The sequence below is a fragment of the Euwallacea fornicatus genome, chromosome 5 (genome assembly GCF_040115645.1).
Source record: "Euwallacea fornicatus isolate EFF26 chromosome 5, ASM4011564v1, whole genome shotgun sequence".
Classification (NCBI taxonomy): domain Eukaryota; kingdom Metazoa; phylum Arthropoda; class Insecta; order Coleoptera; family Curculionidae; genus Euwallacea; species Euwallacea fornicatus.
In genome coordinates this window covers 2,973,045-3,090,116 of record NC_089545.1, presented here as the reverse complement: position 1 = coordinate 3,090,116, position 117,072 = coordinate 2,973,045, and the positions used below count along the sequence as shown (strand labels likewise).

Genomic DNA, 117,072 nt, shown 5'->3' with positions numbered 1-117,072 from the left:
ACTTGTCATTTTATATTGCTCGAAAAGTACAACGCGCAGGGCGCCTTCATAAAATAAAAGTTTCCTCTGGAAAATTTCAGTTTTAATTTTTAATTTCAAATTTTTAAAACGTAACATGCTCGGAAGTTTTATACTGAAAAGTTGCTAAAAAGATACAATGTGCTAGAGCGCCAATAATTTGTGGAATATTTTCCGTTTTTGTAACGAATTCCAGTTAAGTCGGCGTGCAGCAGAGTTCAATGTTTTGAAGGGTTCACAAAGGAATGCGGCACGCTCCGAGATTTAATGATGCGATTTCTGACCGATCTCCAAATAATTCTGCCGGTTTTCACACACGTAACACTGCACAAACTAAAATCGAATTTGCGAGTGCGGTCCGGACGTTCAGGACGGAAGATTCGTGCGTCCAAAGTACGATACAAAACACGGACACGCAGCAGACGACTCCCGAGGGTGCGAACCTCCGATTCCTCCGACCCTCCCACGACTCCTAACAGATACAAAAATAAACTCAAGCTGACACGCGATGAGATGATGAGAATCTCCAAGGATGGAAAATATTGGGGTCCTACTGACAATGCGTTGTGTGCATACAAGTGCCCCTCCGGATTACTCCGGGATACTGAACTAATGCCAAAAGTCCTGGATTTTTTCCTTTGACTTTAATTTAAAACAACTCTCGGGCGTTTTAGAGGAAATGCGATAGACAGACATATTACGTCATTTCTCTCAATCAGTAGTGACTCTGATACTTGATGAGGTATCTGCAGGCCAACCAAGAGAATACTCACTCTGTGTATCGAGGGAATGGGTAAAAAATATCAAATATCAACATGAACGAGGGCTCCAAATTTTGGAACAGAAACCGCCCTTGGCGCATCATCAAAAAGATTGGGGTAATGAGAGTTAACGTTAACCCTATGGATTTTGGTGTATTTATAGCCGTGTAAATCAAAGTACACAGGTGCCGCAAGTGTTGGCATTAATTGAATCGTAATTTATTGATTAATTGTCCTAATTACTTCACATTACTAAAAATTCGGTGCCTGATAATGTGTAATGGAGCCAGGCTCCATGAAAGATTTGGCAGGAGCCGCACCCGAAATTACACATCGCATTTCATTGGCGGCCCCACAATTAAAATATTTATATTTCGAATTTTTATCGCCACTTCAATTAATTAAAGTCATAATTATTGACTGTATCCAATTAAGCCCAGTGCGATATATCATTGCACAAATTAATGAGTTGTCGGAAAGACATACGCGCGGAATAGGAATGGCGTTGTTGTACAAATGTTCGAATAAACACATAAATTATCATTATTAAGAGGCCGGTTGGTATTATTTATCTACTCGGTTAATTACCTGCTATGTTAACGTTGCCGCTTTCGTTATATTCTAATTAATTAATGCCTTTACACGCTGATGCGGCATCGAAAACCATAATTACTGTTATCGTGTACCTAGAATGAATTTGAGCTAATTTTTTTAATATTCTCAAATTTTTCCAAAATACGATGGTCGGGCTTTATAGAACAGACAACGTCTGTCATACTTGACAACGAAACTATTTGCAACTCAACGTAAAACGCCCGTTGTGCGCCCCACTACGATTGGGTTCCTCGCCAACCTGACCACACTTCTAATTCGGCATCTTACTCGAGTCTCCTGGCCCAATTGCAGCTCCGACCAACACCTTTACCTCTGTGTGGCAATCACTGACAAAGAACCCGCTCCATGTCCTCCTCCACCTCAAGGCACGGCAAGTGTCCCGATTCCTCTAAGATGCCCAATCTGTGCATTTGGCCAAAAACTAGTGGTGCCTTGTGGATACCCCCATGAGAATTCTTTGTCGCCTGCTTAAATATGGGAAGATCTCCTCCCTTCCATGGTCCAACATCTTTGGATAACTGTAGGCACCGTTCCTAATTCTCATTCCTGAAACCAAAGGAAATGCAGACTTGGTCTTCGTTTAATGCCCGAATCATCAAGTCCTCACCTGTATGTCTTGCCCACTTTTAATCCGATCGCTGGTGGCATGCTGAGAGACTAGGATAGAATCGACCATCGGTCCACCCCCTATGCTCCAATATGAAGGGAGCTGGTTCAAGAAAGGCTTTTTCATGGACAGGTTGGCAAGGGGGGGGGGGATATGCAAGGGCGGCAGTCTGTTAAAAGCGGATAGGCAATGGCATGTCTGTTGTCATAAGTATAGGGAATGGAAACCACCCATTAAGTCTGAGTTGACTGCTTTAGCGAGGGATGGAAATCTTTATTGCACGGAAGATTATTACAGATAAGAGGTGATTCCTTACATAGAATGTGCAGGGAAGGGAAAATCTCTTGGAGCTCTTGGAGTGCGCCACACTCAATAGGTCGTTCCGGCTCGCCAGGAATCTCAGCCCTTTTATTGCCTGTTTTTGTATTTATTTAATTGTTGATAATCTACCCATTTATGGAGCCTCGTTCGCTCCAAGCTGTCGGAACCCATATCAAAGTTTATAAAATAAGGGAACATGAAAACCAATAAATGACAATGAAAATGTTATCAATTAGCATGGGATACGTATTAATTTATATATTAAATTTATATTATTATATTATAAGCCTATACCGAATTCAAACATGCTCAACAGGATGTCATGTAAATAATTTACATCTTTTTTAGTCGTGTTACCGTAGATTGCAATTTAAATTGCTAATCGACATGCCAATGCGATACGACTTAGTGCAGTGGCAATGATAACTTCAATTAGGTCGGACTCGAATTTTTTCCATGCTCAAGTTGTAGGAAATAGAAAAAGCCTCACTTCTACAATGCTAATACCGGGCGTACCAAAAAATTCCCGATCATGGGTGCTTTTAACTTACTTTTCTACTGCCTTCACGTCGTAGCTCGAACACCGGGTAACGTTGCGATTGTCCAGGTTGCATTATCAGGGCATGGAAAGTTTCATCTTTTGGGGCTAATTTCCATTATAAATGTGCCACAGTGGAAAATCGCAATGGCTACCATCGCACCACATTATCAAATACTGCACTGAGATATCATAAATGTTGATCTGAACCAGGTCAGAAGAGTACGAAAGAATTAACGTGCCGGGGGCCGGGAGGAAACGGGGGAGAGAATGAAGGAACTGAAACGTATAAATCATATTGTAAAACGTAGATATGAAAATGATTCACTAGCGAAATACTGGGTGTTAAAATTTAAAAATGGTTTCCATATTTTCTCTGCAGGTCCTAAGGTTTAGAAAATATTTCGTTAAAATTTGAAATAAGGATCTACTGGTCTTGAGGGCATACCTACACGCCGTGGGTTGGTACCGAAATTGGCAGGATTGATATCTCCCTTACTGAAACTTTTATTGGACTTGTTCGCGAATTAACAAGTCCCATATATGCAACTAAACAGGTGCAAATAATTAGACATTATTTTATACCAAAATGAAGAAAATTAAATTTTCTTTCGTCATACGTCACATAAAGCACACCATCCTATTTGGAAAAATTTTAAAAAATTAAACAATTTCAAAGTGCTGTTGTGAACACCTTGCAAGTACTTTTGGCCAGCTGAGTATTCGTGTCTGCTTAGGTGATCTTACATGAGACTGCATCCTAAAATCATCAATATCTAGCTTAAACTAACTGTGGTATTAATTTTTGATGAGGCGCTGCATCGTAGGAAAAAATCTAGGAACTAACAGAGCATCAAGAAGGGATTCTATCGCGTGAAAAAAATACAGGTAGCCTCATATGAAAAAATGACACTACATGACGCTCCACTGCTTTGGGACACCCTGTAGTACCCACTAATTTTAATTTTACTTTATTATATAATTGACTTATACATATACAGCCTCATATGCATCACTAAAACTGATTATTTTATGAAATCGCAAATAAGCTCTTACGAGTCCGAGGAGCTATCCACGCGATAGTCTGTCTAGTGTGAACGTCTAAAAATAAACATGTATTAAACATTTTTTTTCATAAAATATTGCACATAGTTGAGCTTTTTTCCTGTAAAAGTTTGGTTCACGGCCGTAGAATTGATTTTTTTATATTTTAAAAACATGTGTTTATTTATTCATAAAACTGCTTTCACATTGATAAAAAAAACAGTTCTGCTTTCCGGTCCTTCTAGTCATCTGAAAGAGAAATTCAAATGATGTCCCTAGTCTGTACCTCTGTCGTCATTAACTGTATTAACATTTGCAATTTCCACTCAAAATTAACAAAAAGGCCCCTTTTTTGCAAAAGTGGAAAAAAAAAGATAGTTTTTTTTTGCGCTATACATGAGGTAACATTATGCTTTAAGATCAAAGTTTCAACATGATTGAGGTACGAGCGATAGCCATAAATATGGTGAATATTGTGGTAAATTTTGAACTGTGTTCAGTCATAATATTCACGTCATAATATGATGAGTCGTTTATGCGCAGTCGCCCACGCCATCTGAAAAAATGTCGTTTTGAGAAAAAACAGTTTCTAAGTTTTTAACAGAAAAACTCATATGAAAACTTATTTTTACGACTAATCAGCAATACATGGACAATACATAACGCCCTCCTGTGTATCATAAAAGTAATCTTCAGTTGCTCTGGTCTCTTTTCTCGCATTGCGAACTTCTTTCGGGGCATCCGAGCTGCGCTGGGCTGCCCGGTGAAGCGGTACCCACGGGCGAAATGTGAGCCTTGTGGACCAAGTACGAATTCCATTGTCTCAAAAATCATCAAAATGAGTTCGCTGCCTTCGTTAAATGTATGTGCAACAGTACAAGAGGCGTTTTCAAGATTTTCTGTTGAGTTTCTTCTTCGAAAGCAGGCGGATGAGTCTACGTAGTTCCGTTGGCTTTAAGCCGCTGCCACTTACACCACGTGTCTTCACCTTCAGGACTAAGGCGATGATGAGGCCTTTCGTCCGTAGAAATTTCGTGATGATGATTACCCCGTATTGCTCTGCGCATGCCCTCGTCTAAATCAGGATCTTGTTCATTCGCCGTAACGCAACGACAAATCTTGCATTTTTTTGTTGGTTAAATTCGCAGTTTTCGGGTCAGATTTTGATTATGCAGCACGGTTTTTTCGAAATTAGTTTGTCTGCGACTTTATTTGTACAAATAGTCAAAAACCACCACGTTCCGTACGATCGTGCTGTAGGAGAATAGTCAAATAGACATGTGCAGGAAAAACCTCAATGTGTACCCTATTTATCTATTCCGAATCCCTAACGCGCGCTCTTAATGCCCCTACTTTGAAGCATTGCTATTGGTCGAAGCGGAAAGAATGGCCCAAACCGACTGCGGAACGTTAATTCTATGACCATAAAATGTCGAAAAATGTAAAAAAAAAAAAATTTTCGTCCCGTGGCACTAGACTGACTTCTTAAATGGACACCCTGTATTGGCTTAAAATCCTTATCAAACGTCTTTGCGAAAGCAACTTTCTTCGTAAATATGCCACTGGCGTCTGAAACCCGCCTACGATCTAAACACATAAATCAATTTACACTGAGCAGTCATAACTGTTGGCCCGGACCAGGTCAGAAAAGTGTAAAAGAATTAATGTGTCGGGGGCCCTCCTCAAACAACTTTGATGTCTCTCAGCGAGTTGTTTAAAGTGTCACCGAGACATGATAAATTGGACATATCGCAGCTGTCAGCCGGGTTATTAGGACCTCGAAATAGCTTAATGCCTCGGCAGCGTCCGGTTGTCGTTAACACGGGGGCCCCACCACACAGCGAGGGAATTAGGAAACGAAGTAATCGTCGTCTTTTTCGAGTGACGTGATGGCTTTTTCGTGTGTCGGTCCTGATCCTCGTTCATCTTCACATAAATTCGACCTGACAGATACAAAATAGATACGCGAAATGGGCGGTTGCCTCTCACCCGGCACAATGCGACATGAAATTCTTCACTACAATTGGGCCTGACGTTGCCCCCGCTTATTAATAGAACGTCACCCCAAATGGAAGTTGCAGGATAAAAATGACGCACATACTCACACAAAATGCGGTTTTATCTGCTGTTGAGTAGCGGAATTCTGCGAGAGTTACGAGCACGTAAGCTGCGTCATTCCAAAGTCATTTGGAAGCCATTTTACTGACACTGAACAGCAATAACACTCGAAATGTTCTTCATAAACGTTTCAATGCCTCGTAAATACCTTAACGCCGCTCTTTGTGCCGGTTTTTGTATCCCCACGGCTTCGCACGAAAATGTCTATATTTCCATCGATTCGCTATAAATAAACCCTAAATCCAATAATTGAAAAAACTCATTACGTAAGTACAAACGATTGGTCTTCCAAAAGAGGCCCTTGGGGCTTATAAACTACAGACAAAGTCGCCTCTGCATTGGACGTTATCGCCCTGTTCCCAGTTATCGCGCTGTGTATAAATCACGTTTAACTAACTTGTGGCAAAAATATGGCGGAGAACCCCTGAAAACGAAAAATAATTGCGGAAGTTGGGAATATGTATGGAGATGGGGGAAATTTGTGGCAGGTGCAGGAAACCGAGGGGTAATTTCCTAATGCCAGATCTTCGTAATCCAAATAGTTCTTTAATGCCCCGTATACTTGACCACGTTGATTCACGGTTATTGTTGGTACTTCATGTTTCATAAACGCAATTTTGACTGCGTACGAAACCTTTACTGTATCCAATTACGGCAAAACTATTTTAGTAAATACTCCTCATTGTTGATGAAAACTTCGTTGGGACAGGTCCAAAAGACAATTGAGAAACCGTCGGAATTATACGCAAATAGTACTGACCAACACGCTGCTTAGATTTCTGACCACTTAGGATCGGTTTTTCTCTTTCTCGAAACAGACCCATAACATTTGGGAAGGATGCCGTCCTAACCAAATCTCGAGGCATTTCGGCCAAGACTGCTTGGATGGCCTGCGGCAACGCCATAGTAAGTTGCAAGCTTACTTCTAAATGGTCAAAAGTACCGTTCAGGGTGCGGCGCGGGAACCAAGCATTTTTAAAACGAGTAGTACTCGACCGTTTACAATGGAAGGGCTGTGCTGCAACAGGCATTTCGTTCTTTTTATCATAGCATTTTATTGTCCTCTTTCAACTGCCACCATGGGGCCGTCGTGGACATTAGAACAGCTAATATTTGTTTATGATTATTTTGTTAGGAGTGGTGAGTCAGTGATTGCAGTTCGGCGTAAGTTTCGTCGCAGATGCCGATATTAATCGAAACGATTGTGTGCCGCCCGCCTTACATGATCTTACGTCGGGTTAACAATCTACGAACAGGAGGCTCAACAATGAAAAAAAAAGCATCCAGGTTTTTATGGCCTCCTCGGTTGCCTGACCAGTCCCTATGTGATTTTTTTTAGGGGGTATCTGAAAACACTTACCTGCAACATTCGTACATTACAAGAATCAAAAGAAGCAATCCGACATCAAATCACTGAAATCAACTGAGACCTGCTGGAAAGGGTGGAAACCAATTTCTTTAAACGCTTTCAACATTGTGTCAACGACAATGTACAACACATTCCAGATGTAATTTTCCGTTCATGATTATAAAATACTATGTTTTCGACCCTGCTGTTATAATAAAAAACAAACTACATATCAAAAATTAACGATTCTAGGCTGTTTCAAAAACACTCTATTCCCATGCCGCACCCTGTATTTGTTATTAGAAATCCGGAAAGTACTATTTTCTCGCGCGCTAATATTTCTCTATTTAAATTTCCATGAGGCGCAGCCGAAGTAAGCGCGAGAAAATAGATTCATTTACGACGATGTGTGCAATAATGTTACTTCATACGTTTTCCTTCCATAACTCCCCTCGACGTTTTCTGGCATTGGTTCGCTTGACACCCTGTTGATCGCGCCATCGCGATGGAGGCCACTTTCAACCTGATTAGACGTCAACTGATACCTGGAAAATGTAAGAAACTCACTTTATTCCTGGGTACCACAAGTCACACAAATTTTCCATTCGGCCAACACTCTCAACAAGCATAGAAAATTAAAATTTCCCAAATACGTGCCATTACCGCCTGGCCAAATCGCTCTCGGAAAATTGTCGTTCAAATCAAAGAAAATGAAAAATCCCCTTCGTTTAAATTACACTATGGCTATATGTTGAGTTAAAAAAGTAAAATTTGAACAGGGCCGATCTTGGCCAGTCCTGCGCGCTGAGCCGACACCTCCGACCTGGCCTCGCGCTTACGCCAGTACTGTATTTAATTATATTTTAAGATAATCTATGCTTAAGTCACAACTGCTTATTGCATTATTTTTTAATTGAGCATTCGTGAACCTGGAGGATATTTGAACTGATGTGAAGGGCCATTAGTAAAGCAATAGGGAGAAATTGCTTGATTCGTTGGACTTTCACTCTAAATGTTAACCTGAAATGGTGATTTATGATTTGAGAGTATAAAGTTAAGAAAATTCAATGACGCGAGTTGGAGACCCATATTATGGTTATATAAAAAATAATGTCAGCAAGGTTAGCAGTTGAACTAATTGACACCTATTAAAATCCTATACCACGTAAAAATCCTTAATACCAACTGTCGCGAAGGCAGTAATAAAACCATTCAGATGCAAATCGACAATTTAAAAGCGGACATAAATAAAGGTTTTACTACCGCTTTAGTGGAGCCCCAGTGTTGTGTCAGCAGAGTTATATTAATTGCAGCAATATGTCTGTCTTTATGTCGAAATCAATAAATAGCCAACATTAGCATTCGAACGGCACATAAAAATGTTATTAATATTTACATTTAACGGGAAACAATTAGTTATACGACCGCCGTAAACAGCCAAATGAATTAACTCTAATTTATCTTTTCAGAAAACCATTATTATTTATGGGTTTCCCCGATTTTATCTCAAGGAATTTCAAATTATTATTCACATTTGCACGTAGAGGTCTACAATGTATAATTAATTTATAAAACGATCAGTGAGAATTATTAATAGCAATAAGCAAGAGCTGCGCCAATGGTTAAGACTCGAACGCCTTAGCAGAGGCGTAGGTATCACAGTTTCAACTGGCTTTATTGTTTCCGGGACAAAAGCAAAATTTCAATTAAAGTCAGTGGCGTGTCAGGAGGCATGATGAATGGATTCGTGACACGATCAGGCGATCAATCATATCCTTGGAGAGATTGGGAATGTCGGCAGAGAAGGTCGCTCTGAGCCATTCATCATTAGCCGGATGACAGTGAATTGCTCCTGTGTCAGTGTCGCTTTCTAGTGGACTTAACAAACATTCCTTAGTCTCGGAAATTATTCACGTAGATATACAATTGCTGACACGCCTAATAGCACGAAAAAAAAAATGGAATAGATGGTAATAATAAGGCAACAAAAAACAAATTTGGTGGGCGATTACTCAAGCCCCGACCATTGACGATGACTAAAAGATCATCATTATCATTATCGTGAAGGAAAAAATTAAGACCTATTAATCAATGTCAGGTTAAATTTATTTTCGTATGAGTTATTGCGCTCCCGATGGTGGAATAAAATTAATGTTCCGACTGTTATTAATTATTATTATTCCCTTTTATTCCGCGGATGAGGTTACAAACAGTCGTTCTAAATGATAATTTTGCTGGAGCATTTATCATCCGCCTATGTGCGCCTACAAATAGGGTTAGATGATGATATTATTGGTTCGGGGAGAGTTTTTGTGTTGTGCCTCATACCTTATAAATAATAAGAAAATTTCGATGGTCCACGTAAGGGCGTTTTCAATACGTTCACTATAGCTCCGAAACGGTGAGGTGTCCCTAATGGGTTAATCGGGAAAAAACAAATATCGAAAGCGTTTTTTATTCCGGGAAGATAAGCATTCGTCGCGAATGTTTTTTTCCCGGTCCTCGGGGTTTCCCGAAATGGCCCCAATGGATTTTTCTCTTTGGGGAATTACTTTAAATACCAGTTATAATATACCAGAAAATATTGATCATTTAAAAAAAAAAAGAAGGAAACTTTTTAATCAGACCGAGTTTTTCAACAACATTTTTAATGAAAATTTTGGACGAATTTCACATTTTTCGCAAAGTTTCTTAAACTAAAACAATTTTTAAATGGCAACTTCGTTCAGATTTAGCCGACCTCATAACCATCGAACGGTTTCGGGGATAAACATATAGCGAGCGCACTTACAAGGGGCAGGCTGCATATTTTGGAAGTGACGTACCTAGATACCCTTATTAAGAAAGTTTATTCAAAAATTTCACGTATTTAACACGTAATTTGTACGTGACACTCTGTCAGAACGTATCTTTTGAAATAAATTAGGTACAAATCTTCGTCTTCACACCGCGTGTGCCACCACCCTTTGCTGGGAAGTAATTAATTGTCCTGTATAATAAGTCATTTTCAGAATGTTCGACACTGAGCGATTCTGCAACATTTCTGCTAACTGAAGAACTAATTAATTTCATTACCGCGATCGTTCAATTGAAAATTAACATTGAAACGAAAACATTGCGGCATGCTGCTAGCGACTCCGTTTTTACGTTCTTAACGAGTTGATCGAAAAAAGATAATTAACCCATTAACACTAGAACACCTTGTATGACAAGCTCTAATGACATTACACTCGCGAGAGTTTTGTTTAGTGGAATTGCACTAATCAGCGTAGGGCGAGCAAGAATGAACATTCTAAAAAATTAAGACTTACAATATTTCAGAACCGGTCTTTAATGGCTTTAAACTCATACCATTCGATCAGGAAATAAAGCTACAAAATGAGTATTTTCCTTTGGCACTTAATCAAGTATCAAAACTAACGGATATAATCACTCATACAATTTGATTTAAAAAAGAAAATTTATTCATGTCTGCGAAGTTGCGAGAGGCGTTTGAACGTAATACCAAAAAGTTTACACAAGAGATCGGCAAAACCATTTCCCGGTCTCTGTTATTCTCTTTTCTGATCTCTCTTTGCAAAATAACACTAATAGCTATATTGCCGAAAATGACTTAGGAAACCATGGCCGTAATGCCGTTAAATTTATGAGACGTGCCAGATGTAGATTGGACGCGTGTTAGGGTTTTTTACACCTAAGCTCGGAATTTTAGTTTTTCCCGATATGCCAGACCAACGATATATCAAAAACCTTATAAAACTCGGACATATATTAAAACGAACAACACTTACGGTTTTTCAAAGAACGTTTTTGTTATCACTAAATTGAACACACGTTTGTGGTTTTTTATAATTGTTATTATGCCTTACCGGTTCATGCTTGTTAATTTGCCGCATCCTTCGTTTACTAACAATGATTTAATGTGTATATTACAAAGGTATATCAATTATAATATTTTCAATCATTATTCATGCCAAATATATTCGAAGTTAAGTAAATATAAAGTAAACAAATATTAACACCATAATAACACACAATTATCAAGAAAAAATACTACGTGCATAGTTTATGACTATTAATTGGCACTTCCAACAGATACCTGGTCGAAAAATTGCACCTCGTGCCTTGAATAGTGGAAAATTTATCATTTACTTGACATGAACTTAATAATAGTCAAACACATAACATTTGAATTTATTTATAGACAATGCAGGTGCAATGTTGTAGATGTAGATGTTTTAATATACAAAATATTATCATCATTTAAAATTATTATGCTAAATGATTCTATGAAATATATCAGGACCTGTGATATGGATAGAGAGAGTGAGAGGGAGGGGGAGGGGACTTGCATAAGGACCAGTTTTACAACCTTTTAGTAAAGTGATTATTAGAAAACTAGGGCATGAGGAATTAGACAGGCAATAAAAAAAACTAATCTTGATCAGATCCTGGAGCGGAGGCCGGACCGGAAATAGGGTGGCCCCCTAGACCACCAGATTTGACGTCCCTAGATTATTTTCTATGTTCATTTAAAAAGTAAGGTATATGAGACGAAACGGGCATATTTTTATGATTTGATGAGGATAATTTTAATTAATAAGAAATTCACCATAGAATCGTAGTTCGATTCAATAAACGAGACGAATTTGTGACGCCTTGAACGGTTCATAATAATTATGGGTGTGCGGGGTGTCCAAAATAAGGATGCTCAGACTCGGTTAAATGCGAGAAAAATTGCGCATTCCCAAGAGTAACTTCGAGGTGGAAAAGGACATACAAACTAAATAAAATCTAATTCACTTTAAAAGCTAAAAATTAAGGATTCGGTGTCACTCAATTGCCTTTTGACTGTTAAAAATCGGGAAGTCCTTGTCTTGTAAAATTAAAATAATATTTTATCATGGATTGATGGATTTTTGGTTCCACTTGGGTGTTTTTCTTTGGTGTTGCGCGCGCGTGCCTGAGTTATACCTTTAAAGATTTAAATAAAAGCTGAGACTCTTGATCCTATAGGAAGTTTACTTTAACGACATTAATGCGTGATAACCGGTCTGCAGGGAAGTCCCCGAAAAAGCCGTAATTGTGCAAACAATTCGATGTTCGGACAGGATAGACGTCCTATTTTGGTTAGCTCTGAGATCTCAAAGTCCGCTCCTGAACTCAACTCTATTGCATTGGAACATGCACAAAACCATTAAATCAAACAATCAATCGCCCGATATATCTCGGTGATCCGTTCAAAACAAACAAAATCAGCAATTTCGGCGAGTAACCTCGGCAATCAATTTCCATCAATCATGGGCCGTTATTCCCTTTTTGCGATCGGTTATTCGTCAACGGTCGGGATCCTGGTCTTGACAAGTATGAGCCAGAAATCTAATAATATTTTAATTCCCTTGATACCCCGATGACATTCTAATCTTTCCGACAAATAACAGAGCAGGTGAACTAAGAACACCTGGGCTTAGACCGTACTTGTTTGCTTTAATTAGATTTTCCCTTGATAATGAGCGATGTGTGCGATATCCCGCTGCTTTGGTGTCATCAATCTTCTTAACATTCGCTCCATCGTATAACGTGAAATTTCAAATATTTCTGGAACTTCGGTGCCTAAGTATGGGTGCCGCAAATTGAGTTTAAATTGTAAATAAGGCTATCAAGTTTTTGGCAGAAGTGCTCGGGGTGCACCGAATACCGAAAATCTGCGCTCTGGCAGATCTTAAATCAAATCCGAATTGAGCTGTTGCAGTAAAGAGGGTTTAATGAAGGTGCATTTATAATTCTGTAAATTCCGGGTGTTATCAAGGCTGATATGGAAAGACCTCATGGGCTCATAAAGAGCGGGAATGTCGACGAGCCCGTTTCGGTGAGAACAAGCTCAATGCTGAGTAATGTTTTATTAAACCTAAAATACGGGTAATTCAGCACTCCAATTTCGAGTTAAAACTGGAAATATGGGTGGAAATGTCCTACGCAAGGAACCACAACAAAGAGAAGTCAAAAGTTAACACACTCGTCTGTTGATTTCGCAACTACTTCTAAACAATGTAACAACTTCGTTTTTTTTTTATTATACATAATTGCGAGAAAAACAGTGTGTATAACGCTTAAAAAAGTTTCTTAACACACTCGCGTGACTGCCGTCTTCGCCTGCGGCTCGTGTCGAACACTTTACTCTCGTGCATTAAGAGTTATTCTCCTCGCTTCTCATGTATGTAACTAACTATTTAACTTGGGTTTTAGTAAATATACTGATATTCACCTCACAAATTATGGACTGTTCCGCGTGTAAACCATGAATTATCTCTACAATAACCATGCCAATTTTTTCCTTTGCCAAGATCATAGTTTCCATTGAACGGAAACCACCCAATGAACGAATGACAAGCTTCGGTTTCGAACCAACAAGAACTCTGTTCCTCTTGTACTTGAAAGAAAAAACATTAATCTTTTCGTTTTCAAGGGAGGAAAACTTAGTGGTCCAGAAAAGGAAACGAGCATTCAAATTAAAACTTAAACGTGATCGGGCAACGTTATCTACCTTGGAAGAAACAAAGAAAGAACCACTTGAAGATATCAGCTCAGCCTTCTGTGAAACTACCGAAAATTTTCGGAATTTTGCAGACTATGGCAGCTTTCATGGGTATCCTGAGCCTGTTTCTACTTCCCATTCAGCCTTTGCAAGCTACACCTGCAAGTTTCTACGTCTTCTGGTATGATGTGTGGGTACTTCCTTCGCAGCCCCACATACCAGACGAAGCCAATAAATAGAAACACATGTCGCTGGGTGAACGAACATCCTCTTTTCTTCCTTTTGCCGACTTGACCGACTAACTTTTTCCCTATTACACGTGGTGTTTATTAAGTGCTTGTAAAACCTTTAAAGAGTGAATCCGACTAATTTTAAGATAAAAAGTTCAAATGAACATAGGTCTGAATTAGTTTGGTTCTAGAGATGCAGAGCTAGAAAAGGCCTCCCAGAGCACCAGATTTAAATCGTTTGGATTATTTTCTGTGCGACCATTTAAAGTCGCTAGTTTACAAAACTCAAGTTCAAAATGGACAAGATCTGTGGAACAAGATATTTGAATTATGTACCATTATTAATCAGACACCAGGTATATACGAAAGAGCCCGTCCATCAAGGTTAAAGAGAATTGATGCATGCGTTGCTGCAGGCGGAAGTCGTTTTCAGCAATTATTGTCGATGTTATTGATTTATTTGCAACAGTAGTTTAATCTTAGTTTCGTAAGTGACCTAAGTTTTTACATCAGAATAAAATTAAAAAAAGGCACATTTTCCTGCTTATTTTCCAAAAACTTTCAGCGATTCAACTTGCAAATTTCCAACGCAGGTTTATGTTTAGGCCCGTTTTTTTTTCAAAATTATTGCTTTCAGCGACAGACACTGAGGGTTATAATTATTTAAATCCAGGAACGCTACTCGGTATGGTGCCCTCTAACAATAAACTAAAAAAACGAAGTAAATATTTCCAGAATTTCGTCAAATTGGCATATAATCGAACAACAATATAATCAAAATGCAAAAGAAATTTTTGTTTTCGAAGCCCTGTATCTCAAGAACCAAGCCAATGTGGACCGATATTCATACGAACTTTCTATTGAAAAATATTGTGTGTATGTGTATGTGTGTACTGATATCGCCTGCTAATTCCAACTCAGTTTATTGACCAAGTTAGTCATGTAAGTTTCATTCAACTTAATGATTACTTAAATGTAAACTTACGGCACATATCGTTCGACGCAACACAAAGTCCGCCTTGGGAAGTCTGGCCCCTGGGCGAAGTTTTTAATCATCGTCCGCCTACCTTCCAGAAAAACCCCCTGCCAGGAAAATCCCCCGTCTTGGACCGTGGTCCAGCCATGTTTTTCGTGTGGAGAAAACTTGATCTGGCCCCTAATCGAGATCATGTCCTCAGTACCGCCCATTGAATATCAACTACAGACCGATATAGAAGTCAGTTGTCAAAAAAATGGTTCGTATATAATTCTTTCATTAATGGGTCCGCTTTTTGAAAGCGTGAGAGACCTCTCTCAATTAAGACGGTCTGCTGAATGGGGTGAACTTTTTTTAATAATAAGCCAGAAGGGCTGAGAGACGTGTCAGTGACAGATGGGCGTCCTCCATTACCCCCGGGGTATCATTTCTCGTTAATATTCAATTTACATGATAATGAGTCTACGAGGATTTGTGTGGAAGGCTCTGAAGTGCCGTCAGGTAACCTTAATTTTCGGAAGGATTTTATTTTGGTTTCAGTGCGATCACTTTGTCCTTGACTGGTGTTAAGTCGTCCCCTAAATAGATTTGCGGTAAATTTCTTCTTGGCGTTGCCTAGGAAACCCGGAACAGTAATAAATAAATTTATTAAAGAACGCAGCGGGCGATCATGCCCACAGAAACCGCTTACAAATGGATAATAAATCCTTGGCTTATACCTACATGAAAAAAATGCAAATTGGTACCCGATCGATCATAGTACCAGTCAGTTTCGCAGTTAATAAGCCTTTTAACTTGTCAGATCTATTAAGATTTATAGTAATTATAAATTATTATTCTGTCACTAATCTGGAGATGCTTAAAATCCTAATGGCTTTCTGAGGTAGACGCTGCAAATCAATTCGAGTGACATCTCCAACATGGGGATAAGTAAATATTAGTCGAAAATGATGAATCGGTTGCTAGATAAATAAACGATCTCCTAATGAAGTCATTCCAAGTGTGGCTTTGGTAATACGCAATGTTATTTTTTAATTTAATCTCCAGTAATACACTACGGAATTTGTATGAAAAACGATATTTTGTTATAACCTTTTCAGCAAATCCGGCAAACATTTACTAGCAAATTTATTCATATATTATTTAAATTTAATTTGCTATAAATTCGAAAATTGCGCCACAAACTCCACCATTAATTCTGTATAATTAAAACAGATAACCCTCCCACCCCCGAAATTATTTATTTTAGTTCGCTTTGTGTTTGAAATGTTGAATATTTGCTTTATTGTTGTTTATTGGCTAGTTATTGGTTTATTGAAATTTTGTTTAATTTGATTTTGGTTTCATTACCGTAGCTGTATTCCAAAATAATAAATGAAGATAACTGAAAAAAACTCAAGTAGACGTTCACGTCAGGGGCATGTCTTCGATAGATTCATCTATTACCTGTTTTGTCAGTTCAAACGTCTGATGTTAAATAGCACATGGCTTAATCACCGTCCTACGCTTACGGTTGACCACCCACTGCGAATGTTTGTAATTATCACTTGTTATCTATCCTCACGGGGCCATTCAAATTCAATCCTCACAATTGGGATTTCGGTATCCATAGAAAATAAGAGGTCAGTCAAATTCGGACATACTATTATGTCCAAGAAACTTGCCTTCAAAATATAAAAAAATCCTACTGGGGTCTGGAAATATCAGAAAAAACCTACTTATCCTACTGACCCTAATTTTTTTTTAAGTTTATTCAAACATATTTTTTAAAATAAACTTCACTCTTCCATACCAGCATATATTCTCTAGAGAACGTCCCAACGGCCCAGTTTTACTAATTACGACCCTGACATTTTAATCATATTTTTAAAATTCCTTGATCTTCCGAATTGAACTGAATGTCGAATATCCAAAACTGAGTGATGGATATGAAATTTATGCGGCCTTTGAGCCACTAACCTGCCAATTTTGAGCGGAGCTCAGTGAACACGACATCCTTGCATCCTTAACTGGTCTCATTTTTCGGGACACCCCATATAAAGGCGTTACATATTCATGCAGCGACTTGCTCTCAATTCCAGTTTGACACCACGTTTTTTTCTCCTACCATCAATTGCTGGTTAAATTATAATAACGATGTCGTGGCCCTTTGCAAAGCCCTGTCAAACTGAGGATGGGAACATAAGGGGCCCGATGTGTGCCTGAATGAAATCGGGATGGCGGGTCACCGCCCTTTGCCTGACAGCCCTTGATTAACCACCAGAATGAAGCTCCCTGGGGCGACTCTCGAGAAATTGACATAAAACACAGAAAAGGGTTCCTTTGAAGATTTCATAACAAGTATTAAGTGCTCAGATTACTCTAATATGTCACTGGGCGCTGGCACTTAAGGAGATCGAATTTCGTTATGCAGTTAATGCGAATATTTATTTAGTAAATATGTTAAGCAACTCATCAATTTCCGTTTAAATTGCCATTGGCCAGAGTCTTCTTTGCTTTATCTTTAAAAATGCTATTTAGGAGCCGACTGTTAACGGGGAAATGCGCTATTTCCACCAGTAATTTCCCAGTGAGAGCAAGAGATGCTTGTGAATTTCCAAGGTGTATTCATTACGTAACAGTGAGAAAAATGGTGATTTTTACATTATGAGGTAATTGCAGAGAGCGCATAAGATTCAATCACGAAACGTTCTTGGCATATTAATAAACTATACCTAGATACGTATACCTGCACATATAGCAAGCAGCATAATAAGGAAAATAATTATAACAATAAATTATTGTCTGTTACGCACACTCGCTCATTATGCCATTTAAATATATGGCATTATAAAATTTATTGTGCAATTGCTTATTTTTCTAGAGCGAAACCTACTGTGGGTTATGGGATGTATTTATGAGTCGTTAAAATATTATTATCTAAGAATAGTAGCCTTCGATTTTGGAAAAATTGGGAGCTTTCAACACGTTTCTGCAAGAATGTGCCGAAACTGAAAAGAGGTAAATAATATGATACTTATGAGAATTATTTACCTCCAACAAATAACAGCAGCAGACTATGCTGTCACACCTGTGTTTTAAAAGTCATTTTCATAACTTTCTTTAAATATTTAGCTTAGTCAAATATAACAATTTCTCCACGTTCAAGTTAATCGTGAATCTGCTCCACGTAATTGTTATATGGCCGCTGATTATTATTTGTCTACACTCCTATTTGCTTTTAACTAGAATGTGGCTGTATTTATTTTCTTAAATTTATTGCAGAACACTCTGTGTGTAATAAAGAGGAATTATTTAACGAAACTCTTCTGCAAATATGCCAGAGATCAGATTTATAGATGAGCAATAAAAGACATTAGAATGAATGATGCAGAGATTAAGGTAAAAGTATGTTAATTGAAATGGAGATTTGAAACAAACTTTCAAGATGATTTGCATTTGATCAAATGTTTTCAAATGGTTACTATGCTCAAACTAGTATAAAAAAAAATAAGTAGAACAGAAATATTACAGTAAGCTGAGGCAACGTTAGTCTTCTAGCATGAATTGCTCGTCACGAGATACAGAACACCAAATTTTATGGGGTTTTTGAACCAGAGGTTCCCAAATGTTGTCCTTCCTTCAGGTGCTAGGTGCTCGAAACTTCACCACTGGTTGGAGCATACGGGGGGTAATGAAGGCCAAACAGAAACCACTCCTCTTTCACTATGTTGCAGGAAAAGCTTTAAACACACCCAAAAACATTTCAATTAGCTCTCATGCTTATTGTTTCTAGCTCATTTTGCTAGTTCTTTTAAGTACATTTTGTTGCAATTTAACAGAAAATCAGCGTTTTTCGCAACATTTTTAGTCGTTCTTAATTAATACATTTTTACATGATGGAGTGTCCATTTCATTTAAAAATGAGCGAAATCGTTGCACAGGTTGATATGGCTGTTTATATCAAATTAAATTATGTTGAAATTCCAATCCAAAATTTCAAATAACTTTTCGGGGGGTACGCCAATGGTATTTTCCAAATAGGATACATTTTTTTAAATAACCGATTCAAAATACATAAAAAATGTTGTGTTTTTTCGATAGGAGAAGTTCATTTTAATAATTTTTTGAGAAAAAATATAAAAGATACCCTGTTGAAAATCTGCGTTGAAAATAATAGCAATCTTTGTTAAAGAGACAATCTTGGCCTATTCGTTGACAAAATTTCTGCCAGAGACTACTTAAAAAAAATGTAAAAATCACACGTTTATTAGTTCATTCAATACTGTGGACTATCTAAGATATCGTATAGTGGTGTCGTGTGATATGTTTGGTGTTTTGGATCGGCTATTTAAAATTTTTTATCCAATTTGGAAAATACCAGTGGCGTACCGACATTCCCCTATAAGATTGAACGTGGTATCCATTATGCACGTTTAGGATCACAGCATTTTTCTATAAACAGAAGGGAAATGTACTATTGGGACTACCGTGTTGGTATACCGAGATTCAATAACATCTCTTGCGTCATTTTAAAAATACGAAATAAAATGTTCTTTAATATTTATCATCCTGTATCTCAAAACCTATTCATTTTAGGACATATGTTTGTGCAATATTTGTATTAGAACAATCCAGAGAATCCGTTTCTTAAATACTGGAACATCCTTAGGAACCGCCCTGTGGAAAATGTAACATATCGCCATGGAGGTAATTCAGAGGGCATTAGCAAGCACTCTCGGAAATAATAAAAAAATGCCAATAGATCCATGGTAAACAACGCACTATTTTCGGTATACAGAGTGACAAAGTTCCACGCTCTTACACATGCATAAACGGAGTTTTAGCTTTTCTGCTTATATTATAAGTGCCCTTACTTGCGACGCAGTCGTAGAGGAAACCAAACTACAAATATAGCAAAAAAGTACTTTGTGGAACCCAGATTAAAGCTCATAAGGAGCTTGTAATATTCAAGTCGTGTACCTGTTTGCAGTTTTAAGCCAATAAATAATTGTGAGATTTTAATCTTTCCATTGAAACATTATCAGTTGTTTCTGGAGACCGTTGAGTTAAATCTAAACAGATGTTGAACGGTCGTAAAGTCATGACATTGGTAAATCAATTTCAGGCATATCTTTTAATCCCACTACTCACATTAAGTTGTAAATTATAGTCACTACTTTCCTGTTTAGGTTTCATCAATATTGATTTTGGTTTTCCGCTTTAAATTATTCTCTGAAAAGCTGCGAGAAATTTGTCGCGAACGAATTTCGGTCATACCTATCAGAGCCGTAATGCGACAAGCTGTTAGGAGGATTTTATTGGGACCCATCTGCTATGACCGCTCCGAACAGGAAAACGCCGGCTATTAAGAGTCGATTATTTCAATACAATATGCCCATTTAATTGTTATGTGGTTACTCGGAAATATATTTAGTACCTTATAGGTTGAAAGGTATTAACTTGATCTTAACGCAATCAATAAATACTATTGCTAATCATGTAAAGGCCGTTTATTGCTACTATAAATTGAGCTTTAGTTTTATGGTTGTAATTAAATGAAAAATGCCTGTCAATATCTATGTAGGCTTGGCAACAATAACCGCAAACAGGCCACGCAGAGCAATAACTTAAACTTAAAAACTCACTGTTTTCTCCCTTTTGGTGTCGTATATTCAATTTTCTTTAAGCCATGTCCAGAATAACGACCCATTCTTTCAAACTACGTAGCAGCGTTTCAATTCGGTCGACGTCGTCGTGACATCACCCGTCAAGTCGGCCCTCAGTGATTTAAGAGGAGTTGTAGAGATGTCACTTATCCGGTCTGGAAGCAACAGCGAAGAAAATCGAATTATTTCTTTTTCCTCGTGCACGACATGGCTGGGACTTTTCGAGAAATAAATACCGTGAAACGCAAGGTGACAGCTGGAAAACGCCTTGTTGCGAAGTACGGATTTTGTCAAAGGCGTTTATGTCAAACACGTTTACTCTCTCATAATGTTGTTTCTCCCATATCCGCAGACGTCTATCCAGGGACGTCTGCACGAAAATCTATTATATCTATGTATATATATATATATATTCGTGGTACAGCACTAAAGGGTAAAAACATAGTGGCACATCGCCCCTCACCGGGCACCTCGACATTCACATCGCCAACCAGCGATGGTAAATCAAGTGAAGTTGTTCACTGAACGTCGCACCTCACCCCTCATCGCGGCGAGATGCTTGTAGTTCACTCTGCGATTGGTTCTCTCAACACTCCAATCCCTCCATACGGCAACAGCGCACATTGCACTTAATCAGCAGTATGTCGTATGTTCCGAACGATCCGGTGTACGTTGAGGGTAGAGGAACGGAATGTGTGGTGTTGCTTGAGAGGCCAGACCAGATTTAACATACATACAGCACAATTAATAGTGGCGGTCCTATAGAGATATTTGAAGGGTTACTAGCCCTATCTGAATAAGACATATCTACCGCCCTGCGTTTAAAAGAAATTCCCGTCAAGTAGGCTTTGGGATTATTTGACAGTGAGCCCGTATGTCTATGATATGTTCTACGTGATCTCGAATATAAACGAATAAACCTAACCTCGGTTAAATACGACTCCGTTTGCCGTTATTATTTGTTGTATTTTATTAAAATTTGTCTTATTCAAGGCTCCACGAACGCGTATGTGGGCTAGTAAAAGTTTTCTAAGTGCTAGAAATGGTGTTTACATCCAGACAAAAGGCCTTTATCGTTGAGTCTTATTTTCGGAATGGGCAGTTCATAAAAGGAGAATGAGCCTTTGAAATTCAACCCTGTCTTCAAGAGTTTCGTGAAAAACTTCCCCATATTGCAGTACGCAAATCACAATATCGCGACGCTTTGCATTATGTCGTGAAATTGCCCCGCGAAACTGACAGTGAGCAAAGGAAATCGGAAAGTGGAAGACCAACTAAACCAACACTAGAAATTGTTGAAAATGTGACGCGAGTAGTAGATGACAATCTCAGCACATCTTTAAGATCAGTTTCTCAACAAATGGGTTGCTCAGCACTTGTCGTTTAATTCTTCAAAAAATCTGGAGTTACATCCATACAAGGTGTAAACGTTTCAAAAATTGTAGCCTCTAGATTATGAAAAGAGACTGAGGTGTTGTCATTAATTTAACCAAACAATCCAAGACGATTTTCTTTTATTTGATGTTTTTTTATTGACGAGGCGCGGTTTTCCTTTTCAGGGTATGTAAATTCACGAAGTATGAGACTACGAAGTGCAGAGAATTCCCATGCTCTCACGGAAACACCTTTACATCGTCAAAAAATTGGAATATCCGTTGCTACCTCGCGAAAATGATTAGTAGAACATATCATTTCGATGACGCCATCACATCTGTCCGATATCGGATTATGTTAAGGGAATTCATCAGCCTGTTTCATTTTGATGAACTGTGGTTCGGATACTTTCAACAGGATTAGGCGACGGCCCATATATCTAGAATAACTTTTAATTATCTTAGAGAATACTAAAATGATAGAGGAGTAAGCTTGCAGACGAACTGCATCTGTCCACCACGATCGTCGGATTTAATCCCACTCGACTCGTTTTTATTCCCGACGCTACAAAAAACAATCTTTAGAACTCCGATAACAACTGAAGGCCTTAAGGACATAATTCGACAAGAATGTGAAAGTTTCTCCACAGACCCTCATTAGAGACTCTGATAATATGAAACCTAGAGTTAATTTGTTGTGCTTGGAAAATAATGAACATTTTCATAATTTGATGTAAATAGGGAAAACAAATAAATATTAATTACATTTATTTATGTTTCATTTTTTCTTGGCTGCTGGTAATAATTAAAATTAGGTTAGGTTCATTTGTTTATGTTCGAGATTACCTAGAACATATCAAAGACATACGGGCTCGTTGCTAAATAATTCTAAAGCCTACTTGAGCAGATTTTTTTTAACATATGATACCTCTTTATTCGTAAAAAACTACACAAACCGACTACGATAAACGCCGATGCGAACTTCTGCACTATGTTAGTCAGCAACGGTGTTCAATTTTTGGCAAGGTAAGATACTTCATTATGTTTTTACCCTAAAATACTACCACCCTCTACCTACCAAAAATCCACCCGAAGAGATTCTTTGTGATATAACCGGGGGGCCTGCGTCGAGCATTGTCGCCAAATTTGTCGCTCCTGGGTTGACCACACTAAAAGGAATAAACACGTTTATGACCTCATTAACTACATTTGTTTATTTACTTTTTTCTTCCAATTCAAAGTTTTTAATATTTTTACTAACACAAACATATTAAAGCAACATTAGATGCTGTGGATTATAAATATTTACCCAGCAGGTGCGAAAAGTCATGTTTTGCCGCACGCTGATTGAAGTTGACCGAACGACGCGCAGCGAGATTGGGGCTTCATTACACACTCGCAAGGAAAACTTTTTGCCGCTGCGTAAGCATAAAAAATCTTCGTGGACAATGTCATTAATGCTCATGAGGTAAAACTTTACTGCGTAAATTTTGACTGAAATCCTAAACATCGCATGTTAAAGGTGTAAATAATGCGTGAGTTTTATATCCGTTTTTATCATATGCTGACAAACTTTCATTTGCTTGCTCGCTTCATAGCTTCATGATATTTCAACGTCGTCTGCTCGTGAAATCCACCGAAAAATCATCCCAATTTTGCAATCTTATTGTATATCAAATATCTTCGATTTCTCTGATATGCACCGACGTCTATCTAAAGGCATCGCGAGTTATATCAAAGAAAGGATTATACTTGTAGACAACTTCCATAAAATATTCATCTTCCAGACTAATCAAAACGAATTGACTTCCATGATGAACATTATTTTGAAATCTGCTATGGTCTTGAATCTAAAACACCCTGTTTTCCAGTGGCGGATCAGCCTGGGTGTAAAGCAAATTAATGTCGGCCTGGACCTGCTACATTGCTTAATATGCAGGACATCATTGGCGTGTTAGAGGCCAGAAGTTTGCGAAAATGTTTCGTCAGGTTTATTCTTCTTTTGGACATGACGGGAATAGTTTAAGATTGCATTCAGTACGCCATTGCTTTTGCCGTAATTACATGCGAAAGCGAAATGACGACATTTTCTCTCTGATCTTGTATAAAATTATGAATGTTCCATTCAGTGTCGTAGGCACTTCGTTCGTCGGAATTTCCATGTTTTTTCTAAATTTCAGAATTTTGAAAGACGAGCCATCATTTTTTCGTCTTAAATGATGCCTTGTGCGGTACGACGGTGGTATTTTGCAAAACTTAAAATTCTGAGTTTTCATTATCTGTGAGGTGATAATTTCATTTGATGCGCTACAGGTAGTGACCTAGTTTTCTTTGCAAGAGTCTAAGGGAGGTACTCGCACTTCTGCCCTTATTTACTTAAAAACGATCTTATGATATCACCCGTAAATTTAGTGCTCCAACATAACAATCGTCATCAAAAAAGAACCCTTAATCAGGGCAAATTTGTCTAATGTCAGTCATTAAGGCGGCTGGTATATTTTAAATTCTAATGTCTCTCTGTGGGGCTCGAACGTTTCAGTAGAAAACAACCGGTAATTTACTACCTTTTTGACCCTCAATATTTATAATAAAAGAGGCACAAAATACAGCCCGACAGCATGAAAATAACAAGGTACGGCCGAGTGTACGTTAACCCGGTAATTTTGCTTTATCCCATAAATTTGCGGTCTACAAAATCATTACATAATCCTCGTGTATGGAAGCGACTAGAAACTTCCTCGCCCACAATTCTTACTGAAAATGTTCATTATATAAGACCGGAATCTAGCGAACTCCATAGTCAAATGATGGACAACTATATCGTGGTTATGACCCATAATTTGCTTATTGCACTTTGTTACTTTGCCGTGAAAACGTAAAAATGCTCCATACAAAACTGATGGTATCGATTATGGTAATGCGGTGTCATTAACATGTCAGTTAACGGTATGGCAAGCACGTCGATCAACTGTTGAGGTGTAGCGATAGTGTGGACGTGCCTTGTCAAGATTTGCATTGTGTAATTACTTATATTATGAAGCTACAAAACCAGAAGTTGATGGGTAAAATTATACCCTATAAGGGACACAGTTTTTGGGCGCTCTATTTGCATATCATTTTCCAGTTTATATACTGGGTGTAAAATATTCCAGTAAACGTTCGGTTTTCGGTGTGGAACACAAATGGAAATCAAAACGCGAGAAGGTTTTTGCGAACAAGATATCACGCAACGTCGCTTTAGTAAAATTTCCCATTTCTCTGAATGCAAAATTTAACACACAGTGCCATTTATATGACAAATTAAGTAATAGTAAAAAATTAATATTAATGATGTCCAATTAACCCAAATGCGCCCTTCGGCAAAAGTCACAGTCTATGGTATTCAGTAATTAAATGCCACTTGGTGATATGGCGTATTGTTATTTCAGAAATGTTTATCATTCTCCATAGGCGTCCAATATAGAAAAAATTCCTCAGAGAAAAAAAAGGAAAATATATTTAAATCTGGTGATCGCGGTGGCTACTGCTCAGGGTGGTTATATCCCATACCAGTTCGGAAACCATCGGCTTAGAAACTTTCGAAGTGAAATGCGGAGGCGCACTATGGTGCATAAATCACGTTTCGCTGCGCAATTGTAAAGAAGACAAACTTTCTAGAAACTCACTAAGAGTTTTTTTGTGAGAAAAACAAATTAGGTGCGCCGTTCAAGCAGGTCGTTAAAATAACTACGGCAACTAAATATCGCCCAGAAATACCCGCCTGTAAATTTATTTTAAACTCTTTGCTAATGATGGGTTAGGTCTGTCGATATTTGTAATTAAAAAAATAAATCGTCCTTGGACTCTAAATTTTGCGGCAACAGCTCCTTAACACGACCAACAAGAAGACATAAAAGTATTTTTGTTAAAAAGTCGTGAAAGGGAAAATCTTAAAAGGAGGGTTGCCAATAAACTTGACACTTCTAAAACACAGGGTTGTCTCGTTGTATTAAAGACGTTGTTTGAGGTCAAAATCTCAACAACCGAAAGCGTCAGAAAACAATACGTTATATAAAAAGTCGATTTTTTAAGGTCCTACACGCGCACGTGTTTTACGTCCATTACGCTATGAATCACCATATAATAGTCATAACATACCGTTTTTGAATATGCCTTTTTAATGTGGGGTCCAAATTGAGATTATCCCCTTAATTGGCTCAGCAGTTTACAATAACGATTTAAAAGCCTGAAACCTGATTATTCAGTATTTTAATTTTTCAATTTATATTTAGCCTTCGCGTTGCTGACTCTTAAAACGATCAAGTAACGCCTTTTCCTCCGCTAGTAGCAAACTTTTTCTTACAAACATAAATGGCTTTACCACATGCATAAAAAAAGCTACGTGTAAAGTTCCACCGCATATATATCAACGTGGGATGTGTCAATGTCAAAATTCTTTGTGGGTATTTAACATTAACGTGCGTGCAGCAAGACTCTTTGTCGCATCTGCGCACGCGAAAATTTCACCTCCCGCTAATATCTAATTGACGTACTGAAGACAACGAAATTAACGCGCATGCGCTCGTAGGTAAAATACTGTACTTCACGCAAGCGAAAGTGTTTATCGCACTAGATTGCTGTGCGAATTGCGCGTCGTTCGATCAACTGCAATCGGCATCGGCAAAAGATCTCTAGTTAGGTAAATAGCTCTAACAGTTTTGCATACATGTTTTCCAAAAATTGAAGAAGACAACGGTTTTAATAGATCTTGATTTAAATTATCCATTGATTTAAACACTGCAGGCACAAAAGTAAAACTCAAAATACTACGAAACAAGTTTATTGGAATTGATAATTGAAATCAACATAATACAACCTTCGAGAGTACCTTTGGATCCTGAATTGCTTACCAAAAACACTTTAAATCTAGAATATAGAGGCAATTTTTTCATTAAAAATACATTTCTTAATACGAATTTTTAACGTTCACGTGCTGTTCAAATCAAGGAAAATATTGCACAAATATCTTTTCTCTCATGGTAAAGAATGTTTAGGAAACACAGCAGTCCACATCCTTTGTTTTTCAAAAATATATACCTACACAGAAACAACTTACTATCTAAAATAAAATAATTATCACAGACAAAAATGAACCACCAGGGCTCAACAACAGAAGTCTAAGGATGAACTGCCGCACTTCCTAATCTTTGACCATACAATGCATATGGGGAATAGTAGGGGCCCAGGGAGGCTGGATTAAAAGCACTATAAGGTGATGCTGCCAGACTAGCAGGCAATCCAGGTTTAGCATAAGGGTGGTATCGGGCGGCACTTAAGGGACTTAGGGGCGCACTAGGATATCCGCTCCTGTGGAGGGCTGCTGAGGACAGCAATGCTGAGTGATTCAATAAACTTGCAGCACTACTTGTAGCTGCGTCTGCTGAGGCACTAGTATGGGTTCTCAGATGTTGCAGAAGTTCTTCTGATGTAACGAACCTTTTGCCGCAATAAGCATCGCCAGCAATCCAATTACAAACGTATGGACGTCCTAATGAGGGATATGCCAGAGAACTGGGAGGTCCCAATGACATCGCCATGGCCAGGTTATATTTCTGGTGGTCGCACTGAGTACATCCTGAAGGACAAGGTCCAGCTGTAGCTCCACTCATCAAAAGTTGCTGATTTTGAAGGCTAAATTGACACCCAGTGCAATAAGGGTCCTTGCAAACTGGGACCAATGCTTCTCCTCCAGAAGGAGTCTTAACTCTGGCGTAACTCAGGTATGGTCCCGGAGAAGCTCCTGGATATCCCATCATACTGTGATGATGCGAGTATGGAGCCCCTGGAAAGGGAGGGCGGAAAGCTGGATTGCTAGCTGCATGTTCCAGACCTGGGGGGCAGCACAATGAGCTGAGATGGCTTCCCAAAGTTCCGGGTAAAGAAGTCGAAAGTGGCTTATAGGCCCCTAGGGGCGAATCTTTGGAATGCCCTTGTAAAATTTCCAATCCTGGGCGAATAATCGGACTGGCTGAAGGGGTGGTCTGTCTGACTTGGCTCTCAGGAGACAACTTTCCTTTGGAATCTGGACCAGGAGTGCCAGACTCACTATTGTTGTTATTGTTAGTACTATCAGTAGGCGACACGGATTTCCGATCAACACCGACGGATGGTGACTTTTTCTCGTTTTCTACACTTTTTTGACTGCTCGGGCGAGACTCGTCCACTTTTCGGCTCACCACTGTTGTTTCGTAAGGTTTGAAAGCCAGTTTGTTATCACTAGGGGTGGAACGCTGCGAAATCTTTTCATTCTTGTCACGAGGGGAAGACCGCGATTCCGCTTTCTTTTTGTCCAGCGAAGACAGTAGCGGCTTGCTGTTGGGGGAATCGGCTCCGATTTGGGAGCAAGTTTGGGCTAATAGAGCAAGGGGGCTCTTCTTGGCATCCAGCTGTAAAACCAAAAAAAATATTGTTGGTGAACTCGGATCTCAATCGAGAGTCGGCAAAATATGATTTGTTAAAAGGAATAATATTTACCGTCGTTGAGAGTGGACTCAAATAATCAGGCTGCAGATATTGGTTGCCAGGGGCAGAAAGTAATCCGGCACCCTCTAGGACAACCATATTCACTAAGCACTATTTTCAGTCAAAATACGAACTAAATTCAACTTGGGATCAAGCAAACTTGTTCCTGAAATAATACTCCTTGTTGCTCCTCTACGGTACAGACTTGGACTCAGTTTTAACTCGACTTTCGAGAACGACAAACGACACGCCTCTCGAAGCGCACTTTCTCAAACTGAACTGAGGCCTGAAACAGGCAACCAAAACGTTGCTGTCGTAAAAGACCCCAACTGGCCGAGTGTGCGCAGTAGGGATCTCCACTTTTAAGAGGTGGCTCGAATGTGTATGTGTGCCGGCCATGGAGTGAGAACATACAGTGTTGACAAACTGACCTCTTTTGATTCCAATTTTGCTTAGCTTCGACTTGGCGATGTAGAGGTGAGAATTTGCAATTTTTGGAAATTACATGATAAAATCACGTAACTAATCGAATCTCGTCGCAAGTGAGAGTGTGGGTCCCAACTGAGTTCAAGTCGATTGAAAAGTGGATCGTACCGAATTGCGATCTCTTTTGTTTATGTCATGAAGATAAAAATGACCTTGAACCTTTATTCCCTTTTTTTCATGTTGGTTTTTGAGCTCGCGTCAGCACTCATAACTATGACTCTGTTGTAGCTAAGCTGATCCGGAACTAGTTCAAAATTGACTAAGAACTTTCAATCCGCTCGAACTCTCCCCGATTGAACTATCAATGTAAAGGGGTGAGTGAAATTGCAATGAGTATGACCACACTCAATTAACTCTTGCCTCCCCACAAAGATAAAGCCACTTGAAAAGGGAAGAAATATTTAGGTATTAACTTTTTCTTTCGGGTCCAGTCTGGCTAGTTTGAAGTCAAATTTCCGACATTCAGTTTTGGAAAACCTCCCTGATTTTTCCAAAATCAGGATAGAAAATTTCGAATAAAATATGGTTTGTTAGAGCAAAGGGTTACGTGGGAAATACCGCAAAAATGTATTAAGAAAAGTTGTTTTAAACTAACATGTACATTAAATTTTAAAGTTCATACAAATAAAAAGTACCTTCAAAACATGAAATAAAAATGCCAGGTCCAGTAAGAGTGCCATCATAACGTAAGTTACAAGCCTAAGCCTCGTCATAAAGAAGCCCTCACATACTAGCCATTAGAGGGGTATTATAGGCGAAGTTATGACAGCTGCTTCAGAGTAAATCCATAAAATAAATAGCATCCGCCGATTCAACGATTTATGACGGCGAAAGTCGGATCCAATAAAACACCCAAAGCCGACAGGAACGACTTTCAGTTCCGCCTGATTCACGACATAACCGAATGTTTTATGGAACCTTCTTTAAAGACTCTGTTTTGTAAGAATTCCAAATCGGGTCTACCTTGTCCCAAATAACATTATTTTCTAATCACTTAAAAGGTTGAAAATTCTTCAGTTCCCTCATTTATGACGGTACCGGAGGAATTGGTACAAATAAATATTGGGTGCGGATAAAAGAATAGAGAGGGCGAATAATCTAAGCATGGCCATTTCATTCTTTATATTTACCGTTTTCGAGATATTCTGAGACATTCCGAAAACTCCTTCGAGAAAAACATGATTGAAAATCTCTGGAAAACGGTTGGAGATGCGAGTTTTTTCGCGGATTGCAGTTTTGACGTGGAAAAGATCAAAGTATCAGAATGCGTAAAAATATCAAAGCTATTGACACTGATAAAATGGTTATGTCGATTTCTTAATATATTTTTTTGCAAGGTACACGCAACGTCACTTACAGCTTGCTTGGAATGGTTATTTTAAATAAATCTATAGTAATCAAGTCCTCCCCGAGCTGCAATTTCAAGTCTATAAATCGAGAACTGCGGGATGTATCCCAATTTACAAAATTAAAGAAACGCCCCGCTACCCTAAATGCAAACAACCAACTTTTCTATAAGGCAAGTTTGGATTGCTCTGGTTTTTTACCCTCCAGCGGCCAATACTCATTTGAACCATTGTTTTCTGGTATGCCCTATATAGCACCCTATAGGAAACTGAATTTTTTTATTTTGGCTCTCACATGCTCCTGTTGAGTCGGGTGTTAGGCTTCAATAATCTCCAAGCGGGAAGGATTACTGATAAGGAGAAATCGATTATCATTAACGAGTAAGAAACTAACAAAAGTCCATTTCAGCAGTAAATTGCATCCCCATCCCTCAGTCAATTTCAGAAAGTTCATTGAAGTAAATCGGATGTCGGCAACTTCAAAGGGTGCGACAAGATGTTAACGCATCGTGGGTGGCAAACCTGACGTTTATTCACGCTTCGTGAAGTATGTCGGCTCGTACTTTATTTGCCTGCGTTGCCGCACGCAGCATAAAGTGTGAGATGTTGTCGCATATACAGAGTGTTTCAAAGATGATGTGACAACAGCTAGAGGAGTTTCAGCAAAATATGGAAAAAAGTTCATGTGAACATAGGTTCGAAAAGGCTTCGTTTTCGAGATGCAGGGTTAAGTTTTTTTTAACAAATTGAGCTTCTCATTAATAGCTTAAAAACGCTTAGCCGATTTTAATGAAATTTTTACGGTTCATCAAAACAATTTTCAGACATCTAACGGACCAATTCGATTTAATCCAGATTTTCTATCTCGAAACGAAGCATTTTCGGATCCATGTTCATATGAAGTTTTTTTACACATTTTGCTGAGCGGAATCTCCCTTGGGCTTTTGTTACTTCAACTCTAAAACACTCTGTATTTGGATATGCATAGGAAGTTAGACTGCTGGACTTTTCCATTCACATTCCAAACGTTACACCAAAAAAATCCACTTTTACTTAATTTTACGTCACTTCTTTTACACTTACTGTATTATCCCGGAGAACTGCCTCAATTCATTCTTATTGTTTATTAGCTAATTGACACAGTGAATGATAAGCGGAGGAAAAAGTATGGCTATTTTCTTAAATAGTGCGGAACGTGGTGTTTTTCCACACGCAATTGTCGGTGCCGGAGTGACGTGACTCGAAAGAAATTTCGAGCATACAGTCGAGTGCGGGAAGGAATTCTTTTTTTCTTCTGCCGCGATTAAACAGAACTACTTTTTTATTCCAACATTTTTTCTAATTAACAATAAAAACTCTAAATGGGGAAAAGCTGCATTTATTTCCATGTTCTTTTCCATGTAAAAATTAAAGCCACGGCGGGTTCTAGATATTTTACCCATCTAGCATCGTATGAGGAAAATAAGAAAAGAAGGCAACATTTATTTCTACAAAAAATAGCGCACCAGTTCCGGAAAAATACTAGTTTCCACATGCAAATGCGTACGGCAATGTGCTAAGCACGGCACGCGAAAAAACAAATGCCAACGCACTGAAGTATGACTGCACCAATTGGGGCGTCGGAGGTCGAATCCCTCCAAAAAAGTATATAATTTAATATAATGGTGAAATAAGAATGATTATTATATATTATATATACACAGTTATAAAGTCAATGATATTGACTTCAAACATTGAAATTACCATCAGTAAACTGCAACCAACTTATTTTCCAACTAGCACCTACTAAAATGTCCATAACAGGTATTAAATGAGAGATAGGAAACCGACAATATCTTATATCAAATAAACTGCCAATAAAAAAATATCGATTTGGGTATCGACATTTTATGATTCCCCAGTACCGGCTTTATGGGGGGCAAGGTTGAGCGACGGCCCAGAGTGGCGAACTTCACTAGATACCTGTATCAAATTTTTTTCGTCATCTGCAAGGTGTTATAACTCACAAACGACTCAGCTTACATGAATAATCCATCAAGGAATTTAAATACCATTTCTGCTAAAGTTAAGTACGCAAGCCGTTCTTCACTTAAACCTATTTTCTTAATGTTACACGGCGCAAAGAAAAACTCATTGCAAAGATGTAAAAATTTCACGGATTGCATTTTATATCTATAGTAAATCTTGAATTCTCATTTTAAGTCATGTAATTGCTTCAGTGGATATCTGGAGACATGTCTAGTGTTTCTTTTTTTTGTAAGTTATTCGATTTTAATGACTTTAAAGTTTGACTCTAAAAGCGCATTCGTTCAATTAAAAATCAGCGACACAGAGTTGCAGTTCATCAAACTTTGATTCGGCATATTTTGCCAAGACCGAAAACGTATTAATAAAAAGTGTGATTAAATTATCTGGTAACTGATTCTCATCTTAATTGCTTTTATTTCAAAATTTTGGTTGAAGTGTCCGTTAACAGATTTGATGAATATCTCGGAAGGGTTTTGTTGAATTATTGTTTTTAAGTCCATAAAACAAAGAATGGCTGATTTTAAAAAAAAATCGCATTTTTTGTTTGTGACCTTAGATATCCTAGCTTGTACCCTAGATGTTCCGCCTCGTATCTGCATAAGACAAATTTTATCCAGACCTGAAGGAGAGCTGAGCCAATAGCATTAAACTAAAATGTTGCTGCGGTTCCCAATCCATTTTTTTTGTGTTCGGGCCAACGACTTTTTCTGGTAACAAAAGAAAAAAACACAAATTCCAGAATTTTAGGAAGAGATATATAAGTATTGTTCGATACAGGGTAAATGCCGACCATCGACTTTTGAAATTTGCCGAAATTCTGGAGTTTACAAGTAGTTTGCCTTTTATTGCGTACTCAAAGAAAAGAAGGAAGGACAGTCTATAAAAGACGTCTGGTCCTTTGTTGGCGTTGAAAGATTACTGGGCAAATTGCGACCTTCAAGGTCCATGCTGCAAAGTTTAATGAGCGTAAAATATTGCCTGCAAATAGTAAAATCCCCTCTTGTACACTAAGATATCCACAATACATGCTAAATAACAGGTAGACAATGAGCAATATTGTGTATCAAGTATCACACGAAAAGGATGAGCGAAATATATTTTGAGCTTTTAAAAATATTACAAGTCCGATATAATTATAAAAAAAACTTCCTGGTAGTACTTGGCGGTTAAAAATTGATTCGTTATAGTCCTAATACAATAAAACAGGTAATATACATACGTACGTGCTTACTATAGGACCGAGAATAATGTATACGATACATTTTGGGACGTTTATTTCGTTTAGATATTCTCTGCCAATGGCACGCACGCATATCAATCGTTACGTTCATCGAAAACATAATGCACAGGTAAGCTTTTGCGTTTACGTCACTTTGGCAGATACGTAAATTTGATAAGTAGCCCGCAGCTGTTTTCGCGTGCAGCCAATCGCATTGCGCCATTTGCTTGCCACGTAAGCGGAAACTGTCATTTCCAGAGAGGGGCTTCCGTTCTCCGGCGGATGCGCTAATAAGTAGAGCGCAGGGTAAACAAAGTAGCTCTTCAATTCCGATAGTTGATGCGTTCGCATATTATCTTTTATTATATATTTTTATTGCTAATAATAGAAAGTTAAAACTTGTTCATTCTCGCTGTTCGATTTTGGAGAAAGTTCCGTAAATATGTCAATTCTGCCGCAATACTGAAAATAAAATCTGAAATAGTGAGTCTTTCATTTTCAGCAGCAGATTACATGCCCATAATTTATTCGCCAACATAATGATACGGCTCCTTGACATGTTTTCTGCCGCCAATCTAATTAATAACGACACTTCCAAAGCTAACCTTCCTTCGAAAGCCAGTTAATTTAAGAGACTTCTTCACGTCCCGGGCAATTTGTAAACGATTCTTTAACATTTCCGAGAATCTGGGTCGACATTATTAAAAAACACTTAATTAAGATTTAAATCGATATTTCGTTAATCGATTTCGACCGCTTGTCCGATGGTATTACGGTCACGATTTTCCTCTCGATTGCCCCTCTTTGTCTTGTATATTGGCGCGGATTAACGATGTAGTGTCACTTACGGCGAAACTACCAAATTATTCAGCATTAATTGGAAGCGAGAATAATAATTTTCATAATTCAACAGCCGGGCATTGATAAATTGTTTACGTTATGTGGTGGCTAAGTAATTTATTCAGTTTTTCGACCTTGTAGACACTGGTTTAACGTTTCGTAGTGTTGTTAACTTGGACAGCATAACGTTTCCATCACAATCTGCCACGAGCATAACAAACATTTGAGCTTCTAATAGACTCATGAAAAAATTGTTGTCTAAAGAGCCATGAAGTAGTTTCTTTAATACTCATTTACTTTGCAAAACCATAAAGTGGGGTTCTACAGGGTGGCCCAAAAAATATTCTGCAAATAGTTAGTTGCCCTGGTTGCGGAGTAACGGATGTTCTCCGTTCGCATGTATGAACATCTGGATCAGCTTGGAGCAAGAATATTGCATTGTCAAGAGACCAAATCTCTCCAGATTATTCTGGATTCTAGCCGCTGGGAATTTTATTTTTCCAAAGTTTCTGGGGAGCTATTCATGAAGCCAATCTCAACGACTAAGAGCGTTAGAGCGCAAACGTGCATGGGCACCTCAGTTTGGCCACCCTGTATAGCTCCACCTGTCGCAAACCATTCAGAACCACGATTTCATGTGTGCAAATTAAACCGGTAGTTTTTTTGTCATTAGAACGCTTGGCGGGTACTAAAAAAATAAGAAAAAACGTGTTATGGTGTTTACACTCGACAAACTAGTCTGTATACGAAACTACCTACAGCATAGAACCTTTTAACAGCCTCATCCTGCGGGAGATTGTAATTTATGACAATCTAGTTGAGATCAATTGCTTTTTAAGTACCTAAGTTATGACTTAAAAATTACGTTGTTTATGCCGTCATTAAGGTCCATTAGCGGCTGAATTACTACTGTGATATATGACGGCTTCATTTGAGTTATTAACTTTAATAAGTGGAATGCACAACTGCCATGTACTATTGAATTAAGTGCTTGTAGGTATCTCTGATATTTGCCGAAGATGGTTGCTCACGGCTCACCAAGATGTTATCTACCGGACGTAACGGAGGGAATAAAATCTTACAAAAGGTTTTTGGGTGTGCGAGTCTCTGAGTTATGCTAATCGGGAATTCCTCGCACGCAGTCAAACTGATGGCAGTAAACCAAAAAGGCTTTAAAGCCAAGAAACAGACGTGTATTGCGCCATTTCGCCATAAAGCATGAGATAAAGACCCGCAGCAACATAAGTCGTGACTTATCAGATGACATAAACATCTCTGACGGTAAAAACTGCCGTAACACGCGTTCGTACATGGCTATCTTTAGTCGCCCTCAACTACTATCAATTAAAGCCGCTTACTCGCGGTGTCTAATCTCATTAACGCCGCTATCGCGCTTTATTTCTCGCTCGCAGCTCTCCACCCGTTTACGGGATAATTAATTAATCCCTAATCTGTACACATATTTCTGTATGCTGCAGCTTCGCGGACTGTTTTCGAGCTACCGAGAGAGAACGTTATTCTGATCGCACTCCGGGGACTGCTCAGCAGTTGCTCTTGCTCTGCTAATTAAAATCAACTGGGATCGATTCGTGGCTTGTTAGTTACTTGTCACGATTCCCCTTTATCTAACGATTCTCAGTACTTATTCGTCCTCTTGGGTCGATTCTTAAATAAATAATGTGGTGCCCATCAAGTCATTTAACGATTGACTCAAGTGACCACGGGATGCGGCTTCCAATGTCGGGAGACTATTTGGTTTAACGGTACAATTGGACATGAGTCTGCACAATGGAGACAGGCAATTTGCAGCGATTGCGCGAAGGTTTTAAGAACAAAATATATTTTTTTGCAGGTCCATAAATAGTTGTTTTCGCAACAAGGGAGAAAAATGCTACTTTTACTCCCGCGCATAGAATGAGCGAGATGGGGGCATCAGCATTCAAGAAAGTATTATAAAAGGCACTTTCCTCTAGAGATGTGCATTCACTTTCGTCTAGGACTTTTGTTCAGTTTTATAAAGAAGCTGTTGTTACGGAGCGAATTGTCCGTTAATATCAAACGTCAGCGGGAGCAAAGGTAGTAATTCCCCTGCTTGCTGTGCAAATATCTATTGTGCATTTATGATGCATTGGGAGAAAAATACTTTCGCTATCTAGAGAGTAAACGAATTTTCCTCCTTAGGGGATAAAAATACTATTTTCTTCCCGCTCATGAGGGACTATTAGTGAAACTGTGTGCCGCTTATACGAACTCTGACAACTGAATCTTTGGACAATATCCCAAATAATAAAAAATATATCCTATCCTAACACCTTACTCCCTTACCCCCTGCATTAGTCCCGCTTATACAACACCTAGTTTAAGAAAAATTGCAAATAGTGAGACCCTAAAGTGAAATGTATACACTCAAGGGCAGAAAGACCAAAAGGTCGATAGCCTATTTCGTGCGAAATAAAGATTTTTTATATATATATAAAAAAAATATATTTTTACTACTATTTGGAATGGATGAAACTAGAAATTTAGGGGCTTTTTACTTATCACAAAGCTTGCTCCTGGCTGCATGTTTTTTTTTTATTTTGCAAAAACTACATAATTTAACTCCAAAAACTGTATCAAATTTATCGACAAATAATTGCTCGGATGCACTTGAGTGTTTAGATTAAAAATAAACATTAATATGATGTAACGTCCCTTTTTGAAGTAAAAACGGCCTGTAATTTTTTTGACACGAAATCCACTAAACTTTTACAAAATTCGGTTGTAAAAGAATTCCATGTCTCGGTTATTTTTCCTTTAAGGTTGGGATTGGGGGCTGAGAATCGTCACATAAATACCGTTTCATCTTATGCCACAAAGTTTCAAAGACATTTAAATGGGGACTACTTGAAGGACATGACAATGCTCTGACATTCTTATCCCCAAACTACTTTTTCGTGGTTTTGGCAGTGCGACACGAGGCACCATCCTTTAGGAATACGTAATTTTGATTTGAGAAAATTTGTTCTGCAGTTGGAATCAGGTTTCTCTATAAAATTAATTGGTATTTTTGGGTCATTTACAGTACCATCAATGAATTCAACTTCCCCCAGACGTCTGCTGCCGATACATTCCCTTATCATATTTTGAATGGTTATTAATAATGGTTTATTTCTTCCCTTGAAAGGGGGTAGAAATGAGAACATTATTTACTTTATAAAAACCGTAACCAGACTTATGCAATCATATCTTACAGCACTTCTTTGATATATTTAAGTTCGTCAAGTGATTACATAGCGTTTAGGTTTTCCCTAAACTACCCCTTCTTCCATTGATTTAGTAAGTTTTCACCAGTACCCAACGCCCTCTTGCGGTGATCCTACGAAGTCAACTTGAATTTTCCCACGAGCTTCAACATTAGCTGCTCCCATACATTTTTTATAATATCTCCGATTGTTGATTAAGCAATATTCAAATCACTTACGATTTTGGCATTCATTTTCCATTGCCGCATTATAAAATAATAATTTGTCGAAGTTTTGCGTTTGTTGCAACACCGCGCGCCATAATGTTATAACTTTATGTCAAAGATATGACAGATTAAGCCTAAACTGACAGTTATCGTCAAAATGCACACTAAGTTTATCAATAATTGTAAACTTAAGACTTGCTCAAGATTGAATAAACATTGTCTGAATATTTGTTTGTCAGCAAATTCGTCCCATTCTTCAAATTTGGTTATTTATTTTTTGTAAAAAAAAATATGTTCTATGGTCACACTATATAATAAGTATATAAATATATAATAAGTAAATAGTTCCTAAATTGACATTTCCATCGGCGAAATAAAAAGAACGTTTAAAGAGTAATAAATATATTTTTCGTAACACTTGTCCGAAAATTTAGTTGTTAGGGTGCGTACTATTTGACTATCAGAGAGATAACCTCAAGATTTGCGAACTTTGGCGGAATTCACTTGTACTCGTCTTGGGTCGGTACAGAGTAATATTGCTCTAACCAGATTTAGAACGTAACCAACGATGTCAGAACCGAGTACTTTATTAAACATCAAATTGATGGTTGAAAGCCGCTTTAATACATGGTTCTTTTAGGACAATGTCATTGCATAAAAGACTTGCAACAAAGTAAAAAGTATCAACTGCCCCTTTCATGAACGTCAATCAGGCATATTTACGACGACAGTAATTGGGTCGATGAAATTAGCAGCGATGAGCTTGTAATACGTCCATATTCGGCGCTCAGCTATCAGCGCTTTAATCAGCAACGCGGCCTGTCACGTCGGGCATTAACGTCAACCCTGATTTGCGCACGGCCCGCACAGTATCAAATTAGGCTGTCATCGCACAGTCTCTTGACAAATAATAATAGTATCAAGCCTGATTAGCATAATGCGGTTATGATAGAAGAGGGGAGATAGAAGAATGAATCTTAACGAGTTCCAACAGTTTTTTTTTATATTGAAGAGGGAGGGGGGGAGTTAGGCCTAGAAAGGCATGTACTTGTTTCAGGTTGATGGAAGATTGGCATGTGCATCTGGTAAAAAGTCAGGCTCATTACGATACAGACCGATGGCGGCGGCGGTCTCCGCACCGCCAAGACTTCGATCAACGTCACTCGGACGTCAATAAATCAAGGCGAGTGGCGCATTTTAGGAATTATTTATGCGGCCCTCTTTTTGCCGCCAATAATTGGCCGAGGCGGCGGCCCTTTTCAATGGAAACAATCTGCCCCGAAGATGCTAATACTATGAAAAACGGCCGCGGAAAAATGTGGACTGCGGGACGGCCCGCGAATAGTAATTCGACAACCGAAAGCACAAGAATGAGGTGCGGCAGCCCCCTTTGTCTGCTCAAACTTCAGCTCAGCGGCCTTTTTTCTTTCGAATTGACCAGTGGCTAATTTCTTTTTCCTATTTTCGGTCTCCTGTCGCGCATTCACATGGAAAGTTCTCCGGATGGTCAGCCCGACGTCGATGATTTATTACACGAAAATACACCACAATTACTATACGTTCCTCAATAATGATCCGCCGCAAAACATCATATTTTATCCCCTATGATTTATAACCTTTGACATGTATCAACGCCGAAAAACGATAAGCAAAACTGCGCATCATTTGTCATCGTCAACGGCGATCGACAGGCGGAGCCACTGTCGCTTGGATATGATTAATGACGTGCGCGTCGCTCTAACAGAAAACTGACAATAAGCTATCGAAGATTATTAATGGACGTCAGGCCCATTGATCGCAATTTTTTTACATAACCCTGGTACTTTATATTCTCTGGTGGAAGCAGCAGACTAAAACACACATTTTGCGGAGTTTTTGGATGCCATACACAATCCAGCTTTGACGTCATTTTTCTATTCAGTTTTTGTGTAATGGATAAACACAAAATACGAGGATCTTCATATTTATTCTTCTTACAATTGATATAAAAAATATTATCAGACATTCAAGCCGGTCGATGTATCGTCTCAAAGACTTTCAAATTAATTATCCAAGGGGATGAAACTAACCGAAGCGATGTACCGCATTTCTCGCCGATGACTGCCACCTAAGTGGATTGTCCGTACTATTTGAACCATGTACATGCGCGCGTTCATGCGTGCGCATCACTGCGCATACGTGAACTCGTTTTTCTGCTTGTTCCAACCGGCAACAGTTTTGATGCTCCATGATTCCTAATATCTACACTCGCTTTTCTATAGTGTCACAAAGTGTGACTGTGTGACTCGGTTTAAAAGCAATTTTTACATTGTTTTTTTTAGATATGCTGCATTCCATCGGTGACCCTGTGTGTGCATGGAAGACCAGTCCAACGTTGATTTTCTTCTTTAGTTGCTTGTTCTATTCCTCAGTGATGACATTCTCTGTTTCTTGAGCAAATTGCTCTATTGAACTCTTACTCATTATATCCGTTTCATCGAAGGGCTCTTTCTAAGTGACAGGCACGTCAAAACCGACTATAGCATTCGCTTTTTTGGAAGAATGAGATAGAAACGAGGACCGTATCGAGGGACATATCTAGATATTTAAAATCGCTATAGCGAAACGCGACGCGCAGCAGAATGTTCTGCACGGTGCAAAGTTTTTAAAAGCTCTTATGCACACCATTACTGAGCGTGTTGAGTGACTGTAAAGTGCGTTTTCTCGCCTGTTTTCGAAAAACCGCTAAATAACAGGACAAATGCGACACGCATAAGGCACATTATTTACCTAGTGAGTTAATTGACCACGGTGACGTCACCACCGACATGTTCTGTTTTTTTTTTGTGTTATCTAGAAATAAATGTCAAAAGAAACGTCACCTTTAATTACATTATTCAAGACGTTTTGCTAGATTTAATTTATGTTTAATTTAAGTACCTTAATTTTAACTTTTAAAAATTAAATAAAATGGTATACGTATGTACACAGCTCGGTTGTGAAATATTCGTGACCTTCATGTCTTAGTTACTTGTTTTGGAGTTCGGGTCCTAGTAAAGCACTTCACGGCATTGGTATATAATATGCTGTTATTGCACGTGAATCAATATTTAAAGAAATGGACCGAAGAGGAAGAACTGTTAGAAATTTATCGATGTGTTGCGGTTCCGGAATTAGAATTTCTAATTTTGTTTCGCTATCAACCACAAGTGCATCATAAAAACGTAAGCACGTTGCAGCGTGCTATGATCCTCGATTATAGCGCATGATCAATAAAAAAACTTAAATCTCGTGAAATCCATTTCCCATGAAATCCATTTTTCTCCGAGACAGGCGAACTAGAAATCGAATAACACTACGTCATCACGCTAGTTCAAAATTCAGAAAATAAAACGATTTTGTAAATTTTCAGGTTTTCCTAGATATTTCTAGAAATACTGGGAATTTTCTCAACCTCCACGCCTGAGTTATGGACCAAACACGTTCCGATCTGACTTACAACACACAACTAAATCGCACATCTTCAAACGACTGAGGACACACTTTGATTTCTGCGGCCTTTCAGCGAGACTTACGATAAAAACCGGCAACTTCCATAAGTTACAGGGAACAGTAATTAATCGTCAAGCTAATTGTTAATTTATTACATGGCCAAGCCATTAAAGAGCTGAGTACAATCAATATAAACTGTCGCAACTCGCCGGGGACCTGTTGATTGATAGTCGTTCAGATCCGGACGTGTCGGGACATCAATTACCGTCCGAATGGTCACTTCTTGCCGCTAATTATCCGGGGGGGTAATCGACGGGGAAACATATTATAGAAGTTAACAGCAGGATCTTTCCTTGCTTCCAAATCTAATTGGTTTTTTCAACTGATCGTTAGAGCTATCCCAAGCGTTCCTGCCGCGTTTAGTGAAGTAGGAAAAAGCTTTGCCTCCCTTCAAATCTGTAAATTGGTAATTTATCTATGGGGCGTACCCACCATGTGTTTATAGTCGCACATAAATCTAACCGAAAGGGGATTTTACCATTTGCATTCCATTATTAAATATTGATGACTTTTGATAAATGTTTTTATGCCGAGGTGCATATTTTAGCTGGGACCCGCAGGGAATACCAAACAACCCCTCATACTTGGCATAAGGCTGAAAATGTGCTGTTAGCATTTTCTATAAGTGAATTTCTTTTATAGGTACAGTTTTTGATAGAAAACTTATGGATAGACCCGCGTAGTTGGTGTAACATCCCACTTGTGACTGGTTATAAACTAGAACAGTCTTTGGGGCCCCGATCGGGCGATAAATCAGGACCGGGCCGGGTGAGTTATGAGACGTGGCCCGGCCCAGGGCCGCAGGGCGACCCCCAAGTGGTTTTTCACGTCGGAAAGAGGTTTGAGTGGTAGTTTTCGCCGCTCCTCTGATTTATGTTTGTTTTATTAAAAAATAAGAAGGAATATTTCCTCGGGCATGGAAATATGCGACAAGCTCTCAGAGGCGAGTCGTGCAAACGGTCGCTGTCTCCATCTCTCTTTCTCGAGATGATTGATGGCCGCGATTCATCATCGTTGCCTCCTCGCTTGACACTCTTTCAACTTTTACTTTGTCCGTAATTACGCCCCCGATGATAAATCTAGCGAAAAGTGACGTGCTCACTTCATCGCTTTATGGATTTGCCTTTTTTGGCTCTTTCTCTTAAGGGCATTCCTCCATTTTCGCTTTCCGGAACGACAATATTAATGACCTGCAGGCAAAAGGGATGTGATAATAGAAGACAAGCTGGACACACTCCGTTAATGAATTATTATTGACCCATTATGCTTAGTGGCGGGATAATCGAGTATTTCCGGAATACAGCCGCCCGCCCGCCCTTCTCATTTCCCCATTCGTATTCCCTGGGCTGCATGAAAATTCTTAAAGCTGCGGTATCCCGCCACTTTCCTCAATCGGCATTCTTCAAATTTCTACTAATGATTGTACATGAATGTGGAGCGGTGTTACGTTGCCTATCTTCCACCATCCTCTCCATGGATACACCTCTGCAACGACTCAAATGTCTTTATTGACCACTACTAAATCGAGATAAAGTGACCCACAACAGCGGGAATTTATATCAATTTCCAGCCAGTATCGACTTGTAATCTGCTAAACCAATCCAATTTAGCCTCGGTTCTTGGCAATTTTCTTTAATTTGTTCGGTAATGCCGTCTATATCGACTGTTGCAATCGTGCAACTGTGCCAACTTAGCCCGGTAGCTTGTCTTCGTATTCCACGGAGGACCCCTATCTGATTGGAAGTAACCCAATGTATTCAAAAATCCTTCATTAGTAGGCTTAAAACGCGAGCCTATTAGCATATGAGCCATTTTAAATGAAAAAGTGAGTCGACTTTATTATTCTAAAACCTTTGAGACATCTCATTAATGAGATCATAAACAACACAGTGTTATCGAGACGAAATCTCCGAAGACATGTTGGGAATGGCCGCGGACAACGTTAGAGAAATCATTTGGTTAAAATTCAGATTAAAGAATTTTGATTAAATTAAGACGTCTTTGATAGCTGAAATGGCGTTAATTCACGCTCGTAAGATATCCGGCACGAAAGTTGAACTGTTTCTCTATATGCTTAGCGGGCACTTGATTTGCCTGCAATAGATCTCTAATCCAGAGCTTGTCGACGAGTTATAAGTCCCCTAACAAAGTTTCAAGCTTACCAAACACCACTAATCAAGTCTAAAAATAATAGAGGTGTGCTCAGTCAAGATAATCCGAAAACATTCTCGAGATAAGAGCGCAACACAAATCAAAATGACAAGTTGAACGGGCGCTATCGCGGCCATTTATCGCTAGCGGCAAGTCATTTCCTTTTTGGACGCTGCTGCTTGCTGCTTGGAAATTAGCAGCTTGGAAATTACACTATACCAGGGACACACCATTAGTTCACCCATTTCAACGTGACCCCGGCCAAACGAACTACCAACGCATGTTAGAGATTTGTCTATGATAACCATCACTGGGCTGTCAGGCGGCACAAAGGAGGCGACAGCGAGTCAATTTGGAAAAAGGAAATCATTATTAAGTGGGTGTGGCAGCGGAGGAATAATGATGATGACGATGATGAGTCGTTTTGTTGTCTTGGCACCCCCGTGAACTGGTCTGAATGGCGAGCCTAATGTCATGAGGGCGAATGGAAATTAGTCCTGAAGGGTGCGTTAATGTTTTTTTGAAGGAAATTAAGGATCGATTTTTTTTAAGAGGTGAATTTATTTATTACGTGTCCGGCGGCACCCCTGAAAGTCAGTTCCATGAACGGTTGTTATTTTCGCGTATTTGTTTTCAGATGCAGGATTTCGTGTGACAATGGTGGGGTTCATGTCTTTCCACCGTGATGCATTTGTATGTCCAAAATAAGTATGTTCAGGGTTTAAATCCTGTAAGCGGTAATAACTACAGCTTTGAGTAAAAATACCGGATTCATGGGCGCAGTTTTATGATGCACACAAATCTGCAAAGTTATTTTTTGGATTTTCAGTTATTTCGAAAAAAAACCAAAATTTTCGTTTTTTTTTTCTTTTCAAGTTATGACAAAAGATAGATGAAAACTAAAACCAGTTTTGTACGAGTTTCAATATGACAGTTTTGGTTTTATTCCATTTTTTCCATTTCATTTACTCAGGAATGATCATCCGTTTTTTTTTTAACACGGCCCTGATAAGATTTTTCTCGATTTTAAGACACCTTCTTTGTAAATTCATTGATTCACTGTCATTGCCCATTATTTACGCAGGAAAAAACTTGTATCTTCTATGGCGCGTGGAGATTTTTAATAAGATAGAACAACATATAACATGAGTACCTGCTGAGAATATTTCGAACGAAGTTCAACACTCACTGAGCTGCAAGAAAATATACGTTTTCTGACATCCGTGTCACTTTTGCTGCTGTCCAGTGGTGCATAAAGGCTTCAATTTAAAGGACGAAGAAACTGGTGTCGAGCCAAATCCTTCATCAGTATCAATTATTTAAATACAAATCAAGACCGATCAATAGAATTTTCTTAATGGCCAGCACAGCGTGTCTAAGATCCTCAGCAATGCTCGGAAACCTCTTTAAAATTTTTCGCCTTTGCTCTTACAAATTTCCGGTGCATCGACATTTAGCTGCCAACCCCGATCCCGGGATGTCGAAGTGAATTGTCTATAGACATGTGGGAGCATAGCCGGATTTTGACGCTTTGAATGTCAACCAAAAGTAGGTAGAAACACAATTTAGCCGTATCAAACTCGTAGGTTAAACGAAGATAACAAAACGATTGGTTGTCATTAGTTAGTGGAAACGTTAAATCCGTTCCTATTTGATTCTCGTAATTCAAAATCACGAAAAAGTCCCATTTCTTCGCATCGGGAGGTTTATTTAAAAAGTGAGTATCCAAAGCGGGCGCGGCAAGTCGGTTATCGAAATTTAAAGAAAATGTGATGGCACCGAAACAATAGTCAATAAATCATGCAAAACGAATTATCAAGCCTTCGCATATGCTGCTGGGCTACAGCAAGAGGGGAAATATATAATAAATAACGACAATAAACATATCGTCCGCAGACAGATTTATCTGTCACCGAGCCGGCGGTTTGTTCAGGTTGGTCGATAAATAAACTGGCCGGCTACCTTTTGACAGGTTGGCGATTCCGCGCCTTGGAACGCGATCGTGTCAATATGTCCCGATTAATTACTGGGTGTATTCGCGAAGGTGTTAGCAGATCGTGTAGTAAACGATAAATTTATGGTTTGGCATATGGTAAACGATGCCTCTGGTCAAAGAACATATAACATGCACTAGTGCCCATTTTCTTTGCTCTGGCGAATATGAAACTGCACACCTTTTGTGAATAACTGGGGTTCCTTCCTCTCTTTTTTTTTTCAATACGGACCTAATATGATTATTTCTTATTTCTGAAGCGCTGTTGATTCGTGAAAGGTCAATATATAATTTTATTTTTGAGTCGGCACCTAGTTTTCCCGATACGACTCTACTGGATTTTTCTCTTTGGGGAACTAGGGAAACGTCAAAGGCCGAGATTACAAAACCTCACGAAAGCGTAGTTTTTAAAATCATTCTATTATATCGATCATCACAGAAAACCCACAGTAAAAAATTCGTGAATATCCCGGAAATCACGAGGGCTCCCAGGAAAATTTAACGAAAACTTAAATTTTGACTAGCTGTACCTCAAAATCTAAATATTTTCCGGTATATGTTCATGTGGCAAACTTGACTTAAAATTGAGTTGTATTTACTGAGACGTTTCTCTCAATACTTCATTTTATTAGTCTCCACAAGGAAATCTCTCCTTCTCACCTTTCCCAAAAACAGTCCTATCCTTCGTATAGGTAATTTTTTTCAAGTAACCATAAGCTGCCTTTCGCATGACATATCCTTCATATCTAACATTCAATCAAATGATTTATTGCATGTTGTTAAACACTTAATTAGATGCTCTGAGAGCGGACTCTCCTCACCTCGGCTTTCTTCAAAGCAAGCTCGAATCCGCGCCTCGTAAATTTGCTCAGCCCGTTTAAGGCTCCAACACAATTCATAAAAGTCCCGGATACCCGGACATTAATTACGACCAACCAGCGTTGGGTTGGGTCCAGTTTGCATACGGGCGTCATAAAGTACCTATCTACTGCCATATCGCTTCTTCCTTCTAGTCAAACTAAATTATCGACTATTGCAGATGCGGACAGAGATATAGGCAGTGAGCGAAGATATAAACCAAACGGATACCGAAAGGGATTTATAAAATAATGGTGAATATCGTGGGGATTTTTCAGCATTATCTTCGTTAAATGCAGCATTACATCAAAGCAAGAAATGTGAAATGCAGAAGCTGAGCGGAACCATCCAGCTCAGCGGTAGCGGACAGGTCGCCACAAGGAGTTCTTTCACTCAAGTATTCCATGATGGAACCGATACGCCAACAGAGAAGAATTTAAAAATAATTACGAAGGAATCGCCCGTCAATCAACGTCATCGACATCTCGAAAGACATCCGTCCGCTTGGGATTCCACGGATTTCATCAGATACAGCATCGGCAGCGTATTCTTTCTCTGGTTGGTATCCTCTATAGAATTTTTAAACCGGAATAATCTACGTCGAAAGTTATTAAGGTTATATTCATGAACCTCTACATTGGCCTTCTATCTTCAATTGAAAACAACCTAATCGAAAGTGAATGCTGAAACCCCTGAGACTGAAAGATCTTGTTGCTTTGCGATTACTCAATGGCACCAGGGCAAGCTACATGCTACATAATATAAGATAGTTTATAGCCAAAGGCCCATAAACCCCACCGTAAATTATGGGACATAAATAAATCTGCGATGGCTTTAACGAGCACCATTGAACGGCTTTTCAAGAAACTCTAAATGTCCATTACAAGCGGAAAGATTTAGGACCTTTTTATGAGCGACCTGCCGGTCGTCAAAAAGCGGTTTTATCGTTTTTGGGACGGCGAATAATGAATTTTCGTGTCGAGTTTTCGTCTTGATATTTGCGATGTTTTTTTTTTGGCACTGAGTATTGAGGATAATATATTGTGAAAGCAACGAGCTCAAAATAAATATGTTAGTAGGTGCAAATTGGACATACTTCAAGGTATTATCCACATCAAAAATGGGACGATATGTGGGGCACATAATTTAGCAAAAATTTCTGTTTGAAAGCTACATTGAAAATTTGAAAACTTTTCACCAAGAACAAAAGTGAGAAACGTGGCCGCATATCTAAGAAACTTCGACGGTCAATTTAAACGGTTACGAAGGCATTTGATCCGTGGCTTGTCAAGATATTAACTCTCGACGTTTGCGGAGTTCTTATCGAAGCTGACTAACAATACAGATCTAACAGTTTCTAAAAAAATTCACATTTTATTACGTCCTCATTTCCGGTCTAATCCGCCGCTATAGAGCCCCACATTGAACCTGCATCTCGTAATGGAGGACTACAGCCCAGGCCGATAGGCTGGATGAGAAAGCATCGTCATGGTGCATGTATCAATGGCCCGATTTAGATTCGCCGAATATGCACGCACACATACGTCTTTATGCTAATTAAGCAATCGAATAAATTGTCGGCCAACCAAAAGTGTGTAGTTGCCTAAGGGCCTCAATAGAGAGTTAATTTCAGGTAGACTATCCTGTCCACGATGCAGCGATAATGGGGTCTGGAAATTTTGCTGGATACCACTGGTCCGAAACCACAGTAAAATTTCTTCTTACCTCACAAACGTATACCTGGTATACAGGCGAACCTTGCACATAGGAGATTAACGTGGGAAATCGGTTTTCACTTTTTTGCATTTCCACGGATCATCCAATTAAAACACTTTTACATGGAGGTTATAGTACTCAGGACCAGCCATCACTCCGCAATTTTTTCAATCTTCGAATTGGAGCTGTTTTGGTTCAAAACGCCTCCAAATTTCAAACATTTGAATGTCCCGCGTAACCGTTCGTGGCCACGATTGGTTAGATTCGTCTCTTCGAGCAATTACTGTAAATGTTTTCGCAAATAAAGTTTTTTGTTTTTGTTCATTGACTTGTTTGGTTGAAGTATGATATGTAGAGAATTGTTTAATTTATTTGCTTTCGCTTTGCCTTTGTTGCGGTTAATTAAAAGGTGAAATAAAGAAAAGAAATAAATAATTTCACATGGGATTTTACGCTTATGCTGTTGGCGACTTTGTGTTTGTTTAATTCTAATCCTGGCTCCGACCAATCGTGGTCTCGAACGATTACGCGGTACATTAAAATTTTTCAAATTTGGTAAGCTTCTAATTACAGCCGTTTTGAGCTAAAACAGCCCTAATTAGAAAATTGAAAAAATTGCGGAACGATGTCCGGTCTTGAGTGCTATGGCCTTCAGGTAAAAGTTTTTCAATTGGATAATCCGTTCAGTTGCAAAAAATAAAAACCAATTCTCCACGTTAATCTTCTTTGTCCAGGGTTCGTCTGGATACCCGGTACTACATCTTACGAATATAAAATATCTATGTAAACAAACCAAACGAGTAGCCACCAGCTTGGTTGCCGTTTATTGGTCGGTTGTGTCATCTGAATGATCGATATGCACCAAAGGTAACATTGTTTCACAGGGTTGAAAAAATCTGAACTTGCATCGTTTTGAATGGAGAGTGTTTATTGCGCGCGCATAATTCAGTATAAACTAAGCTATTTAACTGTCTAATACGCAGGACGTCATCGTTTTTGAAATACACTACACATTGCTACATTCTAGTGCTCATACCCTTAGAAGTTCTTTAAAAAATTTTTTCAGTGTAATAGCGGGCTAACTACAGTCCCGTTCAATACTCTTGTCTGGAAAGCATAACCTGTATTTATTTACATGGATATTTTATAGTCGGAAGACACACTACAGTGAAAGGTCGACAGAAAATCCATTGAAAAGGGCACTAAAGCTTTGGTGATAATTCCCATATTTTTCAGAACACAACGATTTCTTAACACATTTTGTAGATATTTTACTATATGTAATTCCAGAACTTGTCATAATCCTCATTAAAAAGTATAATGCCAATCTGTCCATGAAGGCTCCATTTTAAATTCTCTAGGCGTACCTAAGTCCATTGTTCGAACGATGTTTACTTTATTTCCTTCAATACAGGCCCTTTGTTGAGAAGATAAACATTTCACGGTGGTCCTCCGTTCTTCAAGAACCCAAGGGCGCGGCTTTGTTTGGGTTTCTTCATTGCAGAAGACCGTAAAAACGATTTTGCTGACGCCTTTGTTATTCTATTTAATTTATAGCTAACAAGTCAGCATGGTTAGTTAGTTATACATTATATGGCCTGTCAGAAGAGATCGGTCAGTCCTTTTTTTCATACCGTGACTCAAAGACTGGTCCCTTAAATTTGCACCGTGTATTCAGGGAACACCCTGTATAATCGCAGAAGAAAATTTGATTAAATTGAGCCTGCCACCATCATCCTGTGTGCTAGTAGCAGATCACAGCATGTTGCAAATTGGCTGCGGGAGTAGTCCTTCTACAACGTGCACCAATAAGCGATGTATTTCAAATGCCAATACTGTTACTTCTAATCAGATGAAGGATTTTCTTCGTAAGTATAATATTTTATCACTGACAGCATCACGGCATTTCATCAGCAAAATTATGACATAAAGCCAATCAAGAAGCTCGGGACGGCAAAAAGCAAAAGAAGAATGAGCCCCATTTGTTCGGACGTCAGAAGTTGACATGCGTAAGTAATCAGACTTCTTTAGGTTTTAAAAACTAATTTCACAGGCGATATTACATTAAAGATTTCATTATGGCCATCAGGGAACGACTCTTCACAACAATACGCCATTACTCAGCGAGATTCAATAATTATTATTTCTTTTCTGCCTGAGTTATGATGGTGATTCACCAAGTATCAGTGGTTGTTGAGGAGAGCAATAAACTCGGCTCAAAGTTGCTTAAACGGATTTTGTTTGCGACTTTTTAATGAACCAATGTTCAACAACTAACCTGAACTCAAATGGAGATCGTTCAGTGTCTGAGGGAATAATGAGAAATCTGCGGGATATAAAGTCATCATTCACGCTGACCAGGTAGAGGTGTCACAGTAATTTCACTCATTATCAAAACATCGCGATTTCAGGCTGCTTTGGTTGCCACGTTGCTCTGATGTTTTAACGTATTTTTTAAGCAAAACATTATTTACTTTTAATACATTTTCTTGTATCTGGTAATGGTCAATAGCCACTAACAAAGTTATATTCAGTTTTTATGGTTATTATACCTTCGGCTGCTGCTCGGAATGAGAATTATCCTCCCCTTAAGGAATAATGATTATTAAAAAAATTTCGTATAATAATACACTATTCGAAAGTGAGGGGAGATGTGTTTACCTCTCCTCAGGTCTGTTAATTTCCTAAACTCGGCTGTATTCTACTCCTACCGGGTGAGCTTTTTTCGAGCTTAAACATGGAGTCTCAATTATTTGAGCTTCTACAAGGTTAGTTAGATTAGGGCGAAGTTGCATAATTTTAGTAGTAGGTACAGTCCTGTGTCGTAAATTTTCGGCGAGGGGATTTTGGCAACGGTAAGAGGCACAAAGTTGTTAAATCAGAAAAAATGACAGCTTTCCTGCTTTCCTTTGGCATGGTAGACAAATTCTCAGTTTTGCACAACTCTACGAAAAACCATTCATCATATCTCTTCTCTATCTGCATTGTCATCAAAACAACATCCTTCAGATCTCAATAATTTAACCTGCTGCCTTTTGTTTTGTTATTACATTTTTCGAGAAACGGGACCCAGCACCCGGCCCGGGAGCTATTTATTTTACGAGGCTTCTTTATTATACCATACCAGACGTCCTCTTTCTTCGTTCCATTGCTCAATGTTCCCCCACTTCCCCCTGTTCGGCCTAAAGCCACGTTCGGAACAAAGATGGGTTTCACACGAGGCGGAGTTATGCTTTAGGGGCAGGCCTGTTTGGAGATATTGCTGTCTCCTTTTCTCTTAAAGTTGGACGTGACGTTCCTGCAGTGTGTAATGGATTTGTTTATTTCTGCTGCCTGTTGCGCTACTGCGCTCGAGTTGTTGAGATTCATGACGAACTGTTGCTTGGTGTGTATTCGTATGAATAACAAAGCTAAAAACACTGCGATATTTCTGGCGTTAAATAGTTCGGTAATACTTGACCAGAAACCCCTGGTGTAAACTAAGCCTCTTTAACACTTACTCGGAAACTGTCGAAACCTATATAAGCCGTCAGTCCTCGTTAAGTCATCCAAAAAAATAAAATTAAAAACTCATTCTAAATTGAATGGGGAACTTTAAATTCGACAATGTCCGGCCCCCGAACTAACCGCATTCGGCACCCTTTGACTGAATTCTAAAACCGGTAGCTTAAAGCCATTCATCAACTGGGACGGACAGGACTGGAACATGTAAAGGGGGCCGAAAGATTGTCTGCGATGATATCTCTAGGAACTATCACAAAAAACAAAATTATTTAGACAAGAGGAAAGATTTAGGAGAGTTATTGTGAAAAAGTTTATGTAGAGGGTTCTGGGAATATGTGTTGTTAGGTTAAGTTCTCCATTAATATTTTTGAATGGAATTTATGCGAAGTAGAAGGAGGTCAGTGGAAACAATATTGAATGCGCTTTAAGAGAAAGAATTTGTGCTCAAAATGTTAGGTGAAAAGCTAAAACGTTTCAATCTTTTTTCTAGGGCATTTTAAAAAATAAAAAATATACTAAGGTTTTCTGTGTTTAGAGCGAATATTTTCAATTTGGAATAAAAGTATAACATGTATCCAATAAAAAAAATTATCTATAGAATTTTCCCACAACCAAGGACCATATACCAAAGTAAATATAATAAATGCATGCATATACCTATAATACATGGGTACGGAATCACATTAACACCTATTTTTGTGATTTTAAAGGTATTTGAAATAGATCCTAAAAAATATTTTTCAAGGTTCCAGAACCTCAATTGAAGTGTCTAGGATCAATATAGGATTCATTTCACCGCATTAGACAGAACATTGCCACATCGAAAGCATTTGAAATTTTGCCAAAACATAACGATCTGGATAAATTCTTAAAGAAAACGGAACAGTTTTCGAAATGCAGAGCGCAAATATTCCATTCAAACTTTTAAGTTTCAAATTTCCTCTGTAGATCTGGGAACTTCGCCACTAGAACCCACAGATAAGATTATGTATTTCATGGAGTCAATGTTCTTTTTCCATTTTTTATAGTTTATGTCTGGTCATGCCTTATGCAACGACGAATTCATACTATTTCAAATTAGAAACTCTTGCGCTCTGAATATATGAATGGATATTGGCAAAAATCTATAACGTATTGAAGATTAAACACATTTAATCAATGATTTAGTTCAATGATTTTAGTTCAATAATTCTTCTCAAATTCCTGGATGATAATTCCAATCGCTATTCCATAACTACTATATAATGCATATACTATTACAGGAACTCCCTAGTCTCCATTGAGTGACTTAATGATAAGTGTGCTATAGGTATTCAATGATTGTTTATACTTATTTGGAATAAAAACTAAAAGAGCGAAACGAGTTCTGCAAAAGGATGCGAATTGCATAAAGCGGTGATTACCCAACGTGTTTCATACCAGATTTTTCCTATATATACATGAAGTACAAAAATGTGAGCTTTTAATTTTTACACCTAATTCTGAACAGCAAAATTTTCGCAAATGCCGATGCAACCCGTTGTTAAAATAATACTTTTCGGACCTCGTTGTGAAAGGTGTCATATTAAATATGAAAATTAGAAATACTAAATTGTCTCTCTAATCTAGAATCTGCCCTGAATTTTGCTTCGTTAATTATGAATCACCCTGTATAGACGGGTTTCTACTCTCTAGGGTCGTTATTTATGCCTGCATCATTTTACAACTTTTTTGCATGTAAACCGTGAAATTGCTGCCAGATAAAATCTCGGACCTTTCGTATACTGATCATCCCACTCGATCCAATACTCAAGACTCGCAAACGTTTCAAATTAGAAAATAATTTTTTCAATCCCGTAAATTAATGCCTCCTTACTTACTTCAAGTTTTGTACCAATTCCCTGTAATATATCGTTCTAAGCACTCGAAATATGGCATAATAAGCACGTGAGAACTCCGTAACACAGGCAAAGGTTGGAATTAACTGCCATTAGTGGGTGCAACGCCGTGTAATTATCGGTCTGTGTGTAACTGTGTTGTTCTGCCTCAATCGCTCACGCGAAGCGCCCATTAACAATGACAACTGCCTATTAACACGACATCTTTGGATTGGTTAACCCACACCTTACCGACAATATACCGCGCTATAATAATTTAATTAAAAATTAATGAAGATTCTCGGTACTTGACCCTTTAGCAGCATAAACCGTCGGTTTAAAAAACACAGCGTCATCTCCTCGGGGGCGAAAAAAGAGTAAATTACCGCTCAACAAAAGACATTGTTTTGCCAAGCCGCTTCTTCGCGTCATTTATCCTCGAGAGGCAACAATGCCTGTCTAACCGTTTGACACATCTATCAAAAGTTGAACGATGGATGGCGGCAACGTAAAAGAAAAACTTCAATAAGCCTTATTCGGCAGACAAGGATGGGAGACGATTTGGGTGATGGATTAAGAAACCTTATTTGCCGTGTTGCAAGGGCTTCAAAGAGGCCGAGTAATTGTTTTCTGGATAACGTTCAAGTATTGGGAAATCATAACAAAAACGTTGTCTGTCGTGTAATATTGAATTGAGACACATCTACAGTGTGTAACATATAACCGTGGAGATATTTCAGAGGGCGATAGTAAGCACTCTGTAAAATAATTAAAAAGTGCTCATAGGTGGAAAACGCGTCCCGGTAAAAAGTCGCAGATTACGAATATCTCGTCTGCCGCCGGCGATATCACACGATTGAATCATCTATGAAATCACGACGTTACGAAAATATACAAAAAATGTACAATCAGCCTTTTGAAATAGTACGAGTCATAAGCTGAGCGATAGCGATGATTCAATGGCCTCCAAACCTTCAAAAATCCTTTACAACTTTTTTGCGAGCGTACGAATCATGATAACCATGTATGATACGAAGTAGTAAACATGGTGTAACATATCGGCAATATGCGCGATTGTAGTTTACAAAATAATTTTTTTATCCTAATAGACTCATGACCGAAAACGTGCCACTTTCGATATACAGGGTGGTAAAGGCTCACATTTTTCCTCGTACTCATTATACTCCTAGTAGGTTTTAAATTATTTAGCAGATATATATAGATAATTGCCCCCAACAATATACCTATGATAATATACCACACCCTGTATATTTCTTCACTGTTGAGTAGGAGTAAGAATAAGAATTAAAGGGACTCGTAACGGTTGATTTCGCACAGTACAGGTACTGTCTGGTCACGGTACTGATAATGTTCTGATACTTTCTAATGCACGTCGTGTACTTTTAAAATAGTTTGTCTTTCTCTATCTTATATTGATAAAGACGATTTTTCGTTTCCATGACCATACAATTCCGCGCGAATGCCCATAATCTAACAATAAATACAAAATTTTGTAATTTTTACCATGACGCGAGTGGGTTGAAGGTCTTGTTTAGAAGATCTAAGGCTCTCGAAAAATGTAAAAAAATAGGCCCGTGTTAGGAAAAACGAGCTAGTGATGGAACGAAAAATCCAAAATGTCACATTTAAAATCTGGCGCCACCATGTATTTATTATGTTAGAGGAGAAGCAGTGAACCTACAGAGAAGGGAAATTTGTTCTAAGAAATACCTTCAAATCAGTTCAAGAAAGAACAAAAACTGTTTCGGTAGATTTCAAAATTTTCAAACAGTTCCACAGTCAGCCAAAATTTTCTAAAAAAAAATCGATTTCGCATTTTTTTTGGTTTTCGTTAACTCAAAAGGGGGCGGGGTATTTAACTAACCGTTTGCGCGGCATAGATATGCAGATATCAAATCGTTAATTTTGCTTCCGGTCAAATTTTTTCACTAACCTTAACTAACCTTTTCATTATAGAGGATCAAAGCGTCTGCTTGCAGACATGCGGGCTTGGTACAACGACAGTCTGATTTGCCCACACAGTGTTGGGTTGGGACCCTTGGGATACCGATCGACTAAACTCCTTCCCTCTCTTTCCCCTGAATTCTGAACTAATCTAAACTACGTATAGGTGGGTTTTTTACTGAGGCGTATTTTTATATTCTGTGTATTGTATGTATTATATGTATGTTATCAACGTATTACCCGCATACGTCCTCATAAAAAGACAGTCGAAGCTAGGGAGGGATATTGTAGCAAGTGATGGGGTCATCAATATTATCCTTTAAAAAGAATTGAAGGCATTATCTTGAGAAAAACGATAAGAATTTGAAACAGAAAGTAATTAATGGGGCTCTTTAAATTGTTGTGTTTGCTACTGCATTAGAGAAATCAATCATTCCCCAAGATTAATCTATTAAATCGCTGATCATTACTAATGTGGCCATTCATTTAGACCATGTAGGGCAGCTAGATAATAGATTAACACGGTTCGGTGATGATATGGGAAAAATTGTGGAGGTTATTTTTAGGACCATGCCTGGATAGTATTTAAACGCGTTCTTCGTCTTTAGATAATATTAACGCCTGCAGCACAACTATCTAATTTGGAACTGTTGGTACAAGGCCGCAGTATTTGTTCCTTGATGTGTAGTGATTCTAAAGTCAGCTTTAAATCCCAACCAAATAAATAAAATCCGGACATGAAATTGAACCCCTCGCTCGTAAATATTACCAACTGGTGTGATACGTATCTTGGGGATTAGAACTCAAATGTGAGTACGTGTGTTCCTCCTGTTTCGATGAAACATTTTTTTCATTTCGTTTCGTGCTCGTGATTTGTTAGAATCCACGATACGACTCCGAGGATGTGATTTACGGTCCGATAAATTAAAAACGTGCCATTGTGGATGTAGACTTTGTTGCAACATGTACGTATAAATCCTTTTGTTCTTGGGACACAAAAAGTACACATATTCAATTCACCATGACAATATTTCAATCAGCAGCAAAGCCCCTGAAGGACGGAATTAATACCGCAGCCCTCAGTTAATTGTAAACTTCTAACGAGTGTGGCAAAACTGTTACTGAAAGTTCTTTAATTAATCAATTAGTAAGAGTCTAATTATCGGAAGCAGTGCCACGAGAGCTCAGGTTTAACCGGATATTTCTTTGCTTGCCGCATGCTTTTTTCTGATGACGGGACCTGTTTGCGTTAAAACCACAAGAGTCAATTTGGAATAGGTCGGGTAGTACTGGCAAGAAAGCATAAAAAAAGTACTAACCTGAACTGACAAAGTTCGTTGCTCCCGTTGCTCGTACCCCCTGATGGCTCCAATTTACCGGTTTCTCGTTACTGATTGGTCAGAAAAGTGACATATGTCTTGCATCGCCGGAGTGTACTCGGGTCATCACCATCCGTCCGGCTTAAAATTCAAAACTGGAAAAAAGGTAACCAAACGTAAGGAACTAAATGTAAGGAAAATCCGAGCCAGGCCAAGAAGACTGGTTGGCTGGAAAGCAGAGTGGTTTGTTGAGGTTTTATCACGTGGCCGTAACTCTCTTTTTAATTAGAAAGAAAGGGAACACCACGAAATAAAATTCGGTTTATTGGGAGAAACGTCTAGGAAACAACAAACAACACGTCAGCGAAGGTTTGTAACCCGGCAAGTGCGATTTGATACGTCTTTCCCATTATACTTTACGGAAGTAAACATAACAAACGCAGAGAGCGGTCGCGAAAACAAATACCAGCTAGAAATACTTAATGCACATGTGCGTTAGACGAAACAAATGACTGCTGGGCGCAGCCCGATGTGCGACTCTGGCTAAAAGAATTATAAAGGTGTCAAAATGGCGACCGACCCACTTAAATTCATTTCATATGTTTCTAATTTTAGTTCGTCGTTCTTGACCATAGCGAAAACACACTCTTCTAATTGTCGGTTAATGAGAGTCAGTACGACCTGAAAAATAAGTACAATTAAAATGGTTTGATATAATGGTGCTTGCCGTAATGAAATGTGAAATTAAATTAATGAATAACTGTCCTCGGTAGTAAATTGCCAACGTTTTCAGGGAATATTTAAATTGGGCACGACCGCGCCCCGACATGTTCCACTTTATAAGAAATAATTAACGCGACACTGCCAACCAAATCGCGAGTTAATAAATTGTCATACTATTTACATTTACATAACATAATTCAGCCGATATCCTGACAGGCATATTAAATTTATCTCGTTTTTTCATCCGGTGCGCGCATTTCAAAATAAATTACATTTGTTATTCATTAGAATCGCTCCGACCAGCTGACATGACATTTATGTATTTGTTGTAGGCCAAAGAAAGTAGCGCTCTGATAAAATATAGGAGGAATTTTCGCATTAATTTTTTTCCATGTCCCTTCCACGCCCGAAAAGTCCAAGCGTGGACCCGCACCAAACGTGGACGCGGAATTGTCGATGATGGGACCTTTGATCTAGTTAAATTTCAGACATCTCCTTTGCGCCAAGGACTTGCCGATATAGCGCGGTCGTGACAAAACTCCACCAATAAAATTATAATGCAATTGACATGTATTAATGATCTTGATTGGCCGTTCAACCTTTATGAACGACGATTTATCGTTAGCAACCGATTTTTTTATCGTTGCCGCTGTTTTTTCGATCTGCGTTGCCTCGACGTCGATTTATGGCAGTTTGTTATAAACGTCGCTACATTATAATTTATTTCAGCTAATTGCGTGTACCAACACCATTTGTTATCACTATATTTCATTGTAGCTGACGGCTCCCGTATATACGTTTTTATATGGTGGACATAACAAATGTTTTTGTGTATAACTGAATTATAATATTGTTGCAACAATTGGTCCGTCTAGTTTGCCACCTTGGGTAGCTGTCCATCTTGGTTGATGCTGATATTTAATAGCACAAGCTGGCGCAAAATCGACAATGAAAAAGGCCAATAAATGGGTTAGCAGTCGGCGTATGTTAAACGGTCTTCAAGGGGTTCAAGCGGAAACGTGGAAAATTCTTCACGAGTTTTAACGCGCTTCAAGAACGCCCCCAAATTACTTTCAAAGACCCATAAGAATTTCTTACCTGCAAATTCGTCAGTTCTCGCTCATGAAAAAAGTGCGTTCGAGTTGTTTTCTTAATGTCATGACAATCTTAGATGGGTTGAAAATCCCAAGTGAACCTAGTGATATTTAATCGAGCACATTTTGGGCGAGTTAAACGAAGAGTGGAACTCACCCAAAAGATTATTTTGAGGCTAAAAGCAATTATAATGTATAGGGTGTTTCAGAACTATGGGATCGAGCTATTAGGGATTGTTCAGCGCCACGCTGGAAGACTCGACTATAAGCACCCGCGTCCGCAAATGTCTTCGCGAGACGCTACTGCCTTATGATGCTCTAAGACAGTTATGTATGTGCATAAATGTTTTTTATGGAGTTTTAGTACGTTTCATTTTAATTTATTTCTACATAATAACGCTACAGTAATTGTTTAAAATGTCGTCCTTGAACTCCATTGTACCGGTTTAAACAAGGTACACGGTTTCTGCTTACTTGACTGAAAATTTAATAATCTCTTTGAACGGCTTCAAATGCCGCAGTGATTCGTGCAATCAGATCTCTCTATATTTCCACTGAGGTTTCTTAAATCAGAGACTCTACACATCCCCAAATAAAGAAATCTAAAGGTGTTAGATCGGGTGACCTAGGCGGCCACGGAACTTCCTACGGTGTCCGAACTGACGATCGAAATACTAACGGGCTTGAACAGAAAAATGTACAGTCGCCCCATCATGTTGGAGCCACATTTCCTGTTGAACGTTTAACGGGACGAGAAGTTCTGGCAGGAAGTCTTGTAGAAAACGCCTATAGATACGCCCCAACGAACGATCGGGCAGCAAGTATGGCCCAATCAAGTGGTCAAAACGCGTTGATAAACTAACTTTGCTGATGTCTTCGTGCAAATATCGCGTGTGGATTTTTTTCAGCCCAAACCTGACTATTTTTAGTGTGGAATATGCCATCTCGTGTTAAATTGGCTTGACCCGTTCATGAAGCAAAAAGTAAAAAATTGGATTGCTTGACAATCTCATCAAGCAGACACCGACAAAACTGAACTCCTGGCTAATAATCGACCGGAGACAAATCTTCGACTTTTAGTAAACGGTACGGTTAAAGTTGTTACTCACGTAATATCTGCCAAATGGAAACTTGAGTTGCGCCCATACTCTGCGCAACTGTGTTAGTCGAAGGTTCATCTGCAACTCGGTTAAGAACCCTTGCCTTAAAATAGGTCGTTTTTACTGTTCTTTCTGCACCAGTATCATGGATGTTAGGTTTCAAAGTGCCAATCTCGGTAAGTCGTCGATGAATTGCAATAAACTTTTTGTACCCAGGATGTTGCCTTGCGGGAGAGCGTTCTTGATAAACTCGTGCAGCAGCTTGTACGTTGCAATTTCTTGCTCCATATGCCAGATACAAATCTTTCAATTCTTGATTGGTACAGTTCTCTACAAAGACCGATTACTTTGCAAACTATTTAAAATTTGCAAAACTAAAGAGTAAATGTGTCAAAGTAGCGAACATGAATATCTGTTACCGATCTTAGCTAAGGCAAACATTTAGCAAAAAGTACTTAAGCGGTGTGTTCAAGCTCAAGGACGACATTTTGAACAATTTATCTAGTGTTATTTTGTACAAACAAATTAAAATGAAACGTAATAAAACTCGATAGAACACTTTTCTGCACATAGCTTTCTTGGAATATCATAAGACCGTAACGCCTTAGAGGACATTTGCCGACACAGGTTCTAATATTCACAATCAGATGTCTTCTATTGTTGTACTGAACAATTCGTAAAACTTTAACTCCATAGTTCTGGAACACTCTGCAAATAATGCTCCTGTTGTGTTATTTACAAGTCTCGAGAATTTCGTTTTAACAATGACAGTTGAATTTTGACAGTGACAGTAAAATTTTGACAGTGACAGTGAAATTTTGACAGTGACTGTTGATTATCGCCTGTATATTTAATAGAATTTACTATAAAAATAATAATTATTGCTCAATTTCGACTCATGGATGCCTTTTCGTGATTTTTCCCTTGCGCAAACTGTGGGATTTTTTCTTGTAAGAATAAGGAATAATTATTATTTAAAAACGGACTGCGTAGGCTTAACTAATTATTTTAATCCTCTCTCGGACATTTCAGTAGCCACGACAAGCATGAAAATTGATGACGTGCTATAAGTCCACGGGTAACAAAAAAAATAACTATCTCTCAGATTAATCAAGAAACCTACACCGTGTTTTGTCTGCTGAGACCTACCGTCGTTTGTTTTTTCGCCCGGAAATGTATTATTATTTCGTCGGTCGCTGACAGGGCGACATTTTACACCCTTTATTATTATTATTTTGGGCCGTTTATCTGATCGTCGCCTTCTACGAGATTATTAATTGGGTTTAAGTCGGGTCGGCGAGGGGACGATAAATCGTCTCCGTGTGCAGCCGCTCCTCGGTTAGCCACAACAATATTTTAACAAGCCACTTTTTGTCCCAGAATTACAATATTTAGAAATGATTTATGTGAGCAGCCACTGGGCTTGATGGTGACTCCCAAGTTGAGGTTAATGAGAGCCGATAACGAGAATAGGAATCAGTCGGAGGCGGAAAGATGACCATATCTGCACATGTATCTGTGCGTAACTCGCAAGAAAATTTCCCGAAAGCACTCGCGAGAATTGCCGCCCTCGCCTGGAACTCGCGGGCAATATTTCACACTCGTACGTCTAGCGTTACTTTCCAAGGTTGCTACGTAAGCGACTTCTGTCAAATTCGACTGGCGTCACTGTCAATTATTTATGCAGGGAAAAACATGTGCCTTCCATAACAAACTAGAATTTTCTTATAAGTTGGAACATCTTCCGTTTCGGCAGAATCAACAGTTGCCACAACTCCTGCCGAATGTCACGCTGCCTTGAGAGCCGATTTAAATTGGTGGCGACGTCATATTTGTTCCGGTTTTCAGACGTTACCAAATCCGTTGTGCAACTGCCACCTCCGTTGAAGGTGGCCCGTGTCAATTGCCTTTCCGTGGTTTTGCACTGGGATAAACCAGAACAATAACAGAATCTGACTGTTCTCTAATAAAGAAACCATCAGTGAGGCCGCCATGCTCTTTGCAGTTAATCGGCTGTTTAATTTATAAAATGATGATGCATCTCCGGGCTCCTTTCAAATGGTAGCTCCAGCGCGATAACATCACACGTGAAAGGGACCAGAATGACTAGGCCTGATTGTGTATTATCTAAAAGTAGCCCCTATCTCTTACAACTCAAACAGATGTCTGACATGCAGAAAGCTTCAATGAATAAAAAAATGCCTCGAGAACCGTAAATCTGTCTGCTATTGGCTAAATAAAAGCAGGAGCAACGATATAATCCCATAAAGCTGTCAAAAATCCGCACCCTTCCGCGCAATATGCGCCGTTTGCATAAGGTAATCGGCATTTTTGCGAAATTTCCGTCAGATATTGCTCCGTCTCCCCATGCAGAAAAATTACGGTTACTGCGGGGAAACTGGCAAAAGGAACAGTTATTTCCGTCCCGCAGTCGGAATTATTGTTTTCCAATGTTTATGACTACGTTTCGATTTCATAACTTGGGACCACTATTTACACAATGTTGCCGATGTTCGAAAAACTTGACATTGATTAGACTGATCCTAAATTCGTAGAAAAGAAGGTACCTATACCATTAGCAAAAAAACTCGAGTCGCCAGGGGTGTCAATTTGGTGAAATTTCTACCACAACCGGTAGTTTAAGGCATTCGATCAGAGGCCCAATTTTGGATTTGGTAGACGGTAGAACGTTGGGAAAATGTTCAGTTATTACATACATATTTATTATTTTAATAACTAAATTTAGGCTCAGTTGGCAAAATAAAATGATTCATTTCACGAATTATTTTAAGAACGGTAGAAGCTATTGAACATATTGTACGGTGTTTTGTTGCGATTATATGAATGATATGAATGTACATTTTCAAACTTAAATGTTTGGACATTTGCGGATATTTCGCGAACCGTGAATCCATATTGAATATTTGCGAAAGCAGTAAATTTTAGTAGAATTCTAGTAGAATTTCAATGGGCCGTGGTGGAAAATTGTTCTCTATTGTCGGCAAAAATTGTCAATAGCCGGTGGGTTCTCGTGGAAGTAACACAAACAGAAAAACTTGAACGTGAGACAATCTAAATTACTCATAGCTCCAATAAAATCTCCTCGCCGTCAACAGTTTATGGCTCCACTCTTTTATTAGCGCTAAAAATGGACCCTAGAGGCGATTTTTAACAGGTCGACGATAATTGGTTTTTGGTGCCTTTTGGATTGTATATCTTTTAAGGTAATTATTGCCTTCGAGATCGCCTTCAAAGATCCGCTTTTGACCTGGTTTGAAAAAGGGCGGAATTCATCATCTTTAGGAGTGTTATGAATCGGGCGGTGTCGATTGAAGATTCGAATCGCGAATATTTCCCAATGAAAATAGTAAAATATTGGAGAAAGTTCGGGAATATTAGATGGTAATTGTTAAGCGCGGGAAGTTTCAAATGGAACAAACTGAAGGCCACTTCAGAATGATTGAAGTTTTCGGCGGATTTGTAAAATTCATGATAAATTCTTGTTTGTTTTTTGCCCTCGAATGCTGCGATATTTACTAAACAAAACTTTAAATTCTCCATATAATTTAGAAAGTCTCTTGAATATTTTTCATAGATGTCATCGGTTTTCCAAAATTTGCAAAAGTATGAGATAAAGCGTTGCGTTTTTGTTATTTGCGAACGAACGAAATTCGACTTCCTGGGGAGCGAAAGTATTTTCTTCCCTAGGCATCATCAATACACATTCACGCTGAAAGACTATAGTACTATCCTTTGCTAATTTTACACGTGTATATATGTGTAAAGAATTTACCATACGCTAAGATTTAATTGAGCTTGTAGAGGACTACATAGTTAACGCACTTGCGCTCATAGAAAAAACGTTGTCCCTGACACCTGCGAAGTGTTTGCAGTCCTCGATTTCTAACCACTGACAACTGCAAGTGCATTAGCGTGCGGCAAGATACCTTTTCGCACCATAATGTACGTCTATCTCGCTAATATTTCCGCACTTGTTAGGCAGATAGAGGCAGATACAGGGCAAATAACTACTTGCTTAGTTTCTGCATAGTAATTACACCAAAGTAATTTAACCGATCTTGCATATCCCAAAGCCTCTGAGAAAGCAAACATTACACATTTCAGGGAACTTAACATCTCTAGTCTTGTAGTTTAAGGTTCGCGATGAAACGAGGTTCAAACTATTGGAACAAATCCGGTCCTGATTTTGAACTGTCCAGCCAACAAACAGGAGCCTGTTTGCTGACTTCAAAGGGCATTATCGCGTTCATTATTTTAATTTAAGCAAATATTGAATGGCAGCAAAGACCGGTAGCCCAGTCGCCAGTCCTTTGACAGCCGACAGACGATGCATTGTTCCCGAACAAACATGGAGTCGCTACATCAATAAAGAGTGTTTGCTCGAAGCACCAGCTTATTTACCGTACGAGATGGATTCTTCAATTGAGCGTGGCCGCGCTCTCGAAAGCCTGTCGCGGCTGAAATGAAAGGTAAACACGCTGTATAAGTGCCACTTCAGACCATCAGCAGCTTTTTACCTTCTGTGTGATGGAATTTGAATACTCTTTGTTTAACGACTTTAACGATATGTCAAGAATCATACTCTTCAGATGAAATGATCATATTTACTCGGAGGCAAACTCTATATCGCTACAGACGTTAAATTGCCTTAAATATTATGATGATTGCGAAATATCCGCGAGTGGTGCGAATAATTTAAATAAATTATGTTCTAACGTGTTTTAATTATTTATTTTTAAATTGCGAATATTGACAGAACACTCTTCGGCCTTTCCCGCACTGGCAGGAATATTCGTTCACATATCATTACCGCACGCACCATAGACAGATCCATGCAACACTGTCAAGGTGACAAGGTCGCCATTACATTATTGGACCTGAAAGAAGCTGGAACAATATTTAGAAAACCGATCATTCAGCGAACAAAGCTTAAAGAACGAACGGGCGCACCTTTTGATAAAAGTGTAAAATTGGATGGGTGAAGTTTTTTTTTTGAAAGATCGATGAAGGACAACGAGGATTGTGGCAAGTCATGCCGCATCGATTACGTCGGACTGTCGATCTTAATAACTGATCATTTTTAACAAAGCCGAAGGCAACCGTTTCGAAACCGTATCGAAACCGTAATTGATGCAGCGCCAACAAGAACAACACATCAAAAAACACACAGACCATCATTTATAATTATTAAACTCAGGAGCATGGGAATGGACCTATACACGTTTCTGAAGGTAGTTCTCGTTTAAACCTGTTTCGCCATCTGCGCTAGAAACATACAGGGTGTCAAAAAAGCATGGAAACTGCAGAAACTTCCTTATATAATGCTTGAGTAAAATCATTAAAAAAAAACGTCATGCGATTTACTTTTATTGTGGATGCTCATGTGCGCAAGTACACGCCAACGTAATAGCTTTGTGAGAAATGATTGGTGAAAGCGTCCGTGTGATATACCTATCGCCATGTTCTTTTACTGTCAAATCGGCGCAATGGATGTGACAAAAAGTTGAATTTCAGTCAACTTTTTGACGTAAATGGCGAATGTCGCTTCGCAAAGTGTTGGTATCATATTTGAAATCCGACGTTTTGATTTTGAACCGCCGCCACCCACTATGTTTTTCTTATGAGCATCATGTTGGATTTTCAGTTGTTTTAAATTCAGCATTTTTAATTTTTTGAGCTTTTCATTGAGCATATGACGTCCTACACCTATCTCTCCTTAAAAAAAAAAAAATCATCAATCAGTAACCTCAAGGTTTACCATTAATCCCATTTCTGAGAGTGTCAAGGACGTATCGTCTAATAAAGATGTATTAGGGCGGTGCAAACATTGTTTGACACCATTTTCAATAAATATTTATTAAATATTCAAAGTATCGAAAACGGGCATTCTCAGAGATATCACGTTACAAAAGAGCCCCTTGTGGGCCCCCCCGACGCAACCGAACACGTGATGCTGCTGCCGTTGACGGGACGCATAAAATATGATCACGTGAAGGATAACAAATGCATTATTACCAGTGTTAATGGTCACAATAAATAAGCCTCCGGACAATGGATTCTTAATCCGGGAAATTTATAGGCAACCCGCCGGACGGGGGACAAAAGAGCGCAAGGAGAACTGAATAAATCACTCCGAGCTACTCGGAACAGCTGGTGTTTTGTTCGGATGAGCGTGCGTCATGTGGAGGGTTTACACCTGTGGATGGGAGATTTATACTAATATTTCGTGATATTATTAAGTTAAAAGGAAAAAATATGTCCAGGACATTACAGGATTCTGAAAAATCTCCCTAGCGAAAATTGAAGAGAAATAGCCGATAAAGTCGAACACCAGGTTTTCACCTTCTCCATCTTATTAGATCTCATCGGGATCGATGGGACTATCAGGTGCTCGAGTTGATTAAACGCAGAGCTGGAATGAGGATGAAAGTTGTAATAGGCCTTAATCTTGTCAAGATAAAGCTGCGAGATGTTCTGAACAGGAATTATTCAGACGCCTGCCGCAACTGCAAAACATTGTGCAAGTGCCCCAATGCGAGGGTTGGTGCACTGACAGATCCAGACGGGAGCTTCTCATCGGTTGCTGGTGAAACTGTTATTCTAGACGCACTTCTCCAAGTCTGAATCTAACTATCTACGCGGAAACTAGACTATGAACTTTGTTACTACGTGGCAGGTTGTAATTCATGAGAAGGTGAGGCCGTCTATGAGGACCTTCCCTCCCTTCAAATTGACAAAGACATGCGGATTGGCTGGGACATGGCTTCAAGAAATCTGCCTTCTAAGTAAACAACAAATTAAGTCGCATATTTAACAATTTCGCTCTTTTTCAAACCTTTAGGCCTCAATAGACATTGAAACCACAGTGATGCGGTTTCACCGCAAACGTTGGGTACCCAACCTATTTCGATCGCATTTATTCATAGTGCCCACGAGCTGGGTTCTATTTCACAAGTTTCAAATTCAAAAATAATGAACGCGTTTACATTAAACCACTCTTTGTGGTTTCTTTGTACATGAAACTCAACCATACTTATCGTACTAATTCTTGATGACGTGGTATTTGTTATAGGCCCAAAGGGAAATGGGGAGCTGAATGTGTGTGACACGAATCGCTACTAAGCTCATTTTATTGGCCTATAAAATAGTAATGGTGGCCCCTAAAATGCGTAGTGTGTTTACCTTTTAAAAGGTTTTTTTTTATGGGGGAGACACGTTACCCGCATAGGTTTGATGACCGATGAACTTTGAAGAGCTCTCAGAGGCATAAAAAATTTATTGGGGCTGTCATTCGGCCGGGAAATAAAGTTACAACATGCATGCACACACCAATCCGAGGACGATAATTTATTAGGCTGGAACATGCTCAATTTTATTGAAGTGTTAGAAATTATGCTTTGGAAATTTGACGTTTATCGGAGACCTCATGGCTTTGAGTTAGGGTCAATATAGGGAAATTATTTCCTGATGCCGGTAATTGCACGAGTACTTGAAAAGTTTTAAATGACTAGTTTGCACTCTGCTATTACCAATAATACGTGGGACAGGTGAAAATGACGAGAGAAAGGCTCTTCTTTATGCAAAGATTCCCGTTATAAGCAGCGTCCCTTACAACTTCTCAGCGCTGCAGGAATACCTGAAGAAAAGGGAAAAAATTATTGTAATTTTGTTGGCACACAAATCTACATGTACGGTTAAGACAAATTACAACATGTAAAAATCCACTTTCCAATTTAATTATGTAAATCGCAAAATATTTTTAAACCAGCTGACCTCATTCATTTCTTCCTCCGCATACTTCAGATGTCTGTTAGAAACAAATCCCATTTAACATCGAATTCAGGGAGGTAAATATTAATTAGAATTCCCTTTGTATATTTTAATTAGCGGGGAAACTGTCGAGCATTATTACGTTCCGTGTTTCCTTTATTATTCAAGGCGGCAACTGAAAAGGTGCCGCTCAATAAATTGCAACATAATGGGTTTCACATCCTCCATTAACATCATTAAATGTCGATGATTATGCACTTACACTGCTGGACTATAATATTAATCATACATTACTTGCACCTGACTATAAAGTTAGGTTTTATGCAGTCTTCGAAGTTAACGACTGTCCTTGCAAGGTTGCTGCGAAAGAGCATGCCGGACACTTTGTATGTGAAAATAAACCTACATCAATTTAATTAAACCCGCTGGCTAGTAATTCGGTTGATTTTTAATACGACAGCCCGTGACACATAAAATATGGAACGATTATAATATTTTCTTAAGGTTGTTTGTTCACATTTCAAGCCGTCAATCATCTTTTGTGAGGCCAATAATGCAATGACAGCCCTAAATTTGACGTGCGACGGCTGGCCACTTAAGGCGGTTTGGTATTTTTCTATTCTAGGCCTGTTTGTTTATGTTAAACATCAATGCACTTCCTCTTAAAATGGTGAAAAACGTGAGGACAATCATTCCAACTGAAAAATGAAGGAGTATAACTGACTCTGACCGTCCAAATTATGGCGTTAGTGAAAGCATCGGTAGTCCTACTATCGTCGTTCGAGAAAATTATGAGCAGAAATGGGCCTATAGGGGGTATATTGGTTCTGTCGTTCTTGATAAACCGCATATCAAACGTTCTCCGAATCTGTCTAGCTAAACAATAATGCTATAAATCAACAGGTGTATGCTGGTGGTGGATCCTCATGATGAAGCAGGGAAGGTGCTCGCACTACAGACATCTTTTGAGCAGATATCATTCGAGTGTTAAGGAAAAGTTGGAAAAAACTTCCTACGCGAGTTTACAAAATCGGTTGGAGGTCGATTTGTTCCAGGAGTTGGTCAAATAGAGGAACCAACTTGATGTGCATTGTAACATAGTTGATTAAAGAGCTAAAACCTAGTTGCACAGTCATGGTTCAAAAATACGTTAATCTGACCTAGTACTAAAATTATCCCGTAAAAATGGCATTGCTGTTATTTGTATATACAGGGCATAACATATTATTATGGAAATATTTCAGGACGCAATAAAACTGCGCCAAATAATAAAAAAAGCCAGTAGAGCTACGATTAAAAACGGACAGTTTTCATTATACAGGGCAGCTAAGTTTCACATATTTTTTGATATTTTGCATTTTTCCTTCGTATGCCTTGAATTACCAAGTCAAATTTCGGCTCGGAGTACAAAATTTTGAGACAAAATTGTAAATTTTATGGTTATATCCCGTCGTCTGAAACGACAAATATTAAGGAATTGGAGATGAACCCAATTCCGGGTCAAAAAGTAAAAAAAATCCAAAAATTTTAAAATTCCGAGCTGAATATCAACTGCAATTACGGGTGCAAAATGTAAAATATTCATATATCTGTTTTTAGAATTACTAATTTTGGGGTTTCATCTCCTGGCCCTAAGGCAAAAAAATTACAAATTCCGATGGGGAAACCAAATTCGGGCCCCCAATTTGCATTTCAAACAGTGAAAAATTGCAAATTTGAAGCAGATATTGCAGATTTTATGGTTTCACTTCGTAGCAAAAAGAACAAAAAAAAATATAAATTTTGGATATATCGAACGTTTAATTCTGAACATGTCGCATCATCTTTGATGGAAAGCTAACCTTCCGATATCTAATGTATTTTATATTCTCTTTATAGTATACTGGGAGAAAATAACAAAGCGTGTGGATATTAATTTCTCTCTTCGGCCACTCAATGTCTACAAGAAAAGTATTGCAGTTACAACTTGGACAAGATACTGATTTTTTTTTACATAGCGCCAATATCCTTCCGACGAAGAGCATAAAAATATAAGTAATCGAAAATCAAGAAAAAGTGTCGCTTTTTGTTGTATTCACCTTTGCATACAAAGCTTTTTTTAAACCTGCACCACCACTTTAAGGGGGTTTTCCTTGAGTTAAAATAAGTAAAAAAAAAAATTTTTTTTTAAATTAAAAAAATAAAAAAAAACAAAAATCACAGCTTGTATAAATAAATAAATAAATACCTTTTCGATATACTGTATGTTATTCTTACACATTGCGAATCAAGTGCAGTAGGCTCGATGGCCCGTATCTTTTATTACTCCCAGCTAGGTTAGATTTGATAATTAATTCGAGCATCCCACCGCGTAGAAACAATAAAGCGGTACAAGACAAATGCCCTCTGAGGCGAAAAACCATAAATTCGGCAGCGGGACGTTTTAGCGGGGTAAAGTCGCGCATTAACACCATAAAACAGCCTTAGCGTAATGGCCGCGACTCGTTGAGAGACTCGTCGTGAGAGGCCAATATGTTTCTATTATCAGGGAGGGTGTCGATAGAGATCTACCACCCTTCGAATTTTAACGCAACTTTAAAGGGCAAATATTAATTTACCCATAAAAATTGGTCGTCATTGAGAAAATTACTCCGCGCAGATCACAATCGACAAATTAATAATTAACCCAGTACGCAAATATTTTAAGTGCACTTAACGGCTATTGCTATTCCTCAAAGGTGGACCGAAAAGGGGGGTAGTTGCCGATGCGAGTGCTCTCTATTGATATACAAAGGAAGGGCAAAGAGCTGGAGGCATCTCGTTGGCAAAATTGCCTTCCATATAAATATATTGAGGCCGTAAATCCCAAAAAACCGTTCCGCATAAAAGGAACGTTTATTTTATACAGTCGGGACTTGATATACAGCATATTGGCAGTTTGGGGGCGGCAAAGACGCCCGTAAATCATCGCCCCCGGGATGAGAAAATAATTGCCGGCTTTCGGGGGCGGCAATCGTACTCGAATTTATTGTTTTTGTCTTGAGAGCCATTTATTGTTCAAACTGTTTCCAAGAGAAAAATAAACTGCTAATGATATTTTTGGTAATTAACTTCAGTTCTATGTAATATCTCCAGTAATTAACACTTGGGCTACAAAAAACTCGGAGAACCGTCGTTAAAAACAGTTTAATTACTCCTAATGATACGGATCACTGACATCTTGAGGGACGGCTCGTTTTGAGTGACATGTGTTCAATAATTGCATTTTAATATCGTACCGACAAACACAACACGAAACAGGAATAAAGTTAAGGCTGTATTGGCTCAAAACCTTCAAGAAATATTATACCGGCTGTCGAGGAGCACCCTGGACATAGAAGATTAACATGCGAAATCGGTCTTTATTTTTAACGCTTGCACGAAATATTCTATGGAAAAACTTTTACATGAAGGACATAGTACTCAAGACCGCCCGTCATTCTACAATTTTTTAAATTTTCTACTTAGAGCCTTTTTGACTAAAAACGTCTCCAAATGTAAAAAATTTAAATGTCCCGCGTGACCATTCGAGGTCACGATTGGTCAGATTGGTTGTTGGTCCCGGCGGGCAATTGCTGTAAATGTTTTTGCAAACAACTTTAAAGTTTTTTTTATTTTTTTTTATTTGTTCGGTTAAAGTATAATGTGTGGTAATTGTTTAATTTATTTGTTTTCACTTTTCCTTTGTTAAATATAAATAAAAGATTAAATTTAAAAAAAAACAAAATTATTTGACATGAGGTTTTTCCGCTTATGAAGTTGGCAACATTGTGTTTGCTTAATTCTGACCACTCGTGGCTCCGAACAGTTACACGGGTGATTCAAAATTTTGAAATTTTCAGAGCTTGTGATTATAACCGTTTTGAACTGAAGCAGCTCTAATTAGAAGATTAAAAAAATAGAGGAATGATCGCAGGTCTTGGGTGCTATGATCTCCACGTAAAAATTTTTCAATTGAATAATCCGCGCAGGCGTAAAAAAACAAAAACCGATTTCCCATGTTAATCTCCTGTGCCCAGGGTTCACCTGGACACTGGCATTATACGCTTATCTTAATCGAAAGAAGATACAGAGTCTACTTCTGGTCCCCAAAACCATTAAAGTGTCACCGAGTTGTCGCAGGCCCCTGTCCTAAATCATCCGAACTAATTAGTATGTCAGGCCATTTTTCCTTTTCTTTTATTGGCCGGAAACGACATAAGTTATGGGTTTGTACGCAGATAACGGCGTGACCGAGTGTCACGCAGCATATATTAATTTTATCTGTTTAGACACACCAGTCCAATGGCGGACAGCAGGATAAGTAAACTTATTCGGTGCATAAAAAAGGTACTCCTCACTTTCCTTCCTTTAAATCAATTCGGTATTTGGCGCTGTCGAAGTGGGGAATTTCGGCTCACATACCGAAAAGTGCTTCGAAAACCCTTCCACAGCGTGCCCTTACCGAAGCTACAATATAATCGCAGAGACCAGATCGAAATGTTACCTTTAATCACTGAAGGGTGGCGAAGACACAGTGGCGGCGGGGCCCCTCGATTTAAATATGTTTGGGGACACTGTCAGCATGACCACTGAAAGTGTCAAAAGGGAAGAGCTGTTTATAAAAAAAAGTTAGGAAAAACAGAAATAAAAAGTGAAAAGCAGCTTATGAGATTAATTTCTGGCAGAATGTCGCGGAAGTAAGTTGGGGTGGACAGGAAAGATAGTTTTGGTAGTTCTGGCAAATGTAAAAGAAAACCGATTTATCGACTTGGTACTTATTTTCAGCTAAGTTTCCTCAAAAAGAGCATGAGCATCAATTTTTTTGTAGGTATATAAAAGTTCAACTTCCTCGTTTTAGAGGGGACACCTTGTTTAAATATCCAGATTTTTGTACGAAATTTAGAGTTTGATAAGTGTTAACTCGGTAGGTAAAAGACTAAAATAGCTGTGAAGTATACAATTAATTGAATTTTTGCAAACGTGTGTCTCACTAATTAGGTGATAGAAACCTAAAAATATTATTAGCATTGAAGAACACCATGTGTCCAATGGTGGTTTGGAATTGAGTTATCTATAGCAATACACAATATTGCCAAATTAAAAATTCTTCAGAAGCCCTCGTAACTTAGAAAAAGAACATATAAAAATTCTTCGGAAGCCGACTTCGTTTCTTTCGAAAGTAAAGAAAATCGTTAGTCGAATATTAAATATAAGGAGGTGCAATTCAACTATCGCGGTTGCTCCGAATAGCGCTAACTACACCTTCGTTACAACATCATAGGTCTACGATCACTTCAACATGTCCATAGGAATAATTTCAGACCAGCCCTGCTCTTTTTTCTGTAACACATATGACATTGTTAATTCTCCTTTTGCGTCTACTACAGGGGGTAGATGTTCCTTGAAATTATCATAAAATCTAGAGAAACAAGTGGGTAACTGAAAGAAATCAACACTAACGTTATAAACATAATCTCGTGCAAATCATCTGCTCACAAATCACTCCCTGGACTGGAGCCTCTTAAGACCGTCATCCTGGAAAAAATCCAGGATATTTACGAGCGTTCGCGTTAACGACTCAACTTGGCAGACACTTTTCTTAGCGCTGACATTTTTATGACGCTCTCCGCTGACATACGCTCCCAACTAATGATTTTACATGTGTACTCGACGCAAACTGAAGACCGATTTCAAGATAGCGCTCCTTGAAATATGACTTTGACTATATTTTTCAGGCTTCCGCGAGTGTTAGAGCCCTGAAAATGGTTTCTTGTATTGTGTCATAAGAATACGTGACCACTGACCGCACTCAGAATTCGTTGCCTTTTTTTTTTTCGTTCGGGAACAAAGGAGACATCGATCATTTCGGGCAATCGGCAATTCGGCTTGTCAGCCGGGTTTCCCGACTTCCAATCTGCAAGGTGATTTATGTGAAGTGACGTAAATAAGGCGCTGGGGCTTCACAAACACCGGGAAACTTTGTTTGAAGCCGATTTCTTTCAGGTGTTATTGCCTTTTTTGTCAAATTACTGGGATATACCAAAAGAAATAAATAACCAAGAAAACATTTATAATTGACCTTGCAAAACATATTGATTTAAGTATTGGATGTCCGGCCTATACAGGGTGTCCCAGCTTTTATGTGAGAGCACTGACCTCAAAAGTACGAGCGGAGAACACCTAGGCAGGTCAGGCAGCCTTGAAATGATGAAGAAAAAAGCAGCTATGTCACGGAGTCCAATGTTCCAGTCGCTAAATAACAATTTATTAATACCTTAATTACGTTAATTAAAATTACAGTATAATAGTATTAAAAACACTAATTAAAATTGAGTTCCATTAACTTCCTTCGTACGTTTGAAATTGTTTCCAGCTTCTGTCTCCATCTTACAACTTTTATATTTCAGCCGTTCTTCCATCGCTACGAGGTTTTGAGATAATTGCTGCCACATAAAATCTGGGACACCCAGTAAAAATGAGCTGACATAGTGGTTAACAGAACGTCATTACCAGAACGGTCTTCTCCATTTAAGCAATCAAAGAAAACATTATTGGATGGGGAAAAACAGTGTTAACCTCGTAAGAAAGAATTCCTGGTGTTAGCTGTTGTATTGAGGGCCATTAAGGGGAAATTAACTTGTACCAACCATCTAACATGAAAACCGCATTCTTATCTCTTTGCTTTGCTTTCATCTCACCGTCGTTCTTTCGATAATTATTGCTTCGTGTTTTTAATCGATGTTTCTACTTTAAGACAAGTCTAAATTGGAAGCAATTGAGCTGTAGAATTTAGAAACGATGGACATAACGACATTGGAAAGAGGATGGCAAACGTCCAAAACTTCTAAGTCGGGTTTGTTCAGTTTTATAATCATAATGCACATCCATAATTCGTAATCTTATTTTTTTAAATTTACTACTGAATGTGTACTGAGTCTATGGAGGTTTTCCAGTTTTTATTACGCACACAAAGGTAGCGTTAAAATACCGCGAAAAACTTAAAAGGTACTTAATTCCAACTTTTAATGTAAGAATAATGATAATAGAACCGATGGTAAATTTGTTGGACCTAATATAGAGGATAATATCCACGAAAGTTGTCAAATGGGTTATTATGACATGAATGTCAAGTTGCAGCCGCGAAACTCACAGCCCTAAGGGATCTGAAAATTAAGAGTTATAAATGTTGTTGACGTCCGCGGCGAATGTACGATATTTTCGTTACTTGATTTAACTAAATTTTGTCAAATATCAATGGTGACGTCTCCAATTATGTCAAAATACCACATTTTGACGTTTAATTTGACATTCCTTTCCATAATAACCATAAGTAAAACGACTGCGGGGATATACATACGTGTCATTATTAATGTCTTCTTCAACTGTTTGAAAAAGAAGCGAGGCAACTTACCTCACAGTCTTTCAACGCGCTCAAGAATGATGTTTTTTTAACGCTAGTAGAGGAGAACATTTTTTCGCGAATAGGCGCAATGGGTACAATATCAAGCCACCACTATACCTAACAAAGGAAGAATTTCTACTTCGTATTAGCAAGTTAATATGGCGGCCTGCTGAGCGTTTCCTCCATACAAGCCTAAAAACGATCGAATTTGAAATTTAAATGGCCGCCGAGCGGTTTTTTCAACTTTGTGGGTCTCTTTGTCTTACCAAAATGAGTGGTGAATAAATATTGATTACGTGACAGAAAAGCCAATTTTTTCTTTCAAGACCGGTTGCCGACAGGTTGAAGGTATTTTATTATTGGACAGTCGTTCAATGACATAAATATTCATTCAAAACGGACTGGAAATCGACCTTTTTCAGACGCTCCTCACGCCCAAAATAACCGTGCCATTATCAAAAAAACATTTAAACCAAAAGTTATTTGATGTGCGTTTAGGTTGTCCCGTTAAATTTGTATAAACTACTGTGCTTAAACTTAATCCAGAAATATATGATGACTACTACACCGAAGGGATAAGCTTTTAGGGTATATTTATTGCTAATAGCTGCACAGGGCCGTGTTTATTTCCGGCATTAAAATCGTGTCTACTTTCCTCAAATCGTCCTAGCTAGAAATCTAGAAAAAAAAATTTCCTACGAGCTCGCGGTGAAATAGTGAGTGTTACCGCACGCATTTGCGAGTTAAAAGAATCACTTTACAGAACAATCTGTGCGGTAAAAAACCTTATCGCTCGCAAATCAGAGTGGTATGTATCAAAATTGTGTAGATTTTTAACGTTGACATGCGTACGGTAAAAGAGTTGGCCATACGTATGCGTGTATAAAGATTTTACCGCACGGCAATACTGATTTAACCCAACAGAACCCTATAAAGTTAAAACTCGTACTCTGGTAGGAAAAACAGTGCACTTTACAGGTGCGAAGGTGTCGTTATCGCACTCTATTACTAACGGAACTCCCTGGGATTACAGTTTGCCGCCTCCTGCGAAGTTTTGTTGACAACAAACACAATTGAAATTGTTAGCAGACTGTGATTAATCTAAGGCCTGTCCTGTGCACTAACAGGACAAATCCATATTTCTTTCGGAAGATTAAATAAAGACAGGGCTATGTTTCTCAAAGAGCAAACGACTGTATATAATACGAATAAGAATATTAACTGTTCTTTTATGCCGTATATGTTCCATGATCACATTAAGGGATTTCATAATCGTAAATCGTGGCTAACCCAACTGGTATTACCAGGGTGCTACCACAAAAGCATTCATAAGGTATTTCTTTTAAATGTAAGATAAACGTCAGTGGAATTTTTTAGCGTCATTTAATGGCTGTTTAATTAAGAAATGATAATCCGTTCTTGGACCCTCTGAAAGCGAGTTTCTCCTGGAATCTATGCAACGCCCATACATTACACGAAACGAAGTGACACGTGTCAGTGCCGAATCTTTCAGTGAAATGTCAAATGGCGATCGTCAGTGTGCGTAAGTTAATAGCGTATTACACAATCAACTAGAAAGTGTTTCTTTTCTGCTAAAAGTAAAAGACACCAAACCGAGACACTGCTCGTCGAGGTTAGTTACTACTCGAGACAAAGAACAGTTTCCTGTGCCCTATGTATACTGAGTTATTTGTCTCCATAACTTAGTGAAAACAGGAAGGACATATGGAATTAGAGCAAGTTCTCGTAGATATATGTGTACGATTAAAATCGTATCGGTACTGGGCATTATTAAGTACTTACAAGATATACGAGTTTCTAAATGTTTGACTAAAAGAGTGAAGTTACAATTTCTGCACATTCTTCATAAAATTTGACAAGCACTAAATTTCAAACCACTCTCATACGTCAAATTTGACTTCTGTTACTCTCATTTATTTACACAAGAAAAAAACATCTGTATTCCATCGCATGCCAAAATTTTTATTAAGATGTAATAGCATATCTTAGACTTCCCCATAGCTTGATATTACTTTTGAGATCCACTTTATTTCTTTAAACCTAATACTGTCTTACGTTATAACCATAATAAACCTTTCCCCAACTGAATTTTATCGAAGAAAAGAAATTATCTATACGTAGTACTCCCCTTTCACGGCGTGGTATTACTGAGCTCCTAAGCCGGGCTACTGGTTTATATATCTCATAATTTCGATTTTAAAAGAGATAAAATAAATTGCGGACAACTTTATTTTGATATAAATCTGGAATTTACGGTCGTAAAGCGGCGGTAAGAGTTTATTTTTCATTAAGACGGACATAAATTAACATTTTAAAGGCGCGCGTTAATTCCTCCGGCAAAGAGGAGTGCCCCCTCGGCGAGACCGCCGCGACTTAGTTATGGTTATTGGTTGTCGGCTTTCTACGTGGTCTCATCTCGTAACTCATCGGATTATTGTTGTACTTGGTGTTAAGAGTACGCTCAAAATTTCCTCAACCCATAAGGCATTTAAGATAGCAACTGTTTAATTCCAATTGCCACAATGTTTTTTTGAGGGTAGATTTATAATAGTGTGGAAAAGAAAATTTATCGAATGCGTTCAAGAGGATTTAGCGATCTCATGTCTTTACAGTCAATTCGATAAGCAATAAAGTCTCAGACGCACGCTCATTGTTTAACTTCAACACTTTCTTTGGCAATTACCGCATCCATTTTCTCAACGTCTATTAACACACGTCCTTCATCATCATCCTCTAATACATGCTCCAAAAACTCATCATATTCTTTGATGTGTTCATTGTATACACGTGTTCTTAACTTTGGAGTTTGCAATAGCGTTATTTTATATACTTAAATACTTTCAATAAAATTCTGATGATTTTGTGGCTTAGCAGTGGTTTAGCCAACTTACTAATGATAAAGATTCTGACGCACCATTATCTTCTTTCACATTTACAGCATCAATTTCATTAATGCAATCGACAGCGTCTTATAACACATCTCCTTCATCATCATCCTCTGACGCATGTTCCAACAAGTCATTACATTCTTTGATAATATCGTGCAAGATGTTCTTAAAGCTAGATTTGGTAAACACGAACGTTCTTTCCAGTTTCACTTTTTTACCGTTCACATTAGGATTTCACGAGACCGAAATCGAGGCTTCTTCTATATACATTACTCAGCAAGGTCGTACATATGTATCTATGTAAATTTTGCACAAACTTTTGCCTATTTTATATAAAAAAAAACTTATAGAAGTTAAAAGAACCTTGTAGTTGCAGGACAATAACAGTATCAGACTTTTTGTTGTGAATGAATCTAAAATTTGTTGTTTGCACGGTGTTAAGCGTAGAGGTTAAACCATCAACACAAAGCCTTACAGATCGTTACGTCCCAAGTACTTCGGGAATAAAATTGTAAGCAGTTAGAATATTAATTGGTTTACAGCGAAATTCTATGAATTTCATTAATTTCCACAATACACCGTGAATTTAAAATCCTTATTAACAATCCTGTCATATTCACGGTTATGAGCCATTTAACGGCATTATGCTTAGAAGCAGTGTAACAACATATTTTCTTTATCTCACAAAACTGGAAATGGTGTTTTCCAGAGCGAAACGGGAAGATTAAACGGCGAGTCGGCGATGAGGCCTGGAGACTTGACGAGCCCTGCTAAGCACATTCTCGGGCGCGTGGCGTATTGCGATATTTTTTACGACCAACTTCAGCTGATATTTGGCTCATACTTTATATTTGATGTAACTACACCATAACATAAACATGTATCTACACTAACAAGAAAAACGGGCATTTATCAATGTGTCAATCTCTATGAATAGGAAAAAATGTTTTGCCGACCCGCTAGGTCAACATCTAGGTTTCTTGCCGGTAAAACGTTCTTGTCAGGTAAAAAAGCTTCGTCGGAAAGTGCATACTTTTTCACCGGTCGTAAAAAGTGGATTATACAATCTTACGTGTAAGCAAGTTGTTATTGCGTCACGGTTACATAACCGTCTGTAAATTGGGTAAATCACTGAATATAATAAGGGCTGGCGCCATTCGAAAATTAAACTGCCACAATACGGAATGGGTGCTAATAACAGAGCGGCCAAAACCCAAATAAAGCCCCTCCTGAACCTAACAATGAAGGATTGGTCGTGTCGAATCGAAACCAAATAGGTCTCGTTTCTAAATTGCCCCTAATGGGATGATGTACTGTTTCCGACTTTTGCTTTCTAGAAAATACTGCCCCGAGACCCCATGTGTAATTTGCTCGACCAATGTACCTTTCAGTGGGTGCTAACACTACAAACCTGCAGCAATTACTACATATATCTGCCAGACTGAATTCGTCACGCTAATGCCCTTGAGAAATCGCGAAAGGCCCCTAACCGTAATAGTTTAAATGTGCATGTTCCTAAAGGGAGGAGAGCTAATTAACGGTGATAAATAATAAGTAAGCACGAGGCTGTTCTGTCGATCGAGTCGTTTTTCTGCAATTACTTGTGCAAAATTCACACAGTGAATTAATAGCTTGAAGTATTTATTTGGGGCTCTTGGTACTAGGATAATCTTTAAACACATAACTTGCTAAAGGGAGAATTCTTTACCTCCCTCTTGATTAAACTATTTCTTTGAAACCCTCCAATTTAGAACTCGCATTATTTTCTCTTAAATAAAAAATCAAATAACTAAAAGAGAAACATCACATCCGAAAGATGTGAAACATCCATATCGATCCATCCGTCCATCCATATTGTTTGATCGACATTGTCAACAAACATCCTGCATAGTTGGGAAGTTGGGTGTTGAGCAGACGGGCGTAAAGATCATTTAAATTTGTTTTGCACTAATTGCCACATCTTCTCTAAATGCCCTACTGGATACCCTGTATATCATTGAACATTCTCAGAGGAACAACTTCCCAATAGAATTTCTTATAGTTTATACTTTTATCGTTTTTCAAAAACTTCGAGCCTTCGTGGAGACACCAGGCTTTGGAAAACGTGGCTATTTTCGCAATTTTCAAGGTGAGAACACTGTCCTTTTTCTTATAGAACACTCCGTATATTTTAGAATTGTTTAAATGTACCACTTGTCACGACGGTAAAATGGAGAAACAGTTGGAAATTATTAATAATTCTGTCAGAATGAGTTAAAGACTTAATTGTCCTGCATAAAAACTTGATTGTAATTTGTGAACATTCCTGTATATGAATATTTGAATTTTTTTGTTAAGAGAGAAATAATTAATAAATTCAGTCCCGCAAAAATAGAGTAACATTTATTAATAACCGGTATTTACAATGATCTCATTGACTTGATCAGGTTGTCAATATATTCGGGAGTAATGGAAACCCAAGACTTTTTTAGTACAGAAAAGAGTTGGTCTTAGTTTTTAAATTGCCCCGGACGTCGTTTAAGTAACTCTCTATCTAACCGAATCCATAAATTCTCAATGGGGTTCAAACCGGGACTCTCGGCCGGCCACTTCAAAACGCAAACTCCCCCCTCTCTCTCTCTCTCGCTCTCTTTCTTTTTAAGTGTTTTGGGGATTAATAAGACTACGTCAACTTTGAATATTTTGGACCTGCGCATTCCTACAGATATCTCTATCGGTTTTAGAACAATTTGCGCCATCGCAAGGTTAAGGCCTCAAAATTTGGGCAACAAAAGATGTTTTAATCGAGTAACTTGCAAACTATTTATTTTACAGTAGATTTATACAACGAACAAATCTTAAAATGGAAAAGTGCTCCCAATTATTTGGTAACTTTAGGGGCTATAATTACCTGCCATGAAATAATTCGGAAAACTTGGTTGATAGTTCCTGATAACATAAGAGCAAACTATCTGAAAACTTTGTCAAGAAGATAATTTCCCTGAAACGCTGAAGCAGAAATTGGATATTGCAGCGGGATATTGATAAATTTCGTTTTCATATCAGAAAAAAACTTAAAATAAACGAAGTTCCATTTACGCAAGTTTCTTTTAAAAGAAAAAAAAACATTTATAGCAACCGTCACATTGTTAAAATGAACGGTGCCATTTCTCATAAACGCGTTTCATTCCGACCGCAAATCAACAATATATTTGTTTACCCAAATCATGACCGTCAATCTGTCAACCGGTTGAAATTTATTCACGTTATTTCGGGCTCCGAATCGTTTTTGATGTTTAATGCCGACAATTAATTAGGCCCATTCCGGAATCTATCAACGCGATAGATCAAAGAAGAATCCTTTTAACAAGCCAAACTCCAAATATTTACGGCGCATCACTCAAAAGCTCGGTGCCGACTATAAAACTCCTTTTTGAAAGCTTTAGCATCCTTAAAAATGTCTTGTGTAATATTAATGCTAATCTGGTACAGTTCGGTTTTCCCAGCGGTGGCGATGGTTCATTTTTTTTAAGCTTATAGGATTTTGGTAGGAATTAACGTACCGTTAAACCCATGCGATAGCTATCTAATTCGGACGAGTGATCCACAACAGCTGTTTATTATCGAAAACGCGTGACAAAAAGGATGTGATACCTTTGTCGTAGGAGATGTGAGGTATTGCTTAATGGACAGAATTTTTGGAATATAATGTATATTTAGAGTCTGGCCTTTTAACCGTGTCGTCGAATGACGGAAATTACGTAGAAGTCACCTCATCCTAATTCGAGTTTTATTCAAAAAGTTGAATGACAAAGCATGACAACGACGTTGATGAGCGAACTCAAGCCCGTCCAAAATAGTGAGTATACAATATGTTAATATTTAATATACAGGGTGTCACATATTATCACGGCGATATTTCAGGGAGCGATAGTACTCGTTTTTGCCGTGGGTCAATTAGGATCTTTTATTGTTTTACAGAGTACTGTCGCTTTTTGAAATATTACCGTGATCATATGTTAATCCCCGTGTTCGACAGACATGTGATAACAATAATAGCTAATTCATCAACACTTTTTCTTCAGGTCAGTAACACGTCCCAAAATTCATAAATTTTTAATTTTACACAGCAATAGATACAGGGTGGTCCCAGCAAAAGCTCGACTCTTGACTTTTAAGTCAGTTTTCTGATTAAAAGAGTAGACATCATCTGCTACCGTGGAGATTTAGCGTTTCACGCACTGCGAAAATAGTTTTTCAAAATTTTGAAAATAAGGTCTTAAGAAGCTTCTTCAAATTACTCGAAAACTAATAAAGGAAATTGAATTGGGTTAAAGTGATTTGGAGACTCGAAATATTCTCCAATATATGTATAAGGTGTTCAAAGAAAAAAGTTGATTTTCAGAAAAGAAAGTCTTCTCAGAAACTGGCATTAAAAACCAGTCAATTGCGCACTTTTGACCCAAGTTAGGATGATTTCATTAATTGTCATGACATCATATAGTGGTAGGTAATATATATATGAGAAGAACGTTCATTAAATCACCTAATATTTCGAAAACTGTTGAATTTTGACTTACTGATCCTGCATAAAATGCGCTCAGAATTTCTAGACTGAATTCAAAGATTCTAAAATATACAAGGAGTTCCATTTAGAACATTCACCTAAAACGTCATAGCTACGTTGCACGCCTCGTATATGTTGTTTTAACGTCAAATAGTGAACGATTAAAGTTAAAATTTGCAGGATCTACTACCAGCTTTTATATTGAATTTATTCCACAATTTTGCATCTAATCCTGTATATACGCTTGACAATGAGGGATATCATAATTTTTATCCATGTTTGCTCTCCTTCACTGTCTGTCAAGTAACGAAACTAAACCCGAAAACCCTGTAGGGTTTATCCGGGATTAGTCCGGTTAACTTTTGGGTTGTCGGTGATGAATTACTCCGGGTCGTAATTGATGTGCTCCGGGCAGATCTCGACATCCGGAGTCGCCTTAACTGATGGCCTTTATGTTCTGGTTAGATTAACTAGGGGATAAACTGACAGATGCGACTAGAAACAGGGAGAAACTGCAAATAATTGATTCCCCCTACTGAAATGCAATGTTATTGCGAAAAATACCATCTTGAACTTGTTTTAAATATCTCACCATCAACATCTTGATTAAGTACAGCTACAGCTTCGCAATTTATTCTGGAGAACGTCACATTTCTCAGCTCTACGAAACTATTTTGTAAATTATGGGTACTTAACTTTGATTTATGATGATATTATTTCGGTTTCAAAAACGTGGAATAAATCATGGCGTATTAATTGGACCCCATCAGTCATGTCAGCAGCGGTTTAATTGCTCATATTTAATACTGATTTCTTCTTGATCTCAAATTGTTCGACGGCTTATCAAGGTTCATGTTGAAAGTCATGTTGAACGTGTAATTATATGAATTGTCTGATTTATTACTAGAGAGATAGCAAAACAACATGCTTCTTCTGACTATCTCAGCTTACTAGTCTCTAGACCTAGAAGGTCATCCATCTAATTCATACAGCTTTAAACATATTTAAGACCGATAATCAATGACCACCACTTGACTTGTTTTCGCACCTTTAATGTTGTGTAAGTAACATATTGAACAGGTAATTTAGCAAACATTCACTAGTCTTCATTTAACAAAGAACCTGCTAATTCAGTCTAATTTTCTAACACGGTGTACCTGCTAGTACCAGGGCTTGATGAGTTGCTCGATACTCACTTGTCATGTGATGGTGCTCATTTAACTTTTCACTGATTTATATACAAATTACTTGTTAGGCACATTTATTTGCACGTGTTATTATTACATTGTAATATTTGAATATCTCGCACGACGACGAAGCTGATCGTGATCTTGTGATCCGATCCATTATGATGATGTCGTTTTTTAATCTACATGTGACTTTTCATCCCGAGGATCTTTTGCTCAATATGGAGATCATAAATATATTTCAATAATTATGTTTGCAGAATAGATCAACCTCGTTATCGAAAAATTGTAGAATATCTGGGATTAAGCAATTTTAACCATAAATAGAAGTCTTAACGTCTGTGGCAAAGCGCAAACTAAAATTAAACTGTTATCAGGGAAACACAACGTCCGAACTCAAAAATATACTTTTTCAATCTGTGAATAAATTGTTGTTTTCTAAATATAACATTGAACTCTATCAATCTTCGATACCAGGTTTATAAATACATGTCTCGGTAAACAGGGCCGATTGTTCAACTTAGCATGTTACCAATCTATGCGCTTACCAACCAATAGCTACTCTCTATGTTTTTCGGAAGATAATCTACTACAGTCTCTCATTAATAACGGAAATCTGGGGATTTCCCTAACAAACTGCCCTGAACAAGTTAGGAAACTTTCAGAAGGACTATTTCAACATTGTTTTTGAGGAGAAAACTTCCTAGAATTCGTGATTTAGGAACGCGAACCTTACGAATATAAGTTTATCCAAACTAACTTAGAGAAATTTGGAAATATTCCGTAAGTTTTCCAATTATGTTTACGAGACAAAGACTTACCAGAATTTGTAAATCAAGACCGGCTTCTCGAGGTCCCATTAAAATTGCAGGTAAAACATAACCATCTGTCAAAATATGTGTGTCATTTACTGGGGTGCTTGAACTGGATCTCTCCCTGTCACCAATTGGGCGTTGAAGAACCAAAGTGGCCACCTGAAACAAGTTTGAAGAATTTCAGTGAGATATCAGAACTGTTTTTGGCATGAAACTTGATTTGGGATTTATTGAAGAGAAGACTGATTAGCGCGAATATAAACTAACCTGGACAATTTTGGAAAATGTTCAATAGAGTTTTTGTTAAGAAACCATACCAGAACACGTGAATTAATAAGGAGAATCCGAGAATTGTGATTAACTGTGAGAATCTACCTCGTATTACTGAACATGGTTGTCATTAGTACAGTTGATTTTCTCAAATAGAAACTCCTCAAAGACACATCCCTCAGTGTCAGTTCTAATAATGACATCACAATATATACGTATATTTTTTATGTTTCTACGATTGATGGATATACCAATAATTAACTCAGACATGAACCTTTAAGTTGGGTCTTTTCTACTTAACATCTGCTCGTAGAACCTTGAAAGTATGGTTGTCAAAGTCACCAATACATCACCTTTGGAGAAATTCCTTTTGCACCAGCACCATTTGTGCCCTTTTATTCAAAGGGACAGCCTCATTACTCTTCCCAGTCTACAAACCGGGGCTGTAAATCAACCCGAAGGCTTCAGAAGGCGCACTTTAGGTATACAGCCTTTTGTTCGGTCTCACCCGGTATGATTACACGCTGTAATGCACAAGAGGAAGATTTATTGGTGAAATTTACTATTATTGTTAATGCTAGTTAGTTTAGGGTTTACTTGTGTAAAGGCGGTTTGGGTGGTGTACTATAGGTGATTTATAAGTGACGGGTGCAGTTTGAATGAAATAGTGGATAGATAATTTACAGTGAAATTCTACTGAAATAAGTCAATCAAGTACGACTTTTGTCTTGTGCTTATGACAATGATTGCCTTTTTACTAAAAATAATCTGACCTTCAAGCTTCAGGTACTTTCAATGACCAATATTTTCAATAATACACCTGTGGCACTAACCCCTAGAGTAGTGGTATCTATTTTTCTTTCTCTGAGTGACTGCTTGCATGAAGCAATTTGTCTAAGTTGGTCTGGTGAGCGCCAAGTAGAACGAAATCGGTAATAGCCGGGTCTGAAATTTTGTGACAACAGATTCACTATGGAGCGTTTATTAACAAGGGCGTAAAATCTCATATGGCAATCATTCTGGTTAGTGTAATTTCTTATATTTAAAATCATAAAAACAAAATGGTGCAGTTCAACGTTAGTGGGAGTGTTAATCCTCAGAGGAGTTTCTCTTCTCCTTTTCAAGTTTTTGTAAGATACGATGTAAATTACACTTAATGCCCAGATTGAAGAGATAACGATGGGTTGAAGTACTCAAAGTTAAGTCAAAAATTACATCGTCGTCTTTTACATCTCATGCTTCTGCTTTGAAGGGGGCAAAATGTAATCGTGTGAAAAAAATCCTTCTATTATGTATTATACTTTGTCTCGATACTTCACGGTTCATCACAACTCCCCAGTGGCGCCAGTTTTCTTTCAGCCTTTTGGTATTAGTTCAATTAAGGTGCATGTTTTTCAGAATATCAGAATAGCTTACTATACTGAAATATCCGCACTTTTAGAGAAAATATATTTTTTGCTATGTTGGTGAAGCTGCCATAGCTGCTGATTCTGATTTTTTATTTATTTAAGGCTAATAAGGTTTGCTGCAGAATTCTATTTGTATTTGGGTAGCATTCTTTACTATAAGACGATATAAGCTCTCCCTTATACGTATTAATTGTACATAAATTTACTTTCTTGTACGGCGTGATTCAGAACTATGAAATCACACTGCCAGAGATTATACAGTTCAACCATAGAAGACATTTAAGTATAAGAAACCATGTCCGGAAATGCCTCCCTAAGGTGCTACGACCATAAGATGCTTTGAAACAGTTATGTGCAAAAATGTGTTTCGTCGAGTTTTAGTTCGTTTTATTTCAATTTGTTTGTACCAAATCATCCTACAGTAATTGTTCAGAGTGTCATCCTTAAGCTTGAATACACCTGTTAAATTTCGAGTACATTGGATCGTCAGAAGTAATCCAGTTCCGTGGCCCCCTAGATCACTCGATCTAGCACCTTCAGATTTCTTTCTGTGGGGACATGTAAAGTTTCTAGTTTATGAAACGCCACTCGAAACAAAGCAGAACCTGACTGCACGAATAACTGCGGCACTTGAAATCATTCAAAACGACTATTAAATTTTTACTCAAATCCCCTCAAACCATGTACGTTTAAACATGTGCCTTTAAGTTCAAGTACGACAAGTTTGGATCATTACTATAGCTTTCTTACATAGAAATAAATTAAAATAACGTGTACTAAAAGGCTATAAAAACTAATTTTTGCACATAGCTGGCTTAAAGCAACGTAAAACCGTAGCGCTTTAGGGAGACATTTCCGGACATGGCTTTTTATCTGAAATGTCTTCTATTGTTGTACTGAGTAAACCCTTGAAATTCGATCTTATACTTCTAAATCCATAAAAAATTCATAAATACTTAACTGAAGCTAAATAACGATTTATTTTGGGGTGTCGTTTATCTGATTCTAGGCAAAGTCTCAAAACCAAGCTATAACCACACATGAAAACCAAAATTCCTTTTTATATCAGTAAGGTTCCTCTCTAGAGCAGGAAAAATTGAATACTAGATGTAGAAAGCGTTTTCTGCACCCAGCTTGGAAATATTTCAAGTTTAGGCGACTAAGACTGTATTTTTCAAAAATTACCTTATTACAATAGTAAAGAAGTTTTATGGAATAAAATAAACACACTTGCCGTAATGGTAGAATGCAAATTATGCTATTAGAGAAGCAGTTGTTAGGTGAAATTTGTTTTTGTTCTAGTAAAGTTGGTTCAACAAAAAACAATTTTTAAAAAATTCAATTTTTAGATGTGAAAAAAATTCTCAATGTACGAAATAGTAAAAATTCCAGAAATTTGCAAATGTCATTTGGACCTTTTCGTGGTCGCTTATGGTAAGATAGTCATAGCTCCTGATTTTAATATCGGATTGCCCATAATAATCATCATCCTTTCTCTGGTGTATATTGTGTAAGCTTTAATTGTGAGCAATGAAACCCTTTATGTTGCGATAGCTGATTTGCAAGTAGTTCCAAAGCTGCGGACAGTTTTGTATAAATACCTCTGCTAGCTAATATATCTCGCTAGTTTTTTACCATAGAGTTTTCATTCCAAGTGTGATTCTAGCGATAGTGTTTGCGTCAGTTCTTTTGTAAATAAAGTGATGTTGTTTTTGTCGCGCGGACGTTGCAATAATTACACAGAGCCCCTTAATAAGCCGCTAAAGCGCCTTTTTAGCTTTGAAAAATCAAAAAGGTTCCATAAATAGCACGCTAAATACCTCTTGCGTCGTTCAAGTGCTCGGGAAAGTACATCCTTGACAGCATGAAACACGGCCCGTCTATTTCTGAAAATAAAACGTATAATGTCAATTGAACTAAGCTGGAAATAGCATGTGGGATCGTTAAACGGATAGTCGGGTGACAGGCCTGTTTTGACGTGCCATAGTGGCTTACGAAGATGGATGGGTGCTTTTTAAAAGAACGGAACCGACAGTTTTGACATTTCGTGGTCAAAATTATTAAACATCTAAATAAAAACTATACGGTTCATATATATTAATAAGAAAGACAATCCTGAAAGTAGGAGCAGATGTTCGTTACGCGCCGGAATGTCCGCACTCCATACATGTCGTCCTTTAGCCGCTCCCTCAAGCGAAACTAATCCGTGAATAAAACGCCATTAGTCCTGGTCTATAGAGTCGATAGTCCAATGATTTATGGTTTGCTTTGTCGAGGGCCCTAAATGGCTTTAAAATTTATGGTAACATTCTTAACGGCACCAAAAATATTAGGCAATGTCCGGTGGACGTTGTCAGTGCTTGGCTCCGCATCAACATAAACCCAAATTCTGCAAAAAAAGCTTTAATGATTTATAGGCGAATGTGTTCCAGCGAAATATTATTTCTGCCATGGTGCCCCGCAGGGCTCTCTGAAAAGGTTATTAATTCCGTTTAACTTGACAATCATCAGTGTCAAATAAATCCATTCTGACGCGAGATTTGTGTCGGTGAAAGCCCATTGTAAGGTAAAATTATTTGCTTTAATCATCAGGAAACAGCACGCTTATTGTAATGTGGCGTCAAGACCATAGATTTCAGTTCCGAAATCCCTAACCGTCGGAAAGTGGCGAAAACTCTTGAGCTTGGCATCTTTTCTAATCCGGCTTTCGCACTGTTTTCGGGGTTTCCAGAAGTGATTAATCCCGAAGGACCACAACGGTCGTCAGGTTAAATGTCTGGAAAGTGTGCGGGACCGATTACGAGGGCCCCGGGGGAGCGATTCGGGAGAGATCGTGTCCTGTGGCCCGCAGGCCAGATGGATCGGGTATTTGATGAGCTGCGAATTCCAGATCGAGGGTTTATTGCAGACGATGTAACAAGATTTTTTCTTGTTTTACAATCTCCATGTGGGATTTTTCTATTTAAACCGAGAGCTGCATGAAAAGCGGCTGAAGTTGCGTAATCGTCTTCCGATTTTTAAAATTCAACGAATCAAAGATGTGGTAGTTCGGGGTGCCCTGTGACTTCAAATTGAATGTGATACCTAATGACAACTAAGGTTTCCTATGCTGGACTAAGACCAAGAGCATCTTGTCTTAGCCGGCCTGTTTGCTCATCACTATGTGGAAGTTTGTTGAAGTATAGTGATTTTTCAATTATATCGAAAAAAAAACGGAAATTTTGTGGAGAAATGACCGCAAACATATTTGCTTGCAAGTTTTCATTTTGGAATTTTATTAATCAGTTCATACTCATTTTATCTATTTCTGCTGAACACTAAAAATTCAAAATTTTACCAATTTTTATATTCATATGTACATAGGTAAAACATCTACTTGCATTCTTTACAATATCTTGTGGATAAAACTGCAAAACTATTAGCTCTCTAACGAAACGTCCAGGGGCTTGAATAGTGATTTGAAACTGACCAACGTCTGAGCAAGTAGGGGTCCTTAATGGAAAACTCAATGAAAATTAAAAGTGAGATTTTTTCTGTTTAAAATATTGGAAAAATCGAAAATGTTGATTCGAAAAATGCGAGTGGATTTGGATTGGTTCGGATTCATAATCTTTGATTCGGTTTCGGAAAAACTTTCCATACGATTTTTTTAAATGCTGAAACATCAAAACATACTCTATTATATTATCTCGTTGGTTTTCACATTACCATGTAAATCAGTTCGATATATTGTTTAAACTAAAACGTTTTAGCTGCGAGTTGTTAAGTGGCAATAATATCACTATTTTAACACTCTTTCCCACATACGGTCCGCTAATTACCATATAATTACTGGTAAATTACCTGTGGAAACATGATTATTGCACACCTTATTTCCATGCTTAAACAGTCCGCCGTGGAATACGGGTTTATGTTGTGACATGCTACTGATCCGCATAATATAAGTCCATTTACTTTTACGTCTTAATTAAGAGTTAAAACTAATAGAATTGAGTGAGTAATAATAATATTCAGTCCAATACTCGATTAAGCCCCATCGATTACGTTATTATTAAGGTGCGTTGACAACCCCAAAGGCATGTCCCCTTCCTTGCAACATTCGTCTTCATTAGGTCTGTGGCGACATCTCTTGATGTATCACATCAGCGATGCCTTTAACGAACGGACTAACAACAGATGTTAGCCGCGTTTTTTGTTATACTAATGGGAATATTCGTCACCAATAATGATGCTGCGAAAAACGCAAAAAAAAATAAAAAACCGAGTAGGAATTGAAATCTTCAAATGAATCAACCAATGAACAATGAATAATGGTCGGGTTGAGTAAAATCAACAGTTGTGCAACTGTTGAGATCGTTGCTGAATGACGTGGATTAGGTGATGCGAACCTAACTTGGAAGCAAACAATTGCGGATTTCATAAGGTTCAGTACAAGCATCATCTAATACTGCTAAACCGTTTCGTACACTTAAATCTCTTTTAAATCAACTTGAAACCATTACGTTACCTGCCAACACTCTCGCCTAATGTCCGTTTGCGTCCAGGAGCCTCAAACGCAGCGTAGAATCTACTAAAACGAATGCGACCTCTGGTGGGCAAAAAATACAAATACAAGAAAATGAGTTACTCCGACAATAAGTTAGACATAAAATCTCATTTGAGTTTGCGGTTTTTGCTCGTTTGCTCCGGTTTTTTACGAATCGCAGTGCGCTCTTCGCCAGCGAAAATCCCCGATTTGGCGACTCTAAAAATCAATGCGAGCTATGTTAGGCGAAATGCAAACATAGTAATTCTAACAAATTAAATTTGGCATGGAATATCATTCGAGATCGTGATTGGCCGCTCGCTTTCATCGGCCTGTTTACGTCTCACAGCGCCTCCATCGGCAGCTAAATTCCCCGATAGCTTCTTCCCCTTCATAGATGCCTCTCCTCGCCTATATAAAACAAACGTAAAGGCTCAATTTCCCCTTAGCAGCGCCCTTACAAAAGCCACTCAAAAAGGGTCTAACACGTCCATCAAACCAGACAAGACCTGTCATCGACTATCAAAACAAAACACGTCGCCGCAACACCTTCCAGGATCAAGCCGGTCGCGAAGAGTGTCAAACTAACAAGTTGGAGGGGGTAACCGACGTGGTGACGTCACCGGCACAGTGTCGCATGTTGTGAAGCGCGGCCGTCTGCGGCGGGCAAGCGAAGAGCGCACGGCAGTCAGTTGTCTCTTGATGTTGTTGTGTTGGTATGTCATGGCTGGCGGAGATTAAATCGAGAAGATTCGTATGGTGGGAAACAATTATTGCGGTTTTTGTGCGAGTTCGTTGTGGTTATAGTCCGATTCGCCGATGTTTGATTTATGGTTTTGCGGTGGTTGTGATTGTGCCGATTGCGTCGTTCATTCGGATAACTGCCCGAATGGGATAATTTACTAAGGATTAGTTTAAGGATTCGGTTTGGAAGATGTTGACTTCCAGTAATCAGTATTTGAGACCGGAGTATTTGACGCCCTTGCCCACCACAGTAGGTATCTGAGAAGAAGGAAAAGCACTGATATAAGCGTGCAAAAGTGTGAATTTGCATACCTGCTCCACAGAAAGTAGTACTTAAAAACGAAGTTTTTTTGGAAATTAATATATTTTAAGTCTTGTCCGGATACCAGGGATTGCAACACAAGTATATGCGACATCTCTGTACTTGGTTCTATTTAATATGTGTTTGAGTTTTGATGTACATTAACCATTTACCGTATTTCAACGTTCAGATTCGAACTGCAAGGTGCGGGATTTTTCGAAAAATCAAAAATGTCGCATTAAATATACCTGGCCGCAAAGTCAAAAATATCGTTGATTAGCGTTATAGTATATCATTTATTGTAATTTGTACCGCTTTCCAAATGTGTTTTTTGCTTTTTGCCTTTTTGGCCAAATAAAACACATATTTTTTTTCTCTGATTTACCGACTAAAATCTGTTTTCATTCGATTTTTATATATGCTTACATGTATTTCGAATTTTATTTTTCCTTCGCTGCCTAGGCAGTAAAAGCGTAACCTAACAGCAGAGGCGTTGAAAGTGACACTTTACAACCGGTTTTGTGCCGTTGAAAGTTCATTTTTTCCAACAATGAAAGAACAAATCAATTGTGATGCTGCTGCATTTGCTTTACAAATACGATGCAAATCTGATTTTCCCAATTTCGAATCTGAACATCGGACGTAATAATTTATTGAAAAATAAAATTATTGTCCTTTCCAAATACGCAAAAAATACCTCCTTTGGATTTAAAATCAGCAAGCTGGGCTCACGTTCGTTTAATTTCGCAGCAAATTTTTCAGAATATTATCAAAATATGCGAACTTTTTAATTTTACAACCTCGCTCCAAAACTCAAACAAATAACCACGGGCATGTACCCGAGTAAATACATATTAAATAAACCCAGAGATACTTGGCACTTGAATTCTATTCCCTGTACCTCCCAGTAGGTATTCCATGTAGCCGCCTAATACATATTTAAATTCTGCATACAGGTCTAATCGTTAAATTCATGCCTATTATGCCATTAGCAATATATCCCAAACTAACCTGTATTTACGTGTATAGAACTTCAGATGAGTCCTCGGATGGCACTTCCACTGGAACTAAATTGAATAATAAATTTGCGTCGGTTTAAGCAAAGCACTTAGTAAAATCTTGCAGTTGCGAGTAACACTGTGAGACTCATTCTCAATATTTGAAGAATAATAATGAAACCATGAAAAAGTTAATAAACTACTCCTTTAAATGAAAATTCCAAGACAGCGTCCTTTGAGCTGCTCAACAACCTCTCACGTATACAAATGATTATTTTGTAAGTGTGTTATTATTGATCTTAGTTGATTTTAGAGATTGAAAATGATACATTTCAAAGTTCTTGAAAACATTCAAATAATAATGATTTTTCCAGCGAAGTTGAAAATGAGCTTCTAACATTACCTTTGAATAAGAGTTTGAATTTGTGTTATTTTCGTATACATTATGTTAGAGGTGCGAATAAAAATGACAACAAAAATAAAATGAGAGAGATAAGATTTTGATAAGTGGTTCTCCACATGTGTTCTTCTAGTTCTTTTAATCAACTAAAACCCTGAAACTACTCTTGAAGAAAGGTACTTTTTCACTTGATTCTCCATTAACCTAAGTTACTAAGAAGGCCAACGTAAATCATTTCTCCCCACAATGTAGTTAATCGAAGAAGTTGCAAACGGAAATTTAGGAAATACCTAAATGATCTCAATTTATCAATTGATCGGTAACTTAACCCCACTGAATGATATTTCAGATGATATTGAAGAGTTGTTTGCTCTGCAAATGGAGCACAGATGTGACGAAACTGCTTTTTCATGAAGAATAGCGCTAATACGACACCTAACATGAGTTATCATAATCCACTAAGACTTTCACAATAACTGAAATAAGGAGAATTCCAACACGCTACGCTAGTCTTGGAGATATTTAAACGATGAGAAATAATTTTTCCAGGAATAATTAGAAGTTCTGCAGATCTCTGATTTAACCTACGAAATTTGTGCTGGAAATATTGATGAAATGTAAGATCAACGAAAAAGCGATTGTACCTCCGAGATTGGTATGAATGAGCATTTGTAACAAATTGCTGGAATGTCTCTTTTCAATGATGACTAAGAGTGTAAACGAGATCGAAAACAATCTACAAATAATGTATTCAAATTTCCACGTCTATTCAAACTATTGTTGTTCCCCATAAGTCTGAAATATTCCCAATTTAACGATAAATGTGTGGTGTGCTCGAAGATGCAATTTTAAATTACCCCCTCGGGTTAACGCTTGAATTAAAGTCACGCATCATTTAAAGTAACGATGACGGTCGCCATTTTCGACCACAAGATAGCGCGCTCAACACCAGCTATAGATCGTTGACCTGTCACTCAACCTGACAGTTAATTTTGCTACTGCTATTGGTCAGTTCTTTTATGGCATTGTTAGTTTTAATAAATAGAAGTTGCATTACTTCCTGTTTTTGAACATCACGCCAATATATAGTTCAAAATAGCGTTCGTTATCGTAAATTTGTACAGGATGACCCAACGAAAACGTTGTACCCCTATTTATGATTCTCCTAGTGAATGAAAAAAAAAGACTTGGATCCATTGATTTTGATTTATAGGAGGACATTTTTTCCGCGAATTGCTGGGGACTGAACCTCCTGTTGTTCACAATAGTATCGTCCATCTTAAGAGATGCAAGGGACATCGATCAAAAAGCAAACTTGTGGGTTACCACAAAAAGACTGTTAGTAAATAACCACAAAGTTAATATGCAAATTTTTCAAACAAATGGAACAGCGTTAGATATATCATCAGCTATAAGTCTTCATAATAGTGTAATTCACGTAAGTCGGTTGATCAGGTTTTTGGGGGGTGGTACTTAACAAAGCGTTTTCGTTGAGGCATTATGTAGCCTCTCTTGTAATAAGGGAAGAAAAATGATCTACCGTGCAAATTTTGAGCCGCATTTCTGGTTCTATGGCCAATATGCTGAATTTAACAGAACTTTTGTTGGTCGTAAGCGGACCCTTAGAACTACGGTGGGATAAAGATCTAGAGGATCATGTTGAGGAGATTTTAAAGAGATTTGCATTATTCACTGTGCATGCGATATATATCCAAGAATGTGTATTATTTTTCTTTTGGAACAAGATTATATTTGAATGTCATGCTCCAACAAATCTGCGGTCGACAGGGGTAACGAATTATATTCTACCCAAATATCGGCAAGCTCTTTACGAAAGTGGATCTTATTACAATTGCATGAAACATTTCAATCGCCTGCCAAGCAGTATTAAGGATATCACACGTTTTAATCAGTTTAGAGTTACGCTTTTCTTACACTTACGTTGGATGTTGAACCGTATTTAATTGACGACGATGTTCAGTTATGCACTTAAGGATTTTCTGTCCTGATTTGTTTATTAACGTTATTTCACTCTGTGTATTGCCTACAGGTGCATAATTTTTGAAATGATGATGATGATGATGATGATGATGATGATAATGATGATGATGATGCAACTCAACTTAGGTCCAGTTAAAATTTCCTAAATGCCATTAAGTTTTATGTTCTAAGGACGTAGTTATTTTGATTCTTTATAAATCGAAATTCTATTAAATAAAACCCTCAGCACTTTTTCTTCCAGAACAAAAATTAAAAAAAAAACTTACTTACCTAGGGTATTGAGAATTTTTTTTTCCAAAATCGTAAATGATTGCTTAAGAGACGGACTTTCAGATTCTTTTTTCTCGATGGAAATTGGTCAAGGCGTCCCCGATCGCTGAAAAAATGCGGGAAAATATTATCAAATTTTTGTGAGCAGTTTATCTGTAAGATCGGTATTTAATTTCGTTCCACATTCCATAAAACCAAACTTTTTAAATCAAAACTATTTTCTCTATAATTACGTAGGCGAGAAAAATGAGAATCAGACTAGGAAAACCCAGCAACAAAGTTCGTGATGATGGGTGTAATCAACGATACTTTCAACGTCCCGACCTTTTAATAATACAATAACATTTTAACTATAAACGCAAATCAGAATTTAAACGGTTGAAGAGATGTACGTATAGCACATGTGATAGAATATGTTTTTTCTATTTCGTTAAAAACTTTAGTCAGAAGATGCCAAAAAGATGCCTCCTTCAAAAAATCTAAAATGACGATTTTTTCTAAATCTTCCAAGCGAGCCATAAATGGGGATGCGACCTTTTAGTTGGGCCACCCAGTACATTGAATAACTTTAACTCGAATGTTGTTGAATCATTTTATTTCAACATGGCTAATGGCAGAAGAAAAGTATCTCATCAGCCAGTGTAAATACTCTTGGAAAAACGTAAATATCGCTCATTTCAAATTCATATTAGTCAAGTCTCGCATTCAGGAAATACTGAAAGGAAGAAATATTTTGCAGTAATATCATGGCACTGTTGGGGCAAAATTCACATTTTCTTTCCAATTCGATATTCACGGATGAGTGCAAGTTTACCAACTCAAGCATGTTCAATCGTCATAATGAACATGTCTGGTGTACCGAAAATCCACAAGAACACCAAGGACGTCAACCGCAAGTAGGTTTAGAGCTAAGTGTCGAGTTGGTTTACTTAACGATACGATCATTGGACCATATATTTACGAAAACCATTTGACCGCAGATGGGTATAACTTTTAGTTACAGCAAAATGATGCTCGGTCACAACGGTGGTAAAGTGACTTATCATTCGTCTGAAATATTTCCCGGTAGAGTCATTTCAATTGATGGAGGCACACGTTGGCCTGCACGCTCATCAGATTTTCCCCTATTGGATTTTCATTTATGGCAAACTATGAACAATCTCACTTATAAATCTCTACCAATGTTGACGATGTACGAAGGGATATCACACTTTTTTTTGCCTAATTTTTTAACTTCTAGAATTCGCCAGTATAGTCTTAACTACCTACCTACCTACCTACCTACCTAGATGCCGACCGAGATGTTGACTCAGATCCGATAGACCAATTTCAGCATAATTATCCCACATAAATCTGCACGATGTAGTTTTCCGAAAAACTCGCCTCCCATCAAACAAAACACCCATAATTACACCATCCGTTTTGGCCCCCTTAGGCGGTGTCATTAGCGTCCGCCACTGATCTGGATGAGTCACAATCGTTTCATTTTTTTATTAATGCCGGGGAGCTTTTCATTATCGACCACGACCAGGATAGATAATGTGCTGCCGACATGTTTCCTTTGTTTGAAATTACCTCGCGACGTTGATTAATGGCGTCCGCTAACGACCTAACCTATAATTTATCATTTACCAAACTAAAAGCCAATTGAAAAGAATTATTATTTTATATACAGCTTTCTTGGAACCGACGGCTAACGCAATTTATTATTGATGGCTTCCTGGCTTGATATAAATGGACTGGGAATCAATCGGAGTATACTTCTCGACTCCAGCAGAGGCTTCAATAAAATCCAATCGGCTGACTCTTTTATGATCACAGCTAGATTATGTTGTATCTACTTGATGTAGGGTGTTGATAAAACATTCGTATAGCGGGTGATTATGGAAGATTGTTGGTGAATGCCTGAGATTGTGGTTGAAGTCTAGTCAAAATTATATATTTTTTCAATAATGAATTCTAGTAACCGTATTGCACGGATAAATTTTGCAAAAGCCAATCCGACCGCACCACTCAAAAGTGACCAATTCATGCGCATACCATTTTACGATCAATCAATTTAAACTTTATAACCATTTAACGAACGAACCAGGACAAAATATAGTAAAAAAAAAAGAATATACAAGGTGATTTTGAAGTTGGATGAGGTTTTTCCTTTTCAGAAAATAAGGCTAGAAGTCGGCACTTACCGGTCTCTTCACTCATGACCCAAATATCCAACGGTTACAAAGTATCCAGGCAAACTAGGAGATCAACACGAGAAAACGGTTTTTATTTTTTGTACCTGTGCGGATCATCCAATTGAACAACTTACATGGAAGTCATAGTTCCCAAGACCGGCCATCATTCCGCAAATTTTTCAATCTTCGAATTAGAGCCCTTTCGGCTTATGACGCCTCCACATTTCAAAAATTTGAATGTCCCGCGAGATGGTTCGAGGTCACGATTGGTAGTTACGTTGGTCGGTGGTCTCTTCGAGCAATCGCTGTAAATGTTTTTGCAAAGAAAGTTTTTTTGTTTTGGTTCACTTGCTTGGTTGAACTTTACTATGTAGGCAGTCGCTAAATATATTTGTTTTCACTTTGTCTTTGTTACGTTGAATTAAAAAGTAATATAAAAAAAAGAAAAAATCATTTCACACGAGATTTTTTCGCTTATGTTGTTGGCGACACTGTTTCTTTAACTCTGATCCTGGCCCTGACCAATCGTGGCCTCGAACGGTTACGCGGGACATTCAAATTTGGCGGGCTTCAAATTACAGCCGTTTTGAACTAAAACGGTTCTAATGAGAAACTTGAAGAAATTTCGGAATTGTGACCGGTCTTGAATACCATGGCTTCCAGGTAAAAGTTTTTCAATTGGTTACGTCCAGGGGCAAAAAAATAAAAACCGATTTTCCACGTTAAACCCCTATGTCCAGGGTTTGCCTGAATACCCAGTGTGATGCTAAAAAGCTGTCTCTTCGGAACAAAGCGGAGAATGCAAAAATAATTTTTCCGAAAAAACAGTGGCGCATCCTTTTTTCGTCGAAAATGTGCAGCATCCGGCTAGCACACGCGGCCCGGAGGAATCGATTTTTTTAAAATAAATTTTGGGGCTAATTTTAAAATTTTCCTATGACTTCGCTGGAAATACGTTTTTTGAATCACTCCGCTTTATTGCAATCGGCAGAAGCTTCCATGAGGTTCAACTTCTAGGAAAGGACGAAAAACTAGCAGCTCCGACCATTTTTACGAGCGGTTTCCTTACTTATTTCCTGCAGAGAAGTATATATGATGCTTCGGATCGCATGCTTCCCATTTTATTACTTTTTTATTCCAATAAGTTCCAGAGCAAAATACGTAAAATTCTGTGTAGTATATTTATTGTTCGTAGTTTTCGCTCTTCAAATTGGTATTTTGAACCTGACGTAATCTTCCCAGTCCAGACTTCTGTTGGATCAGACTTAAATCGAATTCCTATTATTAATTCGTATATCGATTTTAATTCAATATATGACAAGGTTAGCCAATATCCTATCAATTGACATATTTATGAATCTTGCTTATTTCTCAAGATTAACATCAGATTTACACTCGGTGTATGATTCCTGCTCTGCACCTCAAATAAAACTGAGCTTTTGCCTGAATCTCCTACCAATTAGAAGATTACATGTAACCCTTAGTAAACCCATAGCAGGCCAATAAATCACCATCAGCAGCAGTCTCGACGGCGACACTTTTCGCAACATTTCACCTTATTAACCAATATCCATAGCTTACGTAATTCCATTTGATAAATAACCAAAGAAATGCATGCCAACTTTGCATGATATATGTACACTAGGAGAATTAGGCGAAATCCGACATAGATTTATGATATTTATAATGGCGTTAATTGACTGAAAAAGCGCCGTGTTTTGCATGCGAAGAATGAATAATAGTCATGGAACAATAATAATGTTTCATAAGTTTTAAGGTTGATGTCAGTCAAAGCCGGGAAAGTATCTTTTAAATAGCTATTTACGTCATAAGTTTAGTAGGTGACTCGTTACGGAACGAGGTGTTGTTGAACGAGTTTTGTGTTCGAAAAGTGTCAACGTGTACTGCAACTACACCCAATGGACGTGCAACCCATATTATTCTCTTTCTTACTCTCTTTCTTCTATTATTATTTTTTTTTAGTTCGTTTTCAAACATTAAAAAAACCAACAAAACTTAACAACACAACAAGCAAGGTGTAGAGATTACAAAATAGTTGGGAATGCGCCCTTTCGCCTGAAATAAGCGTGTTAAATTTGATCAATCCTATGTGAATTGAAAGCCTCCTTTCGACCAGATATCTCTCGGAGGGTTTTAAAACTCCGTCTTATCTTTCGCGCCTTGATGGCAAACAACTAAACGATTCTTATTTATTTACAGCTTGACGCAAAGAAGAGTCCTCTGGCCTTACTTGCTCAGACGTGCTCGCAGATCGGAGCAGATAGTCCCAATGCGAAGCTGCTCCAAAGCAGCTCCGATAAATCTAAGAGCAAAGAGAAGCCTGTGGATCTAAAGCAGGGCGTCACCTCCGGGAAGAGACAATTGGAGAGCCCCAGGGAGAAAAGTCGCACTCCTGAGGAGCGCTTGTGCAACTCAAGCAGTCGTGTGAAAACCCCAAGTTCAGTTAAAAACATAAATGGGAGATGTGGAAGTAATCAAAGTGCCACTTCGGCCAGGGACAGTCCGGCTGAGAGGAAATCACCAGGGGAGGACAGTCAGAGAACATCCAGGAGCCCCGAGAAAGCATCTGAGGGAAGTGAGAGTCCTACTTCTAGCAGCAAGACTGCGTTTACTCCCAACATTCTCACCAGTTCCTCGGATCCGGCCATCAAAGACTTACCATTGGGAACTTTTAAGCCTGGCGTTGTACCTTCCTCGAATTCTGCCTTCTTAAGCACGACGAGTTATCCAGGCTTCCCTCCAGGGTTACCCATGGATCTAATGACTTCAAGTTTTATGTCACGAACAAGTGCTCTAAGTCCGTACTTTTCTTATGGAAGAATGAAAGCTCAAGATTCGTTATCAGTTTGCCGCGATCCATACTGCACCGGGTGCAGCGTCAGCTCACACTTAAAACCTCCATGCCCAGCTGGGTGCACCCAATGCGATCACGCAAAAGTACCTACTTCTGCTGCTAATTATAGTCCTGTAGCTGCAGCTTATGCTCACGCGCAGCTTGCTGCTCTAGCGGCTGCCAGTCAGCTGCCGTATATTTGCAACTGGATCTCAGGAGACGCCACATATTGCGGTAAAAGATTTTCGAGCTCGGAAGAATTGTTGGCTCATTTACGGACTCATACTAGTGCCACCAATGAAGTGAGCAGTGGAAACTTGTCATTGCTGACCCCTCCAGGACTGCCTCCCACTCATCCTTTATTGCATAGAACCTATCCGACTCCGCCTCTATCACCATTGGCTACAGCCAGGTACCATCCTTATAGCAAACCGTCGTTATTGCCTCCACATTTGAGTGGGTTTCCGCTGGGACATCCTGCCCTACCTCCTTATTTAAGCCCTTATTCCTTGTATGGGCCACGGCTGGGTTCTAGTCCAGGGATGCATCCTTAGGATTTTTAGGAAAATGCCAAAATATTGAGCTGTGTTGTTATAGACATAATTCTTATGTCTTATGTATATTTTGTGGTAAGGCTGGGTCGACTAATATCTTGATTAGAGATGTTACATTCGCGAATGTTACCTTTTTGTCTGTGGCTGTCTTGAAAACTGTTGAACGGGCAGAATCAAGAATTGACTTATTATGGATTTTTCTGTATCCACTTCATTTCCATTAGAAGCTTTAATTGGGCTCTATGAAAGGCAACTTTTACCCGTTTATTTTGAGGAGCTTTATACTTTTTTTCGTGACTCACTCTTGCAATATTAATTAAGAACTCTACAATTTTGACACGAAATTCAACAAGGATTGCCTTATAAAACATTAAAAAAAATCATTAAACCACGTATCTTGGATGGAGAGTCAATTTTTTAAAAATCAAATAATTTGGATTGACGAACATTAACTTTTCTGATATTTTGACCGTTTTGAGTGAAAAACAATATAATAAAAGGTAAAAACTCTTTGTAAAACATTAATCTCGTTAGGAATTCGACATCTCATTAGAGTCGAAGAGATTTCTTCAAAATATCACTGGAAAGTGAAAAAAAGTTTGTCCGAATATACAGGGTGTTCTTAAATGTGCAGCTGCAATCTCGGTGAACGTGAACGAACGGTCAAAATTATGGGGTCGTATCAGGTCAATTGAATAAAATGAAAGTTGTCTCTTGAGAACCGTTACCAAGTTGCCACATTTTTTACAAGGCTGCCATGTCGTCTCACGTGCAATATTTCGTTAATTATGACCAAAGAAAAGTTTAATTTGCCAGGATGTATGACTTCTTAATAAAATTAGAAAAAATTACTTATGAAGCTAATTCGTAAAGGCGATTTCGTGCCATACGAACTACATAATTAGAAATTACCTGCCAAGTTTGATGTGCTACACGTTACCTGGAATTGACCAGAAGGCGCCAAACGAAAATTTGAAGTCTTTTGTCTGGCGTCAGCAAACTAGGGCGGTGAAGACCTCACCACTGTTAGACACACTCGGGTCAGCGAATCTTTGCATGCAATCATGCAATGCATAAACCTAGTAGGCATATCACTATACTATGTATTTTTCAATTTGAAGTTTAACTAATTGCTGAATGTGCGTAAAGGACTGAAACATATATCACACAATTTTGGGATATAGGCATCGGATTACGTACTGAATAATACACATCGCAATAAGGAGAGCCTGTATGTATGTTGAGCTTGGTGTGTCTAGCGACACATTTTAGCAGTGAGTGAACCCAAAGGTTTATAGTAAATTCCACAGAACCTCCAGAAAGTTCGAAAATTTTGTTGTGGCCGGCGATTTTGGTAGCTAAGGCAATTTCAATAAAAATGTTTACAAATTTTTCAAACATTCATTTGGAAGTATTCGCGAGTAACATCTCTAATATTGATGAAGTCCTCTAGAAGATCCTCATGGGACATGTTAGACTTAATAAATGGTTGCTAGTCTAATATGAAATTTTTCGAACATGTGCATTTTGCACTTATTGACTATTTTTGATGTGCGGGGGTTTTTTTAAGGCTATCATTTTGTATAAAATAGTAGTGATGTAAATAAGTTATTTATCCCTAAGTTTGAAATTTTCAAGGTTACTCATGCTTTAATGTACCTCGTTATCTGCTTCCTCAATAAAGTCCAATGATAAGTTTCATTAAATCATGTGAAAAACTTTGTATATAATGTGTCGTGTAAATATCCAAATATTGGTTGTGCATGTCGAGATTTATTGGTCACATCTAAGGCCAATATTGTACGTAAATATGTATTGCTCTACTTTTTACAATTTTTTTAAAAATAAATAAAGATTCTCCAAATTTCCTCTCACTTTTAATTTTTATAAACAACCATTTTGTTTAATCGTTGTTTCTGGTCTAGAAAGTGCAGGGATGTCTCAAAAGATATTTCCCAATACATACTATGTATAGATCTCATTGTTCTTCGTTGCTTTTCATTTTTTGTTACATTCGTTTAGCATTAATTATTTAAATATGCGAGTTTTTAATGTTGAATGCCATTTAACAACCTGAGGATTTTGTATTAAAAAATTATTTGATGTCGGAATACGGGTTGAATGGTAATATGTAAATGGTTTTAATATTATATAATAAAGTGTGATATACATTATGTGAAACTCTTTTTAAATGGTCAGTTTATTATTTCGAACGTATGTATGTACCGTAGGTAATTAAACTTTTTTTTATTTAAGTGTTTATGACACAATGTTTGTCTTACCATATCATGAATGTATACCTACTTAACCATTATCTGCAACTAAAAAAAATATATTTTTATTGTTACGAACACTTTAATGGTTTTCTTTGCTTATCTATCAAAATAGTATGCCACGAGCGGTTTCTACATCGGTTTCATCTTTAAGGTTATTATATTTCACAATACGCTAGAAAATACATAGAATCAGTCTCTTTAGTGAATTTTAAAATTTCAAAATTAAAATTTATTTCAATTTTGCTTGGGGGAACCAATTCAGACAGATTCTTTCATAAACCACCTCATAGTGGTGGACGAAAATAAAGTCCAAAATTGATAAATATTGTGAACTGAAATAATGTATTATCAGAACACGGTGTAATACAAATTCGAGAATCACAGAGCTCTACCAAACTGGATGAGAGCTTGGTCAGTGAAATTGAAGTAATTGTGTGCGTATGGTGAGTGTTCGAATTCGAATGGTGAGCTTGAATATCTATTAAAATTAGTGAAACTCAATTCCAATTTCCCTTTTCGTTTCATTTGAAAATCTATGTTAAAAAGCACTCTTAAAAGGACGAGAGAAAGGATGAGTCTTGTTAAAGTGCCTGACCTTATTTGTTCAGGCACTTTAACAAGGTATCCCAGGCACTTTAACAACGTATCCAATGTTTTTTAAATTACGAATTTTCATAGCATTCAATGCATAAAAGGTACCGAAGTCTTTTTCTATAACTTTACAATGGTTATAAAAACTGTAAGATGGATTGAAACTAATGGCGCTTCGCATTGCCTAAGCAAATTAACGCTTTGTGAATTTTGCTTTAAACACATAATAAAAAATAAAAAATATAAAAAACCTAGCCTAGAGAGGATGGATGAAAAAAAGAGGGAACAGCAAGCAGGCATCAGATGAGCCTCTCGTGGAAACACCTAAATATTCCCCAATTTCGGGCATGAGTTCAGGACATCAACGGCGGCCTCGTCATGATCCCCGATGCAATTTATCCAGCCACGGTTGTTCAATAATGGAAAAGCTTAGTGCGGATAAACATCATGCACACATGCCTGATGAAGCCAATAAGTAGAAATACGTGTCGCCCAACATCCTCTTTCCATTTCTACTTCAACGGTATTCCTTTTGCAAACTTTTAAGTAACTTTTCTTACGTTTACCTGCACTAAATTTCTATATTTTTTTTGCAAAAAGTATATTTTTAAAATTCCCAAGCTTGAAATACAATGTTCTCCAGGAAAAAAACTTCTACCCATTGATTTTTATTTTTAATGACATTTGTCAAATTCTATGAAAAACTCTTTGATCAGACTGCGTGCATCACAGCCTGTCTAAGTTCTAAATCGATTTCTCAAAAAAATTATTTATTAAAGTAAATATATTTTGGGATAAATGTATCGTTGTATGAGATGAGAGATAGAACTTTATAGCACGTTCCAAATGTATTTTTTCTTATGTAGTAATGTAAAAAATGGCCAGGTTTCTCTCAGTTGCATTAGTGCATAAATTTACCCACCCGGTATTTGCAAGTTCTTTTACGCAATCAGGTAAACGTCAATCGTCATTATTTCAAACGAATTGGCCAATCAACAACTAAAAAAGATTTTTATGTATTTTCCCATTAATTTTGGTCGTTTCAGGTAAGTTCCGATAGTCGGAAAGTGTGGAGCCGCATGGAACAACATGTAGCCACACGAGATCTGGTTTATTAGATCTAGCATCATATAATAACACAGTTTGTTCACCACTAATTTTGAAAAAACTTCCCCCAATCATTAGAATGGCGTCATTGCAATATTAACCATTGACTGGTGCCATTTGGGCAGCCACTAATGTTCCAGCTAACATGTAATTTGTATCCTGGCCTTATAATTACGACAATCGTTCGGCCTTTTATTCTATAAAAGGCCAAGCGTTGTTATTATGTACTTGACATGGGATAATTTTTTTTTTGTTGTGTTATGTTAAGGCTTTGAGGTTCGGAATGACTTTTTTCTCACTAAAAGCGATTTATTTTTATGTCAATATTTGCTTTTATAGGTCGAAGTTTGGCAGACTTCCTCAATTGCTGAGGGTGGTAGGTTCCCAAAATGTCTTATTACACCAAAAAAAAAAAAAAACGACGTCCTTGATATTCGTTCGATGCTTTCGGAAAATTATCTAGCGCTTTAAATATTTATTTATTTTATACGAAATTGGGCATTTTTAACCTTATTTAACCGATCTCGTACCTGTTCGAGACGAACGTGGACTTAAAAAAATCGGCACCCTATCTAGGTATAAATAACGATTATCTACAGTGTTGTCTCGAATAGAGTGATGGCGTTACATGTGTCTAAAGATGATGTATATGATAGTCCAAATTTGAAGCTCATCACTGGGCTCTCGGAAACAGTGACATGTGCTACGTCGATTAAATTGTGGTAAAGTTGCACAACACGCGCTACTAAATTAAACGGAGCTTTGGATTTAAAAAACATCTAGAATTAGTTCATATTAGTTCTAAAAATATATAGGAAAGCCCACGAATTTGCGAAGTCACTTTTATTATTTCATGACGTCGTTCGGAGAAATATTTTTAAATTAATGACACCTGTTATTGCTATAAGCACGTTTCTTTACATTTTAAATGATGCCATGACGTTTTCAAGTTTCCGCCAGTGTCAACAGCTTATTTTTTTGAAATACGGAATCATTAAAGTTTGCCGGGTACCAGTGGGACATCGAAAAGCGCCACGAGGACGGACAAGCTGGTGCATTTTTCTTCCGGACAAAACTAGGTTTTAAAATTTTAAAAATTCCACCTGATCGCGGTAATAATCATGCAAACCCGATATCCGATCAAATTGTCCTGATTTTAGTCTGAACTCGTTTGAATATCAGTATAAATAAATAAAAATTAGTGTCCCATCTTCGATTGCACTTTTTGTCCTCTAAAATACCTAAAATATTAAATACGCGTCTCAAATTGTTGGACCATCTCCCTCTTTTTTTAAACACGGACCTACCTTTTTTCTTAAGTTTTTAGAAAAAGGAAAAATGGCGGAAATTGATGAACTTGCACAATCTGGCCTTTCACTTTGTAGTTTAAATAAGGAAAAAATTCTTTTTGATCCCAATACGGAAAACGAATTCTGGAGCGAGCTACCCGTTATAGCAAGACTCTCGGTACGAATATACACGACATTAGCGTATCTTCTTTGCTACGCCACTGGTGTTGTCGAGTGACACAGAGGCAAATTTAAAGCGGCGGGGTTTTAAATTTCCCAAGAACACATTAATAGGCATTTAGTTGACAACGGCTCTGACATATTTATGACGCCACCGCTTACATATATGAATGTTTACCATACATTAAAGTAATTTATTTCTGTTCGCTGGCATTTCTATTAGTCCATAACTACTTAAGCTACTGGCAGCTCGCTGTTGATGTCACGTTTATTATACACGGTGGATCAAGGAACACCGTTTCACTTCATCTACGACCAGACTACCGGAAACACGTCATTAGACAACCCGGGCGATATTCATTTATTCCTGACTGGTTTATGAAGACGTCATATGGAAGATGGGAGTTATTAGATCCGAGATATGGAATTAATTCGAAATATATGTAAGGACATAAATAAATAAACTGAGAGAAATCTTTACACGATTTTTCGCCTAATGCAACGCAAATTTATACGATAGAGAATTCTGGAATTAATCATGCGTACAAGTGGAAAATATCTTAAAATTTTTCTTTTCTTCCTATAGAAATTTTCATACGGTTGGAAACGTGTGAACGAATCATGCTACGCCTATGGATTTCATTTACACTAGTGTTCTTAGTAAAAATGTTTACTTGATGTTGACAAGCATTTCGTCGTAAAAGTTACATTCTTATCGGGCTTTTAAATAAAACGGTTAAGCATAAAATATAATTGAGCATGGAATGTCGTATTTACAGAAAATGAAAACGCCAGGCCATATATTTACAGCTGTTTGAGTTGGTTCTGTTCACATTTTGTTGAATACAGGAATATTTTACGATGCCGTAACTACATAAATAAGATCTTTGGTAGGCTTTCTGGAAAATAGCAGTAACTTTTTAACGCACTCTGTCAAGCGTCCATAAAACGTTTTAAAAATAACCTCAGATCAAAGGAATTATGACTTGCCTAGGGTCATCAGTACCCATTGAACACATAAACAACTTTAACATGTTAGCACATACACGTAATTTGTCAAACTGCTCCATGAGCATTTGGGTACAGGGTGTCTTATTTACACGCGCTGTTGTTATCTCCAAAATGGTCGGAGTTGCAAAATCGATTGAATGGCAAAATTTCGTATGTGTGAACAGTGGACGTTTGCTTACCGAGCTTAGCCAAAATCAACGTAAAAACCGGGAGTTTTGTGAAATAAGTGATCTGGAAAATAGCGACTTGGACATGGATCACCACGCTGGAAATCGAAGGAGTCATTCAACACATTCATTAGAGGGATCTCGAACAGAGCTGCAGACATATTTCTCCATCGCAACATTAAGAATAGAAAACTGATAAGTGAATTGAAACAAACCCTAAGTTGAACCCTACCAGGGCAAATAATACGGGTGCAGAGCTTCAATTAATACCGCCGAATATTGTCAACACATAAAGCCCTGATTCAATTTCACCATGAGGAGTCCTCAATCTACACAAAGGGAAAATTAGAGAAAGATGAAAAGCTAACCATCGAGCAAAAAGAAGGTAATAAAAGACTTAGATCCTAAAAAAGCCCCCAATGAGCTCAAAGAAACGCGCTTGCAATATTCATAGTAAGAATGCTGATGAAGTGTATGCGGAGTTAAATAACGATTTTACCGATAAGAACGTTAATTAACTGTAATACTAGACACAAATAGGTGATTTTTTTTTCTTATAAAAATGCCAACAATCTTAGAGATTGATCAAATGCGGCAGAAATATTGTAAAATGTGTTGATTTAAAGTAACAAATATATAAAAAATATTTATAACGAAAAAGGGACTTTCTGAGGCTGATACGGAAAGGATGTATAGTGATCTTGTTCTTTAGATAGTCAAGAGCAAGGTTCTTTACTTGATAAAGTTCTTTTGAAATGAAACTTGCTCATATGAAAGTTACTTTTTAACAGCAGTCTACACAAGACGTTTTGTAGTCAGGCTGGCAAGATCGTTCCATATTTTCCAGGCAATATGATGTATGAGGTAATGCGCATTACAAAGCCTGATGACCTGAAGTATTATATACAAAAAAGAGGACAGATAAGTTAGCTAGGCAAAAAATCTAACGAAAGTTTTAATAATGTTGTCGCAAGGTTTGTACCAGTTTTGTTGGAAATATTTGTCAGATTATGCAAGAGTAAAAATGTTAAATGTAAACCATCAAGCTTCAGAAACTACTAAATAATTTTATTCCTTAAATTAACTTTTTTTTAATCTAAAAATGGCAATGAATTATACATAAAATTATATCCAACTTTGCATATTTAATGAATCTTATTTCTTAATTAACAAGCGAGTTGGGGCCACTATTGAATAGGTAGACGGAACAAACTTAATCCCCTGCGATAGACCAATAGAGCGATGTTGAAATTTGTTGACTTCTAACCTAACGGTCTTTATTCGATAACATTTTAATAACGTTAATAAATATTATCCTATCATAGATTAATTTGAAACAAAAATACACATTTTCATGCGAAATAAACCGAATGGAGAATTCATTGGGCGATTAATTATTCGAAATGTTAATTAAGCAATTTAATATTTATTAATTCCTGTCCCGAAAATTTAACATTAACTCCATAATTAATAAAGCGGACGCCGAATAAGTTCGCCATTAAAATAAATAATTTATTTAATTCGAAATCGTTTTAATAGGAACGGTCTGGTTACGGTTTTAATTTTATCGGTTTGTCGTTAATAAAATATAGTTTATTCTGCCGTCCTAATTTACAATCGGCCCTAAAACAAATTACTATTTATATTTACGTGTATTATATATTTCGTCGGGCCCAAAACCGCAATGACGGATGCTAATCTCGGTTTTAATAACTCCGCCTATATTCATTCGAAATTTATTAAAATTGTTATTATTGCTACATTTTAACTGCGTTAGTTCCAGTTCCAAATGAATATTTACATTCAATTTGGTGTAAAATGAAAATGAATTTTACAGTTCATTAGGGTTCCCCTCTTTGTTGACTTCTACATGTGTAGCGTAATATGATAATTAACAGAAATTAATGTTTAAAAGTTTAAAAAGCATATGACGATTTTAAAATATTTGGAAGCTGGAGTTCTATTCCATAGTTACTTCACGTCTACTGTCTGACCTGCATTTAAACATAGGACAAAATTGGCTATAAAAATCGGCTTGATGGCCGATAAAACTAATATTGTAGCGTACGAGGTCCCGCTCAGAAAAGTATCAAATCAAGTTACGAGACTGCCATCGGTAATTTATTTACGTCGTAAAATCCATAAAGTATACGGACAGTTAACATTTAGATGGGGAAACTAAGTGTAGAAAGTTATCAAACCGTAAAGAAGACTATAAAAACACCTATAGAGGATAAGCCTTTTTAGTGGCAATAAAAAACTTAGACTCATAGTCATCAATTACTGCAGCGCTGACTACTGACGACATGTTAAGTGAAAATGGCTACTACTTAAATTTTCTGTGGTGATCGTTTTATCACTGCGCTTTTCAGGCGCAGCAGTTTCCAAGTTTTTGAGTTATTCCTGGGAACAAGAAACAAAACGCAAAATCTGCCAGAGGCGAGCATTTTTCGAAAACATGTTGGAAGCGTAAGCTTGACAGTCCAAAATATATTGCGTATTTTCAGTACCAGCTACCATATTCTTAGATTCAACTCAGATGTTCAATACAACATTCCGCCATTGAACATGTGCTGACCACAGAAAGTTCAGTCAACCTAGGCACCTGGATCTAGTCGGCGCAACGCCGATGGAAGTCGAAGAAGCTACGCCTAGTCATATTTCCATCTTCCATTTTCGTGTGATCGAATGGTAACAAAAGTAAAATTGCTGCATTAAGCGAGTGAGGGAGGCAATACGCAGTGACAGGGACAATCGTGGTCTCAAGAACGTATTTCGAACGGCCACGGGCAAGTAAACTTTCTGTGACAAATGTATGTTCTGTGGTACGTACAGAGATCAGAGCTTTCTGCGCTACTGTTGCCTCAAATTTTGCAAACAAATACACTTCAACAGCTGCGTCGGTCTATTTTCGAATTCGGACAGATTTACTTGTCGCTTCATTACTGGATGCCCATTAGTTTTATTTCAAGTGCCGATGAAACGCTAAATTATGACCGGTTGGATCGTTTACATCTGTTCCCAGCAACGTCGCCGAAAAATATGCCCAGGATAATTTGGGTGGAGCTGACAAGCTTTCCAATTTTTTTGGCTAGGTTGTGGTCCAGTGACATATTTTTGATATTTATTGCCAGCATTTGCGAGAATAGAACTGTAAACCAAATTTTGAAATACTGGCAGTGAAAGCCCATAAACCACGGATAACCATTAATCAACAAATACAGCGCTATTTCAAAATTCCCTTCGTTCTGCTAACGTTGGAATATTTCGTGCATAGAAACGAAATTTTTCATTGTTGACGAAGTTGATAGGTTTTACTGCCTAGGCTGTAAAAGTTTTTTATAGCCTAGGTACTAAAAGAAAAAAAATAAGAGCTGTAATAAATTTACAATAAAGATCAAAGTGATGAAACGAATTTTAATCGGCACCAATCGGTGAAACCAAATGTAAGGAGACCCGACGAAAATGTAAATTTGCTATCTTTTTAAGCTTGTAGGAAAACATTCAGGGCATTAATTATTTTTCAACTTTTGTGCCTTATTAAAGCAATATAAGATCATTTCATCTATCTGCAAATCCTTATGGCTCTGCTAAAGAAGACACCCTGTATACGTGCGCACCATATTCTCACGAAAAAAAATGTGTTGTCTATAAGTGACTATAAAGTGTTTTTTATTCGAACTCTATAAATTTTCATTCGTTTAATTCAAAATAAGAGGATATATTAGAGTTATTTATAGTGTCAACATGTTGACATTAGCTGAACTTCTAACCTCAGTCATTTGTCAAATTCAGTCACCGTTGATGTCTATTACTTATCCTAGGCAAAATGTCTGCCTCCGATGGCGCACTGAGATTTTTAATAAGTTAAAATAACACAAACAAAGCGCTTCTCAGGTATGCCTAGTATCGTTATTTCTGAAACGGTAAGAGTTACTAAGTCTTTATTCTAAAACTAAGTCGTTACGAGGTCAGTGACAGTTATTTAACAAAAAAGTGTATTTATGCCGGCAAGTAATAATTGAGTCATTGTTCGCTACACTATACAACAAAGTTGGAGTCCTTACTCGCTAATTGACAAATAGGTAGTTACATATTTTCGTCATCTAACTTTTGAGATCGTTAATACGTTGAACTCGAACAATCTTGGAGAAGCCTCGATCACTGCAAGCCCAGGACATGACTTTGTGATAAACTGCCCATACATCGTACATAAATACCAATTGACCGGTCACGCTAGAATGGCCCATAATTCAACTAGGTCCATTTCCAGTGCTCGCGACGTAATTCACGCCCGGACCCCGTATTACGTTGACAACTTTGACAGGTCATTTCCTACGTTCGAGTCAGCGGTGCGTGAACCGGCACTTGTCCGGAACACGGAGCGACACTCTGTAATTTTCAGACGCACCGGGCGTTACGAAAGCGCCTAAATTATAGAGTCCGAGCTGCGAACGACGTTAAATGATAATTCGTGCGAGCTTTGTGGCGTTAATAAGTCGAGCAAATAAAGCATTAAAGGATCACGCTCTCGTTTGGAGAAAGCCCAATTTGTCAGGGCAAAGGCGAAACGGAAGAAAAATCGCCCGGACAACAAATTGCCCTTGTTTTCCTCGGAAACGAGAATAAATATCGGCCAACATGTTGGCCCTAGCGTTTCCTTTACAAAGCACAATTTGTCGGCGCCCTGGAAATAAATTTTTCTCCAAGCAAAGAAAACCCCCCGTTTAATTCCGTTTCGGGGAGGGGGTCGCTTTTATTGGAGCCATGCATCTCACCACTTCGACAGCGTAGTTAACTGAATTGAAAGCTCGGACGATTTCGAAGATTTGTTGGCTTCGCGGGCGAGCACGGGAATTCGGAAATCTAGGACTTTATTACTTTGAACAACGAGCTGATTTATACAGTTTTTGATACCTTTATTATTCCATTCATCGCGATCTCATCGTTCAATTGATTGCAATCCTCGCAGAGATTCCATAGCACAAAATATCTTCCTCTATTTGATAACGATCATGAAAATAACCAATTTTTTGACGAACCCCTTTTCACGCAAACCGATATATGTATTTGGGTTATTTTATCAGTTCTAAACTACTTCTCAGTTTTCGATTCTCTCGTTTTCTCCCTGGATTAAAATTTAAATTACATAATTTTCCCTTCGTTCTTAGTTTCATTATTTCGCGCCTTAAAAGATTCCTGTAGACTTGTGACGGACTCTTTCGTCTTGTTTTCAACACTCCAAAAGTTCCACAAAGTTTTTTCATTTAGGACGAACCATAAACTGTTAAATGTTCAGACATTTTCTGCGCTGAGATGTTTTAATCTTATTGCGCCCTCTGTTTTTTAGGTTTAGAAAGATACATTGAACTCTTGGGGTTGTTTTCGGTGCCATAGACGCTATCAAATCAAATTTGCAAAATGCCTAAGAGTTGCGTTTGTTGACTTTCATTTAAATCATTTTGTGATATTCAAAACCCCCGTTCTGAGCAATTTCAGGTGATAAATAAAATTTTACAGATAAAAAAAGTACCTAGCAGAACTAAAATAAACAGCTTCTTTGCTCGTGTATAACAATGTATCTGAGACACCCTGTATGCATATTTACTGTAACGCGAGCTCAAGAATTCTTAGCTGCATTTGACACGACCACCTGAACATTTCGTCATGTATTTAACATTGATTATCTTCGGTTGCCTGTTTCGCTTTAAACCATTATTTGTCACAGAGGCCTAATCGTGATTACGTCCGAATGCAAAACAGAAACAGCACGGCCTGACACGACACATTTACATCTAGTAAACGTAAGGCACGACGCTTAAGGTGTTGAATAATTGAACACTTACATACCACACAGGAGGAGATTTCCATATGGTTAGGTGCGCTGAAGTTGTGCAACTGCTGCTATGAAATTTAGTGTTACTAGTAGGCAAGGCACCACTGCCTAATTTATACAGTGTTAGGAAAGTAAGTAGAATGCAAATATTTCCATAATTGAAGGTAACTCAAGAAAACCTTCAAACGCTTGTTTTAAGAAGGCCTCTTTTGTGACGTCAACATAGTCAAGATATAACATCATAGATTTTTTAACAACCCAACAATTTATCTAAGTGATGTTAGAAATCGTGTCACTTTATGTTCTGATCCAAAATATGATGGACAGCATAAACTTCCAGAAAATGCTATTTGAAATAGGGATTTGTTTTACAAGAAAAAAAGTAGTAAATTTACTGCCTCGGCCCCATTCGTGAGCAAGAATATGAAAGTAAGCGAAGACGGCAAGTTTGCTTCTTTCCCCAGCACATTACTTTTTCTTCTTGTGATACCAATAAAAATCCGTTTTCATTTCATCTACCTAGATTTCTTATATTTGAAGAAAAATGTTAGTGTTTTGTGTCATTCCACTTCTAAAACCGGCAGAATCACGTGCTTGAATAAACAAAAATATGAAAATCTGGGGTGCTACCAGTAGTGTCTGTTAAAATCCGGGTGTGTTTTTCCTGGATTTGGAAAAAAATCTATTATCACACAGCTTCAAAACATTCGATTTTACACGATTCTACGCCGATTTAATGAAAATACGTTTCAAACACGGAAACTCCTGGATTGCTGGATAGAATTTAGAGTGTTGAGTTTTCCGTTGAATTCTGATAAACTTTGAGCCATTTTACTAATTATTACAATAAAGTTTCCGAGTTGGCTAACACAAAAATACATTTCTCATTACAAATGAATAAAATTCCATATCTACTTTTAGAGGTTTTTCCCAATATAAATTGAAATATTCTTTTAAAACTTTAATTACTGTTAAATCCAATCAGAATCCGAGCTGCTCAGTCTCTAACTTGATATGTAAGTACGTATGTATCAAGTTAGACATTATAAATGTTTTTTATGGAGGTGAGCGACTTTCAGCAGCAAAGCAATGCCGACATTTGTGACATCCCTTTAAAAATGATCCAATTTGTCACCAAGATGGTTCACGATGCGTGTCACAGATTCTTTTCAAATCCACACCGAATCGTTTATTATCCATCTCTTTTGAACAACAGCTGCCCAAAAAGCAACAACGCGTGAGATAGTTTTCGGCTGACAACAAGATTAACCGGGGGTTATATTTAGATATTAGACAGACAATGTTCGTAGCCGGGATCCATTAGTCTGGCGTGAGAGGTGCCATCTATCTTCTGGCCAATTTTCCAGAATGGAAAGTCGGTTCGATGTGTACAGGGTGTAAAAAACTAAACGAAATCAGGTTCGTTCCGTTGCACCCCTATAAACCAGTAGTGACTTACGAGCGTAATAACTCACTTGCAGAAGACAAACGAAGTCGATTTGTAAGGAGCGAATCGACAGGGAGCGAGCACAAAAGTGCCACCATACGATTAAGCGTCTTGGCGGGATTAACGCGTTCTCTTTGTGCCACCAGTCTTTTTTCAGACAAGAAAAATGGACGCATTAGTCTTGTCTCGGCTAATTGTCAATAGGTTCTGCAGCTTACGACTTTTTATTTCTGGGAAAAAAAAACAGAAAAAGCTTCTTTAGGAGTTCTATGTGTATTCGATCTTGTAAAATCCTGAGCAGTTGACAGTAGAGTAGTTAGCCAACCCATTAACAATCAGGTGCAGGGTGGCATGTAACGGGTCTATCGACTTTCTCCTCTCAGTCTTCTATGTTGTCATCCTCCGCTTCATTTCCCAGAACTGCTTTTCCAGACAAGCTGGAAAAGCCTCTGCTTTATGCTCGAGCGTGTTCATGATTCCTGGCTCTACGTGGATGGGGACAATCGACTTCCTCTGGATTCTCGTTGCCTTGTTCGTTTTTCATATGCTCCGGTCCTCTGGACCAAGGGATTCCAGATGCTCTTGCCACTGCCCCTGCCGGATTTCGTGGAGTGCCCTTTTCACTTTTTCATTAAACTAATTCAAGTCGATTGTTTGTTTAGCAAATGATAGATGGCAGTAGTTTTAATCACGTATCATATCGTCTCAATAGTAATAACTCAAATGACTATGATAAATATTCGAGGCGGGATTTATATTTTTTTTTTGCATCCTGCAGGCTGAAAAATTCAACCCGAATTTGTGCCCAACACCATTTTCAAAATACCCGCTACGAATTGGTAGTGCCCCGTATAGTCCATTCTTACCGATTCAGTCTTAGCATAACCTTTCGTGCACGCGAACATCGGTAGTTCTAAATCCATAAACATAATGTTCCTCACCATTGGTGAAAAAGGGGAAAACCAGAGACGTGGAAGTGCGGTAACCTGGAAAGAAAACCCAGCCCCCGGAATTACTTAGACCTCAAATTGACACCGTTCCACCCTCTTTAAAATTCATCAGGGACGTAATTGCATCCGCGAAAAATAAAAAAATGAGGGACCCCCGGCAATTTCAAGCCATTCTTCACCACGGGCGACGTCGTTTTAATAATGCCGTAAAAACGGGCATATCTATTAGCTCGGGCTGGCAGCCACTTGACAGATAAAAGACCGCTTTCACGAACGGTGGTGAAAATATTACGGCGGCGTCTCCCAGGGGCGTAGCACCGTCAATTTTCAACTCGGCGACGACAACATAAACGCGACTATTTTCGGTTTCTCGTCGGATAACTCGATTCCGACCTCAAACGTCATATATATAAAGTAAAACGTCACTCCCCCAAAGTAACTGTATACTTTCCGGAAGCACTTTACAATAGACGGGGATCGACGACAATTCCCAATGTCATTCGTTTCGGTGAAATAGAATTTGAAATTGTCGTGAAATTCGCGCCATCTCGGGAATGAATTTTTCAGCACTCTAGAGGGATGTAAAAGGGCGGTAAGGGACGCTGCGTCTCGCCTTGTTTAGCTTCTTATCTAGTTAACGACATCAACTACTGAAACTGAAAACGAACTCCGTCCCTGGAAACTTGAACAACCAAATCACCCAATTTAACTGGCATCCTGAGATAAATAATTTACGACTGCTCATCACAACACATCTCAGTCGAGCTTTTATGATTAATTTTTCCTGCTGAAAAATATACTGAACTCTCACATACAATAAACACGTCTCAGCGGGAACGTTCACATCAAACAATGTGTAACGAGAGTAAACGGGGCCATCTCAGCTGATTAATTACGGAACAGTAAAGAGATCAAAGCGTGGTGCCGCCATTTAGATTGGGTGCTGTTTATTTTCGATGAGCGGTTTATTTCTATGCGTTTGCCTATGACAGTAATCGTGTTGTGTTGGAAAGACGAATTGAGCAGAAATATTCAACGAGAGGCGTTAATAGCACCTCCTTAACACTTTCTAATTCGTCGCTTCCGGTTATGTGTATCGATTCAAAATTTGGAATAATGCGATAAAAATGGGAAAAATAGGTCATCACACATCAACTACTCAAAAATGTGCTAGTTCATCCAAAACGATAGCAGATATTTTTGAAAAACAAATGATCATTTCCAAATTTACAAAGGAACTTACAGTCGA

At 38.1% G+C, this 117,072-nt stretch overlaps 2 protein-coding genes and 3 long non-coding RNA genes across 7 annotated transcripts; 1 reads left to right on the top strand and 4 right to left on the bottom strand.

The window, feature by feature from the left end:
- Nucleotides 1–19,740: 19,740 nt before the first annotated feature.
- Nucleotides 19,741–22,532, bottom strand: LOC136339308 (uncharacterized). Its single transcript, XR_010732122.1, has 3 exons — nucleotides 20,996–22,532; nucleotides 20,739–20,914; nucleotides 19,741–19,995 (listed from the first exon to the last, which is right to left on the bottom strand). It is a non-coding gene; the product is annotated as an uncharacterized lncRNA (long non-coding RNA).
- Nucleotides 22,533–22,878: 346 nt separating this feature from the next.
- LOC136339310 (uncharacterized) lies at nucleotides 22,879–84,613 on the bottom strand. 3 transcript variants are annotated; one of them, XR_010732125.1, is made up of 3 exons: nucleotides 84,470–84,613; nucleotides 56,897–57,051; nucleotides 22,879–23,301 (listed from the first exon to the last, which is right to left on the bottom strand). It is a non-coding gene; the product is annotated as an uncharacterized lncRNA (long non-coding RNA). The 3 variants fall into 3 exon arrangements; XR_010732124.1 differs by lacking the exon at nucleotides 84,470–84,613 and adding an exon at nucleotides 58,718–58,808; XR_010732126.1 differs by lacking the exons at nucleotides 22,879–23,301; nucleotides 84,470–84,613 and adding exons at nucleotides 56,753–56,817; nucleotides 58,718–58,808.
- On the bottom strand, nucleotides 26,936–28,984 carry noc (no ocelli). Its single transcript, XM_066282179.1, has 2 exons — nucleotides 28,646–28,984; nucleotides 26,936–28,557 (listed from the first exon to the last, which is right to left on the bottom strand). The coding sequence occupies exons 1-2, from the start codon at nucleotides 28,730–28,732 to the stop codon at nucleotides 27,289–27,291; spliced, it is 1,356 nt and encodes a 451-aa protein (XP_066138276.1). The 5' UTR covers nucleotides 28,733–28,984; the 3' UTR covers nucleotides 26,936–27,288.
- Nucleotides 67,191–68,051, bottom strand: LOC136339309 (uncharacterized). Its single transcript, XR_010732123.1, has 3 exons — nucleotides 67,867–68,051; nucleotides 67,608–67,779; nucleotides 67,191–67,470 (listed from the first exon to the last, which is right to left on the bottom strand). It is a non-coding gene; the product is annotated as an uncharacterized lncRNA (long non-coding RNA).
- Nucleotides 84,614–91,309: 6,696 nt separating the features above from the next.
- On the top strand, nucleotides 91,310–103,322 carry elB (elbow B). The gene is made up of 2 exons (XM_066282433.1): nucleotides 91,310–91,661; nucleotides 99,782–103,322. The coding sequence occupies exons 1-2, from the start codon at nucleotides 91,602–91,604 to the stop codon at nucleotides 100,967–100,969; spliced, it is 1,248 nt and encodes a 415-aa protein (XP_066138530.1). The 5' UTR covers nucleotides 91,310–91,601; the 3' UTR covers nucleotides 100,970–103,322.
- Nucleotides 103,323–117,072: the final 13,750 nt, after the last annotated feature.

Bases quoted from the DNA above. Each gene is read 5' to 3' on its own strand.
- noc (XM_066282179.1), bottom strand. From the start codon at position 28,732: ATGGTTGTCCTAGAGGGTGCCGGATTACTTTCTGCCCCTGGCAACCAA. The intron at 28,558-28,645 runs GTAAATATTATT...TTGGTTTTACAG, and splicing joins TGAGTCCACTCTCAACGACG to CTGGATGCCAAGAAGAGCCC.
- elB (XM_066282433.1), top strand. From the start codon at position 91,602: ATGTTGACTTCCAGTAATCAGTATTTGAGACCGGAGTATTTGACGCCC. The intron at 91,662-99,781 runs GTAGGTATCTGA...ATTTATTTACAG, and splicing joins TGACGCCCTTGCCCACCACA to CTTGACGCAAAGAAGAGTCC.